The sequence below is a fragment of the Arvicola amphibius genome, chromosome 3 (genome assembly GCF_903992535.2).
Source record: "Arvicola amphibius chromosome 3, mArvAmp1.2, whole genome shotgun sequence".
In the NCBI taxonomy this organism is placed as follows: Eukaryota; Metazoa; Chordata; class Mammalia; order Rodentia; family Cricetidae; genus Arvicola; species Arvicola amphibius.
The window spans coordinates 146,225,152-146,369,330 of NC_052049.1; the positions used below are offsets into that span (position 1 = coordinate 146,225,152).

General features: G+C 46.3%; 1 protein-coding gene across 2 annotated transcripts; it reads left to right on the forward strand.

Annotated features, from left to right (window-relative positions):
* Positions 1-18,371: 18,371 nt before the first annotated feature.
* Elovl5 (ELOVL fatty acid elongase 5) lies at positions 18,372-80,607 on the forward strand. Of its 2 annotated transcripts, none has more exons than XM_038321776.1 (8): positions 18,372-18,524; positions 58,878-58,943; positions 61,696-61,883; positions 71,140-71,217; positions 72,067-72,238; positions 75,744-75,868; positions 77,463-77,597; positions 78,719-80,607. In XM_038321776.1, the coding sequence occupies exons 2-8, from the start codon at positions 58,886-58,888 to the stop codon at positions 78,860-78,862; spliced, it is 900 nt and encodes a 299-aa protein (XP_038177704.1). In that variant the 5' UTR covers positions 18,372-18,524; positions 58,878-58,885; the 3' UTR covers positions 78,863-80,607. The 2 variants fall into 2 exon arrangements, with proteins under 2 accessions (XP_038177704.1, XP_038177705.1); XM_038321777.1 differs by lacking the exon at positions 18,372-18,524 and adding an exon at positions 18,554-18,571.
* Positions 80,608-144,179: the final 63,572 nt, after the last annotated feature.

A 144,179-nucleotide genomic window follows, 5' to 3' on the forward strand; every position in this document is an offset into this window, starting at 1 on the left:
TTGATACAGGGTTTCTCAGAGGCCCTGGCTAACAGGAACTCACATTATTCCAGACTGGCCACCAACACAGAGATCCTCCTACCTGTCTCCTGAGCACTAGGTTAAAGGCATGTACTATCACTGCCCAGTACAACCTAAGTTCTTTAGTAAAAGTTCTTTGATGGTCAGACGACATTCGGATAAGAAGCATTACTTTCTTTTCAGTTCAACTAAGAGAATACAGACAGGAGCTGGAGAGATGGCTCAGAGGTTAAGGGAGCTTGTTCTTGAAGAGGACCCCATGATGATGGCTCATAACCATTGGTAACTCCAGTTCTTGGGGATCTCAATCCTTCTGACCTCTGATGACACCAGGACCATAGGTGGTGCATACAGATACATGAAGGCAGAACCCTCATTCTCATAAAAATATTTAAACCTTAATTTAAAAAAGCAAAGAGAGAGAACCAGACAGAACCTTTGCCCACCACTCTTTGCAGCTCATGAGCCATAAGGTATAAGAAGCCTCCTGGTGTTAAAGTAGCACAGAATGCTCTATAGTAAAGAAGAGTCGGGTCATGGGAAATATATTTCTAAGTTAGGGCAGCAGAGAAGTGAGTAAAAGGTTGCCCAGAAGACAGCAACCAACTTGACATTTGGAGAAGATAAAAAGCAGGAACAAGCAGACAAAAATAAATAAAATAGATAGTTAGATGACGGATAGATAGATGACAGATGAATAGATAGATAGATAGATAGATGATAGATAGATAGATAGATGATAGATAGATAGATAGATAGATAGATAGATAGATAGATAGATGATAGATAGGTAGGTAGGTAGATAGATAGATAGATAGATAGATAGATAGATAGATAGATAGATAGATAGATGGACAGACAGACAGACAGACAGACAGACAGATAGACAGACAGACAGATAAGATGGAGGGGAACAGGATGGCTGGGTGGAGACCCGCCTTCAGGAAGAATGGAAGCAGGTTGTGACACAACATTTAGGCCGGAGTGTTTTCCTTTTCGAGTCAATGGCTGATGTTTTCAACACAAAATTAAAATTACACTGTGTTGAACTGATCCAGGCACAAAGTACCAGAGATGCCTATGCCAGTTTGAGGCCACAACCTGTTACATGTCACATACTGGAAGAACTTACTAATGATGGTTTTTTAAAAAATCTTTATATGTTCTTATGAAGTAAACTCAGGAAAGTAGAAGAGAAAAACCAAATGAGGTTTGTTGGAATGTAAGCCTGCTCCAGCGTTCAGAGAAGCCCCTTTCATTGGCCATGTTTTCCAGCGCTAACCCACCCATTCATTCGGTTTAAGCTGTGGGAGTTCAAAGTGTCCAGGAATAGAATCAAGAGACTTCCAGTGTGTGATCAGCTCGCGTCTGTAATTAGAGTCTACAATCCTTTCTGACGGACCACATCTTTGCCGGTCTCTAACTTCACTGTTTATGGGTGTGACTTTTAACCTCCACACCTTGTGTCATCCATTCCCTTTGAAGAAATTCCCTGAGATTTTCACAGTACTGCTGCATGGTGGGGCGGGGGCACATCGGGTCAACTTCCAGCAGATGTACCTAAATTTGATTATTAAAACGGATAGAAGTCTGAAGAGAAAAAAAAAAAAACATCATCGTTTTCCAGCTTGGCAGTTTTGTTTTTTATCACACATGCGTCCAGTTTCTACAACTTCTACCCACAGCCTGCCTCGAAAGCACTAGAAAGCTCTCCTCCTCCAGATCCGGCTGGCTCCTGTTCTGCTCTCAAGCAAGGCTATAGTTTGCTTTCTGTTATTGCTTCTGCTTGCACCGACTTCCTTCATCATGCTGAGATGCAGGGCTGGTCTGACTCATCTTTGTACGATCTCGTGGCAATGTGGGAATAATAAAAGCCCGTATTTGGCTGAATACAATTGTTTAATTAGCAAGAATTATGATCTTGCTGATAGCTGGGACACTGGGACACAGCTTGCTGATGAGCGCTCCATGTCACTACGCTCATCAATCTAAAGTGTCTTTGTGGCTTGCGCTTTAAATGAGTCACGGCACGGGCAAGCTCCCACGCACTTCTTTATCCCCATCAGGAATCTGCTGGTCTGTCCTACCAAGGTCTGCGTGCTCACCTCCACACCAGTCCTTCCTTCTTCTCACTGCTGTCTCGCTCTACAGGCTCATTGTTTCGGCACAGGCCGTGTGTAAGATGACTCTAAATGACCTTGCCCCATCTACTGAACCCTTCTTCTCATATCTTCCAAAGCATAAATGATCTTTTTTCAAAAAAAAAAAACCCTGAAAATTCTCTCAGTTACCAAAGCCTTAAACGACTTCTCCCTGGCCCTCTACTCTGTACTCGAGTCCCCTCCAATACCGTTTCAGCTGAAGGGTCTACAAGCACCACACTCAGTCACAGGAACCCTCCAACGCCTGCCCTTTGCACACGTCGGTCACTCTAGGCCTGTGTTAACGTTAACAGAAGGAAGGGGAGATAGCTGACAGTTCATTGGTTACTGGAAGTCAGACCATCCCTGTGAAATATGCCACAAGGCCTCCAAGCTTCTGGAAAGCCAAATGGTTACTTTACGTTTTGACTCTGGAATTGTCAAGAGTTTTATCTCTTTTGTCCCCCTCATCTTCTTAGTGGCTGTCGCACACCCTGTTGTGTGATGAAAACTGCCAAGGCATTTTTCCCTTGAAAGAGGTTGAGGTCAAAATGCCTTTAACACGGTATCTTTTATGTGACGCCACTCCATCATTGTCCGCGCGTGAATGCCGAGGGCAGCTGTAGGCACAGGGAAGCCATGTTTGGCCCCTGAGGAGCTACAAGCTGGGAGAAGCACCACAATGTTCACAGTAACTTGCCTGAGGAATTCTCCACACCAGACTGAGCTTCCTCCCTGAAAGAAAGAAAGGCTAAAATTGTTCCACAGTCCTGGTCCTGATCCTGTTGTTGGAAACAACCTGTTTACTCTTCCCAAATAAACACTCCTGGAGGGTCTGCAGGCATGCCCTGGGCTCCTAGTGCAACAAGTTCCTGCAGTCGTGAGGTAAAGTACAAGTATAATTCCATCAAAGATGCCAGTCAAGGGCTAGAGAGGGAGCTCGGGTGGCAAAGTGTTTGCCTGGCAAATGTGAGGACCTGAGTTCCATCCCCAGAATGCACATTTTAAAAACCAGACGTTAGGAAGCACAACGGTCTCCCTAGCTAGCTAACCCAGATAACCTGGACTGTTCCAGGCCAGTGAGAGACGCTAAAGTTTCAAGGAAAAGGGCAGAGGGTTTCTGAAGAGCGATCCTCAAAAGCTTTCTTCTGGCTTCCACATGCTTGTGCATACACATGCAAATGAACCAGTCTGCACATACATGCACAGATCTAAAGATACCATCCAAGCGTCCAAGGATAAGACGTGGGAATTTAGATGCTATTTACTACGTATTCCCTCTTCCCAGGCCGGTGGTAGCGCTGTAGCTAGATTGATGCAGGAAATGTATTCTGATAACTATCAAAGTTGTCAGACTAAGACATAGTTTAAAGCCATATGGGGATCATTAAAAAGAATGATGCTATATGAAACGGATGGAAGCAAACATGATCTATAGATAGGCAGACAGATATATGAAAACTTTAAAAACCTCATTTGGTGCAAACTTTTCAAATGTTACTATTTTTCAAATTTTGTTCAGACTGGAAAAAAAAACAGTAGTGTGTGTGTGTGTGTGTGTGTGTGTGTGTGTGTGTGATATAAAGAGAGATATATTAAATTCATATACTGAGTCAGAGACTTTTCTCTATTAAAGTATGATTTTGGCTCCTGTATTCCCAGGGTCAGCGCAACTTTTCACCCAACTTAAGTGAAATTTTAATTCTGGAACATAAGTAATTTGAACTACGGTAGAAATGATATCAGAGCTCGGCCAGTGGCTATTCTTCCTGGGGTAGCCTGGGTTGCTTGCCAAGCCATACAGAGGCTAGTTAGTATGTTTTGTAACGGTTCTGCGTTCCCAGGGAGTCTGAAGCTGATGAGAAGCCTGCCACATCCCTGATCTCATACTCGAACACCAGACTCAGGTGAGCATCTGAGTCTGTCTTTACCTTTGACACTCTAGCTTTGTCTTTGTGCTTTTGGTCCTCTGACGCACGGGCACTCCTGAATCTGCACCAGTACTTTCCTGGCTCTGGCTGTTGGCAACTCAAACTATGCTGACCGCTGGAAGGTCATCATTCCCTGAGAACAACGCTCTGAAAGTGGTTGATGGTGCAATTTTGGAGGAATGGGTTTTCATACTGAGATATTGGCCCGCCAGAATAATCAATTCTTCAAGTATATTTACATAAAGGAAAAAAGTATGCGTCACTGGTAAAAATAACCCAGAAGCTACAGTTTCTCAGCCGAAAACAGCAGGCTCACACTGTGAATGTCCTGGAGAGATCTGATGTCATGATTAACCTCATTGACACCCTATCTGGGCTGCGTGGCTTAGATTAGAAGGCCCTTTCACACATAGTAATTCATCCAATCTCACAACAAATGACGGACACGGTATTGGATGTTCTGCCAAGTCCCATTGTGCAAACGATATACCTAGCAGGTTCCCAGTTAAGCCACAGGGGTTCCACCCCATGCTGCTCCCCACCTCCCGGGTTTTCCATATACTGTTTTATACCTGCCGTATTTTACCAAATCCTAAATCCATGGGTTCATGATTATCTCGTTATTATCTCTTTTCTCCCCCTTTCCTTTCCTAAACAACCTTCCTGGTACTCCCACACTTGACAAATCTCTTCACTGAAGGAATTTACGTAAAATCTCCCAGAGTAATCAGTTGTCTGACCTAGTTCTGCCGAAGAGAAATATGAGAAAGGGGTATTGTTTTAATTTACTTTACGTTTGTGGGTTTATAAATTATTAAAATCATGGTTAATTCTCATCCCTATTGACGGTAGTGTTTGTCCTTCGGTGGCAAGAAGTACCCAGGTAGCCAATGTAAGGGAAACAGAGATTTATTTGCCCCAGAGGGACAGAGGGCAGGGAATAAGAGAGTAAGACTGGAGATAGAGAATGAGGGGGGAATGAAAGGGAACAGGGGAGATGGGGAACCAGTATCTGTCTGGAGGGGGACAACGGACTGCCTCTGCATAGAGAGGGCAGATGTGGCCCCTAGGCAAAAGGTAGTTTATAAAGGTAAAGGGGCTTAATTTTGATCTGATTGACAGGTTAATTAGGGCAACCACAAGGGAGCTTTTGATTGCTGGATCTCCGTACTTTGGTAGATAGACCTTGGTGGTCAGCCTCAAGAGGAAGAAGTGGTCAAATAAAGGATTAAACCTTGATGGCTAGCTTTAGGAATGTCATCTGGTTTTAGCAAGGTAAAAGGAATGTTTAGCAAGGTGAAATGGCCTTGTTTGCCATGCTTGGGCCAACTGGAATCTCTTTAGCCAACCGATAGAGTCTGGCAAGTTATCTTCTTGGCTCCTTAACAACTGCATATGGCCTGAAATGCATCCCTTACTCCTATGGCCCAAAGGTTTGTTAGCCTCTTATTAATGCATGCTTCTGGAGCATTGATTACATTCCCAGCAGATTTCCAGTTCTCTGGGCGCCAGAGCGGCAGGTTTCCTGAAGCCTACCCCAAGTACACACCTTCCTGATGATGTGGTCTCTGACCACCACTTCACTGATGGCAAAATGGTATTTCTAGCAAGAGTTCTCCCAGCCCTGGTAGAAAGCCATGCCTATAATTTAATTTTTTATAGTAGAAAAGTAAGTTGAGATACATGAAGCAAGTTTTAAAATTTCTTATTGTAAAATGTATGCAATGTAAAACTTACTACTTAGGCCACATTTTATTTATCTGTTTGCTGACGGACATTGAGCGCTACATTTGGAGCTATGTTTAAGAACGCTGCTAGGAGGACTGGTGAAATGTGTTCACTGGGTAATAGAGCTCGCCATGCAAGCCTGATGATCCGGGTTCGATCCCCGGAGTCCACAGTGGAAGGAGGAAAAACGGCTCTTACCCCCAAACATGCACAATAGCACGCGTGCATTCTCTCTCTCTCTCTCTCTCTCTCTCTCTCTCTCTCTCTCTCTCACACACACACACACACACACACGTTAATAAGTTTAAAAGTCATTTTAAACCTCAAAAAGGAAAATAGTGTTATAAGTGTTGGCATCTGAGGATCTGCATCCTTGCTTTCAATTCTACTACTGTGAAATGAATTCTAATAATGTATTTTACTCAACAGACCTAAGCATTTCCATTTCAACATGTGATCAATTGAAAGGTTAACTCGGGGGGGGGGGGGCTTTGTATCAAGCCTCAAAATCTGGTACATTCACAGTACCCCTCAATTTAGGTGTGAAATATTACTCTATATTTAGATTTCATAAAATCTATAGTTAGAAAAGGAGATTCACGTTCACAAATTGTCCCAAACATACTTTACGGCATGAAAGCTGATTTAAATTAAAGATGTTGGGTAAGACGAAACTGGAAAACATTATACTGAGTGAGGTAACCCAGACTCATGAAGACAAATATGCGTTCTCACTCTTAAGTGTGTCTTAGTGTTGAATCTTTCGATTTGTGTGTTTAGGTCAGAGTATCTGTAGTACTTGTACCCGTTCTAGGAAAATAGGAAGGGACCACCGGTGGGGAGCGGGGACTGAGATCTTACAGGAGGAGGGATAGCAAAACATAGGTAAAATACGGGAGAAAGGGAGGTCTAAAGGGGGGGGTAGGTGGGGAGAGGGCTAGGAGGGCAGGCAGAGTAAAATACTAAGAATGTTTGGGAAAGCCGTCTAGAAACTTAAGCTGCTATTTTATAAGCTCCCTGTTTAGTTGTAGTTCCCCTACACAGGGGATAATGCTCCTCCAGAAAGCCATAGGTTACGAAGTAAAAATCCTAGTGCCGGGTATAGGTTATCCTCCTTCTTTGAGTTGTTGGTTAGGGATGTCTCAGAGATGCCTGAAATAATACAAGTTATTGCCATTGTTTTTGCTTGTCCCCTTGAACACGTCGGTAAGATTCTATTGCTGAAGAAACCACACACTTTGGTCATAGGACGTGGGGAAATCGAGTTGGTACTGGGAAGTTTCCTCCTACCAGAGAGCCTTTGGAGTACCAGTGAGTGCTATGTAGGCAGCTGGGGCGGGGGTGGGGTGGGGCTGCGGGCGTCTTCAACAGTCTTATCCGCTGTGAATGTTATGAGTGGCTATGACTGGTGTGGCAGGGTGTGCTCGTGAGTGCGAGAGTGGCACAAGTGTGGGAGTGTCCCGCCACACTCTGGTGGGATTCAAGGCCACTCCACAGAGGGATCACGTCTCCTGATGTAAGCCTGGCCAAGAACCTGTGGCTGGGGAGCTCACAGACTCGGGGGGATGAACCTACTTCTATTATTTTGCTAAATGGATGTAAAAACTGCTATCTAAATCCATATCTTTTTATGACTCGATTAGTACATCTCTCAGACCTCATCAGAGAAGTTTCTGTGTGTAGTAGACAGTGGCTGATGTAGAAACGCACACATGGTTAAAGTGTAGAGAAGACATGTTTATGAACTGCTTAACCACAAATGTGACATCTGTATCCCAACTCTCCTCCCAAGGCCCAGAGACCATCTTGGAAGAAGAAGCAGAAAGACCTTATGAGCCAGAGGTTAGGGGAGGTCTGGAACAGATGGTATCTCCTGAACATCACGGGATCACTGCTCTCATGAACTTAACAGCAGCTGTGGTTGTCTGTCTGCAGACAGTCAACAAAGCCAGCCAGCATTCTGGCCCCCACCTAGAACGGAGTAGCTATTGACTTTTGATGGATTACAGGGAAGAAAGAGTCAGATTTCTTTAAGGGTGTGTTCCCCCCTCCCCGTAGGTCAACCATGCGCCCACATTCAAATATATATGGGCAGCATAAACTGAACTCAGTGGATTATTTAAAAAGACAAAAACAAGGATTGATGTGGGAGGGTCTTCTGTTTGAGTTGATTTCATTGGTTAATACAGAAACTGCCTGGCTCATTTGATTGGCCAGCCCTTAGGTGGGCGGAGTAGACAGAACAGAATGCTGGGAAGGAAAGTTAATAAATCACCATGCCTCTCCTCAGGGAGACAGATTCGATGAAGCCAGCCGCTGGGTCAGACATGCTAAATCTGTCCTGCTAAGACACCACTCGTGGTGTTACATAGATTATTAGATATGGGTGAGTCAAGATGTGAGTAAGAGGCTGAAATTAATGGGCCAGGCAGTATTTAAAAGAATACAGTTTGTGTGTTGTTATTTCGGGGCATAAGCTAGCCGGTGGCTGGGAACCAGGCAGGATGAAAAGCAGGCCTGCTCGCTTATCACTACAAAGGATTGAAGTTGGGCGGGGTTGTAAGTGGGTATGGGGATGCTATGAGTTCCAGAGAAGTTAGGGGATGAGTTGGAGGTGAATATGGTCAAAATACATAAAGAATTAACATAAATATTATATTTTAAAGACTTGGGGTTAACACTTTATTTTTTACTTTCTTTCTATTTATTTATTAAAACAGGGTCTCACTTTTTCTCTGTGGATAGCCTGAAACTCATTGTGTAGCCCAGGTTAGCCTGGGGACTTGCTGCGATCTTCCTATCTCCTGAGAACCCCACCATGCCTATCTGGCATTTCCTTTAAAAGGCTGGTCTGTCTTTTAAAGCTTGAATCCGGCAAGGGCCTTTCTTCCCCTGAATTTTAACCTCTGCTGCTCTGTCAAGGTTTCCTGTGTCCCCATACTTCCTGCTTTGTACTTACAATGGTTACATCATGGCTGTCTTCCTTTACTAATTATACACATACTTGACCCACGGACAGACCTTACTCCAACGGCAAGCTTTTCCAGTATAGGAGAGGCTTCCTTTACTGTGGGACCATGCATAGAGCAGGCAGCACATGCATGCATCATCTGCTAAAACAGACTATTTAGAATCTGACTGCAGCCTTCCCCCCTACGAAGTGGGGAGAAGTAATCCTGCCACAGAGCTCTCAGTCCACAGACAAGACTTGCCCCCTATTCTCTCCCCAGCATCCAGCCTACCAAAACCGGACATCATTTTATGCCAGGATGGTGTTATGTGCTGGCTAGTTTGTGTCAGCTTGACACAAGCTAGATTCATGGGAGAGAAGAAAACCTCAGTTAAGGAAATGCTGTAGGGCATTTTCTTAATTAATGATTGATGTGGGAGGGCACGGCTCATTGTGAGTTAGGCCACCCCTGGGCTGTGAGAACGCAGACTGAGCAAGCCCTGTGAAGCAAGCCAGTAGGCAGCACTCCTCCTTGACCAAGGCATTGGTTCCTTCAGGTTCCTGCCCTGCTGGAGTTCCTGCCCTTGCTGCTTTGATGATGAATTGTTGTATGGAACAGTGAGTGAAACAAGCACTACCCTCTCAGAGTTGCTTCTGGTCATGGTGTTCCATAACATCAACAGAGACTCTCGCTAAGACAGGTTACAAACAGCATCATCAACCCCTGTGTGGCCCCGTGATTAAACGACTTGAACTTTCCTGGCCCCTTCAAAGTTCTGGCTTGGAAACGAACTATACTTGAAAGAATTCTTTTTTTTTTTTTTTTTTTTATTTTTTTTTATATTTAAAAATTTCCATCTCCTTCCCTCCTCCTCCCCCCTCCCTCCCCTCCTTCTCCCCTTTCTCTCCCCTCCTTCTCCCCCTCCCCTCCCTCCCTCTCAAGGCCAAGGAGCCATCAGGGTTCCCCACTCTATGCTAAGACCAAGGTCCTCCCAACTCCCCCCAGGTCCAGGAAGGTGATCCACCAAGCTGAGAAGGCTCCCACAGAGCCCGTCCATGAAGAACAATCAGAGCCCAGAGCCATTGTCCTTTGCTTCTCAGTCAGCCCCCTTCAAGGAAGAAGTGCTTGCTTGCATTTGGCCAGGTGCACCCTGTTGACTTATACACGGAAAGCTTTCATGAATGGCCTCCCCTGTGGATCTGCAAAACCTGGCATGAAAGGGGTCCCACACTCAATTACTCAATTCCAGCTGCAGCATTGGCAAGGATAAATTGCTCAGCCTGTTTCTACATCTAAAACTGGCGATGATTAACTGAAAAGTGAAAACATTTAGCAGTAGTTCATGACCAAACTGTTTTCTGTGTCTTTAAGGTTTCCCCGTGGAGAGAGGGGAGGAAGGGAGTGACCCTTAGTTGACAAAAGAAAATGTCACTGTTTCCTCTTCCTGTCCAGAACGGTTAGATCTCATAGCAGATAATCTCAGAAGGTCTTTAAAATATGCCGAGGGCGCTTTTCGCCGTACCGTTTTTTGAGTTCACAAAAGCCAAGTGAAATTCAGCTTCAGGAAGACCGGCTTTTTACTGGTTCCTATCCTAGCCCACAGCCTGTCCTGGCTTTTAAAAGGCCTGGATTCTCCGGAGGTCGCGGATTCACCCGGCAGGCGCGGAGCTACGGTCCGAGGTGCGTGATCCCGCAGCCTCGTCTCCCAGGCTCCCGTGTCCCGCGCTTCCCCAAGGCCCGCGCCTTCTGTCCCCTGCATGGTCGCCGGTCCCGCCAGATCCGGAGGGTCAGAGCGCGGCCGCGGAGGCCGGTGCCCGGGAGTAACCCTGCTGGCCCGCCCCTCGGCACAGGCTGCCCCGAACGGCGCCGTGATTGGTGGACGCCGTCGCGGGTAAATGGGGTGACCCCGCTCCTCCCGCCCGCCCGTCCGCGTTGCGCCTCCCCGATGCGGGCCGGAAGTGAGGCCGTGGGGTGCTCTGGGATGCTGGGGGTCGGGGGGCATGTGCAATGCGTCTCTTGGACAGAGACCCTTCGGCCCCGAGGGTCCCTCCTGCACCGACGCCGATCGCCCACCCACCCGCACGAGCACCTTGGAGCCTGGGACGGGCCTCGCTCCTGAGCCTGTGCTGGCCCAGCCTGCTGCTTGTTGTATGGATCCTGTTGAACACAGTAGATTGGGTTCAGCCGGTTGAGCATACCAGATGCGCACTATTTTCTCCATGCAGACCTCAGTAAAGGAAGCCACTGCCGCGGTAAAGTGTAGAGGGTGAAAATCAATAAGCAGCATCATTACAGAGTGTGAGAAGTACTGGAAAGAATGCGAGCTAGAGAAGAGATTGGTTTTGGGGAGGGTAAAGCCGGCCTGGTTGGGCATCCGGTAGGGAAGGAGAAGACAAGAGTACACACATGCTTTTTAAAAAGCCGGGCTTTTGCAGTGTTCTTTCCTCGTTCTCTCAACATCTGAATTCTCAAGGCACTTTTTTTATTTGCTGAAAGTGCATCACGTTACATAAGGTAATGTTTATTATCTTAGCTCCTAGAGTATAGCATTTTCCCCAAAGACAGTAAATATGTACGTGATGTTTACTGCTGTCTAGGTTTCTGGCTGGATGCAGAGGGTAGCTCTTAAAACAAGTTGCACATTTGTGAATGTTCGATGAAAATCAATTTTTTATGCTTATCCCACACACCCAGAGTGGCATGCCTCATCTTGCTCTTTGGAAGGCTTTCTTAAATATTTAGCCACAACACAGCTTTCTGGGTGTTCAGGCCCACAAGCCTGCTTACTGGCCAACTGGCTGACCGATAAACTACTGTCTTAGTGAGGTGAAAGCACAGCACAGCACCCCATAGGATGTTTGTGTTCGATTTTTGTGTTACCATAGTTACCTGCCATGCCTCCATCCACAGTAATAAATGAAGAAAGCAACAAGCAAATAAACAAACATTCATAGCATGAATTTGAGACTCCCAAAGCCTTACTGTATCTTGAAACAGTCGACTGAATCTAATTTGCTATTATGATTATGAAGAAAGTAAATGGTCTTCTTGGGATGTGTGTGTGTGTGTGTGTGTGTGTGTGTGTTTAAAATAGTCTTCCACCAGTCTACTTCAATAAACATCCATTTCTTTTTTGCTTTTTATGTATCTGGCACCATACCCTACTAGAAGTTTCTGCCCTTGCCTTGAGGAAAAGGGATACTAGAAACAATAAAGTGATATAGAGCAGTAGTACAGAATGTGCTAATCATGGGAAAAGGTGGAAAAGAAACATTTTGTTCTGGTTTACCTTCTGTGAAGCAAAGCCGAGGGAGAGAGGAAAATAAAAATGAAAAAATTAAATATATGCACATTAAAACTCTATGGAAGTCTGTCTTATATATCACTAAGAGGCATGGTAATAACATTGTATTCTGTATTTCGTAGTTTTAAACAGTTTAAGAATGCCCCAAACTTATGCTGAGACTGAATCTGTTTAACAGCTTCTGTATTTGTTGAAATAACCTGGCGAAGGGCAGCATGCTATGGAATCATTTAGATTAGAAGACAATACCGCACCTTGACATAAGGGAACATGTGGCTATGCCATGCAGTGGCAAGTAGTCGTTTTCAAAAAAACGATCAAGCTGGTGCCAAAGAGATGGCTCAGTGGTTAATAGCACTTATTGCCCTTGGAGAGTGTTGGTCCCCAGTATCTCCATGGTGGCTCAAAACCGTCTCACACTCCAGGGGGATCTCATGCCCTTTTCTGAACTCTAAGGGCAGCAGGTATGCACATGGTACACATATATATGTAAGTAAAACACCTATACATATAAAACTTAAAAAAAAACTCACTAAAATACTCAATCTGCTGCACAAACTTGCAAAGTTTCACTTGAGTCTTGAGTGGTAAAAAGTGAACTTGAGACTGTGGGAAGAAATGGCACTACCATATTCCGACATAAAGAGAATGCCTAATCATACAGATCACAAAAGCACGGCTTTTAATGAAACCCTTTGTCAGATAACTAAAATAGCCCATGACCTAGAATGACTACATCTTTTAAGACTAAATTTTACAGGATTTGTCTTTATAAAGGTTAGACCCAGGGCAAAGAATATTGAGTATATGTCACCAGCTCTGACTGACTAGAAACCACTTTGAGAACATGCCACTTAGCCAGGGTGTGTTCCCTGAGAGCAGAAGCCACAGCACTAGGCTCTGCCAGTTTACACAGCTAATGTTTGGCTAACAGTGAGCTTATCATTTGCTTTTATCTAATCTTTAGCTCTTTGATGTGTTATTGAATTAAATAAATTAGTTCTAAAATTTATCTTGATATCCAGCAAAGCAAAAGACAGAATAATATTTTTTCCTGATTGAAAGCTTTGTTTTCATTTCGGTCACAACTTTATTAATATTTGCTTTATAAACCACAAAATTCAGTCACGTATACAACTTAAGCCTGTGAAGAAGTTGAAAACTGAGTGTGGCCAACTCAAGGCTTAGTTTTTGCCAACTGGTTTTGCAGGTGTGTGGTATGCCACTTGAGTCTTGTATGGCTGCATTTTTCTCATCATTATGCTATTGACCTAATAGAATTGGGGCTGGAGAGATGTCTCGGTGGCTAAGATTAAATATTTGTTCTTGCCATGCGCTGGCGTTCAATTCCAAGCACCTACATGGTGGCTCTGAACTGTCCACAGGGTATTCAGTGCCCTCTTCTGACCTCTTGGGGCACCAGGCATACATGTGGTGCACAGACATATATGTGAACAAACACCCTCATAAAACAGAATAATTTCTAAAAATGAATGTACTCAAACTGTACTGGGAAAGGGTCTTAGAAATATCTCAGTAATAAAATAATGGTACCAATTTTTAATTTATTTTTATTTTAATGTAAAAAATATGTGTATGAGTGTTTTGTCTGCATGTATGTATATGTACCATGTGCATACCTGGTGTCTGCAGAGGCCAGAAGAAAGGTTCAGTCTCCTGGAACTGGACTTACAGAGAGATGTGAACTACCATGTGGGTCCTTTAAGTTCTGTCTTAGTTAGGGTTTCTATTGCCGTGAAGAGACACCATGACCACAGCAGTTCTTCAGAAGGAAAACCGTTTCACTCGGGTGGCTTACAGTTTCAGAGGGTTAGTCCGTATCATCATGGTGGGACATGGTGGTGTGCAGGCAGACATGGTGCTGGAGAAGTAACCGAGTGTTCCACATCTTGACTTGCAGACAACTGGAAGTGGTCTGTTTCACTGGGCATGGCTTGAGCATATATGAGACCTCAAGCCTGCCTCCACAGAGACACACTTCCCTCTAACAAGACCAACAAGGCTATGTCTCCTAATAGTGCCACTCTCTTTGGGGGCCATTCTTTTTCAGACCACCACAACTGCTGAACTAGTTCTCCAGCCCCCAAAATTTGACTAATTGTTGCAATAAATATAATAGTTTCTATCTCATGGAAAAGGGTTTGATATTCAAATTAATACAAAACATCTTTAAAAGATAGTTTTACTTATCTGTGTATATATGGTGATATTTTGTTTGTGCTATAACAAATAAAGCTGGCCTGAAGATCAGAGTGGGGAGCGAGCCACTTGTTAGCCACGGAGGCCAGACAGTGATGGCTCACACCTTTACTCCCAGCACTCGGGAGGCAGAGGCAGACGGGTCGCTCTGAGTTCAAGGCCACTCTGGGCTACACTAGTAGACTGATCCACTCTGAAAGAGAACAGAGCCAGGAGGTGGCTCACACCTTTTATCCCAGTACTTGGGAGTCACATGCCTTTAATCCAACACAGGAAGTGATATGGCTGGGTGGAGAGATGAATATAAGGTGGGAAGAGATAGGATCTCAAAGTGTTCAGTCTGAGAACTTATAGAGAAAGGATACCCGTTCAGCCTGAGGATTTCGTAGAGGTAAGACCTAGTGGCTGGCTGCTCTGCTTCTCTGATCTTTCAGCTTTGACCCCCTAATAATCTGACTCCGCGTTTTCATTATTAAGACCAATGAGAATCACACATATGTGTGTGTGTGCTCACGTGAGTTTACGTGTGCTTCATGTGTGCGTGTGTATGAGGAGAGTATCAGATCCCTTGAGACTGGAAATACAGGTGTTTGTGAGCTGCCTGATGTGATTGCTGGCATGTACACTCAGGTCCTCTGCGAGGGCAGCAAGTGTTAAGTGCTGAGCCATCTCTATTAATCTTGCCATCACCCTAATTGTATAGTTCTGAGTCCTGGGATACAGTTAGGAAAAGAGCAGCATCTGTGCTTTCAATAAGCTTATTAGAGGACAGCATAATAAATATTAAAAAGCAAATGTGGTGTGTCAAATAGTGATGAGTGCTAAGCAGAAAAACTGAGGAGAGACAAAAGGTTCCAGAAAACGGGAGGCAAAGAAGAAGGCAGTGTGGAGTGACAGATAAAAATGTCTCTTGCTTCCTGAGGAGGTGGTGTTGATGCAAAGATCAAAATGAAAGTTGAAAGCCTTGGAGATTTCTAGGTTAAATCCTTGCAGGCTTAGAGAAACAACAAGAGCAGGAGTCTTGTGTTGGTCTAGAGCTTGCTAAGTTCAAAGAATAAGAGAGGGGTTATCCTCTGGGAAAGGTCACGGTGTTCATCATGGCTTGGTCCGGGAAACCTGACTTGTATGATCAGGGAATGAAGAATGGACAGACACACGTACAGAAAAGCTGGCATCAGGTGGAACACGTCACTTTGATGGACCCGCACGAACTCCTAATAACCTGGAACCTTCCTTGCATTGTTTATTATGCACAGAAAGAGAGGCTAGCTGGTCTGAGGGAAGGTCTCGGAAGGCCCTGCAGTCATCTGGGAAGAGGAAGCTGCAGTTGCTAATTTTTGCGTACACCCAGTCGATCATACACACATACACACACACACTTGGACCAGAGAAAGGCTTTTGTTATGCCTCTGAGCCTCACCCAGATGAAGGTTTGCCAGTTCCCTTGAGTCTGAGGCGTCAGTCCCTGTCAAAAGTGCGTATTTACTGCCGGGCGGTGGTGGCGCACGCCTTTAATCCCTCGGGAGGCAGAGGCAAGCGGATCTCTGTGAGTTCGAGACCAGCCTGGTCTACAAGAGCTAGCTCCAGGACAGGCTCTAAAGCTGCAGAGAAACCCTGTCTCGAAAAACCAAAAAAAAAAAAAAAAAAAAAGTGCGCATTTACTCGGGACGTCATCTGGTCCTTACTTACACCTTCACTTCACGCCTTCTGGGCTCCCCACAGAAGGCAGATAATTTTAGAAGGACAGAGAAATAGCAACATGCTAAATAATTAAGGCCCAAAGGCTGTTGTTAGGATGTGGGTTTTAATTCTCTGTTGAGATAAAGTTGGTAGATAGTGCTAAACAGAACTGGAAAACAGAGAGAAGACAGGAGAAGACAGGAGAGGAGGAGCAGAGAAGGAAAGGGAAGGGGAGCAAGAGCCAGCTTGAGAGTTTAAACAAAACTCTGAAACATCCAGAGACTAACACTTTAAAGATAAGTTTCATTATGTCATGCAAATATCTCCCAGTGAAACAGCAGTTTCAGTAATCTCAAGTGGTGGTCTTTAACGTGGTCCCGAGAGACTGAGACTGTACAGCTGCAAAATACAATGGACATGGGCTAACTGTGTGTGCAAAGACAGCCTTTAAATGAGGGAAAGAAAACATAACTTCATTTTTATTTTGTTTTATTTTATTTTACTTTTTTAAAAGACAAAATCTTTTTTTTTAATTCATTCATTTATTATATATATATATATATATATATATATATATATACAGTGTTCTACCTGCATGTATTCCTGCAGGCCAGAAGAGAGCACCAGATGTCATTACAGATGGTTGTGAGCCACCACATGGTTGCTGGGAATTGAACTCAGGACCTCTGGAAGAGCAGCAGGGCTCTTAACCTCTGAGCCATCTCTCCAGCCCCTCTTCGTTTTTATTTTAAAGTAAGAAAGCATTATTCAGTGTTTGATGTGGTGGTGGTTTGAAAGAAAATGGCCCCCCCCAAAGGGAGTGACACTATGAGGAGGTGTGGCCTTGTTGAAGTAAGTGTGCCCTTGCTGGAGGAAGTGTGTCACTGTGGGGGCCCGCTTTGAGGTCTCTTGTTCAAACTTCACTCAGTGTCACAGACCATTTCCTGTTGCCTGCAAGAAGTAGGACTCTCAGCCACTGCTCCAGCACCACATCTGCCTGCAGGCCACCATGTCCCACCATGATGATAAAGGACTGCACCTCTGAAACTGTAAGCAAGTCACCCCAATTCAGTAAGAACCGCATGGCCATGGAGTCTCTTCACAGCAACAGAAACCCCAACTAAGACAGAAGCATGTCCTTATTGTTTGTTAGTAATTATTTGGCTATATGGGCTTACAACATTTTATTGGTGGAGACGATATAAACATTTGAGCATGGTATAAAATTTGAGATTGAATTTGAATTTGAAAATTTAAAACCCCAAAAGGACAGAATATGTAGCGACAGAGAAGTTAGCCCGCTCTTAGGCGATTGGAGGAAGAGTGGCTAGTCAAGGACATTTGCTCCTCTGCCATCAAAATATGTCTTCCCAGGCCACTTGCACAGCAAAGCTTCGTGTGTGTAGACACCCACTTTATGGATAGGTTAACACTCTGTACAGCTGCAGGGAAGGCAGTCCCTAGTCTCTATAGAAACGAATGGCAACTAACTGTTACCACGATTTGTGTATGTTTAAATTAACTAATGTATATACAGTTTGGTCATCTGTATGCCTATCACAAAGATTTGGGTCCTGGAACATTGTTGGTACATGATAAACATTTACCCTCTAAAAGAAATTGCCTACATTGAACGGTTGTATGTGTTATGTCAATGGGTGTGGGGCCCTGAACTAAAGCACGCACGCACGCGCACACACACACACACACACACACACACACACACACACGTTATATTTCTAGTGCTTGAAACGGGAGAAGCTGTATGATACTTGGATGAAGACCCTGCGTTATCAAACAGCAGCGAAAACCAGGCTTTTGCTTTTGGGCCTGAGTCCATTTTAAGTGTTTAAATTGCCCAGCTGAGAGACATTACCAACTTTTCCATTACAAGACCAACATAATTTCCCAATAATGTGTGATTAATCTATCCATGAAATACCGTTACAAAGCTCCGAGTGATTTTTTTTCTTCTTCTTCATCTTGCTCAACCGCAACCCCAAATCGTGAACTGAGTCCCTTTCAGAATCGTGGCCCGTTAGGTAATCCGTTAGGTAGGTGGGCACCTGCCAAAAAAACACCTCGCCAGCCTTGTCTTCGGATGCTGGAAAGAGCCCTGGGCATCTAGAACTTCACTATGACTATTGCGCAGACTCTGCGTCCCACGCAAGCTTATTAGGAAGAAGCCAGAAAACTGCCCTGAGACACGTGAACCACAGGGGACCAACCCTGGCCTCCGCTGCTCACCGCATCGGAGTCTGGAATTTACAATCACGAAAGTTCTACCGCTTCAGGATTGGCTCCAAGGACGCATGACATCATAGCGCTTGATCCAGCCTCCGGGCCCGGATTGGCTGGCCGCGCCATTGTGACGTCAGGGTCAGCCCACGGGGTTGAAGCTGCCGGGCGCCTTCCTCTTGCATCGCGGCTGCAGCTCGCTGCTCTTCCCGCGTCCGCTGGCACATCCTCCTGCTCGCGCGGTCCTGCCTATCGCCTGGTGCCGCCAGCCGCCGCTCAGACCGAGAAGTGAGCCACCTCCAGGAACTTGGTGGGTGCCGTGGCACCGGGGCGCGGCCGGGCTGCTGGCGCCGTGAGGTCCGAGCTGGGCAGGCAGGCGGGGTGGGGTGGTGACGGTAGGCACCGGGGCCGAGTGGGGCTCTGCCGGGATGCTCTCGCACCTGTTCGTGGGTGGCAGCCACTTTGGCGCGCTGACAGGCGTGGAGATCGCAGGGAGGGATGGCGGCGCGCTGGGATCTTCCGCAGAGCTTTCCCCAGGCAGCAGCACGGGAGCCCATGCGGGTCCGGGCGGCACCGGGCGTCGGGGCCGCGCGCTGGCCTTTCCCTGCTCCCCCCACCCCCTTTGCCTCTTCCAGGGACGCTGACTAGCCCGAGACCACTCTGCCTGGTATTAGCAGTCCTGCTTGCCCTGCGAGGGTGAGGATCCAGGCGCTGCGCTGCAAGCAGCGGCCTGGAGGCTGCGAATCCATAGAGTGCACTGCTCGGAGTTTTAGGAAAAGTGTCCTTAATTGTTCCTTGCTGCCAGCAAGGCTTCCCCTTCCCCTATCTTTGGGGTGAAGATAACGCCCAGATGGAGAGTTGTTCCTTTTTTAATGATCTTGAAGCCCTTCAGCGCCTTTGAACTTGGTAGCGTCTCCGCTCAAGATTATGAGTTATGCTCATCTCTAGGCTCCTTGATTGCAAATTTGAAGGATGCATTGGCCAAATTTTCATAAGGGGAGGGGGCGATTGAAAGAACGCAATGCGTGACTCATTAGCTGGATACCCGAGAGGTGTCTGATAAGAAATTTTGGGGAGCAAGCAGCCTCTCCCCAGCTCCGGCTCTTTCTGTTTTTTAATGTCAGGGCCGGTGGCAGGAAGTGCTTCATACTGTTGCACTGGAGGGCCAGTGCTGCCTGTTGGTTTTGTAATTGGTTTCTCTAACCGCTTGGCAGTTCCAACCTGTTGGTTTGTACTTTTGTTGCATGCAAGACTCAAGTCACAGCATTTGGGTCGGAATCTTTAGCTGCAGCTGAGTTTGCATCAGGCGAACGCAGACCTGAGATTTCCCTATACAGTTGGGCACTAGTAGATCGTTATCTAGTCAGTCCAGGTGCTTTCCTGCGACCTTGAAAGAAATGCTGCTTTTTTTCCCTTTGGAGGTTTTCTCCTGATGATAACTTTTTCTATACGCCATCTCATTTTGCATTTTCTCTTCATCTTTAACTTTCAAACTGAAGACATAAGGTGGAATGTTATATACTTCCACAGGATGTAGGATAAATTTGAAAGAAAAATGAAGGAAGCATGGTTGTCGGATTTTTTCAAAATAGGTATCTAGTAAGTTCAAACACTGTACTTGCTTGACTTTAGTTTTCTTGTCAGTAAACCAGATTCCATGTTGCTAATTTATTAGGTGCTTTCAAGAGACTATAAATGAAAGAACCAAACTGGGGGTCCGCTAAATAGTGGTTTGATAAATGTTTCCTTTTACTTTCCTGGGATTAACAGTGTTTCTCTTGGCGTGGACCTTAGCCCTTGGATGTCTGTTGTTTGCAGAAGCCTTTCCCCCCAGTACTTCCTCCTCTGCTTTAGCCATAATTACTGCTTGTGCTGCTTTTAGAGGTTGAGAATGCACCCTTGTGTTTTATTTCCAACGTGAAGTATATACACAAATCAAGGCAAAATTGCTTCCCTTGTCTTCCAGGAACTGTAGAGCACATGTATTGTCGTGTTCTCTTCCATGCACTAGCTTTCCACATACATGTGTGATTCTGCTTTGGCCTGCCCACACATGATAGCCATAGACCACTTCCCTATGGTTGTCTGTCTTTCTCCCCGCATGCATTCCCTTTCAGGGACAGTTCACTTGTCTGCCCTTCCCCCTTGCCTCTTTCCCTGCCTTTCTTGATGCTGGGAGTCGAACCCAGAATTTCACACATGCTCAACAAACCTTGCCTCTGAGCTACTCCATCAACCCTGTTTTATGGACTAATGGTAAGAGAATGGATTTGCCAAGTATTTCTTTTCACATACCTGGGCTGGGGAGTCTTACCATCCATCTTTTTGTTCGTTTGTTTAAAAATCTGGAGTGAAAGCCTAGCGATGCTGACTTTTCTAAATTCATACAGCTCTGTCTATCTCAAGCGGCATTCCCCCTCCTTGCTATGCCCTTGTGCTTTGGGGTTGTTTGTCTAGTCAGCTATAGGCCATTTATGTAATTGTGCTATTTGTTAACATTAAAAAACTCTTAAACCATCCAGGATTAACGATGTGCTGTTTCTCAAACCCACCTAAAATATTCCTTTATTTTTTTCCTATACTTAGTTCATTTGCTTTAAGACTGGGTCTCAAGTAGTCCAGGCTGGCCTCAGCTTACAGGTTTCTAAGGGTAGCCTTCAACTTCTGGTCTTCCTGCCTCTGTTTCCTGAGTACTGGGGTAATAGGCATGGGCTAACACATCTGCTTGGTTCTGTGCGCAGCATGGAACCCAGGGCTTCAGCATGCGAGGCAAGCATTCTACCAACTGAGCTATTTCCCCAGTCCATGTTTTATTATCACCTTGCTGACTTTCATTAGCTGGTTTGTATTAAATGTGTGCATGGATCCAAAGATGAGTCAAGCAGTTCCTGTTTCCAAAGCGTTCCTTGATTTGGCTTACATTTTGAGCTTTTTTGTACACACCTATTTTATACGCTGCACCAAGAGGGAGTCAGAGGTAGATTTCTGGGGCATGCGTCTGTGTGCTTCATGGCACAACTGTCTGTTAGTTACTGCAGTTTCTAGCGATGCTGAATTGGTCAGGATGCTTTTGGTGCAGGAAGCAAAACCCAGTTCCGCCTGTAAAGGCCTTGAAAGCAAGACCTTCGCTCCACTTCACAAGTCCTCTGAGATACAGGTTCTGTCCCTTAGGCTCATTTTGCAAGATGACTATCAGCAACTGTTGGGAGTCCCCCTTGAGGTGCTTATTTAAGCCTTGGCCAGTTTAAGCAATAACTGAGAAGAATCAGATAACCTGGTGTCCATCCCAACTCTTGCCTCTTCTAACTGGCTGTTGTACCTTTCTTGAGTGCTTGCATTCACACCAGTGTGTCGAAAATAAGTTCGAGGAAGTTTGGAGAGTGAACAAGTGTGAGGTCATTGGGTAAGAAGGAAGTGCAGGTGATCGAAGCTGCTAGAGATGCAGCAGTATCACGTTAGTCTTGCTTTGCTTTAATAACAAATAAATTAGTTATTGAGTTGTGTCAGATTGTTAGATCACTTCCTGAGAGCAGACCTCAGGCCTTATTAATTGATACCAGAGCATTCTCACTTAGTAATAAGATGCTTGGGACTAGTGAGATGGCTTAGTGATTAAGAGCACTGGCTGTTCTTTCAGAGGACCTGGGTTCAATTCCCAGCACCCCTTTGCAGCTCACAACTGTCTGTAACTCCAGTTTCAGGGTACTGGACACCCCCATGCAAATAAAACGTCAGTGCACATAAACTTAAAAAAAATGCTCATTTTAGATACTTGTTCAAGGTCACAACTCATGCAGCCTAGATATTTCTTACGCTGGATCCTGCTTTTTCTCCCGTGATAGTCAGTAACAGAATGCTACAAGGTTTTTTTTGTTTTGTTTTTTTAACTGAAGGAGTACATTGAGTGCTGTGCTTAAGAAATAGGAGTCTTGTCAACACGTTAGGATGGGTGGGCAGGGATGGAGGCTCGGGATGAATGTGGAGAGGTAACAGTCTGCCTTACCTCACATTATAGCACATGTGACAGACTATAAAGACACAGACTCGGCATGCAGGGTTGAGTAAAGCACACACGTGCGTGCTAACTAGTGTTAAAGTGTGAAAAGGCACGTGTGTTAGGGCTTTGGTGTGTTGAACTGACTGCATGGTCCCTCATCTTCACATGCCACCAAACATGAGCCATTAGCTCTGAGCATTGATCTCTCTCTTCCTTTAAACATGACAGGAAAAAGTGAACATTTCTTAGTTTCATTTTTTTTTTTTTTTTTTTTTTTTTTTGCCAAGAATAAACCCTTTCTTTGACCGCGGAGAATGAAAATTGAGCTCTTTTAGGGCTTAGAAAGGCATTGCAACTGGTGGTCAGTTTGCAGGAGTGGAAGCAGACTGCTGCTGGCTGGTTTTGACTTCTGGAGCTTGAAGCCTTACTCTCGCAAGAGAGTTCAGCCTAGGGAAGCAAACTGTTAAGGAAACACAACTGACCAAATGTTGAGTTTCTGTGATAGGACCCTCTTCCCCAGTCCCTGATTGCAGCCATAAATGTTACTGTCACCAAGCTTGTGGTTCCCATTGGCATGTTTTCCCCACGGGGACCTTATAGCCATCTATTTTAAGAATTGTGTGGGCCCTGGGTTTAAAACAGTCCTATTTGGCGAGTATTTAGAGATTTAAGTTCTTGGTTAGGGAGATGGCTTCCCCTTGCAAGCCTGAGGAACTGAGTTAAATACTCAGAACCCATGACTCGGTGCGTGTAGGGGAAGGGAGTGATTGCACCCATTTTTACTCAAAGCATTGGGGAGACATTGGTTGGCAGGTTGCTCCCTGACCATCTAACCTTGACACCTTGGAAAGTTACAGACCAATGAGAGACCCTGTTGTGCCCCCCACACCTAAAGGAGGACACCTGAGGAATAATGTTGTCTCTGGCATCCACAAGCCCACACGTGCATCATTAACACAAAAGACTAAATTCACATCCTTCCTGACTCTTCCTTCCCCACCTATTGTGTTTGGTGTTGAGTTGTGATTGTATTCAGGAAATAAGGGAAACCCTAGTACTCCTTGTTGGGAGTTAGACTTTAATGCTTTGGACCTTACCATCTCACATTGTTTGAGGTTCAGGACATAGCTTGTTATTTTTGTTGTAAGATTTTCAATGCTGGTTCTGTCTTGCCTTTTCTAACTAGAATAACTTTAAAAAAAAAAAACGTGATTTTAAAGTATATTCTTAGTTACTATATGAGACTAGATGTCCCCACACATGCTAGGTATGGTTTTTTATGGTTGATTGCCATCGTTGCCCTTTCTTTTCCCCTGGCTAACACTTACTTTTTGGTACTAACTTTAGGAAACCATTTGGAGCAAGCTTCATTGGAACCATGCTGGGGAACTGACTGGGGATGTGTTTCGAGTGTCTGGAGCCAAGAGTGCTGTTCCCCCCTTGTCTTGGCACAAGACAAGGCTGTGGCAAAGTGATTGTGATGAATTCTCCTTCCTTAAAGGATATTCTCAGGGTAGCAAATTCAGTAATTGCTCATTTGTTTCTCTGGGATTTCAGCAGTATGGTGTGTCCCCAGGGCTGGTGTTCAAGGCACACCTGCTCCTTTGGAGAAGAGACAAATTAATATTTACAGAGATTGCTGGCACCTCAGTCGGCTCCTGGTTAGGTGATTAGCCCACTCGAAAAATACCATTTGCTTCTGACTTCGATGCTAGGAATATCGGCGTTATGATCTGAGGTGCCTATCATCTGCATCTAAGTAAGGAAGGCTGCCGGAATTATTTTAGAGTCAGTGGTTTCTGAGTGAGCAGCCACACACCTATGTAGGGTTCCACACTTACCGAAGTGTGGGTTGTGGCAGGTAAGTTACGCCACCTTCCCAAGATCCCAGCTTGCGTAGAGAGCTTGGATAATAGCTGCACCCACTTTGAATGGCATTGGAACCGTCAGTATTATGTGTGAAAGTTAAGTAGGGTATTGACTGGTAAGGGCAGTAAGAATTTCCTCTGTACAGGATACTACCCAACACATTGTTTATAATAGCACCAGGTTAGAAGAGCCCAGTATGGCAGATGTCCTGCAGCAGAATCAGTTGTGCCATAGCTTGGCAAGGGAATACCCTGATTGGTATGTGCTAAATGGTACTGTTTTTATTTATCATTTATTTTACCATGAGCCACTGAACTCCTTTCCAGCTCACTGAACCTTATAAGGTAAGAACCTGAGCTTGACAGACAAGGAGTCAGGTTCAGGAATGTTCCTTCGCTCTTTACAGCTTTATAGCTCTGGAGCTCATTGAGCCAGGTCTCAAGTCCAGAAGGGTGCTGCAGAGTCTCCGAGGCCTTTGCAGGGCTCTGGCCTCTGAGACCCAGTCACTTGGATGGGCAGCTCTGCTTCAGAAGGCAAGTGGAGGTCATACTCACCACATTCCGGGAGGTTGGTGACAGCATAGAGCTTTTGTTGACAGTCGCTAAGCAGTGCTTTAGAAGACAGGGAATACCAACACTTGCGGTCAGGGCTTAAGAGGGTGGTGGCCTTTTCACATCTCCCCTTCCTCCTTTTTTAGATTTTCCAATCTGAGGGCTCCTCCTTGTGTAATCAGAGTGTGGCACTGGAGAAGTGCTTCAGTGGCCGAGCTCTTGCTTAAGTGTGCCCAAGGCCCTGGTCTTGTTACTAAGGGGAAAAGAGAAAAAGAAAACAAGGGAGTGCAGACCCTTGGCTCTACTGGTGTAAGGAACCTGTGTGGAGACGCCTAGTCTCCTGCCGTCTGGCCTAGGGAACCCAGCCTTAATGTCCTGATGTGGCCTTGGCCCCATTAGGTTTTCTTTACAAGGTGTAAGACCTGAGAGGTGTGTGCGCCGCGCTGGGTAGGAAAGGCACCCAGAGTCCCCAGGGAGCGTCCTTGGTGCCCTGTGAGCAGCCGTGGAAGTCATGAGCGTTTTGAGAACACTAGGTCATTCTACTCCCGGCACCATGAGGACCGCTGTGCTGAGCCCGTGTTGCAGCAGTAAGCACCTTTCTCCTTCAGGTCTCTTGGGATCCCTCCGGCTTCTCAGCACTGAGCCCTTTTTCTAGGTGAGTGTTGAGTCACTGAGTTTGTCTGACAGGACTGTGATGATGACTTGGAAGTGCCATCATTCCTAAAATAAAATCACAAGTCATATGATGGCTTATATATTAGCAAGGAATCTGATAATAAAACCATCGTGACCTTGGCCACATCTGTAGAAGAGACAAAGACATGAATACTTTTTTTTTTTTTTTTTTTAATATCACATCACAGCAGGCACTTTTCGTCTGTGGCCGTACTGCATTCACCTCCACATCAAATAATAGTTATGAGATAGAGGTTTAGTTGAATCTGAACAAAGAGATGTGTTTTCATATCACATGCCTTAAGATGCACAGGCCTGAATGGAACCTCTTTAGTCATTCTTGGGGGCGGAGGGCTGGAGAGCTCTTTTACAGCCCTCCTCTTAATTTTAATTTGGGCGCTAATGCAGCCTTTGTGCGCTCTGTACAAATTAGCCTGGAGAACATTAGAATTTATTTTGAATATTCAAGTAATCACATCAACCATGAGACAGCAATCAGATAGGAATTTGAAGTAGCTACCTAGAGAAGGAAATATTGCTTAAAAGCCTCTTGGAAATTGGTCTCCCAGCTCTTTGCTGCTGCAGCCTGTTCATGTAGCGGTTTCCAGTGTCATTGGCTCTGCTGAGGTGGAGCCCAGTCCGAGCCCAGCCTGTAAGGCAGCTATCGAGAGGAGGCGGGTGGCGTTATCTTGCTGTCAGTGGACTGTCTTGGCTGTTGTACAGTGCTCTTTATACAAGAAGGTAGTTGCTCTGGATGGGTGGGAGCACCTCCAAGGAGACTCTTTATGTACCAGGACCTCCATGTCTCTAGAAAAGTAGCCAGTACTGTAGTGGGTTCGTTTTCAAAACCAGAAATAGTGGGGTTTGGAATGAGCTTCGTGACCCCAAAGGAGAGACTGGCTGTGACTGGAGAACACCGATGCCTTCCCTTGCCTGCCCGCCCCCCTCTTCCCTTTTAGTGGAACTAGAATTGAATCCAGGACCTAAGCCATGTGTGTAAGCACTCTGCCACTGAGCTACACCCTCTGTCTAGGGTAGGGGCTGTTGTGTTTGTTTTTGAGACAGAGCCCAAGCTGGCCTGGAACTCATTATGTAACTCCAGTTGGTGGTAAGATCTTTCATTCTGCTTCTCCTTCCCAGGTGTTGATATTTCCAGTGTGGGTGTGCCCTAGCCTACCTACTTGCTTTTCATTGAGCCGTAGGACAGAAACGGAACTTCTCATGGTTTTGAGAAATGGGGCTGATGCAGTTTACAGGGGCTCCAGAATCTAAGCTTGAGATAATAGACATGTGTAGCCATTCCATAGCTCACAACTGATCCGTTGGGGTTTCAGTGCTCTGCTCACTGATGGTTCCTTTCAGCTATGTATTCCTCGGCCAGCTCTTCCTCCTGCCCTCCCGTCCCCTAACTTGGTTTATCTAAGTCTGTGTGTCTGTCCCTACAAATTTTGCTATCGTACAGTGCGGTGGGGGAGGGCATCAGCCTATACCCGTACAGTGCGGTGGGGGCCGTCAGCCTATACCCGGTTGCCTAAGCTATCAAAGCTGGAAGCCACCCTCCCATCAGCCACCCTCACCCTGCCTACCACTATCAGTCACCCGGTTGGTCTGCTCAAGCCTGTCCTGTTTCTGTCAGCTGCCTGGGCTTTCTCAGCACATTTAGTTCTGAGATAATTGCAGTTTCTCTCTGCCTCCTTTCTGTCCCCCTTGTGTTCTGATGCCAAAGCAGCTTTCTGACACATCTTTTCAGTCAGGAGGCCTCCTCAGCCCATTCTTTGACCACGGCCTGCATGTATCTCGCAATCTGGTCACTTACGGCTCTATGTTCACTTGCTCCTGTCTGTTTCACGTTTTGTGTGGATGACTTTCTCGTTTCTATCAGTATCTATTCCCGCTATTTATAAAGCAAAGCAAAATGATAACAGACAAGCCTTGTTTTCATAAGGCACCACCTCTCCTCTTTGATCTTTCTGGCTTAATTGTGTATTCTGACCTTTTCTTGGCTGTTTGGCCCAACATTTTCACTTCTGTGTGTCTCAGTTTTCTCTTAAAATGATAATGGCAGGTATTTTTTTTTTTCTTCTCACAGTTGCTCAGAATCTGCCTGGCGAGACTTCCTCTGGGTTTCAGAGCCCGTGTGCTTTCTGGGTGTCTCGCAGGTAGCTGGACAATCTTTGCATAAACACTTCTCCAAAGTGTCCTTCAGGTGTGTGCTTGACCCTGCCCAAGGCCATGTGAAGCTGATAGGATCCCTGAGAACACTGGGCTGCAGGATGCTTCACAGTTGAGAAGCCCTCCTAATCGGGGAGCAGGGGGCACGTCTCCAGGCTGAGAGGGTAAGGCTAGCAACAGCTCTCAGAGCGCACGCACCAAACCGCCAGACATTCATCCCACCTGCCTAGGACCAGGGGCGATGAGTGCTATTTTAAAGGTGTTGTTGATTTGCATACCCCATTGTAGAACAGACTGGTGGCACTATTCCCAAAGAAGGAATAAAGTCAACTCTGATATCTAAGTACTGAAGATACCCATTGTTAAAATAATAGTGGGCTTACCAATCTTTTTAACCTTATTTCGGTTGGCACTGTGCCCAGGGTAAGGGTGGACTGAGGTGGTTAAGTAGTGATAAAGGCTAACGAATTCATTGATAGTGCACAGCCACTCATTACAGCGTGGTTCTACCACCTGAGGAACGTGGGTCTGAGCAGGGCGTGACGGTGTACATTTCTAAACCCCCCTGCACTGGGAGGCAGAGGCTGGTGGATCGCTTGAGTTTGAGGCCAGCCTGATCTGTGTAGTGAATTCTAGGCCATCCCGAGTCTGATGGAGGACGATGACAGAAAGCACAGATAGCGGTGAGGCCCGAGGTAGGATGCTGTGGAGTGCCAGGGGACCGTCAGGGATGCTTCCATCAGATTGGAAAGCCAGGATGACACAGGAGTCAGAGGAAATAGGCGGCTGTTTGGAGATGGAGAGGCGTGTGAGGACTGAGAGTCAGGAAGGCCAGCCATGGAGCAGGAAACCGTCACTGTGGGCCCTAGGGCCACCCTGAGGAGTCTGAACATTTTTCTATGAGATTTCCACTGGTTTTGAGCAGAGAATGATAATGCCCGACTTGAGGGTAGAACAGCTGCATTTGAGGGGGGTTGCGTGAGTCCAGGGGAGATAGCTTCAGGTTAGCCAGTGGCTTTTGTGAAAGTAGATATAGTCTTAACAGTCCATAGAATTTAGGGACCGGGGAAGAATTTAGAAATAATCTGGTCTGTTATAGTTTGCCAGGGCTGGAAGCCTAAATGGCTTCCTGGAGTTTTCACAGAAATTAAAATAGAGCAGCACGGGAAACTGTTTCTCCAAAGCCTCTTCGTGTCTCCTGTCTGATGTGCTGATTTGGGAGAATACGGCATTGTGGATACTGGTATTTTCATCTTGTTTTTAATCTTCGGAAATTTCACCCATGTGTACAGTATGTTTCGATCGTACCTCCACCTCCTCCCAGGTCACCCTCACGACACCCCCGAGCCCACTTAGTGCCCACAGTATACACATATGAATAGGGTCATTCCCTGGAGCACGGGCCCCTGCCAGGGCCGCATCTCTGAGAAAGAACCGACTTTCCCTTCCCAGCCAGCAGCTGTAGGATCTCTCAGCTAGGGGTGGGGTTTCGTGGTCCCCCCACCACACACACACTCATGCTGGGATGTTGGATGACTCAATCCCCTTTAGGCCACCACAGCTCCTGCTTTACGGCCACCCAACCTCTGACCTGTGCCGTTCCCGGAGCCTCTGAGGGAGAGGTGATTTAGACGTCCTGTTCAGGGCCGAGCACAGCATAGTCAGCTATTCTTCGTACTTTGATCAGGGTGGCTCTCTGTATTTAACCTCCATCCATTACAAAGAGAGACTTTCCTGATGAGGGGTGAGGGCTGCGTTAATCAGAGTGGGCCAGAAGTGATCCCAGCTGCTAGAGCAGGGTCCTAGGCTAGGCTGGTTTTTTACATTTGGAGAGAGAGGGAGGGAGAGAAGGAGGGAATGAGAGAGGGGGCTTTCCAGAGGTTTTTCTCAGGTTGTCACTTTACCCACTGAGCTATTCTCTGACCCTCAGTATTTTTGAAATTGGGTCTCTGTGTAGCCCTGACTGGCCTGGAACTACATCTCCCTGCCTCTGCCTAGGATCTACAGGAGGAATCTACCACTTGCAGCTTCTGTGGGATTTTGAAGAAGCAGATTTCGTTTCTGGTATGGAGAGTTAGACTTAGGAGGTGGGTAGCTTTTCAACCGAATCTTAAGAGTGGTGAAGGCCTACTGTGGGGGGGGCTTTCTGTGTGGAGGGCCTACTGTGGGGGGGGGCTTTCTGTGTGGAGGGCCTACTGTGTGGAAGGCCTACTGTGGGGGGGCTTCCTGTGTGGAAGGCCTACTGTGTTGGGGGCTTCCTGTGGGAGGGGCTTTCTGTGTGGAAGGCCTACTGTGGGGGGGCGCTTCCTGTGTGGAGGGCCTACCTTATAGAGGGTCTACTCTGGAGGGGCTACTGTGGAGAGCAGCGTGGGAGACTGCGCCCTCAGTTCTAGGTTGTAGTGATACTGGGTACCACCAGGAACTGTGGGTGCCCCTGGAAACCAGGACACGCCTTAACAGCACCAGCTATAGAGTAACTTCCGTGTTCTTTGGAGTTGATTGATTTCATTGCGTCGTCATCAGTACTGAGAATTCTGCTTTGCATAAATGTCGTACAAAATGGCAGAAGTTAATTTAGGACCCCTTTGGAAATTGTTGGAAATCTGTCCTAATCACAAGCCAAAATTCATTCTGCAATTTTGGGTTTTAATGAAATCCGCGTCAGCGGCTTCAGCAGCCGTTTTTACAATCGAGCGTATGAAAGCCGTAGACTCCAAAGACACACCAGGATTTCCAGGCTGAGGAGTGAGCCTGGGGAAATAGTAAACGTCTTTGTTTTTCCCCGAGTAAACTGTTATGCTTCCCGAAGAGCAGAAGACTGTATCGCAGAATTACAGTTTGTCATGGGGCGTAGTCTTGCTCCGAGGGCTTTCAGGCGGCATCGGTTGCGGTTGTAAGGCACACAGTGGTGTGGGCCGTGCAGCCTTCACATGTGTGTTCGGAACCAAGGCTGCAGGCAAGGGTCCTGGAGCAAGGGGGCAGGGTCCCAGGCAGAAGCACCTTGGACTCATTACACATTTGATATGGAATTAGTTTTTGGTCCTTGTGTATTCGGAAGCCTTTTACTGTTACCGACTTTTTCATGACTCCAGTACTCAGTGTGTAGCCTCTAGTTTAAGCCAGTCACCCATCATGGCCCGAATACAGTAAAGAGATGTGGTTAGCTTGAGATATGTGCGGCCGTTACTGTTGTTTTGAGATGTACAGTTCCACCCTAAACGTTACTTATAGAAGGAGTGATTGCTTGTTGTGATGGGTGATTGAATATGCGCTAACCACCTCTCCCCCTTCTTCCTAGTGCTTAGTCTAAATTATTTTTGTTATAATTTACATTTTAGCCCCCTTTTTATAAATTTGAACATTTTATTTATTCTCTATTAAAATCAAAGACCAAAATTTGGGCCTGACTTAAACTAAACGTGAGAATAGCAATACTGACATCTTTATCAGATCTCGACGGTGATTGCTTCCAGACACATTTGAAGACTTCCTCAAGCTTGGCCTGGGACACAGCAGTGCCCTCCTGACTGAATAGAAAACTGTGTTGTCTGTCTCCTGAAGCAGCTCCAGCCACTGTCCACAGTAGGGAGTAGAAGCAGGAGGCTGGGGCTTGTGTTTCGCTGAGTGTCCAGTAGCTTGACTCCGTCCTGAGACAGCTTCACCCCTCTGTCAGACTGTCTGCTTCTTCACTGCCCATGAATCTTGAACCCGTGTATTTCCTGAAGGTCTGTGCCCTTGATGCGCTCCAATCTTTGTTAGGTTCTGCCACACTGGGTCCTCACCCGTTTTTCCAGACTTGATCCCAGTCTGTCATCTCTAGGAGAATGTGTACGCTGGTTCATCTATCTCAAGGACGCTGGGTGGGGGAAGTCTGCCTCCCTCTCCCCCCCTTCATTCCTGCCTCCCTCTCTCTCTCCCCCTCTCTCCATACTAGGTCTCTCTAGGTAGCGCTGGTGACTTTCCTAGAACTCTAGACCAGGCTGGCCTTGAACTCACAGAAATCCCCTTGCCTGTGCCTCCCAACTGCTGGGGTCAGAGGTATGCACAACCATTCCTGACCCGATTCTCACTAATTACAATTGCTCTTCTTAGATTTTGGGTCAGCCTGGACTCTCACTTCCTGTTTTCTCTGTTGGTTATGTCTTTAGCCTAACGCTTGAAACACCCTGATCCTCCTTTCTGTTGTCTAGCCTACCTAAGTTCTCAGCTTAGACTGCCACTTTCTCCAGGAAGCGTCCCCACCCCCCCACCCCCCAGTGCCCTTAGTGTCTCCAAAGTGTTGTTTTGCATGACTGGGCACCTTCAATCAATTCAGCATCCTGTAATCCTGAGTTAGTTAAACAGGTACAGAACTCAGGTCCTGCCAGAGCAGAGCTTCCCCACGCCATGACAGCAGACCTCTGGGAAATACTTCCTCTTCTGCCTCACGAGCCAGATGCATATTCACCACCATCTACATCAGTGGTTCTCAGCCTTCCTAGCGTTGCGACCCTTCAGTGCTACTTTGTAACTGTAATTCTGCTGCTGTTCTGAATCATAATATAAATATCTGATAGGCAGAATATCTGATACATGGTCCCCAAAGGTTGAGACGCTCCCATCTAGATCCAGCCCTGTCTCTGACCAGGGAGAAATTGCCTGTCCCTTCATTGTGACCAGAAATCACTTGAACAAATAAGATTATAGCTTACCGTTTGTGCTGAACATACTGTCTGCAGACAGGCCAAATAATGGATGTTCTGAGTCTTTTAGTCAGTGACTTTGCAGGCTGCATGAATTTGACTACAGCCTGTGAAATCTAATGCCTAGGTTTAATGCCTGGCCTGACAACCCCACCCCCACCCCCAGCCCGACTCAGGTCAGTGAAGCTTCTTGCTCATCCCTCTCAAATGATGTAAAAACCCCCGTTCTTGCTAGTGGAAGGAGCTGACTCCATTCTGTTTCAGGTGCTTTCCACATGTCTCTCCGCTTACATCCTCACCTCATCCAAAGACTCCCTGGGTCACCTCCAAGTTCTCACCCGCGATTCCTGGACATGAGCCTGCCCTTCTCAGTTCCCTAAAGGCCTAAGCCTGTGTTCTGCGACAGGTGACCTTAGTCTTAGTCTGGCCGCGGAAACTGGTCTGCCTGCCTTTATTCTCATCCCTGCTTAGGAAGAAGACCCTGGTCCTTCTACTGGAGCCATCTTGAGCCTGAAAATGCAGCTGCCTCGCTGCTGTGGGCCGGCCAAGGCCACCCGGGGTCAGAGACAAAAGGCTGTGTTGCTTAGATACCAGGCCACATCTGCTCCTCGGCCTCACTTCTGATGACAGTACCCTTACCCTCCCCCTTTTTTTAAAGTAAGAAAGTAAGTAAATGCAACGTAATTAGTAAGTTAAAATTAAAAAACGGCAGTTCTGTGGCTCTTTGCTGCTTCTGTTTAGTGCTCCTTATGCTAGCTCAGTTTTCCCAGAAGCCACCCCAGGCTTTGGTTGTTCCCTCTCTGCAGCTCAAGGTCACAGGCTCTGCCCTCTGGGCTCAACATTATTGAACCTTACCAGTGGAGTCCCGGAGGAAAGAAAGAAATCAGGGCTCGATGACTTGTGCTCCAAGGGAGGTGGATGCTACTTGTTACCACATTTTGTCTTCTGTTTTTAAAGTCTTGGTTTCTAAATCCCTTTCTTTTTCATAATTAAGTTGATGTAGCGATTAAAACTGCGGAGTTGCCCAAGAAATGGGGGAGGAAGCCGCTCCAGAGCGACCGTAGAGTGTTTTGGCATGGGAGCTTATTTTCTCTGGCACCGCATTCCCTTTCCACCTATCTGGAGGCGTTATTAATAAAGTAAGTGCATATGCCACACGTGAAAATCACTTTAATTGCAATCATCCTTACTTCTGTTTTATTCTCCAGGAAGGGAAACGGGATTGAAATGAGAGCCAGTTTATTTTTAGGTGACGAGCCAAACTTTCTGCTCTCTTTCTTCTGCCTTTTCGCTTGCTTAAATAGATTTATATGTTGTAGACAGTGAGCTGTCATTTACAGTAATCAGTATCCCCATGAGACAGTCTCCCTCCCCCACCCCCCAGCCATGCTGCAAGCACAGGGAGCACAGCCAGGCTGAGCTAGGATGCAGGGAGGCCCTGCTCTTCACTGCCAGTATGTCTGCTGTATTGTTCTCTGTGAACAGTCAAGCTTTCTCTACTGTCTTCGGATCATTGTTTTCCTTTAATAAGATAGTGTACCTGGCTAATAGGCATCACTCTGCACTATTTGCCAAACTAAGAAAGCCAAGAGAAAACACCTTGTGTTGAGAAGCTCGCAGATGTCGGTCTTGTGGCTGTGCCCTGGTGATAAACGTTCCGAGCTCTTGTTCACAACGCAAGGGATATATGCTGTGCCCAGCCCAGCAGGGAGTATTTGCTCTTGGATGCACAGAGTTTTACTCTCATGACACTGCAGTCTTGCAAAGGAATAAATTCCCAAGTCAGGAGAGCATGTCCGGGAGGTGGAATGGCACTTGCAAAGTCTAAGTTTAGAAGAGTGTCATGTCTTTCTTCTCCACTCCCAGTTTTTCCTTCCCCCTTTCTCTCTCTCCCCTCCTCTCCCTCCCTCTCCTTCCTTGTCCTCCTCTTTCTTACTTTCCCCCCTCCCCTACATTGTTGGGTAAGTGCGGGAAAATCTGAGAAGAAAGGAGCAAATAAGATTAAGGTCGTGGTGATGTGTATGTGTGTTGGGGTGCACTTTTTAATCCCAGCACTCGAGATGTACAGGTAGGTAGATCTCTGTGAGTGTGAGGTCAGCCAGGGATACATAGAAAAGCCCTGTGTAAAAGCCAAAGAGAGAATAATGTCATTGTAGCAGTAATAGGTTGTTTTTTTAAATTCATTTTATTTTTATGTTTTAATTTATCCCTTCCCATGGGATATCTTGGTTTTACAATCTTTGGACCTTGAAGATGGCTAGAAATCGCTTAAAAATACGTAATTTCTTTTGGATTCGGGCTTTTACTGTTGACATTGGAGAGTGCCTTTGTTTTACTACAAAGACTTGCGTAGCTTTTTAACCCTTGTTTTCTACGATGTGTAGTCTATAGATCCTATTCATTCTTGCAAGTCTGTCTGCTTCTGTGCTGAATCAGGCTCCAGCGCAGTGAGTTACAGTTTCTAGTTGCTGGCTTTTCTCTTTGTTACATTTGCATAGTCTCCTGCTCTGTGTTGTCACTGAGACTTGAAAGGTGACTGATGTGACTGAGGAACTGAGGACTTTTTACTTTTATTTTTAATGATTTTTGTTTTATTTTCAAGACAGATCTGCCTGCCTCTGTGTGGTGTGACAGACTTCCTGGGGAATGCTATGAAGTGCATGGTCATGAATAAGCATGTGCGCGCACATACACACACATGCACACGCATACACACACACGGGAGACCAGGGCAGACCAAAGTATAGTTACCACCAAAGTCCAACTTGCTTAGTTTATTTGGTTACTTACAGGGGCAGAAATGACTCAGAGACAGCTCTGTCACCAAAACCCACTTCAGCACGGGTGACAGCTCCTAAAAGCTGGAAACCGGAGCGTGCTCAGCCTGCTGTCTGCTCAGCATGTTGGAGATTGTCCTTCCCAGACGGCTTAGCTGGTCTGAGCCCTTCCAGGCAGCTCACTGATCTCTACTTCTTCCATGTGGTTGAGCTTGTCTTATCCTTTTGAGCTTGGCTCCTGAGAGTGGTTACTGTTTGTACTCTTGAGGAGGGAGGAATCTAGTGAATACTGTCAGTTTCAGGGATTTCCTGTCTTAAGCTTCCGGTAGGAGGGAATAATTCAGTATCAAGGAAACTACATAACCCTCCTCCTCAGGGACCCTATGCCAGCGAGGCCTGTTTTCTTGTTTTGTTTTTTATTTCACTTTATTTTATATGCATTGGTGTAAAGGTGTCAGATCCCCTGGAACTGGAGTTACAAACAGTTGTGAGCTGCCATGTGGGTGCTGGGAATTGAACTTGGGTCCTCTGGAAGAGCAGCCAGTGCTCTTAACCACTGAACTGTCTCTTCGGCCTGTTATTTTTTTTTTTTTTTATGAAGTAGCCAAAGAGTATCTGGTTAGTTCTTTTCTAAAGTTTTAATTAATAATTATTGTATAATTTAGAGAGTATACTGTAGGCATTTGATATATGCATACAAATGTAATCAAATGGAATCAGGGATGTTCAAACCCTTCTAGTTATTCTAAATATATATCTAAATTGTTGTAAGTTTCAGCTGTCCCGCCGTGCTACAGAGCACTAGAGGTCATTCCCCCACCAGACTGCACTTTGGTGCCTAGAATCCGATTTATTTCTATCCACCCTTCCCCTGCTGCACCTGAAGGATGGGAGCACCAGGGAATGAAAATAGGGAATAAAGAAATGACAGACACACGCGTCCATAAAGCTGGAATTAGTCAGGCGGGGCATGAATTTTGATGGAGACCCTCGGCAGCCCTGAAACTCAGCTGCTGTCTCCGGCGGTACTGGTTTTGTAGGAGAAAGTCGTGGCTGATGCTTTCTGCACCACTGTCAGCATCCGTACTAGGACCAGTGGGAGGCCTTGTCGCTCCCATGGTGCGAGGGATCGGCGTCCTAGACGTGGCTGTGCTCCGCCAACAGTGCTTCCATAGGAATTCGTCCACGCCCCACCCTCCTAACTTTCCTTTTCTACGGGATTAACATTTAAAATCCCACAAGTGAAAACACCAGGTGTTTGTCTGAGTTGTTTTATGTGTCCCGTTTTCACCCATGTTGCCCCAAATGCCTAGATTTCATTCCTTGTCTGTAGCATGGTCGTACCCCACTGTGTGTGCGAACCCTTGCGTTCTCGTCCACTTCTGTCTACTGGGATCTATGCGTTTCAGTTGATTCTCCATCTTAGTTCTTGTGGAATGTGTTCTTGTAAGCATGTGTGTTCCGGTATCTCTTGGATTTACTGGTTTCTTGTCTTGTAATTCTGTGTGTGTGTGCGCGCGCGCGCGCGCGCGTGCATGCCTACATGCCTGTGTGCATCTGCACACTTACCATGTACTCTAGGCCATCCTGAATGCAGCATCTGAATGCTCCGTGACAGGCAAATTCCTAGCCCTTTGGCCTTATTATCTCATTGCCTTCGGAGACATTGGAGATATGCCCAGGAATGGGTTGGCTGGCTCATATAGTAGTTCTGACTTTAGTTTTTTGAGGTACTTCTTCCTCGCTGTTTTCTATTAGTGGCAGCCTTATCTACATTCCTACCAAGAATATTAGTGTCCCCTTTCCGCTCTCCCCACTCGTGTTTCCTTCGTCTTTTTAATCATAGCCGTTCTAACTGGCAGGAGGGGGTTTCTCAGTGTCCCTGCCGATGCCAGGTGCTTTTTCGTATATTTCTTTGCCATTTTCTTTTGAGAAATGTCTAGTCAGATTGCTTGCCCACTTTTTGAAGAGAGGATTAATAAAAATAAGGAATGTTTCACAAATACGTGTTGTCCTTGCAGAAAGGGCCGAGCTGGGTAGCTCGTGTGCTGAAGTGCACATTTCTGCCTTTTTAAAGAGAGAAATCTGGCGTTCGTTGTTGAGGGCCCGAGTTCTCTGTACTTGGGACAGTCCCTCATGAAGTATTTTCTTCAGTTTGCCTGGTTGTCCCTAACAGCAACTCTTTATGGTGTTTCCTTGTCTCACCGCTGACCTGAGGCTTGTTCTGTCCACTCGCCTGCCCACCGCAGATGTACCGTAGCAGGTATGTTTTACTGTCTAGTCTGCCGTATTGAGGAGCATGGAACTGCAGGGACAGGAAATTAAAAGCAAGTCAGATTACAGACTCTGAAGAATGAGCGTTGGTGGGCAAACGGTTTAGGGGGTGACTGTTAAGGTAGGGCAGGGTCCACCTCGCTTTTGGAGAAGTGACGTGGGAAATGGGATATGAATAAATTCTTCTTGAAAGGGAAAGAATCCAGACGAAAGTAGAGGGGTGAAGAGACCAGGAAACAGGTTCGCTGTTGTGCACTGATGGTCCCAGAGCAAGGAGATCAGCACGCTGAAGAGGACCGGTACTTGCGGGTTTATGGCTACACTATCCATAAAAGCCAGGAAGTAGAAATAACAACCAAACTGTCCATCAGCCGAGTAACGAATAAAGAAAATAAGATGCATATGTGCAGTGCAATACTGCTTAGCCTTTTTGTAACATGGATAGAACTAGAGGACATTATGCTAAGAGGAGTTAAGTCAAGCCCAGAAAGGCAATTGCCGTATGTTCTCAGATACGGACAAGGAAGTTAAAACTGTTAATCCCGTAGGAGAGATTGTTAGCGGGGTTAAGGGCTAGGAAGGGGAGGGGGACGTGGGGAGAATGTTCACAGGTGTCAGTGGGTAGCACAGAATCACCGCGGTTGACAGCAGTGACATACATAAAAGTAACTACCGAGATTCAGGCTGTTCTAGAGGTGATTCTAGGCTGATTCACCTCTAGGGGAGGTGGCGCATCCTGGACGGTGCGTGCAGTTACCATGACTGCCATCACATGTTGCTTATGTGTGCAGAATGTCACACTGCACCCTGTTAAGTGTGTAGTGACTGTGTCTGTTAAAAATAAAAAGGTTGTCTTAATCACTGAGTGGGGGAAGAGTGAATTTTTTTAAAGATGTGAATTTCTACTGAGATTTACATAATAAACAATTATAGGCTCTGAAGTTTTAGTATCCTCAGTGTTCTGCAGACACGGCTGTCTTGTTGCAAAACATTCCCTCTTCTGAAAGGAGAGCCTGCACCACGGCTCTTCCCCCCGCTGCGCACCACCCTGACCTCACTTGCCTCCATTTGTGTATCTGCAGACTTGCCAACTGATGCATTCATACAATGCGCGGTGTTTCTGCGGCTCCTCTCCTCTGTTGTGTGGAGCGATATTTGAAGACAGAGGGCTATTCACATGAACCCTGAATTTGGCAGAAGTATGGTTCTGCTAGTTATTTCTCCTGGGAGTCAGGCCCCATGGGTGTGTTGCCAAGAGTCTTCCAGGAATGGCTAGCTAGGATCCAGCCTGACTAGAAAAACAAAGCTGGAATGGGTGGGACCGAAGGTGTGGGTTTTGGGGAGACATTCCCCAAAGCAGACTGAATCCCCGGGAGAGCCGGGAGGGGACAGGCTGGCTAGGAATTAGTGTTTAAAGAGAGAGTCCAGTTTCAGGGTGAAGACTGGGATCCCGAGTTAGAATGCCTGTGGAACCATAAGCTCACCTAAACTGGGGTGTTCTCTTCTGCTGTGCATCACCCCAGCTGTCTGCTGCAGTACACAGATGAGCACCCCGAGGTTTAAAGGCAGCACCATGGGAAGGTTGGGTGACAACACAGTGTCCCTGTCTGGAGGTCTTCCTAATCGGTTGGAAGCAGTTCAATGGCCAGCAGACCTGAGTTATTTTCTGCCTACTCCGATGAAGGCAAGGAAAATGAAGCCATAGCTGCTGGTGCCTTTGGCCAACTGATCAACCCTGTTGTGTTCCCAGTCTGCTTTCTGGTGTTACTCTGCAGTTTATCGTTCATCCCATAGGGATGTAGTGGGCATCCTTTGTGTGCTCCTGGTAGATCAGATGATAGATAGCCACAGCCTTTGCCTTCTTGCCCAGTAGTTGGTGTCGAATGTATGATTAGACAGTGGGACCTAACCTAAGCTGGGGCCTTTGGGAGGAGTCCCCAGGAGTGTATACTGTGTGGTGTACGATCTTTGCCCAGAAGTGTAGATGGGAGTAAAGCAGGGCGTCTGGAAGACTTGTCAGGGCTCCTAGGAAAGGGTGCACAGCCAGTGTAAAGGAGACGGTGCTGCTTCTGCTAGTTTGGGGGACAGAAACTGGACTGGGAAGCTGGTGTTAGCCAGATCTCAGAGGAGCCTCTGTGCCCAAAGAGGAGTACAGACTCACTCACTGTCCACAGATCAGGAGAACAAAAGGCTCTACGCAGGAGCAGTCCTATATGTGTGGGTGGATAATGTAGAAAGAACACACTGGAACAATGTGTTGATGGGTAGGAGAGCGCAAGAATAGACATCTAGAGTGGGTACAGTATGGTCCATCTTATAATCCCAGCACACAGGATGACGGGGCTCAATGATTGTGAATTCAGTGCCAATCTGGGCACGTAGCAAGCATTCTCAAAGAGAAATCATAACAGTAATAGTAATAATAACAATAAAAAGGATGTCTGGAGCCACCTTAGAGTTCATGTGACAGTGGTTGATGTGCCCGTCTCACAAGCCTTTAATCCCACCACTTGGGAGGCAAAGACCAGCCTGTTGTACATAGAAAATTCCAGGGCAGCAAGGGCAACATAGTAGAACAAACAAAGAAAAGAAAGTAGCCTTGTCTGGTGATGGTGACACAAATGGGAAGACTTGGGTTCTACAAAGTTCTGGGGAGGTAACATCATTGGGCCCCAACGCTGCTGTTTCCTCATGCCTCGTTGGCTTTTCCCATGCTGTGCCCTCTGCTTTAGATACCTACCAAGCACTCTGTCTTAAGGCTCTTCTGTCCTGTAAAGTTCTTACTGACTTGGCCAAGTGCCACGTAAGGTCTTCTTGGGTGCACCGCCTGGAATGAATTCACTGAACAAATATTTAAGCATGTCCTCATGTTTTAATGCCCTGCTTTAATCATTGCCGACTTGGCTTTCTGGTGAAGCAGATTCAACACGTGGCAGTTAACAAGGTTGAGGCAGAATCAGCAATGTTGCAGGCCCCACCACTGTGTACTTACAACACAGCAGCCTTCATTCCATGGGAACTACTTCTGCCTGTTCTCACCTGCCGGCTTCTCAAGTGGCAGGGGAAGCTCCGGTGAATGCCCACAATGCCCCAGGCCTGGCTGCATGTCTCCACACAGCAGCCTTTACCCTGTTGTTCTCTGTCTTGCTGGGTGCCTGTGTGCTTCTTACTGCTTACCTTCTGATGCGTGTTCCCTGCTGTGCTGGGCACTTGAAAGCTTGCCTAGGTCTCTATCAAGAACAGCATTGTTGAATAGTCGGTATTTGAAAAACAACCCAGATGGCACCCCAGCTTCATCATCCTCTGAAATAGATATGGGTACTCCTTCCCTGCCCCCCAAGACAGGGTCTCAGCTGTGTATCTCTTACTGGCCTGGAACTCATATGTGGCTGACAAGAACTTTTTGAGATCCACCTGCCTCTGTCTCCAAGTGCTGAGATGAAAGGTACAAGCCACTATGTTCAACTAAACAGACACGTGTAGACTTGGACACTTGAAGTTACTGAGTAGTGATTGGCAGGTGGCATTTTGGAGGACACGTTTATACGTTGACCCCCTTGGGAGAATTTAACGGTGGGATAGGACGTTCTCGTTAGTTGTAAAGTAGGCTTGAGCGTGGGGCCAGTACTGCCGAAACCGGTGACATTTAGTATTGTGTGTGTCTACCTTGCTTCAGTCTGCAGGGGCCAGGGTGTCGGTGTCCCTAGTCATCTTTGGCCTCAAGTTAACCTGTTTTACCAACTCAGGAGACACTGTCTCCGTCGGCCTGTCTGTTGGTTGCACGTTCCACTGCATTATTTGCAGCTGGCTTGGGAGAGGAAGACACATGAAAAACCACCTTAGTGTGCTGGAGATGATCAGTGGCTGGAGGTGCCAGCCTCACGCTGGGCGCCCAGAGTTCCATCCCCTGGACCCACGTAGTGGAAGTCAGTAACCAGTCAATGTGTGCACACACAACACCAATAAATGCAGAAATGTATTCTGAAAAAGTTGTTTAAAAACTTAACTGTCTCCTGTTCCTCTACTTTTTTGTCTTAACCTAGGGCAAGATAATTATCTCAGACTCCTTCTCCTAGGTCTTTTTATTGCCATTAAGAACTTAATACACATTTTAGATGTGTATTTTAATTACAAAGATTAGTATAATTAGTTCCCGTAGATAGTTTTATAATTGAATCTATGTTCTTCATACCACACTTTATTTTTATTTTGTGTTTATGGGTGTTCTGCCTGCATGTATATGTGTGCACCATGTGTATATAGTGCTCACAAAAGCCAGAAGAGGCTGTTGGTTCTTGTGAGCCACCATGTGGGTACAGGGAATGGGACCCAAGTCCTCTCCAAGAGCAGCCAGTGCTCTCCCTGCTGCCTCCAAGGTACCAAAGTCAATCTGATGCTTTAAGAATAGAAACTTGAAGTGAAGGGGGAGTGTGTGTGCCACCGAGCTTGTCTCCAAAGGCCAGTTCTCTGACATCTTACAGAATCATGGTCTTGGGATCAGGTTGCCCTGTATAGAAAGTGCTCTTCCCAAACTTTACCCTACGCCTTAGAGCCGGTAGTTGATCGCAGGTGTCTACAGGTTGCTAGTTTGATGTTCTCTCCTGCTTTTCTGGCAGATCAGATTAAAACCCGCTCTAATTTTAGTGGCAGTTAAAAGCTCAGCAGCCAGACTTGGATCTGTTTTCCACCTGGTACAGGCTCTGTGGTTTCTGTGTGTGCGTCTCCACATCTGTAAGTAAGAAAATAACCCTTTAGGGACTGTTGGGAAGATGACATTGAACAGTTTGCGTGGTATGGTTTTTAGTCCTAAGTACACAGTGGTGGCTACTTCTGGGATGGTCATTGGTGTTATTCTGTTACTAATGGTCCCATCCTGAAGCCGGAGTCATCCAAGGGAGAGCATTCAGGCTTCATACGGAAATTTTCTTAACTCATTAGTGAAGCATTACAGTCTATAATAGTGCAGGATTTGTTTGATGGTCAGGCAAATTAGGCCAGAGTTCATGCCCCTTCATCCTGTTAAACTCAGAACAACTTCTCCCGACTTGCCAGACAGTCTCCTCCAGTGACACAGATCTCAGACAGAAAGCCTCTTGTCCCCACGAGGCCATTGTGACCCAGGTAGGAGCTGGGTGTTTCTAAATGGAAGCTGTTGGGTCCCAAACCTTAGTCTGTGTGTGGCAGGCAGAGGACACTTCAGGGTGCGTCCGCTGACGGGGGTATACAATTTCTCAATGATCGAATCAAAATATTTCCCTAACTGTTCATCAGCACCTGCGCAAGGCCTGGAAAAATCAAGCTGTTTTATACTGCTTTAGTTCTGTGATAACTAAGAGCGTAAACAGAATTTGGCTGACTCGGCTGTTAATCACCAGGGCCTCTCTTCTGCAGAGAGCCGTGCACACAGTTAGGAAATCAACCAGGGGAGTGGTGTCCTCTCAGATACACAGAACATTTGACCTTTTTTCCCCCGCTTTAGGATTGAGTGTTCCAAAACATTTGACTTTTAAAAAATGGATTTATGACCCTCTCTCACAGACCAAACTTACTCTTGCTTTACAGGACCCCTCTCTTTGAAGACTTTTTCCCCCAACAGTCCACATTGTCTTTTTGTTTGTTTTTGTTTTTGTTTTTCAAGACAGGGTTTCCCTGTAGCTTTGGAGCCTCTACTGGAATTTGCTCTGTAGACCAGGCTGGCCTCAAACTCACAAATCAGCCTGCCTCTGCCTCCTGAGTGCTGGGATCAAAGGTGTGCACCACCACCCTGCTCAGTCCACATTTTCAAAAGCCAGAAGACAAATGAATATTTGTAATACACCTTTACATAAAGGGGAGATTGTGTGTATTTAAAAAAAACAATAATTTTGGGGGACAGCTCAGTTGTGAAGAGCCCTTGGTGCTCTTATAGGAGACCCAGGTTCAGTTCTTAGAGCCCACACCAGGTTTTACACGATTCTCTAACTCCAGCTTCCGGGGATCTGAAGCCTCTGACCTCAGTGGGCATTGTACTCATGTGTATTTACCTGCACATAAGCATATACATAATTAAAAATAAGTCTTTAATAATAGGAAAAGAGACCTGTGTGTGGTGGTGCATGCCTTTAATTGCAGTCCTCAGGAGGCAGAGGCAGAGGCAGGCAGATCTTTGTGAGTTCAAGGCCATCTTCGTCTACATAGTTCCAGGGCAGCCAGAGTTACAGAATGAGACCCTCTTTCAACAAATCAAAAAGGTCTGGACAGTGTAGCCTCCAGAAGTATGAGAAAGAAAAGGTTTAATGAGCCTTTTAGTCTTGAGTATTTATCGCAGCGGCCCGCGATGGCTATAGACTTTTGCAGCCTGCTGAACTACATCACAATGGCCCACGATGGCTGTAGACTTTTGCAGCCTGCTGAACCTCATTAGATTGCTCATATGTATGGCAGAAAGCACTGGAGGGAATGACAAGCTATTTTAGACGCATCTTAACAGTTTTGATTTTTCAGCTTTTGTGCACAAGGGAAAATGTGATAGCTTTTCCAGATCAGCTAGGGTATTTATGCGCACCATTTTATTTCTGTAACCTGCCAGGTAGTCAGTCTTACCTTTCAGTGTATGTCTGTCTGTCCATCTGTCTGTCTTGTACTTTGTGAATTTGTGCTGAATGAGGATGTTGTCGATGAAGACAACAAGGACAATGGTTAGCTCTCTGAGTTTCCGGGAGAGAGGCCGACTTCTGATCACCGCCTTGTGCTGTGCTCCTGAAGAAATCTGATGCCCAGGAAAGGCGTGTGTTAGAGCATTTGCAGTATCTTGTATTAAAATTTACCCAATTGATTTCTCTAGGAAAGGCTGTTGACATGTGTACACAGATGGGGTCCCCTCCCCTCAAGTCTCTTTAATTTTCCTGTGGGGACCCGTTGGTTAAGCCTTAATGGGCTTCAAGTCAATGCCATCACTGGCGTTCCTTTGTTTTGTTACAATAAGGTGGTTTTGCTGATAGTCCAGAGGTGAATATTGCTGCTTGGGGAGAGCCAGGCTGAAGGAACCCATCGCAGAACACTGGCTCTTGTTGGTGTGACCCCACAAAGCTTCAGAAGTTCCCCTCAGATGCAGTCACGTGGCGTGACGTCAGCTTTCCGCCTTCCTCAGGTTGGGCGCACCATGCTCACCTGTGGAGAAAGGAAAGCATTACCTGGAGAGAGACTGGATGTAGGTGGAGCTTCCAGCGGCTGCTTTCGAAGCCTTCTCAGCGGCTGCACCAATTGAGTAGCTCCTCCGTGCAGAGCCAGGTGGCGGCAGGCAGTTAGGTCACACAGAGACAGGAGTCCCTCCTCATGTAAAATTGCTTTTTTTTTTCTCCCCTTGAGACAGGGTCTCTATGTAGCCTATGGTTGGCCTGGAACTCATTACATAGATCAGGCTTGCCTGGAACTCAGCACCTGCCTCCACTTCCCCTGAGTGCTGGGATTACAGGTGTGTGGCACCATGCAAGATAAAATACTTTATTCTTGTCATTTTCAGTGGAGTTGATAAGAAATTAACCAGACAATAGAAAAAAGTTCTTAATTTTTTATAAGGCAGCGAACTTTTACATTTGATTATTAGAAAAACCTAGACTATGACAATATAAAACCACTGTGAGAGGGTTTTTGTTTAAATAAATAAAAAGGTGGGGCTTTCTGAGACTAACTCATCAGTAGAACACTTTTTACTGTGTGTGAGACCCTGTGTTCAATCTGCAGTAGAGGGAGGGGCTGAGGTGAGGGAAGGGTGTCCCACTTAGGGAAGAAGTGACAGACTTCTCGCTTGCACTCACTGTCCTCTAAAGCCCTGGAGCTGGTACAGGTTTCTCCCAGGTCACCCATCTGCATTCAGTCCTGTGGGGTGAGCTTCTGCATTTGACGTGATGACTGAAGTCGTTGGGTTCACGGTGTGTCTCTGACTCAGGGAGTCTTTGCTTGTTCCCTGACTTTCTTACTCTTTGGGAAGTAGCTGTGAAGCAGTTCAGGGCTCCCCGAAGTGAAGCAGAACTCTCCCTCCCTCCCTCCCTCTGTGTAACAGCCCTGGCTGTCCTGGAACTCGAACTCACTTTGCAGACCAGGCTGGCCTCAAACTCATAGAGACCCACCTGCCTCAGCCTCCCAAGTGCTGGGATTAAAGGCATGTGCTCCCACTGCCCAACCTGGTTAGTTTTTCTTATAACAGTTATGGATTTTTAAAAATTGAGCTTTTTGAGAGAGTTGTAGATTCATATGCAGCTGAAAGAGAGCACATGCACACACACAAATACACAAGCATACACGGAGGGAGCTAGGGGCAGAGGCACATGGGAGAGGGTAAAGAGAAGAGGTAAATAATCTAATTATACTTTAATTTAAAATAAAAGAGAGAGCACAGCTATCCTAGATACCCTTCACCTGGTTACTAGGGGAAAATGCCTTGCAGACATTGACCTTGGTACAGTCTGGCAGGGGATGGTACCATCAGTGCAAGTTTGCTCTGGTTGTCTCCCCTTTACCTCCGCCTCTAACCCTTGGCAACCCCCAGGCTCTTCTCCAGCTCTGTAACTTGGTCTTTACAGAATGTTATGTAAGTGGATCGCCTTCTTCGACTCGGTTTAAGTCTGGAGGTTCACCTCGGTTCACCTCGGTTGTTGGTACATCAGTCGGCGTTTTTAAAAAACTGTCTTTTATTCTTTGACAGTTTTATACAGGATTGTAATATATCTTGATTTTTTTTTTTACCCCCAGATCTCCTCTGCTCCTACCCCTGGGTGTCTCCCAACATGTCCCCTTTCACCTTCTTATCCTCTCATATTTTCTTTGTTCCCCCGCCCCTTTCTTTTTTGTAACCCAGCAAGTCCAGTTAATGCTGCCTCTGGGATGTTAACTGCTGGTGTTGACTTGACCCTGTGCAGGTCTCGAGCAGGTAACTATAGCTACAGTGAACCCCTGAGTCGCCATGTCCAGAAGACAGCATTGCGCAGTACCCTTCTCCATCCTCTCCTCTGGCTTTTCCATTCTTTTCTTTCCCTCTTCCATGCTGTCTCCTGAGCAGTAGAGGGTGATGAGCAGTCAAGGTCCTTTATTCTCAGCACTTAGCCAGCTGCTACATTGACTGCAGAAAGAAACTTCTCTGGCCAAGGTTGAAAGCACTTATCAGTGGATATAAGCCTAATTAACACTTATCAGTGGGGATAAGCATAATTCACACTTATCAGTGGCTATGAGTATAATTAATTTAGGGGGCTGTTTGAAAACATGTCCGTCTAGCAGAACAACAGTACCAGATTCTTGCCCCCATCACTCCCAAGTGAAGCCTTAAGTACCCACCCTGAACCATGGGCTTTTGACCAGATTTCCCACACATTCAATCAGAAAGTGGTTGGTTGCCTCCATAACCTTTCTGCGCTGTTTTTCCAATAGATGTACTGTGTTTGCCAGGCTGGTTAGTACTCTCAGTTCAAGGTTCACTGCTGGATAAAGCCATTGATGTTTCTCCTCAATGGCTCAAAACACCTTCTGTTGTGATGAAAGCTAGCCGGCAGGCAAGAAATTTTGGATCAATTCCATCTTGACTTCTCTATTGTCCTGCAACCAAAGTGTGTCGTGTCTTCAGCAATATCTTACAGTCTAGCTGTTGGGCAACCAAGAGCAACACTAATAATGGCTTGCTCGCATTGTTTGGGTGCCGCCACTAACAACTCGTGGGGAATATCCCAGGCCTTTTCTTTTTTTAAAAATAATTCCAGAGTAATGTTTCATAGTATGGACATATTGCTGTTTACCTGTCCACCCGTTGAAGAACATCATAGTTACTTGAGTTTGACTTACCGTGATAAAGCTCCTATACAGACATTTGTGTGAAGATGAGTTTTCATTTCTCCCAATGTTCAATTCATTCGATCAGGCAGCAGAGTAGTATGTATGTAACTGTGGGTCTCTACAACAGTTTCTGTACTTCCTCATTTCCAGGTAGGGTTTTAATAGTCGACTCTTCTCTCAATATTTCTGCAGTTCTAAATATTACCTCGATGGTGATCTGTAGGGAAACACAACTGCTTTTAGTTCTTTGGTATTGGTTTCTAGAGGTTTACATAAATGCCAAAATAGTTTTAAGTATTTAAGTACCTCCTTTAAAACCTTTTTAAAAAGTTATTTGTATATAATTTTGGAGCATGTAACGTCCTGAAAAAAAAACTACACACATACACACACACAGTCACACAGTAGGCATCCCCCCCCCCCACCATTGGCAGCCATTTTGTTACTTTGTGGCTGTCTAATCATGTGTCTGTTTGGGACATTGAATGTAATGGTACCAAGTGACGGGTAGCTTCTTGTGTGTTGTGCTGAGCAACATACTTCTTGCCCTTCTGCTCCATCTGTCACATCACATTTTGTTGATTTGTTGGTTAGTTGGTGGACTCTGGAGCTGCTTTAATTTTGGAGCTGTTAGAAATAATATATCTCATAAATTTTCATTCTCTTGCGTGACTATCTAGAATCGCTGGGCAGCATGAAATTCTTTCTTGTTTTGAGAACGTGCTGGACTGTTTTCCATGACACCTAAACCATCACACAGTGCCACTGTCATTTAACATGAGTATCTGAGCCTGGCAGAGGCAGGTGGGTCTCTGGAAGTTTGACCCTGTCTCAAGCAAAACAACCACAAACTGAACAACAAGACCCCACAAACACCCCAGTTTCCTCGTATCTTTGCCAGCACCTATTTTTGACTGCCTTTTGTATAGCTTATCATAGTGTCTGTTCTATGGATCTTTTAAAAGAGAGGGGCCTGTTACAGCAACCCTGCTCTGCAGGCCCCTTCATGTGACAACCACAGTGACTCTGCTTATGTCGAATGTCCCCCTGGGAACCCAGCTGGCTGCCTCTGGGCTTCTGTGAATGAAGGGGAAGAACAACTTGGATTTTTTTTTCTCTTAAAAAGGAAAGAATTGCTCTTGTTCGGACACAGAAGGGCATGGAAAACTTTTTCATTTAGGAGAGAAAGTTTTCTTTTTTCAAAATCATCCAGACCCTCTTTTGTGGCTTAAAGAGCTAACAGCTAGGGGCTTCTCGTGGACATCACATCAGTTTGGGGACTTTGCAGGATCGATAGTGGCGCTGTATAATGCATGCTGGGTATACATCAAGTGTGAGGCAGGTCAGTATTAGCACACATGAGTCATAATTTCTATATCGGTAGGGTTTTGTTTCACTTGGAGAGACGGTTTGAATAAAAAGAGGTCCTCCTTCCTCTTCACTGGTAAAATTACAGCAAATGAGGAATTGCGCCAGAATCCGTTAGAATGAAAAGCAGCTTGTCCTTGAGACAGCTCTGGGAGCTCGGCTTTGTCGGTGTAATACAATATACGGATGTAGCGTGGGTGACTGAGCATCAGCAGCTGTGACTGTAGGGTGTTTTGTTAGAGTGCAGAAGCCCCCATTCATTCATGAACGAGTGGCCCGAGCAGACCGCTCCTCAGAGGACTGCGGAGCTGCTCAGAGAGGTTTCCCAGCCTCCTGAAGGACGGCCCTGAACTTGTAGACGTCTGTGTGTTAAAGCTTGTGGGTGTCTGTGAGGTGCAGCCACATTTAGAAAGCGGTGACTAGGAAACTGGAATGTCACTGAGGGCGTATCCATTTCCGCACTAGTCCAGGCATACACGGGCTGTCATGTGCCCACTGGGTTCTCTATGAAGACACAGATGTGAATGTCTTACTGAGGGTTTTATTACTGTGAAGAGACCCATGTCCATGGCAACTCTTACAAAGAACATTTAGTTCAGGTTTAGTCCACCATTGTCATGGCGGGAAGCATGGTAGCATGCAGGCAGACATGTATTTTCATGGCGGGAAGCGTGGTAGCATGCAGGCAGACATGTATTGTCATGGCGGGAAGTGTGGTAGCATGCAGGCAGACATGTGCACGGCTTTGCACACAGCAACTCAAGAAATCTGTCAGCCTGAGTCGGCTCCATTTCAAAGGCCTAGTAGCATGAAAGGCAGCCATGAAGCGCAGAAACAAACCCAGTCACGGGGTGGCCAGGGTCCCACGTGGGTTTCACTGCTGCACCGTAGCATCGTGGGCATTGATTGGTTATTGTGGGAATAAGTTCTAAGTCAACCCGCAGCAGTCTGATGTTCACTGGCCAGCAGGGAGGATTCTGTGCGTCAGATATTGTCTGATTCCAAGCAACAGAGTGTGTCTTGATGAAGCCGGAAGTCGTCACCAGTTCTCAAGTTTAAAGTGGAAATGAAATTGGTACTGTTAAGAGGCAATTCTCTAGCAGTGAACCCATCTCTGAGTGTTTGCTAAATAGTTTGGTATGTGGAGTCCATGTTAGAGGACTTTAAGGCTAAAATCCCTGTTAGGTGAGAGGGGAAGAAGTTTGGGCTTAAAGGTACACGCTATTAAGAATTCACCTAGAATTGAATTCTAGGACCATTAATAATTCCCTTTCAGATGGCTGTTTTCTTACACCTGAGTTTCTTAGGTTATTTATTAATGCTTTTTGTGTGTGTGTTTTACATTTTTTAATTGATTTTTATTGAGCTCTACATTTTTCTCTGCTCCCCTCCCTACCTCTCCCCTTCCCCCTTCAACCCTCCCCCAAGGTCCCCATGCTCCCAATTTACTCAGGAGATCTTGTCTTTTTATACTTTCTATTTCCAATGTAGATGAGATCTGTGTAAGTCTCTCTTAGTGTCCATTGTTGAAAGTTCTCTGGAATTGTGGTTTGTAGGCTGGCTTTCTTTGCTTTATGTTTAAAAACCACCTATGAGTGAGTACATGTGAAAATTGTCTTTCTGTGTCTGGGTTTTATATAATGTTTTTAAGGACCAGAAAAGCACATCTCTTTGTCCTGAGTGGAAAGAAGTTCCTTTTGATTTTGAAAGAGGGATACGTGCATGAGTGGCTGTTTGTATTTTTAAAGTTGTTTCATACCTTCCAGAATGTCTTTGCTGAACACATTGCGGAGAGGAGAACAGGGCGTTGAGGAAGGACTCCTTGGGAAAATGCCTCTGTAACTAGGATTCTAGGAAGCCATTGTGGGTGGGTCTTCCTCTTTCCTTTGTAATACCAAGTGTATCTTTCCCTCTCTGGTGTCATGTCTGTGAACTATCTTACTCAGAAATTGGAAGAACTAATTACCCTAAGGTGATACAGTGCTGGGTTTCATAAGACCTAACGTGAAATAACCAGGTTCTGCCACATAGATGTTGCTGCACGCTAGATGTGTGGTCCAGATAGCAGAGCTGCAGGGAGCTATGCGGAGGGCGCCTGATGTCGGGCTTGGAGGAAAGAGAAAGGGTTGGAAGTGAGAAGAAAGCAGAGCAGGGAGGAGGGTTGCAGATGCTTCCTCTAAGAACAGAACAGCTGGGCCTGTGGGTAAAGCCTGCAGTTCCAGTGCCTTGGAGGCTGAGGCAGGAGGATTATGGGGCCAGTTTGGGCTACATAGTGAGACCTTGTCTGGGGGAGGGGGGGAACAAAAAACAAAAACACCAAAAAACCCAAACTACTACTACCACAGACCACAGCAAAAAGTAAAGCCAGTGGGGTAGCTATTAGCTAGAAAAGTGTCTTCCAGCAGTGTTTAGAGTAGAGTACCCCTACGCCTTCTTTTCTGTGTGCTGCTGCGCTCTTGAGTCCTGGGGATCAAGAAGTTCAGGGCTTCATGTGTGCAACCCAAGTGCTCTGTCAATGCCGCATGTCCTTAGTCCCCAAAATAATTCTTTTTTTTTTTTTTTAATACTAACTAGCAGCAACAGGAATTGGAGGCTTCCCATTTGGAACATCTAATCTTATTTTGGTGCAAAGGACTACTGATTGTGGCAACATTTTAAACACGTTTGTCCCAAAGTTGTCCATTATGTCCTAAGACAGTAGGGAGGCTTTACCTTCTGAACAATGGCCTGATTTGTGGCCCCAAGTTAAAGAACACATCTATGCCTTGTAGTTACTTATCTGAGCCCCGGAATGGGATGTGCTGGCTTTCTTCATGTTTGGCAGAAAGAGAGATGTCACCAGGGTGGTTAGAAGAGTTGCCGCCTTGGAGTGAGGGGAGAGAGCATAGGGGAAGTCTACAGTAGCAAAGACTGTGTAGCTTTGTGTGTGGGAACGGTGGTGTGCAGTTGGAGGAGGCACGGAGCTAACGTGGCGGGTTATCTTTCTGTAGCTGGGATTTAACCCAACTTTATTATTTAAATGCCAGATTTTTTGAGGGATTTTGTTGTTAGTTTATATTCGTGTCCTAAAGCTTGTTAGTACTCGAGTGTTCTCCCCCTTGTAGACTTGTGTAGTTAACATTTCTGGTTTTGTTTTTTTGAGACAGGGCCTTACAATGTAGAGAGAGTAAACTGGCTGGAGACTCACAGAGCCCACAGGCCCTGAGGCTGTGTTTTAACATTTCTTTTAAAAAAAAAAATGCTGCTTATTCTCTCTGGATGCTAATGTTCTCAATGTAGAACGCCTCTAAAGTTCAGGGGGCGTATGTGGTTGTGTGCTGTGGCTATGGCTCCGCACCCCTACCCCGAGTGTGTGTGTGTGTCTGTGTGTGTCTGTGTGTGTGTGTGTTGGCAGCCAACACAAAGAGCATTCCACGTCTGCTGACCATAAGTTGACCATTAAAAGGGATGGACGAGCCCGAGTGCAGGCCGTTAGATCTGCTGCCTCTCAGGTCATAGGTTTGTTAGCTCAGCTTAGCTGGCTGTTTGTAGGTGAGCTTTGACCATTCGGGGGAAAAAAAACCCCAAAAAACCAATGTGCTGGGGTTACGTAGCAGACAACTACACTTCCCTGATGTATTTTAAGCCAAAAGGAATTTGACTGACTGATATTGCTCAGACAAGGAGACCGCCACCTGGCAGTGTCACCTTTGCAGCCAGATTTCCAGAATGTCCCTGGCTTGGGTTTAGGACACCAGCTGTCCTTGCTGAGGTTTGTAGTCACTTGACGATGTAGTTTTATCAAGCCTTCCCTGTCCAGACAGATTGCCTTAGGTCCCAGCCCCGTCCTTGCCATGCTTGGTTCCTTGCTTGCTCTCTCCCTCTGTCATGCAGACTGCCCGGGAGAGCTCACACACTTCAGATCTGGCTATTCCTCAGCAGCCTTTGCCATTCTTACCATCCCAGCCCCCCAGCCCTACTTCTTCGCCCTCCTTAGGAACCCCATGGGAAGCGGACAGGGGACAGGGTCGCTGTAAGACCCGTTGGAGTGTAATTTTTCATTGTGAACATGCTCTTAGTAGCTCTGCTGTGTCATTTACCTGGTCTTACACTCCATTCGAAGGGAGCCAGTGAGGAGAGAGATGGAGGGTGGGTTTTTCGCACCAGCAGAGACAGGGTTCTCTTTGGGGATGTGGTTTGCCCTCTCGGGTTCTGAGGGTACAATATTTCATGCTGTGGTGCCTCTGCTCGCTCTTTGAATTCGGGCCTAAGAATTCTAAATTCTAAGCACCTGCTGGAAGTGATGTAGACGGTGTGTTGGCCTTTTTTCTCCCATCATGCCCTCTTTCAGCTGTCCCTTCAAGTGTAGGGAGTGCCAGCCTCAGTCAGTGTCCCATGGTGTGATATTTAAAATGTGACACAGTATAGTCGCATAAGTTACCGAAAGTGGTCTAGGATTTTATAGTGAGAAATGACTCAGCTGAGATTGTCTCCTGGGAAATGTGTGCATCAAAAAGGAATTCTTAGCCGTGCCTGGTGGGCGATGCCTGTTTTCCTAGCACTTGGGAGGCCGAGGCAGGAAGATCTCCAGTTTGAGGTCTACCTAGACTTTTTTGTCTCAGGAGATTTCCTGAGATCTCTTCTAACTTACCATTTCTCACTTGCTTCCTTTTTTCTTTGTCCCTGTGTTTTATGTGTGCTCTTGCACCCCTCAGTAGTTCGGGGGTACTGCTGTGGTTGGAATTTTCAAAATGGATTCTGGTATACCTAGCTACAGCCTGCAGTTTCCGCAAGGCCATCCGGGTTGAGTGGAGGTCCGAGACTCTGTTAAAGAGGCTGTGGATTTGTGTCAGCAGGGTCCAGTGTCTGGAGATAGCAATCCATTCTTGTCATGTCCCTCCTGTTAATGTGTGGGGAGCCAGGCAGATCAAAGAAAGGCCTACTGTTTGGTACACAGAGGATCAAAGCCTCTCCTGTTAGGAAGTCACCAGAGCCTGGATTGGTCCCTGCTAGCACAGTGGGACAGAGCAGCTGTGTTCCCACTTGGCCCAGCACCCTGGAGAAGTCACGTCACTGGGCCACACAGCTCGGAAGCTGGAAACCGCAGCAGATAGGCAGGCTGCAGACCTGGCAACATGATGGGATATCGTTGCAAACTGGGTCATGGCAGCCACTAGGTAGAGTGTCAGGGGTCCTTCACGGTTCCGTGCCTATGCAGTTTAGCCCACAGGCCACTCAGCAGTGGGCCAGTCCAGCCGGGCAGTGAAGATGTTTGTACTGGTCCTCTGGTGCAACAGATGAGGCGCAGTGAGCTAGATGAAGCTGGAAAAAGCACAGTGGCGGCAGGTCGTCTGCAGCAGGAGCAGGGGGACAGAGGTGGTGTGAGCATCGTACAGTTGGCACCTCTCTACTGCTCCAAGTCATTTGGCACATGCGTTCTGCACGACTGCCCACTGCTGAGCCGGGCCATTGTGCCCCTGCGTAGTGAGTACAGTGCCCTTTTTCCTGATGGACACAGGGCTAGCTCTAGCCCCCACCCGTTGCTGCCAGCTTCTCAGGCAGCCCTCTCTAACTCTGTTTTTGAAAATATATCCCACGCTGAGATCCATTCCGTCCCTTCTCCCTGCTTTAAGTCTTCCTGGGAGAGTATATCACATTTCCTGTGTATTTGCCAGTAATACAGTTGTCCCCTTATCCTTCTGGATCTACTTCAAGACCCCCACTGAATGCCAGAAGCCAAAGGCTCTATGAAACCCTATACATACTGGGTTCCCTCCCTCCCCTCCCGCTTCCTCTCCCCTCCCTTCTCCCCTCTCCTCTCCTCCCATACACTCACATTATAACAGACTTTGGCCTTTTCTTACAAAACACACTTTAAAGGGTGTATTTTGACATCTCCAAATTGCCAGCGTCAGTATTCTGTAGGTCCATAAATAAACAAAGGCTGTGTGAACAGCCGGTCAGATAAGTAGATGTGGAAGGGGTTGTCCCGGTAGAAGCATGTCATGGGTGGGGTTGCCCTGGTCAAGGTAATTTGTGCTCCCGATGGGATGGTGTGAGTCGATCCTCTCTCCTCAGTCAAAAACCAGGATTTGTTTCTGCTCTTTTCACTTTAATATTTTTGGACCGCAGTTGACTGCAAGTCATTAAAACCATGTAGGTTACTGTTTGTGTTTATAGTATTTCTTTCTTCCCAGCCTTGAGTTCTGTTTTCTGAACTACTGTATCTCGTAGGGTTTTAAGGCCTCAGTGCCTAGCAGCTGGTGTAGACAGTAAGTATAGGTGTAAATGAAAAAAAAAAAATCAATGCCGTGGATTGGTGAGTAGTGAGCAAAAGTGTGGCATTCGGGGCCTTTGGTGACACTTGCCTTTGTCCCCTCTAAGAGCAAACAGCCTTAGCCAGGAAGAGCATATGGGTACAGTTGGGTGTGTTGGGGGAGAGTTGGGGAAGATACCTGACAGGTCAATCAGGCTGGTGAATCATGGGTCGGCCCCCTCCCCCGCAATTGGGGCCTGTGTCACAGATATCTTCCCCACTTCCCTTTCATCATAGGCCCAGCAAACCGTCCTGTGAAGTATATCCGTCTTGACAGCTTCTCATGTCTGGTCTTTCAAAGACTGGCCGCTTTTTCACTGTGTCCTGAGTCTGACTGGGGAGAGTTCTACAGAGAAGAAAAGCATCCTCAGAAGAGATGTGGCGCACTGGCAAAGCCTCCCTCTCCGTGTGCTTTTGAAGGGAGCCCCTGTGCGCACTCGCTCCTGCAGGCCTCAGAGCAGAGCAGTTTAAACAAAGGATCCAGGACCGACGCTGCCTTCAGAGTCTCCAAATACTAAAAACGCCAGTCTTTTTGGTAGTCTGCTGCCAGATTCAGTACTCGTGGACTGAAATTTGACCTTCCATTTTAATCAAGCCGCTTTTCTCTGGCCACGTTAGCCTAGATTCTCAAACTGGACTCTGTCCTAAGCTGTTGTCCTTGAAATAATGGGTCGTTCAGAGCAGTTCCCGGAACTTATTTTTTCTCCCAGTCCAGTAATGGCTCTCCTGCCCTGCCCCCCCAAACCAGTTAGCGTTGTGTCATTTAAAGCCTTTCTTCACTCCTGTTTCCAGCTTCCCTTTGGCCTCTGCTTAGAAAACCAAACCTTCCAGCCTTCTGTAAAGTCCCTTGGCTAAAGCAAGCAGAGTGAATGCAATGATTCTTGTACTGCTCCCTTGTGTGTGTCTCTGGGAACTATTCCTGATGTTAGAATTGGTTACTTGAATTTTATTCCTACAGCATAGCATTAAGTGTGTGCATACAGCTACCACGGAGGTACATCCCAACAGTGGCTGTCTTTAAGACCTGGGTTTGGTTGGGGTTCCTTACACCTTCTGGGCACATCACTTGATCTAGATGATGTTTCTGAATGTTCATCCCTGTATACACTCAGTTGGCCACAGGATGCGATGTTTAGTGTTTTCATTCAAGTCCTGACTAATTTCTTGTTCTTACAAATTCCCCTCTTGAACTATTATCCATCCCATGCCTCACCTCTCCCCCAGAGGTTTGGCAATTCTTAGAAATGGTTTTGAAGGTTATCAGAACCGGAGGCTCAGTGATACTGTTTGGTGGACAGGGACCAGGGATGGGTCCGTTGATCCACAGCACACTGGACAAGGATGGTTTCCCTCAGGATGTCGGTGGCTCCCAGAGCAGTACAGACTGCTGTAGCTGACTGGTAGCAGACATCAGAGGGCTTACTGCCTGCCCCAACACTGCTTTAAAAGACTTATGTATAGTAACTAAATCCTGTAAGTAATCATCTAGTCTTCGAGACAGTTACTCCACTGCCCAACCTCACTTTACAGATAGGAAGTTAAACAACCTGCCTGCCACATTTTGAGTAGAGAAATGGGTTTCAAGGCTTAGTTGCCTTTAAAGCACTCAGCCCTGATCCACTCATTGCTCAGTTAAACTGTGCCTTTATCCCTTCAGAGTGAGTAAGAATGCCCATCAGGGTATTAAGATCTAGAGGTACAATGTCTCGGGGGGAAGGAGACTGACTGTTCAGTAGTCACAGTCTTTGTTTCAGAACGGGAAACCCTTCACTGGGATGGGGGTTGATGCTCTCAGTGTCTACCACAGGCTGAGGGAGTCGGTGTCTTCCCAGAGCAGGAGAAATGCTTGAACACAGCCCTGGAGCTGCTATATTCCAGCATTGGTGTTTCTCTTAGTTCCCCTTCATATTCCAGCCGTATTGACTTAATCATAATCGTTAGAGCTATCAGACACTTCCATGCATAAAGTTGTTTACCTGGAAATCAGCCAGAGAGCACAAATACTTGGGTGGCAAGTCAAGCGCGGGGAGGACCATTGAATGATTAGCAGTTACTGAAACAGGCTTCGCTTTTGCCCTTGGAAGTCGCAATGTTGGTGATGTTTTCTTTTTTACACCGTATTTGTTCTTTGAAAATATCATGCGTTGATAGAGTATATTTTGATCATATCTGTAAGCAGTTTTCCTGTCCCAACTGCCTGCTCCCAAATAACCGACCCAGAGGATTAATACTACTTACGAATGCCTGGCCAGTAGCTCAGACTTGTTACTAGCTAACTCTTACACTTACTAACCCATATTTATTAGCTATGCTTCACCATGTGGCTCGTGGCTTGTGACCTCATTTTCTACTTGTCCTGCTTCCTCGGCAGTTGGCTGGTGTCGTCTCTGACTCTGCCCTTCTTCGTCCAGTGTCCTCCATTTGATTCTTTCCTAACTTTATTCTGCCTTGCTATCGGCCAATTTTATGTTACCCATTGAGAGTAATACATATTCACAGTGTACAGAAGGATTATTCCACAGCACATATCCATCTACCATTAACTCCCAGCGCCTCGTTAGAGCTTACTACAGGGATAGAGAAAGTTGGAAATGCGTCTTCCTGACTTTAATAAAAAAAGGATTTAAACAGGACACAGAGGAAAAGACCCTTTTCAGTCAGCAGATGTACATCTTATGTTAAAGAGAGCATGCTAGCCATTGCAGACTCTTGGAAGATGTAGGTGAATGTGAACTGCTGCCTCGGGGGCTGACGCATCTTCTTTTGTCTGAAACAGTGCAACTGTATTTTCAGCACATCTAAGTACATCATGCTTATGGAGTTGATAACCCTAAAACTAAAGTTGTGTTAAATTTAACTGAATTCTTGTTTGCTTGTTTTTGTTTTATTGGGTTTTTTGTTTGTTTGTTTTGGTTTTGGTTTGGGGTTTTTTGTTTTGTTTTGTTTTGTTTTGCTTGTTTTTTTTTTTTTTTCCATCCTGAAACTTTCTCTGTAGACCAGGCTGGCCTCAAACTCACAGGACCCGCCACCCAACTGCCAAATAAATACATGGAGACTTATTTTTACTTATGCAAGCCTAACCTTACCTTGGCTTGTTTCTAGCTAACTTTCCTAACTTAAATTATTCCATTTCTCTTTAACTACATTTTGCCTCTGGACTTTTGCCTTCCTTTATTCTATGTCTTTCTTTACTTCTTATTCCCTGGCTGGCTCTGTGGCTGGGTGCCTCTGTCCCCTAGCGTCCTCCTCTCCTCTTCTCAATCCTCCTCCTATTTATCCTCTCTGCCTGGCAGCCCCGCCTATCTCTCTCCTGCCTAGCTATTGTCTGCTCAGCTCTTTATGAGACCAATCAGGTGTTTAAGACAGGCAAAGTATCACAGCTTCACAGAGTTAAACAAATGCAACATAAAAGAATGGAACACATCTTTGCATCATTAAACAAATACTCCACAGCATAAATGAATATAACACAATAAACTAATATTCTGCAATACAAGTTATTTTAAGGGGGGAGCAGGGCCAGAAATGGGTAATGGAGTATATATGATTGGGAGAGAGGAAGGGGACCAGCAAAAGGAGTGACATTGGTAAAGGGGTGTACGTACGTGTGAAAATGCTATAGTAACAACACTGGGGGAAGGATTGGGTTAGCAGGATGGCTCAGCAGGTAAAGGTACTTGTTGCCAAATGTGGCAACCTGAGTTCGAGCCCCATGGACCCACGTGATAGGAGAGGGCCAGTTCTGGAACTGGTCCTCTGACTTTCATGTTCCCCCACTCTCTCTTTAAATAAATTATACAGTATTGTGTACACGCAGTGACAAGCAAGGATGCTCCTCTCCTGTCTGTGAGTGTCATTCCCTGTGGGGATGGACGTCTGCCTCCTTTCAGTTCCGCTCATCCTTTCACACCAAGCTTCAGCATCGCAGGGACGGTTTTTATGGAACTGAGAAAAGAAGTTTGCGGAAACTGGGACTTGGTCTTGGAGGTGAATTCGCAGGATGCGTCATCGTTCTGATTTCCAAATTAGGCTTAGCACATCGGTTGCCTGGAGGAGTTAACAGTTTTGTTTTGGGCGGAGGGAATTCAACCTTTCCCTCTGCACCTTGGAAATTGGCTTGTTCTTGTTCTTTTAGGAAAATGCATATAAGAAGTATTTTGAGTAGACACTAATCAATGTCTCCTTTTCTCTCTTAATAGGTTTTAAAATGGAACATTTCGATGCATCACACAGTACCTATTTCAGGGCATTACTGGGCCCCCGAGGTAAGGTGGTTTTAGGTTTTGCTCACCATCTTTGGCTTCCCTCCCATCCCTTTATGGCCTCTTGTAAATATTGCATGAGGAGATCTTAGAAAATGTTTTTTGTGATGAGATCCAAACTTTATGCCCAGTAATAAGGGGGCCTGCAAAGTTGAATGCTGTCCACTAACTCTGGGACAGAGAGTCAGCTGCTGAGGCCATCACTCCGCTGGCATCGGCTGCCATGCCTACAGCCTGGGACTAACGGAGGTACACTTTTCTTAAATCTTGACTCCCTAGAAGAAACCAGGCCAGTACATTCCAAACTTGCACTCGGTCTGACAATAAGATGCTGCCTCCCTTGCAGAGTCCTGAGGGCTGCTTTCCTCTAAAATCTAGGTCTTGCTGTATCACCCAGACTGGCCTTGAACCCCTGGGGATCCTCTTGCCTTAGCTACCCAAGTGCTGGGCTGCGTGTGTGTGGCACCACATCCCAATAGAAGTATATGCTTCCGGTGCTGGGAATGAAACCCACGGTTTCATGTGTAGCTGGGCAAGTGCTCTATTGTTGAGCTATATACGATGTAAATATGCCCATAAGGATTTTTCCTCTCATTTTTAAAATTTAATTATCATGTGTATTTTAGCATATGTTAATTTTGCAAAGTAATGGGCTTCATTTTGAGATTCCCATGTCTACAGACTGTCCTTGGTTTGGGTACGTTCCCTCTCTTATCCTCTTGTCCCTCCCGTCACCTGTCCTCTTCCATGTCTCCGACAGTGCTTTAAGGATTGGTTTCTTTGTTTCTAACTCATTTTACTTCAGGTCCTGTGCTTGAAACCCCGTGTTATTCTGCTGTTGGTCTTCATTCTCCATTGTGTTTATGTAAACGAGCTCTGCGCGGCCTTTTAGCGTTGTTTATTATGTCTTTAGAAAAGGACCTTTTGAGGGGCTCACAGAGACGCACTAGATGTTGTCACTGTGACAAAATAACTGAGAACATCAGCTTAGAGGAGCAAAGGTCATTTTGGTCTCCGGTTCTAGAGGTTCCAGTCTGTCTTGGACCTATCATTCTAGGCCTGTGACCAAGCTGACTGTCACTGTTGGAAGAGTGTGGCAGACAGTGTAAGTACAGCCTAAGGATTGGATTCCCTTCAAAGGGAAGCCTTGTTGACGTATACTGTCTGTCAGGTCTCAACATCTACAGTATTCAGCACCTCTCAGTAATCTAGTCAACAGTGAACCCACCACTGCCCGGCAAAAAACAAATAAATAGATAAAATCTAACTTTTAATTGTCTGAAATAATAAAAAAAAATGATGATCTTATTTGCAAGGAAGAGTAACTGCACGATTTAAAGGGTTCTAGGGTAGTAACCAAGAACCCTGTTCTCTGTGTCTGTCCATTTTGCCACCCACATCTGAGCTGCTCAGTCCTCAGGGTGGCTGCCTCTATGGCTGCAGCAGCTCCAGGCTGTACGTCCAACACAAGAAGAAGGCAGTTGTCCATTGTATGAGCTGAAGAAGAAAGGGGGTTTCACCTCAAAGCTTAGGGGTCACAACTGTCCCACATCACATTTCCAAACTGGCTACCACACAGAGCAGTGAGCTACCATGATCAGCTGGGTCGTGGGGAACTCTTCGCCTAGGGCTGGGGGTTGGACCAGCTGCTATGGGTACCCTGGGAGATGGGGATGGATACTTGCTAAAAATATACTATACAAAAGACCAAGGTGCTGGACTGAACTTTGAAGTAAGTGGACTTGGAAAATTTGTAGGCAGATATGTATATTCGTTGTGTTTATAATATCAGTGTAAACATAGAAGATGTTAGCTGGTAAGCGGTGACTTACTCTTTCTGAACAGACTGCTAAGGGGCAGAGCTGAGAACAGAAGGTGTTGGGATTGCCTTTGTTGCAGCTGCTTCCCTGCAGGACTTCTGAGAACTTGCCAGTACCATCCACCGCCACTCAAGCCTAACTGGTGGGAAGATGTGGAGGCAGCATCTCTAGCTGGAGCCAAAGAAAGACACGCTGGGAAGGCTCAGAATGTCTGCCAGAAGGAAGACTGGCACTTAGTTCCCCCAAAGGGAGCATGTGTTTTATTGAGCATTTTCCTCCTCCCTGTGAGATCATGGCAAAATATAATGCAGGAGGCGAGCCTGGCAGTCCAATCAGAGGACAAGGGCCATAGGCAGTACTAGCAGGTCCTTGGGCCTCGGTGAGGGTAAGAGTGAGTGTCCTCTTCTACACAGGTAGCCCCCATGAGTCAGTGTGGTATCAAGTTCCTAGGGTGCTCTAAGTATCTTACATAGTCCCTGTCTGATCATGGCTGAGCCAATAGCGTTTCATGATTTTTACCCATTGACCCTCTACTGCTGGCTTTGTCATCCGGCAGAGTGTCCCTAACCTGGCTATGGGGCACAGCTCGGGTCTGCACATGCTGGGCACTCACTGGGCTGAAGGGCTTTTTAGTGCAGGCTGCCCACCTGACTCCATGTTAATTCAATAAGCATAATAAACTGGGTGGGTGATTTAGCTTTAAGTTTCTTTCGGTTTTTTTGAAAGCATGTTATTTTACTATTTTACCTAGCAAAAATGCAAGTAATAAATCATTCTAAGCCTGTATCGAAAAGCTTTTGCCTTGCTTGATGTGTATCTATATGATTCTGCATTGTGCAGGCTAAATGTGACATCAGTGTCAGAAGGCTTTGAGGGTGGGTTTTCTTACGCGTACCTTACTAATCACTAAATGGTTTTCTTGTGGTGTTTTTCAGATACAAGGGTGAAAGGATGGTTTCTTCTGGACAATTACATTCCCACGTTTGTCTGCTCTCTCATTTATTTACTCATTGTGTGGCTGGGACCAAAATACATGAAGAATAAGAAGCCGTTCTCTTGCCAGAGAATTCTTGTGGTGTATAACATTGGACTCACCTTGCTGTCTCTCTATATGTTCTATGAGGTAGGTCAGTTTCTGGCGAGGGCTTCCTTCCTCTCCTGGTGCTGCTCTTCTGAGTTGTGTCCTAAGTGAGGAGAGGTACCTGCTTCGCTCAGCGAGAGAACTGGGCAGCTAGTCTATTAATGCATTTGGAGGAGGTTATAAAATTGATCTTTAACACACACACACAAAGCTGTTGGTACAGATGTTTCCTAGAATACCTGACGTAGAAGCCTTTGTTACTGATTCTTTGGTTACTCATGTTTCATGTGGCGTTCAGAACTAAACTAAATATCCTCCAAAATCATTCATATGCATGCAGAATGCAGTCTGGAAAATGAACAAAATGTGAAAAGCAGAGCTGTGTGCATCATCTTATTATTAAGTGCTTAGTTAGTAAATGCTTGTTTCTCTTGTGGAGGTGGAGGAGGAAGGAAGTGGGTGGTACTCTGGTAAATTTTGTGGCAGTTCAGCCTTTGTTCTGACCTGGTAACTTGTCAGACCTCACAAGTTCTGCTGTGCATATTCATTGTCCGTGGCACTGCGTTAACACGAGGATACTTTTACACGAGGATACACAGTCTGTGTAAGCTGATTTTAAAAGCCTTTAAAAGACACATGAATGGTAAGATCCTCATTTAGAATTCTAATGGTCCGTGTGAGTTCAGGCGCAATAATTTCTTTTACATGACTAGAGTGTTTAAATGAGGTGTTTTGCCTTCAAGGGCAAATAATCAGATGCAACATTTCATTTCTTCGTATTTTGCAAGGGATAATAATACAGCCTGAAGGAAAGGAGAACTTGTTCTCTATTGGTAAGCCCAGGCTGTGCAGCCAGGAAGGAAGGGGGAAGTTGTCCCCTATTGGTAAGCCCAGGCTGTGTAGCCAGGAAGGAAGAGGGAAGTTGTCCTCTATTGGAAAGCACAGTTTACGTCTTTGGGCAGGACTCTGTTTTCCAGGCTCACATTAACCTAGTTCCTAAATCCCCTTGGACAGAGAATTCCTGTCTGTACACAAAATGGACACTTTCGGATACTCTTTATTATGGCTTTTATTCTTAAGGGGTTTGTAGAGAAGAGGATGGGGCAGATGGTGAACTGCGGTGGTGACCTCCTGGCTCACACTGAGCAGGGGCGTGAGTTAGTAGACACTCGCAGCTGGAAGACCTGACCCCTCGTGTGTGCACCGCTCTCCCACGGTGTAGATGGTGTGACGGGATGAGAACAGCGCTAGCACTGCTTTCACGTTGGCTTAACACTCAGAGAAACGCTTTTTCTTTTCTCTGAGCCATTCCAGAAGGAAGGCAACTTAGCCTCCGGGATGGAGATTAGAGACCTGGAGGCAGGGGCCATGCATGGGCGTGACTCCTGGCCCCAGTCCTAGGCAGATTGCAGCAGCCCTCAGGTTCCAGAGCAAACATTTCTCACATAATTAAAGACAATAGAGTCATTTCTGCAAGGAACCTTCTAGAGACTTTAATGTTGGATGTAATATATTCTAGAAAGATAATTTAATAATATAAGGTGATTGAATTTTAGAGAACCTGAGCGTTTGCCTTAGGGCCTGTTTCATGTTACACAAGCCCCAGCGACTTAGCCATTATGTACCTTAGCCTCGTGTAAGATATCTCTGGAGTAAAGAAGAGAATTGCTGGATAAGCTGATGGTCTGTGCATCTGATGAGGGGCTCCTGGACAGCCTGTGATCAAAAGCCCAGCTCTTCCTCTAGCAGTGTGGTGAGGATGAGGGAATTCCTTGAGTGCTGTCTCAGCCTGGGTAGAGAAGAGATATAAGGAACACACAGAGGAAAAGCCCGCCCTTAGTTCCTAAGCTGGCAGGACTTGAGGGGCAGCACACAACAGACAGCTGTTACTTGTATTAAATCAGGTTGTGAATGTATATTCTGATCACTTATGCGTGACGGATGAGCCTGTGCTTGTATCGCTCCAGCGTGATCATTGTGTGTGATTGCTGTTGTTCAGTTCTTCATCAGTGATAGGACTGTAGTGTGCCCCTTGTCTTGTCAAGCTTGGGATTTCAGTTCAGTTCCAGGCTTTTGTTTTTTTTTTTTTTTGTTTTCTGGAACTAGCGTTTGTATTCCATTGACTAGCAGGACACAGCAGGGCAGCCGTGAAACCTTAGCCACTAAGCTGAGGGCGTCATGAAGCCCGTGGGGTGCAGTGCCGCGCATATCCATCTCGAGTTACCTTCCTGCTTATTGACATGTTTGCGGCTGTAAAGAATTTTGAAAGCAAATAGGTTTCTGCCTTGTCAAGTTCCACATCAACACAAGGTGAAGGAATGGCTGCGTTAAGGAAACCGAAGTCTGAAAAGAAGGGGTAATGGGGGCACAAAGGAGGAGCTGCAGAAACGGTGAAAGGGGTGAAGTAAAGACTGAGTCAATCTTGAAAGCGAAACTGGCTCAAAATGTAGAAAGCATATAGGTATATTTATAGTCTGTGCATTTGGTGGGGGGGTTAAAAGGAGAAAAAAGGTTGTACTTTCGGTTATCTCATTGATCTAATGCTGGTAGCCTGGAAAAAATGTCAGATTTTCCTGGTTTTTGAGTGTATTTGAGGTGTAGAATGTATTAGTTTGAAAGTATTGGGTGTTTTAGGTTTGACGAAGGCACTGCATTACCCGGCATCCCAGACAGTGGTGAAGATCTGAATGACGCTCCAAACTGTAGAAGAGAAACCATTTGCCTTGTTCCTCAGTGTTGTGAACCGGCTCTTACAAACTATCCATGTCAGGGTTCGTGGTGAGAACCCTGTGGTGGTAAATTCTAAATGTCAGCTTGATTGGATTAGGGACCACCTAGGGCATTAATGAAGCCTACTTTCCCACGTGCTTATGGAGAGGTTTACGTAGGGGTGGGGGAGGGAGACCCATCCTGACAATGGATAGCAACATCCCTGACCTGAATTGGGGCGGTGGGGAGGGAGGGACGCAGATGAGTGATGGCCTTCCCTTCCCTGCATCCAGAGGGGAGCAAGCTGCTCCGACCAACGAGGGAATGCCAGCATAAATACTTCCTCCCTCAAGTTGCTTTTTGTGAGGTAAAAGGAACCGATAAAAAAAAAATAAAACAAAACAAACCCTGCCTTCCTGATATCAAGTGGCTTTCCCTTAGTCTCTGTTTCTGCACCAACTGGACCTGCATTTCCCTGTCAGCACAGCAGCAGCAGCACAGCAGCAGCAGCAGCAAGCTATCATAGCGACTTCTGCTCCTTTGCTACAGTGTTGAACGAGGTGTCTCTCTCAGGCAGCCACTCTGTTCTAACGTGAAGCTGTTTTGATGTGTCTGCTCTTTTCCCATTATGCCTCTGACCTCCGCCGCCCTGCACTGAGAGAATCTAATTGTGTGGTTTGATGGAGTCTAAAAGGGCACATTCGTCTTGCTCAGCCTCTGCTTCACACACTGATGCTGGACTCCGCAGCCGCTGTCAGGGAGGCAGGGTCACAGCTGTACAGTGCCTTTGCCTTTGGTCACCCCAGGGTTGCTTCTCTTCGGGAAGATACACTCTGGGCTCAGGCTGTCCTGTTCAGCTCTGCCTAAACCCCCACCCCCAGCACCAGCACCGGCACCAGCACCTTGATTCTTCCTCCCTGTCCCCCACCCTCTGTCCCCAATTGAAGGGCTCATACTGCCTTTTCTTTGAACCATGCTTTGAAAATCATCGTCTTTGTTGGAAAGATGGAGAATGCGGTGTGTCAGGGCGCTGCAACCTTCTGTCCACTGTAATTGGGAGCCATTAAGCACCTCCCTCTGCACCTCTGAGTGCTGCCTTGATTGGGGCTCTGATGTGGCTGGAGAGCAGTTGCTTTAGAAGTATATTCCAAACTGTCTTCTTGTTCTTTTGGTTCAGGCTTTCCTAAAATAGATAATGGTATTGTGGGAAACAGGATTGGAGAAAGTATTTGTTTCCCAGAATACTTTGAAAAGGGTTTTTGCTCTCTGCCTTCTTAAGGAGGGTGTAGAGAAGTTGACTCAACTGGAGAGACCAGTATTTGTAAGAAAGCTCTGCTCGGTGTGCCCAGCCTTTTGACATTGTGACAAGACTTTGCCACCTACAAAGTTCACACCATGAAATCATTTACACCCCCTCCCCCAGTGCAAAACAACCTAATGTTATCACTACATTTATGGTTGGGGTCTGTTCATAGCTATCCCTGGGGTGCACAATTGTAGGTTGGACATTGCTGGATCGTTGCCCAAAATTGGTGACTTTTTGTTCCCTTACAACTGAAGTTCCTTGTTCTGAAACACTCTCCTGAGGGATTATAAGGAACTAGTACGTGCCCTTCAGTGTATCTAAAGCTCTCCTGGGAGGATTGCACATAGTAGAGAGAGGAGGGGGATCGCAGTCCAAACTCCTCTTTCCTCACCCAGGAGGGAGGGAGGGAATGCCTTTGCCAGAGAGATAGCCTGGGAACTGATTCTGCAGACTCCTCAGACCTATCCCTCCCTCCCTCCCTCCCTCCCTCCCTCCCTCCCTCCTTCCTTCCTTCCTTCCTTCCTTCCTTTCTCGATAGGGTCTCTTTTTGTAGACTTGGCTGGCCTATAACAGAGATCCTCCTGCCTCTGCCTCCCAAGTGCTGGGATTAAAGGTGTGCCATCACGCCCCGCCTTACAAGTCCTTGATTAAAGCTGGGCTTTGCAAAGCAAGACTGAAGTAGGTTGGCTGGAGAGTTTTAACCTATGCAGACGACACTGGCAGGGGCTCCTGTTTCTACCTTAGTTGTAGAGTCTCAAGTTCTGAAAACAAATATAGCACACGTTTGGCTAGAGTTGTATCAGACTTAGGTGGTACCTACCCAAAGGCTCTGCACTCGACTTCCTCATTTAATGTTTTGTCTCCATATTCCTGTCCCTTTTTACTGTATGAAAAAAAAGACCTTCAGCATAAGAGGGCGGAGGCTGGCACTTAGGAGATGCCAGGCATACCCGCTGTGGGTTAGCCTGTGTGCTCTGTGCTAAAGATCTGTCAAGTGTGCCCGAATGATCCTTATGCGTAAACAGGGGAGGTGCCTTTAGCCGTGTCCATGGTCATAAGAAGGAAAAACACTTCTGAAGGGCGGGGTGTGCAAGTTTCTTTACAGGCTTCCTCATGCTCTGGACCTGAGATTTCTGATTGAAAGCCACCTACCAATGTGCCTCCATTCATACATAATACCACCCTAAGTGACCTGCTGTGCTGTAGAGGAAATGGGTACCTTTGAATTCAGAATGGCTTCTGGTTGGTTATAAATCAGATTTCTGCTAAGGTGGGGTGGATACAGGTAAAGGTCTAATTTCCCCCTAGCATCCTCCATGGAGAGACTAGTCAGGAACCCAGAAACAGGCCAGAAGACAGAGGGGCCTAGAACTGCCGTGTGAGCTCCCCATGTCATTTTTGTGCCTGTTTCCTCATTTAAAATGCTCACTTTTGCCAGATACAGAAGCACACACATCCCAGCAAACAAATGTGTGAAACATCTTAATGGCTCCTAGGAACGGTCCTCGGGCTGTGACATTGTTGTGTTCAGGTTCAAAGAGTCGGTTTGCATCGCCCTTTCCCCTGCTCAGGAATGATCTCCACATAACTCAGCCACCTTTAACTTCCCAAACTAGACCGCCCTTCTGAACATCTTGAGGCGCTGGGGTAACGGGCTGGTAGAGCCATGAGGGAAGAGCTTTTCCAACTAGACACAAGTACGTCAAATGACCTTGTTTCCTCAGAGGCTCTCATAGCCTTCCAGGAAGTAACTGTGCTGAGGTTATGCTTCATCTGTGGTTAGAAGGCAGACCTCGCCATTAAAGATCTGCTCCCTGGTTGCATCACCGGGACCTCGCTGTGACTGAGGCTCACCCACATTTTTCTTCAGGTGAAAAGGAGGTGCACAAAACCTCCATTGTCTATTGAATTTGTCTCCTAGGAGAGAAGGAAGCTGCTCACTGTGTTTTAATTACAGCTGTTCACAAGCGCCTGGCCTAATTAATAGAAAGCACACATGGCTTTATCTTGGCTACTTAGGGAAAGCCACGCCAGTAATCCTCTCTTTGTTGTCCTTGGACCAGCAGTGGCACGGGGAGTGTGGAGATAGAGGCCATTGTGGCCTGCTTTGTCACTCAGGAGCAGTCCCCTTAGCTGAGTCTCAGAAGCTCGAGGTTGATGGCAGTCCTTGCAGCGTCTCTCCGTGTCCTTCCTCTTGGGCCCTCCTGCTCCACCGCTGACATACAGCATCATGGCGGTCTCAGCGGAGGGAATGCCAGCGCCACGGCAGCCTCCACAAGGACCTGGAGTGGGGGAGGAGTGGTAGCCTCAGGCCAAGAGCATGGCCACCTCATGAGCCCCTTATGCTGGATGTAGCTGACTGATGGCTCGCAGAGCTTCCCACCCAGTAGCCACACTGGAGTTCTTTATCCTCCAATGGCACTTTATGTAGAGATTTTCCTCTTTTATCCCAGGCCCTAGGAAAGGGCAAGTAGGATTTTCGGTTCTGTTGCTTATTGAAGGAAGCCCCACCTGGATTCTTTTAGAAAGAAACATGAGAACGAGGTGCGTGCCAGGAGGAGCCTTCCTTGCTAAGAGGCACCTGCAGAATTTAAGGGGTAGGCATTTTACCCTTCTTTTTTTTTTTACAGAGCAACCTCACCCTGCACAGGGAGTTAGCATCGTAGTCCTCAGTACCTGAATAAGTGTCGTATTCATGGTCAGCCAGCCCAGGGTACACGGTGATGGGAGGGTCTAGAATCTGACTTTTTAGTTGTTCTGGTTTTTGTGAGATAGCCCTACTATTTACCTTGTCTGATGTGGAACTTCTTATATAGACCAGGCTGGCCACAAACTCAGCGAGAGCTGCCTGCCTCTGTCTCCCAGGGAAGATTAAAAGTGTGTGCCACCACAAGCTGCTAAATGTGATGCTTCTAATGTGGTAAAATTTCAAAAGATAACAGCAAATGAAGATAATCACTTTAGCCAATTTTTTTATTGTACACATTTATCCTCATGGGGACCTGACTTTATTACCTGTGAGATTTTGACAAGGAGCGCTCCCTTTTCGTGTCTCAGATACCCAGCGTTTCTGTCGTGGGATGGAAGGAGGAACAGCAAACAGTGCACTCTGATGACATGGCCCTCTCTCCAGTTAGGTCTCTACAGACACCACACCCACCTCCTTACCCTGCTTCCTGGTCCCCCGTTCACCCCCGTTTTGTATCTTGAGTCTTCGAAGCTCTAAGAGGTCTGTGAATGACCGACTTAACTGGCCATGAAAGAGGACTTCAGAACAAAAACATATCCACGCCTAGGAGGATGCTCCCTCATGGTGCCAGACTAGAGAAAATAGTATTGGGTGTGGTCTGTTATGAAGTCAAGCACAGAAATTATTGAAAACTTGGGACAGAAAACCTCTAGAGAGTGAAAACCACAGTCGTCCCCCCCCCCCCACCTCCCCATCCGACCTTCCCAGCCCACAGCTCTCGCTTGCCATGTGATGCTTTTCAGAGTCCTGTGCTGTTCTTTGGCCATGAAGGCTGCGTAAACTCAGACTGTTTTCATGTGGAGAAGGTAACAAAACAGAAAACAGAAGAAAAGTTAAAAGAAACGTAAGACGTTAAACTTGGCCCCCGTGCAAGCGTACCACGCTTGGCATTTATTTCTCACACTCAATTGGATGGAAATATGGCCGTGTGTCTTCCTAGCCTTACCCAAGCGTGCTGCTCGCGGTAGGCATCTGTATGTTCACCAGGCTGAGCAGTTGTCTCAAGGGCAGTGGGCCTTGAACCCCCTAGATCCTGGCTCTCAATAACCCCTTCCCTCTAACATTCTTTCACTGAGATCAGTAGCCCAAGACCACCAGCTTACAGTCTCAACTGCACACTGAATTCTCTTGAGAACTTTACAAGAGGCCCCTTGAGGTTCTGTTTCATGGTCAGGGTGAGGCCAGGGATTAATAATTCTTTAAAAGCTCCCAGGGTGATCATGCTATGCAGCCTCAATAGCACCCACAGTTGTTCAAGATTTCATGTGGTCGGAATCACCTATCCAAACACTGGCCAGCTGGTAAAATCACAGGACTCAGAAGGTGGAGGCAGGAGGATCATTACTTCATCCTGTGACCCTTCCTCTCTTCCTACACACATACCCCACATCAGGTTTTCTGCTCATACGTTTCAGAGTCAGGAGATCTAGGGTAGACCCCAGGGCTGTTAAAGGTTCCTGGGTGGTGTCAGCTCTGCTGCTGGGGGACAATACTTTGAAGCAACATCGTTATAGTTTCAAGAATTTGTGACCCAGTGATCTAGGTTTTAAATTCTGAAGGTGTGGGGTAGTTCAGGAGTGCATTCCTCAAGGGTCCTGGGTGCTGCTGGTGGCGCTGGACGGGGGTACACACTTAGCAGGTGACTGGGTCCTTGTGTGTCTCAAGCTTGCTTGAGATGAGGCCTAAAGTGTGCCGTCTCAGCACCTGGCATTCTGTGATCATCAGGAACACTCAAGATTGTTCTAGACTGTAGAAGAAAGTAAACAAACATGGAGCTGTGGTTTTCATAGACAAATGGCATCCCTTGGGTGTTAGGAACATAGCAGGTGGGCACTGTGGAAATAGAGTAATTAAAATACACTTTTTATCCCAACCACTCGAGTGGATCTTAAGGTTTCATCATAGGCCACTCACTCATTGTGCTGATGAGGAAACAGGCTCTATAAGGGAGCCAGTGAAAACTGCAGGACCAGCAGAAGCTTGCACCCCAGTTCTGGGGTCCTTCTGTGCTGCCACAGCTGTCTGCAGATGGCTAATCTGTGAGTATAGAGGGTGACCCAGTAACAGAACAGAAAGTGGCAAGGAATAAGGAGAATGTACTACATTGCTCCTAGTGTTTAAAGTGTAGTTCCAGTCCAGTGGTCTTGGTACTGGCAATTTATGGACTTGTTAGAACTACATATTGCTGTGCCCCATCTCCCCGAATAGCTGGTGACTGGCACAATCCCATCTGAGTGCCCTCAGGTTTGGAGAGTCCAGGTTTAGGGAACGTGCATAAGAAGACAGGATGACATCTTGTACTGGTCTGTGCTGGCTAAGGCACCAGGTGGAGGGAGTTTGTGAAGGCAGCAGCCTGAGAGTGACCTCACGCTCCCCCTTCAACCTTCCTGTGTGAAGGAAGACACAGCGTTAGAATGACTATTTTACTTTGAGCGAACTCACCACAGCGTAGCCACAAGTAACTTTTCACAAATGGATAAAGTTCAGTTGAACAAAGCCCTGATATAGTAACGACTTGTTCTTCTCTGTTTTAGCTGGTGACAGGTGTGTTGGAAGGCAAATACAACTTCTTCTGTCAGGGAACACACTCAGCAGGAGAGGCAGACATGAAGGTACTGTTTCAGGAGTGGGGGTGGGTGGGTGTGTCTGGGTGTTTTTGGTTTTTCAATAAAGAACTTATATAAAAGATGAAGAAGACCATACCCTCTCGATCGTGATCATTTCTGTTGACGTTTTGAAAAGGGAAAGAAAGAAGTGCTGGGTGTGTGGTATGAAGATTTGAACAGAAAAGGCATAAACAGAATGAAGAACTTAGGCCTCCCTCTCTGAAGAAGCTCTTGTGAGCCGTTGACAAGGGAAGATTGTGTTTATCAGGTTTCATACTTACATGAAAGAGATCGTTCAGATTTAAAGTCACTCATATAAGTGACTTTAAAATATAATAATGTATAATAAGCCCTCTGGGTTGTGACAGTAAAAATAAAATCCAACTTCCACTCTGAGAACTGGAGTTTTAGGCTGACAGTCAAAGTTCAGCGTGGCCAGCGTTACCTCTGGACATACCGGTAGGTGCTTTTGTTTGGGTTTAGTTTCACTTTGAGATAGGGTGTTTTATAGCTTCAAATTCTGCGTGGCTAAAGATGATCCTCACCTCTCAATTCTCTGGCTTCTGCCTTCAAGTCCAGGGATTGCAGGTGTGCACCTTCCTGTTCTTGTTAAGCGTGTGCGAGAGTTCCGGAGCCCTTTGAAGGCATTTCCTGCTGCTGTTTCAGGGTTCCCAGTATGGCATGTTCACCCACTAAAGGCTCCCAACAGTGGCTGGAGCCCAGGCTCTGGAAGGCACCAGGAGCCAGTGGACTCACTAGCTTTATTTTTGTGTTGGGTATACGTGTGTACGGCATGTCACAGGTGACATTCCAGAGAAGCACTGGAGATAAAAACCATGGACCCTCCCCTTCTAGGTCATCCGTGTCCTGTGGTGGTACTACTTCTCCAAACTCATAGAATTCATGGACACCTTCTTCTTCATCCTCCGCAAGAACAACCACCAGATAACAGTCCTCCATGTCTACCACCACGCCACCATGTTCAACATCTGGTGGTTTGTGATGAACTGGGTTCCCTGCGGCCATTGTAAGTACTAGGGTGTTTGGGGACATGTGACAGAGACAGACTGGAAGCTTAGGCACTCAGGGAAGATGTTGTCTCTGTAAATTTCCAGGTTAAGCTTTTGAATTTGTGTTCAGGCTTTTTTCTATTTCTATTTATTATTATTATTATTATTATTTATTATTATTTTAGTTAGCATACACTGTAAAGGGTTTCATTGTGACATTTTCAAGTCATTATACTTTTTCTCATTTGTCCCTCCTCCCACTACCCTCTCATGTTCCCTTTAACCCTTTTTGGCCTCCTCCTTTCTACTTTCTTGTAACATATAGTAGACATAGTAATCCTAAGCAGAAAGAGCAGCGTTAAAGATATCACAAGGTCCAGTCCCAAATTATACCACAGAGCCATAGTAACACGAGCAGTTTAGTACTGGCACAAAAGGAGACATTTAGACAAGAGTAGACTAGAAGACCAGAAAACACAGCTGCCACATAAGCTTTGACAAAGGTGTCAGCAGAAACCGTCATTGTTTTTTGAAAAGACAAACCCAAAACCCCACAAATCATTCATTAGCAAATGGACTATTGAATTCAACACACAGTTGATTAAAGGAAACACAAATGCCTGATAAATACTTTTTAAAAAGCGCTCAGTGCCTTTAGCTATCAGGAAAATGCACATTGAAACTGCTTTGAGAGCCTGTCTTGCTCAACAGAATAATTATCAAGAAAAGGAGCTCTTGACCAGTATCACCAAGGTCCTAGGCTCAGTACCAGTAGAGGCAAAATGCTGGTAAGGATGTGGGCAAAGAGGAACTGTTATATATTCCGGTGGTACTGATATTCATGGAACTGATGTGGAAATCATTATAGAGCATTCTCAAACACTGAATCTAAAACTGCCGTACGATCCTGCTGTACTACTCTTGGGTAAATAGCCAAGGACTCCGAGTCAGTGTAGCACAGAGATACAAGCACATCCAGGGTTATTGCTGCTCTCTTCACCATAGCCAACAAATGGAACCAGCCTGCTTGGCCAACACAGATGAAAATACACGGTGTACAATGGAATTTTATGCAGGTATAAATCGTGGCATTTGTAGGAAAATGGAGGCGACCGGATGTAGCCGGGCTTTCTTTAGACTGCTAGCTCCCAAATAGTGACACAGAGACTTGCTGTTAAATATGAATGACTTGCCTTAGCTTAGACTTGTTCCCGACTAGCTCTTAAAACTTAACCTGTTTCTATTAATCTATGTTCTGCCACATGGATCGTTACCCCTGCTCAGTATGGTGCATGGAGCGTCTTGCTTACTCAGTGTCTGCCTGGCAAATCTCTGCCTTGCTGATTCCTTCCCCAGAGTTCCTGTCTCTGCCTGGGGGGGTCTCGCCTATCCTCTCTGACCTAACTGCTGGCCATTCAATGCTGTATTAGACCCCTCAGAAGGCGCCTTGGCAGAGAGACATCTTCAGAGTGTAGGAAAAGACTATCTCAGAACAAAATGAAATGAACCATACTCAAATACCACATGTTGTATATCATGTGTGAACCTAAATATAAAATTGCATCTGTATGTATTTATGTGTAAGTCACAAACGTAGAGAAAGGATCTTGAGAGGAAGAAGAGAGCTTAAGGGAGGGGGAAAGACACCACCGAGGAAGGGAACAAACGAGAACAAAGCACTTTGACAGAAATGTATGAAGATTCCACCATGAAACCCATTACTCTGTATGCTAATTTAAAATTGAAATAATTCGGGAGGCAGAGGCAGGCGGTTCTCTGAGTTCGAGGCCAGCCTGGTCTACAAGAGCTAGTTCCAGGACAGGCTCTAGAAACTACAGGGAAACCCTGTCTCAAAAAAAAAAAAAAATTTGAAATAATTAAAAGGCAAGCCTCTTCAATAGATGGTTCTGGAAAACCCAGAAATCCCAGTGTAAATCAGTGAAACAGGATACACAAATCTCTTGCTCCGCACAAAAGTCAATCCTAAATGGGTCAAAGGCTTTAGAGTAAAACCGGAAGTTCTGAACCTGCCTGAGGAAACCAGTGGCTTCAAGCTACAGAGATAGGCAAGGACTTTGCAAAGAGGGCCTGGGTTGCTTTCAATGAGTGTATGTGGCTTAAGGGCACAGAACCTTTTTCTAACAGCCAGTGTCTTGACCTGTTCGAGTAAGAAGTGGGGGGGGAGGGGAGGGATGGTGGGCAGATAAGTTGATTCAGCAGGTAGAGGTGTTTGCTACCAGGCCTGATGGCCTGAGACCACCCATATGGTGGAAGGAGAGAACCAACTCCCACAAGCCTCCCTGTCTAGTGTGGAAGGCGTGTGCCTGCTAAGTGATGGAATCTGTCTCACACAGTAGGTGTGTGTCAGTGAGCGAGACATTCGTGGCTCCACCACACGTTATGAAGCCCCCATATGCTCTTACTGAGTGGGGCTAGCAGGGCGGTCTCTATAGCATCCACTGAAGTATACTAGTTCTTTAAGGTTGGGTTTGGTGCTGTCATGTGCATCTTCAGGTTTCTCTTAGGATTCCAGCAGATATCTCAGTCACATGATTTTTTTTTTAGCCTGCCATTGAGGAATTTGAGAATCTTTGGAACTGCTCATGGGTCGCTCCCTACCCCCCAACATGGTTGCTGATGAACTCTGCCCACCGAGACTGACGGCTCCATTTGGTTTATAACTAGAAAAGATTTCCTAAATGCAGTGCCTTTGGACTTGGGAGAAAAGTGAGACCTAGAAGGGAGGGTTGAGCTCAAACACTCTTGAGCTAGTGTTTCTCCCTCATCACCTGCAGATAAGCAATCCCGAAGTCTGCTAGGGACAGCCCTCCATTGATTACATTTGAAGACTATTTTACATTTCAGGGTATCTCAACAGCTGGCCCCACCTGGCCGGTTGAAAAGTAGAGAGCATACACGACCTGTGCAAGGCTATAGGACCAGTTTCTATCACAGCCGGAAGAAGCTCCTACTAATATAACCCCGCGTGTCTGAAAGGAGCAGGGAGCTTTGGTTCATTATTTCCTGTTGATGATGAAAGTATTTTAAAAAAAAATGATATTGTACTGGAAATTGGAAGTCATGTGATAAAATGGATCTTTCAAATTGAAGGAACTGGCTGTAGATTCTCTGTTAATAAAACCCTAACTGTAGTCCTGGGGCATAATCATAACTTCAAAGTCTCCTCCAGACCTCAGCAAAGGAGTGGAAACAGCCTTCTCAGAGCATTCTGTCCATTGCTTATCCTCGCCCGGTCTTCAGAATGGCACATCGTAGGCATCTGGGAGGAGAATTCTGCCTCCCGGTCTGCCAGCCACACATGCAGGTGCCAGGCCTGGGGCACAAGTAGTCATGGGCCCACCCAAGTGGAAAGTGACTTTTCATACACGTCCGGCTAGTCTGTATAGCTGTGGTGTTTGTTGTCCTCTGTCGAGAGGAAGGTCTCTACCTCCAAAGGTGTCTTGGATTTCCCCCACCTCTTACTTAGAGACCTCTGATGCACCCTCCCCCTTGCCCTTGCAGCTTATTTCGGTGCGACACTCAACACCTTCATCCATGTGCTCATGTACTCGTACTACGGCTTGTCCTCTGTCCCTTCCATACGTCCCTACCTCTGGTGGAAAAAGTACATCACTCAGGGGCAGCTGGTGAGTAACTTCGTCCCTGTGCCCGGAACTGGCTCCCTACTGGACACAGTCCTCTTCCAGGCCGTACTTTTGTTTAATTGAATCCAGTTGATGTGGTTCAGCTTGTCATGGGCAGGTTAGGGGATACTCTTGTTTCTAGAGGATGGAGAGACTGCTCTGGACTGGGGATACCTCGAGTCTTGAGCTTCCCACCTTCAGGTCAGTCTTAGTTCTTACTCGTGTGTGTAAGCACATATAGTGTGCACACGTGTACCTGTGAATGCTCTCTCATTTCCAGAATGAAGATGAGAACTTTGTTGCTAAGAATTTCAGGGAGCCCTTCCAAGGTGCTGAGTTCAGAGCTCTTGCAGCTTCCTAGACAGCCTATTGGCTGAGGTACAAGGTGATGCCTCTGGCCCCCTGGAGCAGAGCACCCTGTGTGATCGGCCCTGGCAGAAGCTGGCCAGTAAAGGTCTGGTCTTTATGATCCTTTTCACCATTCATTCTTCACCCATGGCCAGTTGTCAGTATATCATAGATACACCCTCCTTCCCCCTAGTGAGAGCATCCTGAGCTAATTAGTAATGCTACTATGTCTCCACACGGGCGTGTTTTGTTCTGGATGTCAAGCACTCATGCTAAATAAATGGTTTCTCCCTTTCGTAGGTGAACACATTGAGGCAGGAGGCTGCAGGGACAGGAACTGAGCCCCCCAGCCCGGGCTTGCCACGTCCCTTTGTTCCAAATGAATCTAATTTAGATTCCCCCCGAATCAATCTTGATTTTTCGAATTTAAAAATAACAATCTGAGAAGCTTGAGCTCCTTCTGTGGTTGGTGTTTCATTATCACCTCTGCCAGCTGCTCGGAGGTCCTTGTTAATCTTTTTCTCACTTGTGAGGAAGGGTAATTGTTCTCTGGCCTCCTCTGGTAGCAGGGAAGGAAGGATGCAGAGATGGAGCTATGCCTAGTCATAGCTCTGGCAGACAGAGTGTGCAAGAACACCTTGGGCGTTGACGTCCTGCTGGGTTCTGTGTTCTCTGCCTAGCTCCATTTTTCCTCAGAGGACTAGCCTGAAGAAATAGCGGAAAACAGAGAGCTGGTGGGATTTCTGAGATATCCCTGGGCTGGCCTTGTTCCTGTTGTTCCTCCTGGGGGTGCTTTAGTAGTCACGTGTCTTTGACACCTTTGCAGCGTGTCTCTGTGCAGGTCCACCTGTTTTTCAAGGTTGCCCATCAGAAGTCGTCTATAGAACTAGCATTGTGGCCGAGAAGAGTTTTCATGTTCATGACAGCTTTCACCACGTCAGAGTGAACACATACGGAGTAGGAAGTGTCAGTCAGATCATGTGTGACACATAAAATCACTGACCCTTAAAACACACTGCTCACTCCTCTCTCTGGTATCTCTTTGTGCTGAGTCCCATAATTTTGGAGAAAGGTGGTTTAATAGCTTTGAGGAGAGGTGGGGACAGACGTACAGGGGTTAGGATCAAAGATGTTATCAAAGGCTGGCAAATGCTGGTTCCAAAACTTGGCTGGGCGCTCTGATCCCAGTCCCCCGGCTGGGACCCCGTGTGTTCTCTGCTACTGCTCAGTGCTGGCCTTGCTCCTCCAGGTCCAGTTTGTGCTGACAATCATTCAGACGAGCTGTGGACTCCTCTGGCGGTGTAGCTTCCCCCTTGGGTGGTTGTTTTTCCAGATCGGATACATGATCTCCCTGATTGCGCTCTTCACAAACTTCTATATTCAGGTAAATCTCACCCTGAGCTGACCCCTGACCTTCAGCCTTTCAGTAGGGCTGTGTGGAGCCACCGCTGGGTGCTGGCCATGTGCTCTGGGGGAGCCTTTGTAGGAATGGAGGAACCGCCCGCTTTGCTCTCAATACTGAGACTTGGGCATCTGGGGACTCAGGTGGGAAATGCCACGTTTAGCGGGGTGCTATTTTTCCTGCCCTCTGGCCTAGTGCAGAGACATAAAGAGGTGATTTTTCAGTCAGAAGTCTCAGCCCCACTGCCCTGCTTATTAATTAGAGCTACGCGACATTTCCATCAAAGCCCTCTGATGGAATTGAAACCTACCATTTTGTCCCACTCTTCCTACATGCCCACTGCTCAAGTTCGGGCCTTGAGTTTGGTCACGGGATGTGGTAGAGGTTTGTGTTCACAGACTCTCTCTGGGGCACCTGACCACCTGGCACACACTGATGATTCTCTTGCTTTTGTGGCCAGCGCCAAGTGGCGTCAGCCCCCACTGACCTGGGCAGGAGGTCAGGAAGAAGGGCAAAGGAAACGGGTCCTGAGGAGAGGCCAGTAGTGTGGAACAGCCCCGTGAAGGCTCAGCCACTGTTTCTCTTCTGTGACTTGGTGACTCCTGGTTTGCTGGGCCCTGACTATGGGACCTTTTTCCAGTTGCTCCCAGCAGCATAGTACTCAGTACAAGAGAGCTGAGGTAGGAGCTGGGGCAATACGAAAAAAAATTAATGGCAAGCAATGGCTTGTGTGTTAGAAGAGCTACTATCCAGTGGGGGAAGCCAATTTAGTCACAGCCATCGCTCCACCATCTAGATCCTGTGAGGCAAAGCAGAATGGACATAAATTCTGTATTATATATATAAATGTTTTTATAAATTTATTTATAAATGTATTTTATATATAAATGTTTCTGTTGTGGCCTAGGAGTCAGAGAATCTATAAGCTAAGCCTAAAAAAAAAAAAAAAACAAAACACGGAAGTGTGATTGCAGTAGAAAATGGTTATTTGAGCATAGGAATTACTTGATAAGATTTATCAAAGAAGGAAAGCAGGCCTCATTAGGTGCAGCCTGGTACAGTTCTCCTGGTTAGCAGGCACTCTTCTGCCCTGTCCATTTCAGACTTACAGCAAGAAAGGGGCCTCTCGGACGAAAGAGCACCTGAAGGGCCACCAGAACGGGTCCATGGCTGCCGTCAACGGACACAGCAGCAGCTTCGCTTCCCTGGAAGGCAACGCGAAGCAGAGGAAGCAGAGGAAGGATTGACATGGCAGAGCCGAGCCCTCCAGACCATGGCGTGTGATTGTAAGCACAGTATGAGTTGTGCCCTGACGCTCGTAACAGCTGCTGTCACTAGTCTGGCCTACTGTAGGGTGATTTATGTAGGACCTTTCTCATCAGTTCAAAGCCCCTAGAATATGTACACAGATTATACAAGTAGGCAAACAACTTCTCACATTTCTGGGCTCTCCTCGACCCCTGCGCTAGATGGTGGAAAGGGAGTGTTATTGTAGTATACGACACTGCTGTTGCCTTATTAGTCCTAACATGATAGGTGCTGAATTGTGGTTCACAATTTAAAACACTGTAATCCAAACTTTTTTTTTTTTAAGTGTAGACCATGCATGTGATTGTGAATGTAAATTTGTAGGATGCTGTTAACAGTAGAAAAACACACAATGCCTTAAGACTTTAAAAAAAAAAAAAAAGCAGGGCCCAAAGCTTAGCAGTTTAATTAGGGTATGTTTCAACTTTGTATTCATTTGTAATAGCTCTGTTTAGGGAAAAAAAATCAGATATGTGATTTCTGAAACAAGAGTACGGTGTGTGACTCCAGTGTCCTGGTGGCGCAGACTCTGACGACCTTCGGTTTTATACTGCTGGCTTTCATCAACAGGCGAAGTCTAGTGGGACAGTCGGTTTAACTTTTTAACAGATCTTATTTTTTTATTTTGAGTGCCACTATTAGTGTGTTTAAAGAGGTGGGGAAAGGGTCCAAAGATGTCTTGAGACACTTACATATCTCTTCTTGGTCCCCCCACCCCCCGAGTCTAGGGTGACTATAGGAGGGTGAGCAGGCCACTTCTGAAGTGCTGAGTGTTTATATGCAGGAGACAGAAAGTCCACTCTACTTCCCGCCATTTGAAAAGAGGAGAAATACCTTTCAGGAAGGGTGACTAGATATTTACTACATGACAGTCACATGGACCGACCATGGGGAACTGGTTACCTGGGTCCAAAGTTTGTATTGTTTTTCTGTAGTGCTATTTTGACATATACTTCCTTTTTAAATGTGCCTAATTTACCACGAGACCAGGAAGCACCTTAAGTATTTTGAGGTAAAATTAAAGACATAGCTAGAGCATGAAGGAACGGGCATCTGGGGAGTGATTGCTTATTCAGTGTAAAGCTTGGCAGCGTCTGTAATTTTTTTTTTTTTTTTTTTTTTTTTTTTGCTTAGCATCTAAAGATTGGTTTAAAGCGCTTGTTTAAAAGTAACAGACTGCTTATCTTAAACTCGTGTCTCGTCCACCTGAGGCAGTGGTCATACAGATGGGGACTCTTATGTGTGTCGTTTTTTTAAAGTGTTGAAAGTTTAGCCTTTGAATACCTTCTGCATTGAAAAAGAAATTCATTGAACCACTCTCGACACATCTTAGCAGATGATTGACAATGTATAAACTAATTGTGGTTTGATATTTATGTAAATATCAGTTTACCATGCTTTAATTTTGCACATTCATATTATAAGGAGCCAATTGGTCCTAATTAGTCTTGTGGGTTTTCTGTTTGGAAGGAGTTGCAGCATCTGTTTACATTTATCAAATTTAGAATGTGTATATTTGTGTGTGTCTTCATCCTAGGTACCAGTTTGCAGGTGTCTTTACGTATTTCAGTACAAAGACTATAACATTCAATAGTGTGCTGTCAAAATGTGCTTAGCTCATCTGGATATACCCACACTGTTGATAATGTCTAAACATTAATCATTAAAACATTTTTGATTACCAGTTTCGTGTTTTCATTGTTCGATGGGCATCCTGTTCCGAAAGACTGGAGGTTGGTCGACTCTATCACTGTAGAACTTAGTAACACCGGGTGGACAGTGGCTGTGTTAGTCAGGGCTCTCTAGAGGAACAGAATGTACAGAAGGCTGCATACATTCATCTGTATTTGAGATTGATTAGAGTGGCTTACAAGCTGAGGTCCATCTAGCCCAACAATGGCTGTCTACAAATGGAAGACCCAAGAAGCCAGTAGTTGTTCAACCCGTGAGGCTGGATATCCCAGCTGCTCTTTAGTATGTACTGGAATCCCAAAGCAGTAGGATCTAATGTCAGTGAAGGAATGGATTTGCTAACCAGAGTGAGAGCAAGCAAGCAAAGAGAAGAGAGCTTCCTTTTTCTGTGTCATTTTTATAGGCTGCCAGTAAAAAGTGTGGCCTAGATTAAAAATGATCTTTCCACCTCAAAGATTCATATTAGAAGTAAGTCTTCCCACTTCAAATTATTTAATTCAACTTTTTTAAAAAAATTTTTTTAGATTTATTTTATGTGCATGCGTGTTTTGCCTGCCTATATATTTATACGTGTGTGTGTGTGTGTGTGTGTGTGTGTGTGTGTATCTCAAGTCGGAAAGTGTTGGAGCTCCTGGAACTGGAGTTGCAGATGGTTGTGAGCCACCATGGGGTGCTGGGATTTAAACTCAGGTCTTCTGCAAGAACAGCCAGTGCTCTTAACCACTGAGCCATCTCTCCAGTCCCCAAATGATTTAAGAAAGAAATCCCTCACTGGTGTGACCAGCCATTTGGGTTTTAGTTAAGTCCAGATGTAGTCAAGTGGACAACCAAGAATTGCCATCCCGCTTCCCACGAGGAAGGACCCCATGAGATAAAGCAGTGTCCCCCAACCCCAGCTCCTCCTGCCTCCCCCCCACCTAGAGATTCCAGCTCTGAACACACTCCTTGATCCTTTCTTCCTGGCCTCCCGTCCTCTCCCTTCATCTGGCTGAGCTACTTTTCTCGTTGTAGACCATACGTGAGCATTTTTCTGTGAGGAGCAGGCTAGACACCATTTCAGTCCACATGGAAGCCACTCGACTGAGTCATTGTGGGGTACAGAACAGCCACAGCCGTGTAAGCGAGTGGGTGTGGCTGTCATAACACTGGATGTACAAAACAGAAGGTGTGTGCCATGCATTGCTGAGTCTGCTGGAGAGTAATGCGCTTGCTTCATCATCCCTGCCCCTCCCAACCTACCCCAGGCTTTTACCTTTCATTCTTGTCTACAGTGAGGTGGATGATCTAAATGTCTCATCTTTTTTCACAATGAGACTGGTGGCCTAGACGCCCGGTTATCCTGTTCCCTTCACACAATGGCCTGAAATGTAGGCTGGAGCTTTTATATAAATAATATTTTGAAATGTCACCTGAAAACTACATTGGCATGTTAAAGGATTACCAAGGGGAGATTGGCTAGTGGTGATACGAATCAGATCAGATTTCCCTTTATGTCTAGAACAAAGATAAATATAAGACACAGATATTAGAGTTATAGCAAGATAGCCTAGTATATTAGCACAAAGGAGGCAGAGTGAGGAAGAAGATGGCAAATGAGTCCAGCCTAGCGTTCTAGGCCAGCCAGGATCACATAGAAAACCCTTTCATCCAAAAAGCCAAGTTAGGAGAGAGAAGACAGTGGACAGAAAGGAGAGAGGGAAGTAGCACATCTCCCTGGAAAGACCAGATTGGTAAGCCACAGCCTAACACTCCCTCGTCAACAGTGTCCTGGACTGAGCTGAGGGCTGCCATCCTCACACCAGAGCTGACTGGTTTCTTGGTCCTCTGCTTACCTGGTTATCTAAACATTGGGAAGGTCAGTCCCATTGTTTGCATAGGTTCCCTTTCTTAGGATTCTAGGTGCTGACCTTTGCCTCTCCAAGACCGTGTTCAGTTGCGTCTCCTGGCGCTTGCTCTCAGGCTCTCTCCTCTACTGACAGGGGAAGAGAGCCAGGCCAAGCACAGCCCTTTTCTGTTACTGAGTTCTTTTCCCTGTGTAGACAGAAGCCTCCTTTCCCCTCCTCCTGCAGCCTTCCTACTCACATGGAAGGTGGCATAGCTTAATTGGAGAAGCCCAACTTGGGGCTCACAGGGGCTCTTAGCCTGTAAGACTGATCTTCTCCAAGCGCCCCAATCATGGCTTTCAAGTACAAGCTGCTATTTTACTCCTGGGGCCTTAATTGGCTGCTCCAGCTCCCTATCACAGAGGGATGGCGTTTCTTGCATTGAATCAGAGTTGAAAGCCTTGCGAGTCAAAATGTTCAATCTGCATTCCCAATTTTACCAGATTTCCCTTTTTATTATTTAATTTTTCCATATAAGTATATATTATACATTGACCATATTCCTCATTCCCTTTATCCCCCGTCCCTTTTAGTCTTCTTTGTTTCCCTAGACAGTGTGATTCTACTTTCATGTCATATATGTGTGTGTGTGTATGAATGAGTATGATTTATGTATTTGCAAAAATCTAAGAAACAAAATACACAATTTTAGACTCTTTGAAATTGGCTTACTTAATATGTTTATTTCCAGTTACATCCATTTCCTAAAAGTGACATGACTTCATTCTTTATGGCTAAAAAAATTAAAAATTAAAAGGTTCCATTTTGTATATGCATACACACACACACACACACACACACACATGCTACATTTTCAGCACCCAGCTTGGCTTCATAACACATTTGTGGAAATGGTTCTGCATGGGATACACATAATCTCTCGAATATTGACTAGGATTCCTTTGATTAAACACCTGGAACAGTTCAGCTGGGTCTCGTTGAAAATCTACTGGGAAGTTGATGGTGGACTTCAAGGATGGGAATTTCTTTTTGTTTTTTTTTGGATTTTGTTTTGTTTTGAGTTTTTGTTTATCTGGTTTTTGAATTTTTTGATGCGGGGGCTCTGTTGTGGGTGTCATAGAACTCACTCACTCTATAGATCGGGCTGGCCTCAAATTCACAGAGATCCCCCTGCCTCTGCCTTCTGAGTGCTGGGATTACAGGCATGCTCCACCACCGCCTGGCAGATGTGAATCTCTTAAGACTGATTTTTTTTTCAGTGTTGATGAAGAAGGTCATTGTAATTTCGTTGGTGTTGCATTGAATGTGTACAGGGCTTTTGGTAGTCTAGCCAATATTAATTCCTCTAATTCATAAGCACAGTGTTCCCTCAGTTTCTTTCTTTAGTGTTTTCAGCTTCCTTGGTTATTTATATTCCAAGGTGGATGTTTTGTTTTATGAATGAGACCATTACCCTGAATTCTTTATCTCTGTGCTTCCCTTATTTTCTGGAAATCCAGAGATGGACCTGGCCAGAGCCCATTCACCTGTCCAGTATTTAATTAAAGTTTGCTTCAAATTTGACTTTAAATTGTGGTAGTGGTATTATTGTCAACCCGTGGGGTTAACAACAACAAAAAAATTATAGACTAATCTCCCTGATGAAAATAAAGGCAAAAATTCTCAATACTTTCAAACTAAATTCTAGAACAAATTAAAAAGATCATTCATCACGATCATGTTGGCTTCATTCTGAAGATGTGGAAATAATACAACATATTCAAATCAGCAAGTGTAATAAACAGATCGATAAATGCACTCGAGGATCACCTCAATAAATACAGAAAAGCCTTTTGATAAAATCCAATATCCCATCAAGATAAATGCCCTGAAGAAACGAGGGTAACTTTTTCAACACAGTAAAAGTTTTATAAACAAACCTATAGCCACCATCCTACTAGGTGGGGACTCAATGCACTTTCACTGTCTTTGGGCAAGGGACTTATAGGTCAGAGGCATTTTTGCTTCGTGGTTGTCTTAGGATAATAATTAAAACTTAAACTATAACTCTGGCTCTCACAATGTGTGTGTCATGTCCTGGTTTGGGCGTTAGGACAGTACTAGCTTTGCAGAAAGCTTTGTAGCGTTTCTTCCTTTCTGTTTTCTGGAGCACTTTGAGAAGTGTTGGTGTTATTTCTTTTTAGAAAGAATGAAGAAGTCTGGCAGAATGGGGCGGCAGATCTACCTAGTTCTGAACTTTTTTGGTTGGGAGATTGTTTTTTACTAGTTGAACCTCATTGCTTGTTTCAGATCTCTTGAAATTATTCCCCACTCTTGACTTAGCTCTGGTAGGTCAGTTCCCGTCTAGAAATTCATCTATTCCTTTCAGGTTTGTGGAATATTATTTCTAACTTACATGTTTATGGTTTCTGAATTGCATTAGTATCTGTTGTAATGTCTCCCTTTTTGTCTCTAATTTTATTAAGTTGACTCCTCTCTATTTGGGTTGGCTTGGATAAGGGATCTTTGATCTTGTTTATCCTTACAGCTTTTTTTTGGTAGTGATTTTTTTGTCTTATTCCTATTTTATTTCATTTCTGCCCTGATCTTACTTCTTTCCCATCTACTGCTTTTGAGTTTTGCTGAGAAAAGTTATGTATTCTGCAGTATTTGATGAGATTTTTCCGTAGGAGTCTGTTAAGACCATTTGATCTATAATGTTGTTTAATACATGTTTGTCTATTGGTAATATTGAGGTACTGAAATCACCTACTTTTATTATGTTGGGGTTAATCTGTATATATAATAATATTTTTAATAAAATTGGTGATACACAAAAAATTCAACACCTTATATACGAAAATTCCAATGCAAGAACCCAGACAGTAAAATCTAAGATGGCATGACTTCTCCAAAGATTGTATCGATCCCAGAGCAGTGGAGCTCCAATAAAAGTAAATTAGATGAAACCACCAAGAATTAAAATAGAGTTGATTATTTATGGTTTTAAAATATGGGCTTGCTTGTTCCTTTTGCTGTGTGTGTGTTCTCTTAGAATTCATTCTGGAGTTTTATGAATATTTTAGTGTAAGTATTTGCAATGCTCAAGAGGGACTTGATGGTAGTAGGTGTGGTGTCATTTTCTCTGCTAGGTTGGTGTTCAAGACACCAGGCTCAATTCCCAGTACTCTATGAGAATAGATTACTGTCTGGAAAAAACAAACAAACAAAAAACCCCACAAAACTTGCTTATTGGAAGGGTAGGCCCACTATAAAATTACAGTCAAATTGAAAACATTCACCCATTAGCCTCAGTCATTTCATGAAGTAAGAAACGCTGGTACTGCCCTGTGCGCTGCTATGTTAGTCACTGCAGGCTGCGGGGGGAGGGGAAAGCAGAGTGAGACTAGTGATTAGTAGAGGCTTTAAAGAGAAAAGCAGAGAAAGAAAATAGAAATAAAAAGGGGGAGCAATAGGAATAGAAGGGGGAGCGGTAGGGACTGGGCAGGGGAGATAAGACCCGTTTGAGCCAAAAGTAGGGTGAAGTTAAGCAGGCAAACTGAGGCTGAGCTACAAGGTGTTCACAAGGGCTTTGTTCTTTGGGGAAACTGTTTAAAGGAGGAGGGGAGGAAGAGAACACCAGCAGAGCAATTGGACGGCCACGTTGGCGGTGGATATTAAATAAGGTTACACAGAGGAGAAATAAATGTGAGAAGTGGAGAGCTGCCGAGGGCTGAGGACGATTGTGCTTCCATGGTGTCATCTGCTAAGGTGGAGGGAGCCAGAGTGGGGAGCAGGGTTTGGACAGCTATGGGTACAACAGAGACAGCCCTCTGGGAGATGCCTTCAGTGAGACAGCTTACCTTTATTCCAGAGTATAGGAAATATATAGGATTGGAAAACCTGGAACAGACCCTAATTTTCATTAACACACTCCTATCATAAGACTTTGTATGGAAGCAAGGTCCTATAGCAGGGCACCTAGTGTAAGTCTTAGTGAGCATCTGGGCAACAAGCGGAAAGCTTCTAGCAGGGACCCATGCCGAGGGTCACACTAGAGATGGATCAGGTATCAAGCCTAGAGACGTCCTCCAAATAAGGGCAGGCAGAGAGCAGGCAGCTCACTGGAGAAGGAGTCCTTCATGCTGCTGAGATCAGAGAAAGCTGCCAGGCCATGATGGACTGCAACCTCTGACCAGCAAGGCCTCCCAACAGACTATGAGCACAGTCTAGCCTGTTTGCTGGTTCCAGTATGAATCTCTGCATTCCTTCCTTGGCTTCTAGGTCTGTCACAACCCCTGGGTGCTCCTTTGTAAGGTTGAGTCTCAGAGGAGTCAGGAAGTCCTCACAAATAATCTTCTCACCTCTGGGCTGGCTTTGTGTGGTCCTGCCACTGATGCTGGGCACACCTTTCAGTAGCCCCTTAGGAGTCTAGTTAGGGATGCTAGCACAGCCCCAGGCAGGTCATTACAAGGTTGGGTTCACAGATGGTATTCTAATCTTCACCAATCGGGTCACCACTCCGTGTCTGCCCTGCCCCCAGGCAGTCCTTCTGGCTTTGAGACGTACCACATGGAACCCAAGCTGATATTCCCCTGCAGTCTGGCTCCAACCAGGCTTCTGCCTCACTGAACACTGTATTTTTTTTTTCTTCTTCAACCCTTCTTTCCTGCAGACTTGACCCTTTCTGCGGGTTGGGTTTTGGTGCATCATCCTTGACACTTGCTCTGAGTTTCCTGAGAGTCCATATGGACTACAGGCTTCCGGACACCTAGCTGCCAACTCAGCAAGGGTCTTTTACTATGGCGTGCCATGGCTGCCCGGTCAAGAGCTGAGAAAGAGGTTTTTCCTGGCATCTCTCTTCCCTCGGCCAGTTATGACGATTGCCTTCTTCCCCGTTCTCCTCTTTCTAATCTGTAAATTGTCCCTTACTGAAAGAGCAGTGCAGACTCTCTGGGATTCTCTCTCGGAAGCCATAGTTCCCACAGTGTGTGCTTGCTATTCCTTCCTTCTGGGAATAGGCCATTTCCCTGCTGATACAATCAATCCCTTGGTGTGCATTCTGAACTTTGTTGCTTTGTAAAGTTTGGATATCACTTCTCTCAAAGCTGTTATCTAATTTTGCCCAGTTTATTTCCTGAAGACTCAGACAGTCATCTCCATCGTCTAGATTTGCTATTCTTTTTGTTTTTTTTTTTTTAATGTGCATGTGTGTGTTGCCTTGGTGCGTTTTTGTGCACAACATGCACGCAGGAGCCCACAGAGGCCAGCAGATGCCATTTGAACCTCTGGACTGGAGTTAGAAGTGGTTGTGAGCTGTCATATGGATGCTGGAAATTGAACCCAGGTCATTTAGTAAAGCCCTCCCATAAGCCACTGAGCCCTCTCTCCAACCTCAGTACATTCAGCCCCCAAACATTCTTAACATTTCTAAGATCTCCCTTGCTCTTTGACAGACAATGTCATAGCAGCTTGGCCTGTTGGTCATTGTCTCTCCAGAGTTGTGACAGCAGCACTACAGTCAGGTTTAATCCATGCCTGACGTGTCTGACAGGAACTCAAATGTATCCCACTATCCTCTTGGACCGACCTAACCAGTTCGTAATCTCTAACCAGTTCGTTATCTACTCTTCTAGACTTGAGTGGTGATCCCGGGGGAGAAACAGTGGTTGCTCTCTGCTCTTTATCCTGTCTCTTTGGCTACCACCTCTTCCAGGAAGATTTAAAACTCCTGTCTGTCATCCTTGATGGGGTTTTGTTGTTGTTTTTGCATCTTGTCTGTCTTTCTCCTCTCAGCTATGTTTATGGCTCTCATCTGTCGGGAGTAATTCTTAGGCCCATCTTTGCCGCAGTCCACATGGGACATCTGCACTTGGCTTTGGTCTGAGGTCATGGAAGATGTCCAGGATAGGAGTTGTAGGGATGAGAAGCAGAGGCAGAGAGCCAGTGATGTGATGCCAGTTGTTCCTTTCCCAGATAATCTGGACCCTGTCTTGTTGCCCAGTTTCATCCCTGTGTTGACCAAACAAACTTGTGCGGTTGTTTATTGGGAGCGAGTAGCGCAAGGGTCTCCATTGAGTGGATGAAGCAAACTGAAGGCCCCCGTGGAGCTTCCTCTCCATTAGGATCAAAAGCATATACACAGATGCCCTAAGTGTGAGATGCTTTGTGGCTCGCGCAAGCTCCTAGGAGTTCAGGGAGGGAGGGCTCTCCCAATCAAGATGATGAAGGACTTTTCAGCTGAGCTTTCCAACAGTCTGGGTTGATGGAGATGCAAGCTGGAGGTTGTCTGGGAGCCGGCATTTCTAGTCCAGGAGCCCACATTAGCAAATGTGTAGAAGGCAGAGAGCACATGGCATGGAGTTAGTGGGCGTGTAGGCAAAACTGCTAGTTTTTAAAATTCATAGGTAAAGTGAGAGGAGTGTAGAATTGGTGTGTTCTCATTGATGAAAGGTGTGTCTTACTCAGCCTTCCGGAGGGGAAGGGATAATCATGCTGAGAAAGAATCATTCGGTCTGTGCCTCCTGTCCTCACCGTCGGTGCTGAGGGGGAGCATAGAGCTGGTGCTGGTGAGAATTGCCATGGCTTGGACATGAGCTGCAAACCTATGGAAGGCTTGTGAGTCAGAAAATCCCTCCTAACCCAAGAGATGACGTCTGAAGTCTGAACCTGTTAGGCACCTGAAGGGGGATATAGGTGGTGTGTGGTTGTAAATAAGCCAGCTCTATGTTGACTGTAAGCAAAAAAAAAAAAAAATTGTTCAATGATTATGTCAACACGCTGCTAGTGTTATTGTTTGAAATAACAGACACAGATGTGACTCTCCTTCGAGAGTCTGACAAAGGTTTAACCAAGCTAACCCTTCTCGGCAAGCTCCATGCCTTCCTCCGCGAGTGTTCCCAATGAAGTGGGTGCTCATTTGTAACGGTGTGTCAACACCGAGTTCCAGCATGTGTGGGCCCTACCCTGCGCCCTCAGGCATCGTTGAGTCCTGACGAAGTTGGGTTGGCCGAGTGTGAAGCTTTGGCTCTCTGCCCTATGCTATTTGGGTTAAAGGTATTTTAAGAACAAGGCCAAAAGTCACTGCTTGCCCTTACAAGGAAATGGTCAGCTAGCGGCCAAATCCTGCAAACAGAGCTGCACCCCTGAGGAGAGAGGAGAAATGATGGCCCCAAGGTAGACACGGAATTGCACGCTTATTTTAGAACCGGGGCTGAAAGGACACATGGTAGATGGGGTCCATCCATTCAGGTTTGCTGGCAGCATAACATCCTGTAGGGTCGAGACCTCTGTTGGGGACCTCAAGAAAGTTAGCCTTGCTTTTCTCTTTAGCTATAAAAGAGCTCTGAATGCCTAGCTGTGGTTTGAAAGAAAATGGTCCCCCAAAGGGAGTGGCACTATTAGACGGTGTGACCGTGTTGGAGGGAGTGTGTCACTGTGGAGGTGGACTTTGAGGTCTCATATATGCTCAAGTCACGGCCAGTGAGGCAATCTACTTTTGTTGCCTGAAAGATGTAGGAGTCTTAGTTCCTTCTCCAGCACCGTGTCTGCCTGCACGCCACCATGTCGCGCCATGATGAGAATAGACTGAACCCCTGAAAATGTAAGCCACCCAAATTAAATGTTTTCCTCTATAAGAGTTGCTGTGGTAGTGAGATCAAAGATTAATCCCTACTGCTTGTACTGGCTTTTGGGAACCCATTCTCTTTGGAGGGATACCTTGCTCAGTCTAGATATAGTGGGCGGGAGGGCCTTGGTCCTGCCTCAAAGAAATGTGTTAGACTTTGTTGACTTCCCATGGGAAGCCTTACCCTCTCTGAGGAGTGGATGGGGGGAAAGGTGGAGGAAACAGGAGGAGGGAAGGGAGTGGGAACTGGGATTGGTATATAAAATGAGAAAGGATAGTTCTTTCTTTTTTTAAAAAAAAAAGTAAATTTAAAAAATTGCCATGGTTGTGGTGTCTTGTCCCAATAATCGAAACCCTACCTAAGACACTAGCCCAGATGGCTGAGGTTAAGTCAGGACATAGGGAACTTCTAACACAGACTCACGATAGCTATCAGGGTCATTTCTTACCAGATGATATTTTAGCCAAGAAGATAGACATTAGTCACTTTTGCCCAAAGCAAATTATTAGTCAATTGTCTTAGAAATTTAGTTACTACTAGCTTTTTTCATAAAGGATTTTAAAGAAATATTTTAGAGATGTCTTAAAACGTAGTTGACTCACAATATGTGAATGTGAGAATTGCCTAATCACAGATGATTCCCAGAAAATAAGCTGTTCTCACAATAACTGGCATGCTATGTAATTGTAAAGGTGAATCAGAACTCTGGGATCTACTGTGTGAATGAGGCGGTTGCAGGCATGTTCCAGTTCTTTCCATATACTTCCTTCTAGCTCCTTCCTCTGGAAGGCATGAGAGATCTTGCTCCCCACACGCTTCTGACATCATATGCCAAGCCCCGAGAGATAAGGAATTCCATCACAGAGTTCCTGGCCTCTGTCTGGTCAGCGGTCCCTTCTGGAGTTGTCTGAGCGCTTCTCAGAAAAGCAGCCTGAACAGCCAACTAAAAAATATAAATAATTTTTAAATTTTTTAAAATGTCTTTCTCCGGGACTGGAGAGATGGCTCGGAGGTTAAGAGCAATAGTTTCTCTTCCAGAGGTACCAGCCTCAATTCCCAGCACCCACATGGCAGCTCAAAACTGTCTATAACTCCGGTTCCAAAGGATCTGACACCCTCACACAGACGTATATGCAAGCAAAACACCAATGCACACAAAATAAAAGTAATTAGTTAAAAATGACTTTCTCATATGTATGAGTGTACATGTGTATGCATGTTCCTATGGGGATACTTGTGTGTACAAATATGTATACATGTATGCGCATGTATTAAGGCCCGAAGGTGACATTGGACATCTCCCTCAGTGGTTAGGTATGGTCTCTCTTTGAATCCAGATTGTGCCTATCTGGCTAGCCTGGTGTGTTAGCTTGCTCTGAAGATCCCCGATCTTTACCTGCCCAGCTTTGGAATGACAGGTGAGCCACCATATCCGCCTGGCATGGGTGCTGGAGATCCAAACTCTGTTCCATGACAAACACTTGAACTACTGACCCATCTCCCCGGACTAAATATCTTTCTGCTAATTGTTCTCTATTCAATTCATTTTTAATGTTTCATAGAATACATTTTACAGAGAAGTTTTTATAACTTCATCATGGCATTTTTATTATGACTATTTTTTATTGATTTTATTGAGCTATACATTTTTCTCTGCTCCCTCCCTCCCCTCCCCTCCCCTTCAACCCTCTACTGTAGTCCCCATGCTCCCAATTTTCTCAGGAGATCTTGTCTTTTTCTACTTCCCATGTAGATTAGATCCATGTATGTCTCTCTTAGGGTCCTCTTTGTCCTCTTTGTCTAAGTTCTCTGGATTGTGGATTGTATGCTGGTTTTCTTTGCTTTATGTCTGAAAGCCACTTATGAGTGAGTACATGTGCTATTTGTCTTTCTGGGCCTGAGTTACCTCACTCAAAATGATGTTTTCTAGATCCATCATTACGACATGTTTTAACTTCTGACTTTGGTTCTGGATTTTTTTATTTGTTTCATTTTGGTTTTTTGTTTTGTTTTTAAGAGAGTCTCATGTAATGTAGCCCAGGCAGCTTTGAATTTGTATGACTCAAAGACAGTCTGGCAGCCTTGGAGTCTCTGAGGGTCTAGGCTACTTAGACATATAGCATGGCCAACTTCCTACTGCTGCGGCCTCTCCAGGATGGGTTTGGTGAGCCCTCCCTTTCTCTTCCAAAGGGAGGTGTTCAAGGGGATCTTCAAATCAAATTGGGGTGTCATTGGGGATGGGGGGCTCCTGTGGTAGGAACTAATCAACTACTCTTGTCTGGATTCTCCAGTCCAAAGAGCCCAAACCAGCCTCTTCAGGGGAAGAGAGAATTCATTCCCAAACCCATGAAACTCCTGGCCGACTAGGATTCCAGCCCTCTGACTGTGAAAATTGTCTGTGTGTGCTTTACTGTGTGCTCCTGCTTTCAATCAAATTCTGGCAGAGCGCTCAAACCTCACTTTCCTGCCTTTTCAGTTGTTAAATTGTAGGGGAAGAATGAGTCACCGTGGAAACCTTGGCCCTCACCCTGACATCACCCACCTGACCCCTTTGCCTCTCCTGTGTTACCAGGATGGGGAGAGGGGGTAACGACATGGCATGTAGTCCTATCTGGTTTCGAACTTGTGATCTTTCTGCCCCAGCCTCTCAACTGCTGGTATTGCTGGTGTGCTGCCTGTGGATTACAAATGTGGTCCTTTTGGAAATGAGATCCAGAGGGCTACAGAGTAAGCGAGCCTAGATGGGGTCCTAGCCCCTAGCGATGCGGTTTTGGAAGCAGAGGTGGGGATAGAATAGTGAAGAGGGAAGCTTTGGAATTTTGAGTTCAGTGCTGAAGGAGTATGGGCCCAAGAGTGTCATAAGACAGGAACTTCCCTCAGATCTGCATTTGTTAGTGGTGCTCCCAGTGGGGCTCCTAGAGGCCAGCTAAGCTGCTGGCAGGACTCCCTGACTCAGACAGGAAGTTTTTTGAAGAGAATCATCAAGTTCCTGCTGAAGGTGGTGCAGAGGCCCTTTGCTTCGTGCGCCTACGGGCCTGTCTAGGTCAGCAGTTCTCAACCTGTGGGTCGCAACCCCCTTGGGGTTGAATAGCCCTTTCACAGGGCTCACGTATCAGATATCCTGCATATCAGATATTTACATGACAGTTCATAACAGTAGCAGCATTACAGTTATAAAGTAGCAATGAAAATAATTTTATGGCTGGGGTCACCACAACATGAAGAACTGTGTTAAAGGTCGCAACGTTAGGAAGGTTGAGAACCACTGTCTAGGTACTAGTGCATTCTCACTGTAGATAAGGAAATGGCTGTCAAGGAAATCACGGACTGGTTCCTGCTCCGATGGTAGTGAGTGAAAGAAAGCAGCCAGCTGGTGCCTCTAGGCACAATAGACCTGTGTCCATTCCAGCCAGGGAAAGCCCACAATTACCAAGTGAGGATGCCTGTTCCGTGGGTGAAAGAAATGATAGGAGAATCCCTCAAGTACCCAAATATCATAACACCTGATTTTAAAGCTTTGCAATCTAATAAACTATGATATATCTTGATGCGCGCGCGCACATATAAAGCAAACTGATCAAATCATAGTAATCACGTCAGTCTCATTAGACATTAGTCATTCTTTGGCTTTCAGGATTTTGTACTCTTTGAGTACAGCAGAACTGTGTGTGCTCTTAGCCACTCATGCAGGTGATGTTAAAGCTCATGGAAAGATGCTGGAGCGTTTGCTGTATCGGTGCTAGGGACTGAGCGGAGAGCCTTGAACACTCGAAGGATACACTGTACACTGAGCCACACCCTGAGCCCCATGACCTGTCCCTGGAAGTTTAATGGCTCCAGAAGGTTACCTGTAAACCATAGAGCTGTCTGCTGTCACCTCAGCCACAGTTCTACAACCCCACCCCACTTAACTGCCCTTGGTCTGGCACTCTTTACTTCAAAATGGAAGTCAAAAGATATGTTACTTTGGAAAAGAGGTTAGACTTTTATTTCCACAGGAAATGAGAGACTGTAGATTCATTCATAAAGATGATAGGTTTGGTCAAGGAAGACCCCTTGAAATCCTGACTACAGACATAAATAAACCTAAAAGAAGTACAAGATGCATGTATATTTTACCTTCTGAAGCATAAAATAAAAAAATCAACTTTGGCTGACTTGTGTATACTTGTATAATGTAGATATGTATGTTACCTTTAAAAGTTTATGTATTTTCAGAGCAAGGGGACAAGACCAAATAAAAACAGATGGCCCAGGTAGGTGATCCAGCATCCAGAACATCTTCAAGGCTGCTGACTGAGTTGATCCAGCCTCACAGAATACTACAACCAAGACGTAACAATTACCTTGATTTTTTTTCAAGGTTTCCCCAGAGATGCCAGCACCCCCAGACAATGGGAAGCAGTCTTAAAAAAAAAAAAACAAATAAAAAACAATACCCAAAAGATGGGTTATTGATGTTTGTTGTCATTCAAGAGGGGGTTGGTTACAAGTTGTTATTGGTCACAGTCAGAAAAAAAATCTAAAACAAAAGAGTTAAATCCAAAGACCTCTTTCTATAGGAATAAAGGGGAACGATACAGAACTTATATGGTAAAAGGTAGATTATTGAATCTACTTTTAAACAAAAAAAAACCTACTAGTCTTAAATATTTTTGTTAGGTATGAATTTTTATATTGATACAAATTTGAGGTTATTTTTGTTATACGGTATATATGTTTTTACTCTTGTTTAAGATATTTTTATATTGATATAAATTTAAGGTTATTTTGTTAGAACATACTGTAGATATATTTCTACTCTTGTTTAAGGTGTTGTACTTGTGCAACTCATTTAACAATGTAATGTAAATTTCTAGTCCTTGAAAGTTATTATTACAGACTATTAAGGATAATAAAGAAATGGAGGTTAGTAGTCACCTATCACAATCAAACTGATAGTCATGTTAGGTCTATCTTCAAGGTCAAGCAGATATATTTTAGATAGATAGGTGGTCTTTAAACACTTCAGAGATCACTTTTTTGTGGCAATACTTAGCTATTTGGGTCAAGAACCTGTCCTTGTCACAATTGCTGACAGTACACTGTCCAAACTGGACAAGCAGAACACATAAAAAAAGGTAACTGCAAAATTTGCCAGAACAAGGTTCAAAATTCCCTGTTTCTCATAAATGTCTATCAGATATACTAGGCCTGTGGGCAAAAGCTGGATGCCCCAATGTTATAAAAGAACATTGAGTGACTCTTCAGGCAGCCTGATGTGTCTGTGTTAGGGGTCTTTGAGGGAGCTAAAGACTAAATAACTAAACTTACAATTTTCTTTGGTTATGATAAAAGTAAATTCAGTATAAAACTCACAAAGATAAGATAGAAAATAGTTTCTCTTAATTTTGCCAAATAATATAAATGTACTAGATATTGTAACTGTAATTCTTTTTTAAAAATATTTATTTATTTATTATGTACACAATATTCTGTCTACGTGTATGCCTGCAGGCCAGAAGAGGGCACCAGACCCCATTACAGATGGTTGTGAGCCACCATGTGGTTGCTGGGAATTGAACTCAGGACCTTTGGAAGAGCAGGCAGTGCTCTTAACCTCTGAGCCATCTCTGCAGCCCCATAACTGTAATTCTTATTTGATAACTGTTTTGTTATATATGGCTTTACTATCCTAAAGTTAAAACCTTTTTTAATTAGACAAAAAGGGGGAAATGTTATAGAATAATCTTTTTGTACACCATGAAGATGTCTTTGTCAAGGTACTTTCTGATTGGTTTAATAAAAGAGCTGCCTGGCTGGTAGGTAGTAGGAGATATAGGTAGGACAGTAAGACACAAAGAATGCTGGGAAGAAGGGCAGAATCAGAGGAGCCACATGCCAGATAGAAAGGAAGTAGGACATGCAAGAGAGGTAAAAGCCAGGAGCCTCGGGGCAGCACATAGGTTAAAAGAAATGGGTTAATTTAAGTTGTAAGAGCTAGTTAGCTATAATCCTGAGCTATTGGCTAAGCATTTATAATTAATAAGGCATTTCCATGTAGTTATTTGGGAATTAGCTGGCAGGACAGAAAATTCTACCTGTACTTGGTCCCCAGTTGGTGGAACCATTTAAGGAGGATTTGGAGATGTGACCTTATTAAAGGAGCTGTGTCACTGGGAATGGGCTTTGAGGCATCAAAAGCCCACACCATTCCCAGTTAGCTTCTTCTCTCTGCCTGCTGCTTGTGAATGGGATGTAAGCACTCAACTACTGCTCCAGTGCCATGCCTGCCTTCTACCACACTCCCCACCATGATGATCATGAACTCTAACCCTCTGGAACTGTGTTGCCCAAATTAAATGCTTTTTTTTTTATGAGTGCTTTGGTCATGATGCATTATCACAGCAACAGAAAGGTAGCTAAGACATCTACCTAATAATGCTTTCAATATCAATTCAAGACAAACGGAACAAGCTTGGTCAGTGAGGCAAGATAACCAGGAGTTGAAGAGCAGGCTGAGCTACATGAGAGTGTCACAAAATGACAAATGTATTGACAGATGATTTAACACAGGCACAGATGACACCCACATCATATTCTGCCTAGTAGCTGGCAAAGGTCATTATTGGGAAAGATGATATGATAAATCTGTTTCTGAACATCTAAAATGGTGTACTGATGGAGGACTCTCATTGATTAATAAAGAAACTGCCTTGGCTTTTTGATAGGACAGGATTTAGATAGGTGGAGTAGACAGAACAGAATGCTGGGAAGAAGGGAAGTTAGGCAGTCACCATGACTCTCCTCTCTGGATCAGACGCCATGGAGCCAGCCGCCAGGTCATACATGCTGAATCTTTCCTGGTAAGTCACCACCTCGTGGTGCTACACACATTACTAAATATGGGTTAAAGCAAGATGTGAGAATTAGCTAATAAGAGGCCGAAACTAATGGGCCAGGCAGTGTTTAAATGAATACAGTTTGTGTGCTGTTATTTTGGTGCATAAGCTAGCCAGGCAGCCAGGATCTGGGCGGCAGAAACGCAGCCCGTTGCTCATCACTACAGTGTACTGTATGTGTGAGTATGGAGGGGGGTTCTTAGACCATCCTAGAGGAGATCACACAGATTCTAGACAACACACTCAATTCCAAGACACAAGGAACTGTGTCACTCACCCTTCCATCAATGTTGTATACTTAGCATAGCACCCAATACATAACAGATGTTCAGTAAAATCTGTCTGAAGCAGGATCACCCAACTGGCCTCAATTAAAATCCCACTGCCTCCACTTCTTAAGTGCTGGAATTAATAAACTTCAGATCACTCTGGCTTTGAGAAATGTTCTGATGAATGGAGGCAATTGAGAAGTACTAAACACCATTTGCACATCGAGAAGAGGACTTCTACCCAGTTAGAGTTAGTTTAAATGCTTCCATCCATCAGCAAACACATAGCCTTCATTGTCCACCGACTTAACCTCCTTGACAAAGATCTCTGGCACTTGAGAAACAATATACCAATTCACATGATTCACATGGGCAGACTCAAGATGTTTGATCCCTGTGCAGCGGTCAGTGGTAAGTAAATACAGTCTGCTTCGAGTTGACTGGGTACTGGAACAGTTCACCTGAATGGTGAAGCCTCCGATAGGCTGGGCATGGAAGACAGCATCATTGCACAAGGCCTGGAACTTTTTCTTGCGATACCTAACGGATGCTTCCTTCTGCCTTCCAGCCACCTTTGGATCATTGCTTCATGGGGAATAAAGTCCAGTCCATCCCTCCATGTATGCTATTCCTGAGCTGGCCCACCCGTTCTCAGATCTGCCTTCCTCTCTCTCACACATTCAGCCACACTCAGCTACGGGCTCTCTAGAGGAGTTGCTTGCAATGCTAGAACCTTTGCTCTGCTCCTCTGCACATACTTGGGTGGCCTGTCTCTGTACTATAGTGCCACCGACCCTTAGAGGCTTTCCCTAGCTTCCTCTTGCCCACCTCCTTCCTCTCCTTAGATTCCTGTTCTTTGTGGCATTTTTCCTTGTGCCCTGTTTTTGTTTGTTTTCCTCCTAGAAGACCCTTACTTGCTGCATATGAGTCTTTATCCTTGAGTAAGTTAACTTATGATGGATGAGCTGAGCTGCTCTGTAGGTGTCACCTGCACCCTTCCTTGAGGACGTCCACCTTGTCTCAGATATGAAGGGTGTTGTGCTTTTAATAGCCCTGAGGTTGTCAGTAAAACTACTTAATCATCCCAGAAAAGTGCTCCCAGGTTTATTTCGGAATGAGCACATGATGGTGACCAGTCAGAACTGGCCAGTGTTCAGATTAATGGACTCTCTGCTTTTCTTCTAAACAATGCACAGATTCTGCCGCTCCGGGCCATTTAGAACTGAAGACAAAAATAATTGTCAAGGTGAAGGACAGCATTGGAAACTATTTTTAGAACCTGCAGCAAATGAGATGGTTTGTGTGTATGTGTGTTGGGGGGAGTTGTGTTACTGATGCTCAGACTCAGTTGAGGTTTACAACTTTTATTACCTCTGTCATCTGTTTCTCGTATTGTAGTTTGACAATGATTTTCACCCCAGGTTTTTTCAATTGTTAGAATCACAAAACAACCTCTGATAGAAGAGAATAGAGATTTGGAGGATGGTAACTCAATCCAGCAAGAAATGCCAAGGGCTGGGCATGTAGCTGTGGGTGGAATGCTTGCCCAGCATGCACAAACCCCTAGGTCCCATCCCCCACAGCATATAAAATGGAATGGTGATGCATTCCTGTAATCCCAACCCTCGGAGGATCCGGAGTTCAGAATAATCCTCAGCTACATATTAAGTTCAAGGTCATCTGGGCTCTATGAGACCCTATAATAGAGAGACAGCTGAAAGGAATCCAACGGTCCTCTTGTTAATCATTTTGAAGATTATTCCTGGGGTCATTTGTTGTGGAAATGTACCATAAGCAAAATGGTGCAGGGATTTGTCAGAGGTCGTGGGCACAGCCTCAGACACTGACAAGAAGCCTTTATTGGCTGCCCATGGGAATACTGTCTCAGAAACACAAAGCATTTGCTGATGGTGTCAAGAAGCAGGAAGGTGTGCTCAGTGGGGAAAGCCACAAGGTGGAGGCTGAGAGGTGACAACAGAAATGGGGACGATAAGCAGAGCAAGAGATGAGCTAGAAAAGACAAAAATGACAGCAAACAGGAAACAACCCTCTTGGAGACTTGAAACCTGCAGCCTCGACTCTTCCTTCTCCGACAGACCAGCAGATGCTGAGTGTGTATCTGTTAGCTTGTTTTTCATCTAATTTTGTGTCCTCAAGGACCCAAGCACTGACTGGGTAAAAACATCTTTACGTCTTTTTTTTTTTTTTTTTTTTTTTTTAAAAAAGACAATGGAAGTGTGTGAACTCTTGTTTATAATTAAAGAGCCAGAAAAAAACTTTAGAATCACATAAAGTCAGTGCATTGTTATGTTGTATGATCAGACACACTTTGAAAGAAGTTTGTGGTGTTTTGTCACAGCAATAGAAAAGACACATGGATAGACTGATGGAAGCATAGGTAGATTGATGGGTGGGCGGATGGATAGATAGATAGATAGATAGATAGATAGATAGATAGATAGATAGATGATAGATAGATAGATAGATAGATAGATAGATAGATAGATAGATAGCTGCATGGAGGGAGGGAGGGAGGCATGGATGGATGGATGTGTGGTGTGTGGATGAATGGATGCATGGATGGGTGGGTGGATGGATGGTTAGATGGAGGGAGGGATGGATGGATAGGTGGATGGGTGGGTGGATGGTAGGTAGATGATTGGATGGATAAGTAGATGGATGGAGAGAGGCATGCCCAGACGGATAAATGTAATTGTAAGTAAATGCAACTTGCCTACATGCTTTCTCTAGTCTTTCTCTTGAAGGAAGAAGCGGATAGCTTCTAGCATGAGCTCTTATGGTTGTCTGCTCTTTCTTCCATGTCCACTCTCTTCCTAGCCCCTTGCCCTCCCTTTCTTTCCCTGATGAATCACCAGCTTTCTTGCTGGCTAGGACTTCTGCCCCCAGAGCAAGTCCTACCTCTTGCCCATCTTCCCTGGCCCCTGAAGTGACAATGACTATGGTTTCCGGCTTCAGGTGCAGATTGTCCTCAAAGGCAAGTTTGCCAGAAAGCAGCTGCTCACCACAGTGCAGCTGAACTCTGATCTCCCCAGAGCAACTCTTTTTTTGTTTATTTGTTTTGTTTTGTTTTTCAAGACAAGGTTTCTCTGTGTAACAGCTCTAGCTGTCCTGGAACTAGCTCTTGTAGACCATACTGGCCTCGAACTCACAGAGATCCCCCTGCTTCTGCCTCCCAGGTGCTGGGATTAAAGACATGCATCACCACCAGAGCAGGTTTTAATTTAGAGAAAAGAGAGGGGAAGGACACCTTTCATTTGTATAAAGCAGTGATTCGCAACCTTCCTAATGCTGTGACCTTTTAATACAGTTTCCCATATCATGGAGACCCCCGACCATAAAATTATTTCATCGCTACTTCATAACTAATTCTGCTACTGTTATGAATTGTAACATAAGTATCTGTGTTTTCTAATGGTCTTAGGTGATCCCAGTGATAGAGTCATTTGATCCCCAAGGGGGTTAAGACCCACAGGTTGCAAACCTAGGACAAAAAAAAAAAGTTCATCAGAGTAGAACTGGGGGGTGAACCAACATTTTGTTTAGGCTGTTGCCTTCTGCCAGGGCGCATGCCCCTCAACCCTAGGCTGCCATTTGGATGATTGGCAGCCCTGGTGCTGTCCGCTCCCATCCCCATCAGTCCTCCAAACACTCAACCATGGCTTCAGCCTCCTTCACAGCCTCTGGTTAGTGCAGTTCAGAGACATCTCAGTGAGAGGTTAGAGGTTAGCATCTCACTGCCTTGGAAGCCTGGGCTCTAGGAACCAGGTGATGTAGGATCAGTCCGGGCTGAGGACTGTGTTTCTTCCCCATGGGTCACACTTGGGGGTTCACATTGGGGTAAGCACTGCAGTGACTGGAAAATGAGGCCTGTGTTCCTGTAATGAACCCAGTCGCTCATGCAGAGCCTACTCACTAACTGGACTCTTGCATACGAAGTGCAATCCCTGCTTTGCATTTGGGTCCGATCAATGGGAAGGACGTATGGCTTGCATTAAAATTGACCTCAACACTCATTGTGTAATGGTTCTGGTTTTCTCTAAATAGAATGGTTGGGTTTTCATAAGGATATGCGCAGCCTTTATATTAGTGTATGTGATTGAATCATCTTAGAGAAAATCCTCTAGATTCACCAAGCCTCCACGTTTCCACCTGTAAAATGATATGGATTTTGTATTAAAGAAAAGATTAACAAAACTAACAATCTTATCTAGGATTGGCACACACACAGAGACAGACATACACACACACACACACAGAGAGAGAGAGAGAGAGAGAGAGAGGAGAGAGAGAGAGAGAGAGAGAGAGAGAGAGAGAGAGGGGAGAGAGAGAGAGAGAGAGAGAGAGAGAGAGAGAGAGAGAGAGAGGAGAGAGAGAGAGAGAGAGAGAGAGAGAGAGAGAGAGGAGAGAGAACAGTATCTTCTGCTCCTGAAGGATGGGGTGAAAGAAATGCTTACTTCCTAAATCATGCTGTCAGCCAGAGCCCAGGGATAATACTCTGGGAGGTTCCTAAGCTCAGAGAACATCTTAAAACTTAAGAAAATAAGCCATTTTTTACCTTTTAATAGTTCCCCTGTGACAGTGAGATAGTCTTCACACAAATTCAAAATCAGCAAAAACAGTTACCAGTGAAAGGCACCTCCTGTTGACCTTCACAAGGGCGGCTTGTTTTTCCAGATTTCTGATTCACTTTGGCCACATCTGCCGATAAGGCCAAATGACCTAGAGATGCAGAGAACTTTGTGTGACTGCAGAAAACACTTCTCTACAGTTAGGAGAGGGAGGCAGGAGAATCATAACCAGCCTGGGCTATGTAAAGCTCCATCTCAAATCAAAAACTGGACCACTTTATAGCAAGAAACCCATCTTCCTGTGATCTGCCCATCTAAAGAGATGCTTGATTACCATTTACGTCTCCCATCTCATGGGATGGTGAAGAGCTGAGGGCCAGAGAAGAGGTGCTTGACAAACTTGGGTGGCCAGATGACTCAGTGGATCAAGATGATTGTCACCCAGCCTGATACCCTGAGTTTGATCCCTTGGGCTCACATGGTAGAGGGAGAGAACTGACTTCTGTGGGTTGTACTCTGAGTTCCCCATGAGTGCCATGTCATGCACACACCGGCGCATGTGTGTACACATACACACATGCACACACACACAAATGTAATATAGGCTTAAGAAAAGCTGGACCTAAGTAGAGGGACAAGAACAAGAAACCACAAGCAAGCATGGGCTTTGTTTCTCACAAGAACATGTGGCCAGGCAGGGATGCTTTCGTGGGTGATGAGAGGAACTCTTTGGAGTCAGACACACTGGTATGGAATCACTCCTATCATTTACTGGCCATGTGGTCATGTTCTTCGGCCTGTTTGGAACTTATTTCATCATGGGTCACCTAAGCATAATGATGACACCCACCATTAGGCAGCTCCAAGGTTTGAATGAGAGAATGCTTGCACCATGCTCACAGCAGAGTGGCTGCACTGTCAGCCTGGGAGGTACTCATCATTGGTGACGGGCATAACTGATCCCACCTGCCTCAGATGGCCACACTACAAACCTGTGGCTTACGACAACAGAAAACTATTCCACAGCACCTGATGCCTAAACTTGAGATACTGACGGCCCTGCTGTCTCAGGGTCCCAAGTCCTTTCTCTGATGGCTTAGCTGTCACTCCACTGTCTTGTGTCCACAGTTCTTTCCCCTATCCTTCTGTGTCCTCTTGTCCCTTATAAAGCCTGGACCTCTTGCTTCATAAGACCTCTGTCTCTTGTCACCCAGCTCTGACCCTGAACACTGTTCTGGCATAGTAACCAACCCAGGAGACGTCAGTGTCCTTGGCCCTGTCTTCTCCAAACAAAAAGCAAACATCACCAATGTTGCAAAGGTTTGTAGGTTGTAGTTCCGGCTGACTCCACACGGATAGTTGAACATGAGGAAGACTGGGGCAACAGGGACTCCAAGCCTTCCAAAACCTTCCTCTCTGAGGGACTGGATGCCACAGGTCCTTTCTCTTCATGTTCCACCTTACAATTCTGGAGTTACACTAAAGAATGGTGACAATAGTTTATGGGTCCTTTTGTCATTTACCCGGGCTTTACTGTTGCTTGATACCCTCACTATGTTGCCTAGGTTGGCCTTGAACTCTTGGCTGAAATGACCCTTTGCCTTTAGCCTTCCAAGCAGCTGGGACTCTAGGCCTTGTCACTCTTGAGTGTCCGCACATGTGTGACGGTCAATCTCGTTACCATCTCGACCTGGTTGAAAGAGAGTTAGGTTAATAAAACACACTGTCTGGTATGTCCGTGTGGGCATTTTCAAAGAAGATTACCTAAAGTGGAAGACTCACCCTGGATGTGGCCACATCATCCTACAGAGTACCGTGCAAGAAAATGAGGAGAAAGAAGCTTCCCAACGTAGTCATGCTATTGTTTGTTGCTCCCCGGCCACCATGAGGCAAGCAGCTTGCATGCCATGTTCTGTCTTGTCATAGGCCCATCACGGCCGACCATGGATTCAAATAACTGAAACTGCCCGAAGACGTTTCCCATCTCCGTTCTTTGGGGTATTTGTCACAGTGACCGGAAGTTCATACACCAGGTTCATACATTGTACACATGAAACATAGAAACTCTTTACAAAAGTCTTTTAAGAGATTTTGGAAATCATGATACAAATGACATAGGATAAAAACAACAAAACGACAATGACAAAAACACAAATGACATAGGTTAAAGTGTCTGGTCGGGAGAGATGATGGTTCGGTGGTTAAGAGCAGGGGCAGCTCTTCTAGAGGATCCAGTTATGCAACTCACAGCCGTCCATACGCTAGTTCTAGAGGATCTGATGCCCTCTTCTGGCCGCCTCGGGTACTGCACATATGTAGTGCACAGACACACAACAGGGGCAGAACGCACAACCATATTTTTTTTTTTTCCGAGACAGGGTTTCTCTGTGGCTTTGGAGCCAGTCCTGGAACTAGCTCTGGTAGACCAGGCTGGTCTCGAACTCACAGAGATCCGCCTGCCTCTGCCTCCCGAGTGCTGGGATTAAAGGCGTGCGCCACCATCGCCCGGCAACCATGTTTTTAAAAAAGATTAAATTATCTTGTCCATTATGACAGTGTATCACATGCAACATAACTACAGTACTTGATATGAAAAACTCACGATTCATTTCCAAATTTGAGTTAGTCTAATAAACATCGCAGAACAACTATTTAACATGCTAGTTTTTATTATTTTGACTATAAGTCCAGTAGAGAGATGACCGAATCGAATGGTGGCCCTCTTTGTAGCTTTTAATGCATCTCTACATGTATGTGAATCCACCTGATCTTTAGCTCGCATGAGCCTCATCCTCTCTCCCTTTCTCTTTTCCTTCCTCCTCTTCGTTTCCCTTCCCACCTCTTTTTAAAAAACGTTACTCTTATTCTATGTGTGCAAGTGTTTTGCCTGTATGTATATGTGTACTGTGTGCTTGTACTGCTTCTCATGGAGATCAGAAGCAGAGGTTAAACATGTTTGTGAGCCGTTATGTGAATGCTGAGAATCAAACCCAGATTCTCTGAAAGGACAACCGGTGTTCCTAACCACTGAACCATCTCTCCATCCCCTCCTCTCTCTTCCAACAGGTTCCCATGTACTCCAGGCTGACTTAAATGCACTATATAGGTGAGGCTAGTCTTGAACTTGTGATCCTCTGGCTTCTGTCTCCCCCAAGACCTATCCCATGCCTGTGATGAGACTGTAGGCATGTGCCACCATGTCCAGTCTTTGATAATTATACATTTCAAAATAGAGAAGGCTTTTAATGTTCCAGTCATTAAGTAACAATAAACATCAAAATGATAAATATGTCAAGTATCCCGTTCTGATCATTATATGTTGTGTGCATGGATTGGAATATCACACCACACCCTATGTCTGTCAACTAAAAACTAGTTATACAGGTACTTGGGATGTTGCTCAATAGGAGAGCATTTGCTTGGCATGTGAGGCTCTGGGTTTGACCACCAGTGGCACACGCGTGCGCGCCCGCGCACACACACACACACACACACACGCACATACACACACACACACACACACACACTTTAAAGTATCGTGATGGGTAATGCCAACCTGACAGGATCTGAAGTCACCTAGGAGATAAACTTTTGGGCATGCCCGTGAGGGGGTTACCTAGGCTAGGTTAACCTAGGAGGGAAGAACTGCCTTGACTGTGGCTGTATCACTCTGTGGGGCAGGGCCCTAGAGTGAGTAAAAGGAGAAAGCAAGCTAAGCTCCTGTATCAGTTGTCTTCTGTTTCCCTGCTACAGATCAGAGTGGCCAGCAGCTCCACTCCTGCTGCCGCACCTCCCCACTGTGATGGGCTTTCCTCCCAAACTGTGAGCAAAATAAACCCCCAAGTTGCTTTGGTCAGGCATTTTTGTCCCAGCGGTGAAGAAAGCAGGGGATGCCAGCATGTTTAAAGGAGGGCTGCTGTAAGCCAGGCATGGCAGTGAGCACTTGTAATCCCAGCACTAGGGAGGTAGAGGCAGGCGTCCAAGGCCAGCCCTGGCCACAAAGGGAGTTTTGAGGTCATCCTTAGTCTACATAAGACCCCACCTCAGTAAAAAAAAAAAAAAAAAGAAAATGGAAAAAGAACTAAATTGACAATTTCAGTTACTGCCCTCTCTTTGTTTTGGTGCTGTTTTTCGAAATAGAAAAAAAGATTTTTAAAATTAGCAAACCGAGACTCAAAAATATTGATTATAACTGTGTAATTAGCAACTTTATGAAAGCCATGACTAATTTTTGGTAAATATGTGATGTATGAATGCTGTGTCTGTTATTACTCAAGCAGAACATCCAGGAGTGGGCAACAGTAATGACGTTTCCTTTCGGTTTTAACATCCTAGAGTCATATAAAAACAGTACATTGCCAAGTGCCCCAATGCACACACAATCCCAGCACCTGAGAAGAGGAGGCTCGAGGATCAGGAGTTCAAGGCTAGCTTCACCTCTATGAAACTCTGTCCCACAAACAAAAATCTCATCTATTCCTCCTTTTTCTTTTTGCTGTGAAGGCGCATTTCCCAAGTGTGAACCAGCATTTGCTTCGGCAAATACGTGATGTGTCTCCCCAGCATCTAATTCTGTGACAGGCCTCAGATGCTCCCTGGCTGAGGAACATCTGCATGCACTGCCTGAGCCTCTCCCCTTGTGTCCCATGGCGGCAGTGCTCACCTAGCCTGCCTGGGAAGAAGATCAGCATGGCTAGCCTTCCAGGACCATGAAGGAAGTTCTTAGCATAGCACCCAATGCCAGGCATTCACCCAGCAGCTCATGGCTTACATCTCCTGAGCTGGATGCGGTTACCAACCTTGGGGCATCTGTGTTTAAAACCTGGGACAGCTTTTAGACATCGTCCTCCGTGTGCAAAAACATAGCTCTTCAAATTCCCTCCACACCTCACACTAAATTTATCAGTAAATAAAATTATCCCGCTAGACCCAGTGAGGTCATTGGGTTTCGCTTCTAGCTGCCGGTTCTTTGTGCCTTTCCACCCTCGGAATGCTATCTCCATCCCTTTGGAACCCAAGGCCTTTGTATTCTAGCCATTCTTTGCATCAGAGTTCCAACTCTGCCTGTCAGGAAGTTCAGTTGCCTCTCAGCGCTTGTACACCGTGCCCAAGCTGCCACGTTCATGCTTGCGTGTGAACCTGCATCACAGATTTATAATAAGCCGTGTGTGTGTCTGACCGGGGGCTTGCCCCCACAAACCCTGAAGGTGCCCACTGCACAAGGTGCCAGGCTGTGTGGGGCTGACATTCCCTCTGTACTCCCAGGACTGCTGGAGAGCCGGTGCCATCTACTGAATCCGGTTACCGACGCCCCAACGGGACATTCAGGTTTGCAGCTTTTCTAAATCACATAGAAGCATCAATACAGGCTGGATATGGCCTGCTTGCCCCCGTCCCTCTCCTCTGACGTCTTCTTTCCATTCTCTGCAACTCCAGAGTCAGGAGAACAGGCAGTTAACCTAGATGAAGTACGGCAACCATGTAAGTAAATAGGTCCCAAACTGTTTAAACTGCAAACAAACGTATCACCTGCCCAGGTGAACTTGCCTTTGAAAATCTGGGCTGGCCTAACAGAGAGCAGCCACCCACATCGCGAGCCTGAATAGACTGTCCTAGAGTTCTCCTGACCTTGTGCTGCTCTGGACAGGAGAGAGCAAGCCAACACGACAGTCCTAGTGGCGCCTTGCCAGCCCACCAACTCCTGCAAAGCGCCACCGCTCCAGACTCTCGGGCTCCCCCTTCTGGCGCGTGCTCGCCTGGCCTGGCCTGTTCCTTGACTATACAGGTGGATCTCAACTGCAGCAATTTTGCCAGATTCTGACAGCTTGGCATGGCACAGCCTAGGTACAGCCTAGGCACAGAGTCGGAGAGATGGAGTCCAGCAACGCTGCGAACCCTGCTGTGGCAAACAGAGCAGATCCACCCAGGATGGACTCCCTGTCCCAGCTTACTGGTACAACCAACGCTGTAAAGTCCTGGCCCGTGCTCATTTTTCCTTGGATCTGGTTCTTGTTCTTTTATTGACCCTCAAACGATCAATAAAATCACAGTCCCAAATCTACTCTTCCTTGGATGTAGACGTTGTGTTTCTTTTTTAACCTCATCTTGAACTCCAAATTCTTTGTGTGGCCTCAGCTCTGTGAGGATTTTGCCTGCTCTGACCTCATCCTGAAAAATTAAGGAGAGGCTGGAATGTCTCCCTGGTCAAGGTCACATACTGCTCTTGAAGAGGGCCTGGGTTCACACACACACACACACACACACACACACACACACACACACATTATAAATAAGAACACATCTGTAAGGAAAAGTTTTTAAGCAAAACACTGTGGAACCAGTTTAGTGATTGCTAATACACTGCTTTTTACACCATGATTTTAGCTTTCTTATTCTGAGATAAAAAGACTATTCTATAATAACCTTTTACTGCCTGTTCTGCCTCCATCACCAGGCTAGCTGGTGCTGCATCTGCTAACTAGCGTGTGCTCATGTTGGCTTGGGGCTTTCCTTTGTCGTTATGTGTATGGGTATTTTACCTGCATGGAAGTCTGCATACTGTATGTTGCCTGTGGAGGCAAGAAGAACGTGTTTCATCTCTTGTCACTGGGGTTACAGACTGCTGGGCTGCCACGTGGGTGCTGGGAATTGAACCTGGTTCCTCCGCAAGAACAGTGGTGGTCTTAGCCAACTCTCCAGCTCTCTCTCTTGTTTGGGTCTTTTCATTTTTTTATTTTTCTATCAACTCTCCTGTTACTGCGTATGTCACATAATAGCCAAATATTTGTGACATCCAATACCATCTATAGTTCTTTAAAAAATTGATCTCTTCACACAGTAAGTTAAATGACACTCTGCTGTCCCTCTGTCCCGTGCCTGGAACAGGTAAATATGTCACCCTCCATGACAAAGGAGACTTGGCAGCTGTAGGTGAGGTGGCGATGGGAACCTAGCATGGCTGTGTCATGGATTTGGTAGGGTTTTAAATATTCATTTAATTTTATGTGTGAGTTTTTGACTACATGTATGTCTGTGCACCATATGAGTGCTTGGTGGAGATCAGAAGAAGACAGTAGGTCCCTTGGAACCATCACGTGGGTGCAAGGAATTGAACTCAGGTACTTCTCAAGAACGACGAGTGATCTCATTTGCTGAGCCCTTTACGTGGCTTAGAAGGGAGAGTGTGTCCTAGCTGCCTCAGTGAACGAGTGAAGGAGGAAGAGTGGTCAGACCTAATGCTCCTGGCTTTAGGACAGAAGAAGGAGTCACAACGGGAGCTCTTTTTTCTTAAGACACGATTTCATGTAGCCCCAGGCTGGCCTCCAACTCACTAGCTAGTTGAGGATAGCCCTGGAAGTTCTGCTTCTCCTGGCCTAGCTTCCTGCTAGGGCTAGGATTAGAGAGACATCTTCTACCATGCCTGACCAGTCAGCTTTTCAGACTATAATGAAATAGTCTAGCTTACAAGGTAAGAAATCTAAGCTGTGCCTTTGGAGAATGAAAGCCTAGGTGACCTGACTCAGGTTGGTGAGGGCATGCGGCAGATGGCAAAGCACACGCGGGAAGGGATGAGAAGCTGAGAGACACTGGGCCAGGCGAGCTTACATAAACTCCCTGTGAGGGCTGACGAGGGGCCACGTGAACATACCTTAGTGTCTTTTTGAGGATGTCCCTCCAAAGACCAGAGCACTCAGAAGAGCCAGAGCTGCGGATGGGCTCTGTTCAGAGAGCTAGGAGCCTGGAGGAGTCTTTCCAAGGACCATTGCTCACAGCCCATCCTCCCTCCTGAGAATGTGCCAGGTGAGGGCTGGTGATCTGAGCACTCAGTCTTCCCCATGATCAGTCACAGTGGCATGGCTTTGTTGCTTCCAAGGGCCTGCAAGGTGTGGGGCCATTCAGTCTGCACATCAGTCAGCCAGCTGGTGGCTTCTTATTGGGTGGGATATTGGAGGTACTTCCGTGTGTTTTGAGAGTCAGGAAGGCTATTTAAGAACTTTTTTAAACATTTAAATATATTTTTATATAGCTCTGTGTGTGCGCGTGCACGCACATGCATGCATGTGACACATGCACAGATCAGAGGACAACTTCCATTATTTGGCTCTCTCCTACCACCATCTGGGTTCTGGGGAGCAAAGTCAGATCTTTAGACTTGCAGCCAGCACCTTTACCTGCTGCGTCATCCCACTAAGTCCAATGGGAAGGCTATTTAAGTGGCATTTGGGGACAGCAGAAAACATGTCTCATTTATCTGGATATGGATTAATCCGGAGCAATGAGTGGTCTTTCAGGTGTGGGAAACCAAGTTCACGGCGAAGTGAGGTGGCCAGGGTGACAAAGTCAGCCTGAACCACTGCTGGGGTCTGGTGCTGTCCCATCGTGCGGTTCAGAAGGTCTGTACCAAATACCATGCAAGACTCAGCCTTGGTTGTCTGAAATCCAGAGCTGATGGCTTTCGGTAAAACGTTCTAAGTATTTGTGCTCATTTGAATGTATTAATTATGTTTGATACAGGGACTTTTTTTTTTAATAGCATCGCACTAAACATTCTGGGTTGACTCGACAATTTCTATCTACAAAGTTAACAATAACTTATTATATATTCCAAAGTAGGTAGGAAAAAAGGGATTTGTTCTGTTTTAAGACAGGGTCTGACTATGCTGGCCTCAATGCATGATCCTCCTGCCTCTGTTTCCTAAATTCTGGGATTACAGGTCTGTGCCACCGTATTCACTGAAGAAAGAATTTTGAAAATACCCAATGCAAAGAAAAGATTTTTAATAACCAAGGTGGTGGGGAAGCCAATTATTCTGTCTGACCACTACTGCACCCTGTATTTGTCGGCTGAAATATCATGCTATACCCAATGAATGGTTACCGTTATTACATGAGGATTAAAGCAAAAATGTATCTCCTTTTTTTTCTTAACCCAAACAGGCTGAGATTGCAGCTAATGATATCTTGCGCAATTTCTGTCCCTCCGCTAAGCACTTCTTTTCCTCTGCCTACTAAGCTACACAGAGACTGTCAAGACTGCGCTCCAAATGACCAGCGAAATCAGGACATCCACTCTCCAGTTCAAGAGTTCATTAGACTCATTACTTCAAAGAAAGCCTGCTAAGTCTCCTGAGAGGATCTTTCTAAAATCGTTCCCTTTCTCTCTCCCTGCTGACTTGCAGATTGCACTGTCCCAGACTTGGGTCCACATGACAAGCCATGCAGGGCTGGGGTGAAGGGTGGGTGAAGGTGGGTATGTGAGCAATGTCAGCAGGTTTCATCTTTATGTTTTCCTTTTCTTTTTCATGATGTAGCTCTGGCTGACCAGGTTGGCCTTGAACTCACTGAAGTCCACCTGACTCTGCCTCTTGAGTGCTGAGATTAAAGGCATTCTCCATAACTTTCTAATTTTTTATTGGTCTTTTTGGTTCATTAGAAGGTATCAAGTCAGCCTCAGATGTCAACTCGGGCTGGGTATGGTAGGTCACACCTATAAATCTCAGCACTAGGGACACTGAAACAGGAGGATTGCTGTAAGTTCAAGACAACTCTGTACTGCAGAATAAGACTTAAAAATAAACAAAACAACACTAAAAAGATGCTGACTTGGTGGTTTCTTAGGGTTTCTGTTGTTGAGATGAAACACCATGACCAAAAAGTCAAGTTGGGAAGGGAAGTGTTTATTTGGCTTATACTCCCATATCACTGTGCATCACTGAAGGAAGTCAGGACAGGAACTCAAGCAGGGCAGGAACCTGGAGGCAGGAGCTGATTTAGATCCATGGAGGGGTGTTGCTTACAGACTTTCTCCTCACCGCTTCCTCAGGCTGATTTCTTACAGAACCAGCCTAGGGATAGCACCACCCACCATGGGCTAGGCTCTTCCCCATGGATCACTGATTGAGAAAATGCCTTACAGCTGGATCTCATTGAGGCATTTCCTCAACTGGGGCTCCTTCTTCTCTAATGACTCTAGCCTGTGTTAGGTTGACACCCCAAACCCGCCAGTACAGTGGGCCTCTGCCCTACAATTTTCCCTTCAAATATCCACTAGAACTTTGGAAATGTGACACTTGTCCTAAAGGAGATGAACACAGGCAAAATCTGGTAAGGTGGATTGTAAAGGAGTAAAGAATGGGTTTAGGGGTTTGTGATTGAATTGCAGGACTTGGAACAGTGCTGCTGATGCTCATTTAGGCATAGCACAGTGTGATCCCAGTCATCAAGAGGCAGGGGCAGGAGGATTGATGTTCAAGTCAGCCTTGGCTACAGACCCAGGTGCCATCTCAAGAAAGACCTGGGGAAGCTCAAGCCAGACACTCTCAGCGTGCATGTGGAGAGTAGGAATGAGCTCCCACCCCAGCCGAGGAACTACTGGATCTTGATAGCTGCCGAGAGAGAAGAGTCCATTTTCCTTAAGGATGTGGGCCCTGGTACATTGAACACTCTCCACGGCAAACTCCCTATCGAAGCACATTTGGAAACACGAATTGAACCCCAAACGTTTCAGGAAAAGGGAATAGAGAGTATGAAGTTGCAAGGGAAGAGAGATGTGGTATATTTGGAAGGTAGATTAGCAAGTGAATATTATATAAATATATTCTATGAAATTCTCAAAGAAATGATACTTGTTTCTTTGAGACAAGGTTTCCCTAGGTAACTCTGGCTGTCCTTGCACTCACTCTGTAGAGCAGGCTGACCTTAAACTCAGAGATCCCCCTGTCTCTGACTCCTGATTAAAGGTGAATGCTGCTACATTCATCTAAAATACAATAAATTTTTTTTTTTGTTTTTCGAGATAAGGTTTCTTTGTAGTTTTGGAGCCTGTCCTGGAACTACTCTTGTAGACCAGGCTGGCCTTGAACTCACAGAGATCCACCTGCCTCTGCCCCCGAGTGCTGAGATTAAAGGCATGTGCCACCACCACCGGGCCACAATAAAATATTTTTAAAGATAGGATACATACATATTAAGTGTAATCACTATTTAGCCATTTTGGTTATTGTTATATGCAGTAAAAATAATTTAAGGCATTCCTGGGCTAAATAGGCGATTCATAGCAGAAAAATCAGGATCTAAATTGGTCCTCTGCTCAGTAACCACCTTTTTCCTTACTCATATTCAAATTGCCAAATCCCTGCCAGGAGCAGTGTCAGTAAGGAAACCTGTTCCCCTCTTTGGCACACAATGACATGTGATGGCTTGCATGAGAATGGCCCCCATAGGCTCCTAGATTCGAATACTTGGCCACCATGAAGCAACACTATTTGAAAGGATTAGGTGTGACCTTGTTAGAGGAAGTGTATCACAGGGGGTGAGCTTGGAGGTTTCAAAATGCCCATTTCAAGCCCAGAGTCTCTCTTCCTACTTCCTGCAGATCAGATGTAGAACTCTCAGCTACTTCTCCAGAGCCATGTCTGCCTGCCAGCAGCCATGCTTCCCGCCAAGATGACCACTGACTGAAGTTGTAAGCAAGCCCCCATGTGACGTCTCTTCAGAGAAACAGAACAATGGCTCAGCCAAGGGCCAGGCCAGTGTGTCTGTGCGCCAGACTTTGCACTATGATAAAAGAAGGGCTAAGTAAAGGAAGATTGTTTTGATGCTGAGCATCCATGAGGTACAAGGGCTTGCAGCCTGTGTGGGAACAAGGTGGCAGGAACTTGAGCGACAGGATGGTCCAGAGAGGAAAGATCAGGGTTTGTCAAACCTGGAGATGAAGGGAGCGGGAAAAACCCAGGAGGGCAGGACGATGGCCATGGCCTGCAAGTCAAGGCAAGAGGCTAAAGCCATGAAAGGAAGGGAACTAAGAAGGGAGGGCAGTTTGCCCAAGGCTGCTCTGATCTACCTAGAGGTCATGAGAATTGTTGCAGAAATCGTTTCAAACAGGTCTATTTTGAGATTCCTAGAGTACTGAAGAAATTGTGTGTGTGTGCGCGCGCGTGCGCGCGCGCGTGTGTGTGTGTGTGTGTGTGTGTGTGTGCTAGTACCATGCCCTCACCCTACGCATCAGGATGAAGGTGTTCTTGACAAACATTTCTTTCTTCCTGAACACAGACACAGGCATTGTTTGGTGAGACACAAAGCAAATAAGAGCGATGCACAGCTTTGAGAACCTTTTGTTTAGTTTAGTTTTGTTTTTTTTTTTTGTTTTTTGAGACAGGATTTCTTTGTAGCTTTGGAGCCTGTCCTGGAACTTGCTCTGTAGACCATGTTGGCCTTGAACTCACAGATGCCTCTACTTCCCGAGTGCTGGGATTAAAGGCAGCTTTGATAACCATTACGTAAGTGTCATCTCTTATTTTACCATACTGGTTTTTGGAGACAAGGTCTGTGGTAGTTTGAATGTAATTGGCCCCATAATCCCAAAGGGAGTGGCACTATTAGAAGGTGTGGCCTGTTGGAGGAAGTGTGCCATGGGGCGGCGGGGAGGGGCAGGCTTTGTGGTTTCTTTGGCTCAAGCTTTGCTAAGTGTGACAGTTGACTTCCCATTGCCTGCAAGATACAGTACTGTCAGCTACTCCAGCATGGCATCTGCTTGCCTGCCACCATGCTCCCTGTCATGGTGATAATGGACCAAATCTCTGAAATTCTAAGTGAATCACCTCTATTAAATGTTTTTCTTTTATAAGAGTTGCTGAGGTCATAGTGTTTCTTTACAGCAATAAACACCTAAGACAGGATTTTGGAGACAAGGTCTTATCATGTAGCCTATGTTTACCTCAAACTCAGTATAATAGCTAAGACTTTACTCCTCCTACCTCAACTCCCCACACTTGTGATCCTCCTAACTCAGCACCCTGAGTGCTGAGATTATAGATGTGTACCCCCACATCAGATTATCACTGTTTCATAATGAGATCCTCAAACATGCCCCCCACATTTTTAACAACTATCACGTCAGCATGTGACCCTGAAAACTGCACACAGGCACCTCCCTCTCAGCTGTCCTCTACCTAAAGTCATTTGTATCACAGAGCTTCACATGGTGTTCTTTAGATCTGGAGGCTAAATTCTGTTCGCATGAGCCATATCAAAGCAATGGAGACAGCCTTTCTGTGACTGACTAAAGACTGGACTGTCCAATTCCCTCTCAGGATGAGACTTTATTTAGAACCTGCTTTGGAGAGCTAACGGAATGGACACGTTTGTTTAAATCTGTAACCATGGTGATGCCCACCTGCATCCCTGGCACCTGGGAGACTAAAGCCCAAGCCAGGATGGGTATGACCATGCCTGTTGCAAGTTTTTAACAAGATTTGTAAAGCTTGTATGGATGCTTTGCCTGCATGCACATCTGTGCATCGTGTGTGTCCAGTGCCCAAGGTGGTCAGAAGAGGGAGTCAGATCCGCTGGAACTGGGGTTACAGATGACTGTGAGCCACCACGTAGGTGTTAAATCTGGGTCTTCTGAAAGAGCAGCCTTAAGTGATGAGCATCCGTTTGAAAATTCACTTTCAGATCTACTGAAGTCGTTTCATTTTTGATATCAAGTTTTGCCGTGGAGCCCAGCTGGCCTTGGATCTAAAACTTCCTGTCTCATCTATTTCATCTGGCCCACTGAGATTTTGTATTTATTCTCAAAACTGTGGTGGTTTGAAGGAAAATGACTCCCAAGGGGGAGTGGCACTATTAGGAGGTGTGGCCTTGTTGAAGTACATATGGGCTTGTTGGAGGAAGTGTGCCACTGGGAAGGCAGGATTTGAGGTCTCTTATATGCTCAACCACGCCCAGTATCTCAGTTCACTTCCTGTTGACTGCATATCAAGATGTAAAACTCTCAGCTCCTTCTCCAGCACCATGTCTGCCTGCACACTGCCATGTCCCCCTATGATAATAATGGACTGAACCTCTGAACTGTAAGCCACCCAATTAAATGTTTTTCTTTATAATCATGGTATCTCTTCACAGCAATAGAAGCCCTAACTCCTTTATGGTTCGTTTTCTAGTCACCATAGTTACATCTTTTTGAAAAACAAGTTTATTCAAATAAACCAATGTTAAGAACTATTAACTACAACCATGCAATCTAGTCCTGGCTTTAGATATAAATATCCACCATTACAACTATTTGTATGTATTTATTCTCAAGAAATGTTACCTAAAGTCAGAGTGCTTCCTCAAATATGCTCTCAGCCCTTGGGAAGCTGAAGCAGAGGAATTGCTGTGAGTTCAAGGCTAGTGTGAGGCAAACAGTGAGTTTCAGGCCAACACAGGCTACAGAGTGAGTGGTGTCTCAAAACACCAAAAAATAAGATCAATAAAATGGCTTGATTGGTAAAGGTACTTAGCACACAAACCAGGTGTGGTAAGTATTTATTCTAAATAAATAGAAAAAAAAACCATGAAAGACACTCACAGGTTTTGAACTCAGTGAGGAAACATTACAATTTCTGTTTTTGGGTTTTTTTTTTTTTAAAGATTAGTTAAGAGTAGGGAACCATGGAGATGGTTCTGTTGCTAACGTGTTTGATGTACAAACATGAATCCTGAGTTCAAATCCCCAGTCCTGACCAAAAAAATAAAAGGTTGGCCTGGAGGCATATACTTGTGATCACAGAGCTGGGTGGACAGAGTTGGGAAGATCCACTGAGCTTACTGGACAGGCAAGCCAGCCAATCAGTGAGCTCCAAGCTTAGTAGGCCATCTTGTTTCAGAGACTAAGAGGAGATTCAGTAGAAGGCATCTGGCCCCCACATGCCACAGCACACACACATGCACACCCAAACACAAAGGGAAAGCCATGTGTACATAGTTTTAAAGACGGGGCTGAGAATGGGTTGTGTGCTGCTGCGCAAGCGTGAGGACCTGAGTTCGCATCCCCAGGACCTGTGTGAAGTTGGGCATGACAGTACTTCTGCAATCCCAGTGTTCCTGTGGCGAGATGGAAGGTGGAGATGGGAAAATCTGGAAACTAACTCAGACAACTAAGCCAGTGTATGAAGCAGCAAAACAAGAGTCCCCTCTCAGGGTCACTCAGAGATCCTGTCTCAAGGAAATAAAACAGAGAGTGACAGAGCTGGACACCTAACAGCCTCTCCAGCTTCTACGCATGTATTCTTGCACATGCGTGTGCATACATCACATACACACACACACTCACTCACTCACTCACATACTCACACACACAGACATACACCCCCCAAATAAAATGATTAGTCAAGGGTAATTGTGGTGGTTTGAATGTTTGACCCCTCTAATCTCATAGGGAGTGGCACTATTAGGAAATAGTTTGGCTGGAGTGGGTGTGGACTTTGGGGTTTCCTATGCTCGGGTTACTGCCCAGTGAGTCAGTTGACTTCCTGTTGCCTGCAAGATGTAGGACTCTTAGCTACTCCAGCACCATGCCTGTCTGCTTGCCACCATGCTCCCCATTATGATGATAATGGGCTGAACCTCTAAAACAGGAAGTGAGTCATCCCCGTTAAAGGTTTTTATTATAAGAATTTCCGTGATCATGGTGTCTCTTCACAGCAATGGAAAGCCTGACCAGGACAGTAACTTAGCATAAACTTTGAACCCTGAACATTGAGCCAGGAAGCTGGCCTGGAAGTCATGATTCTAACACTCCACCACCTGAGTTCTAGATTACAGACCTACCCACCATCACACCCTTGGATCCTCTGTATTTGATGACACAGGCAAGTACCTCCATCATCTATTTATAACTGAACCAAGTCATCTGTTTTAAAGACCAAGAGAGTAGGGGCTGAGAGATGGCTCAGTGGTTAAGAGCACTGGCTGCTCTTCCAGAGGTCCTGAGTTCAATTCCCAGCAACCACATGGTGGCTCACAACCATCTGTAATAAAATCTGGCGCCCTCCTCTGGCATGCAAGCATACATGGAGGCAGAATGTTGTATACAGAATAAATAAATAAATCTTTTAAAAAAAAAAGACCAAGAGAGTTAAAGTGGACTTTAAACATTATTGAAGGTTTGGATCTGATGGTGATTAGATTGTATGCTTAGCTGGTGTGATACTCTGAGTTCAATTTATAACAAAAAAAGCAAGCATTACTTACTACAGAGCTGCTGCCTCTAGTAAGCCAGAGGCTGAAGGAAATGATCTTAAAGAGGGGTTGGTGAGAGAGAGGGGCTTGAAATCCATTTGTTTTTAATCTCAGTCTCTGGGTGGAGATAGGGCTCGCTTTCCCAGGAGCAACTGGAGGGAGCAATGGGTTAAACATCAAGGAGATGCTAGGAGTTAATCGTCAGGCCATGGGGTGAAAGCCAGTAGGAATTCTAAAAATAATGCTTTCTCCAAAACTGAAGCAGTCTGCAAGAAGCGAGATTGGAGTGCTTAATAGCTCGACTCCTTTGCCCTCTACAGCTGACATTCCCATTCAAAGCTGAGAACAAGCCTAGGCGGGGAGGGGGGGCATGGGGTAGGGGAATCTGCAGAGGTTGGGAGAATTGAGGATGCTAAAGGACATGTATCAGACAAGTCTGGTGGCACAAACCGAGTGGCGGCTCCACAGGGCTTCAGGGGCAGCTCTGACCCTGCTGTTGGTAAAGACGCAGCCTGGTCAGCCATGTTGGTAACCTTCCTCTCCTGCACCGTTGTCATTTGTAATGTCCCTGGTTTTGAGAGAAGCAAGAAGAATGGGAAAGCCCAAGTGTCCAGTAGCTTGTGCACATCCTTCCTGTTTTCTGTGCTCTTTATGCAGAAGAGCCTCTGCTCAGATCCCATCACCTTCGTAAGCTTGCTGCCTTCATTGCCTCCCACAATGACCCTCCTTTCTTCTCCTCCTTGCCTGTCTTTTGATCCTCAGCAATTTTAGCATCTGGAATGAGATAATAGACTCGCGATATAGTGGAAGAGACAGAAGTTGGGCTCAGAAGTTTTGTTAGTTGTAGCTCACATTGCAAGCAGAACTCAGGCCCTCTGATTCTAAGGTCACCGTGTGTAACACCACACAGAAAGGTACTGAGGGAAGGTAGTCAGTCCCACCTACCTGGGCTCAGCACTCCAGCATCTGTTCTTTGTGCAACTATTAACTCTTCCCACCCCACACCTTATTCTTCAAAGACAGGCTTGAACTGGAAGAATGTGTGTTCCCTCCACCAACAAGGCCCCCTAAGAACCTAGGCTTTCTTTTCTGAGTGATATGGGCCAGAGGGAGAATCCATCCCTCTTCAGAAGGCTCATCATTCTTGCTACTATTACCCAATGGCAGTGCAAATTTGTATTTATATCAAAAGGCAAACTTTCTGAACCTTCAGTTCCACAACAATGGCACAGGTTAATTTTCCTTCCTCATGTGATGTTCCTGGTTCATTAAAAGTATAAACCTTTTCATGGAGCTCAGTGAGCATAAACAGACGTGGATACTACTAGCATGGAGCTGCAGGCACTATCCTACAGCTCTGATCTCTCTCTGAGGAAACTATAGGGAGAAGCCTGGCTGGTTACTGTAGCTTGCAGGAGGGGGCGAGGCCTTGAAGGAAAGAGGTGTGACCTTGCAGGTAGTATGGCTAGGAGAGCAGCAGAAGTGGAGGTCTGGGTCCTCTAGAAACTTCTATCTTGATGTAATATTCTACTATAGCTGAGGGGGAAACATTCTGCAAACCAGGAAACTAAAGTCAAATGACAGACTGGTGGCAGAAGGATGAAAGTTCATAGGCTTGCAGAATGCTTTGGGCTGGCTATGTATTTGTTCCCTTATCCCAGCCCTCAAATCTCTTTGCTTTCAGAGATACTACAAATTCATCATACGACCACTGAAACCTCAAGTCTCCAATATGGTCTCCATGCTCAGGTAAACAGCCTCTGTCTGTTGCTTTGGCACCTGTGGTACTGTGTCAGAGTCCTTACCTCTGCTCTTCCATATAAGTTCAACCATGGCTCTGCAAAGCACAGCTTGAAGACCACTGCGTGAAGCCATGCTGAGAATCTTGCTTATTGCTAAAGCTCAAACATCACTACGACCTCACCTTCAGCAGTGTGGTTAGTTGCCAGTGAGGGATAAAATGCTCAAAACATAATGACTTAAATATCAGTTCTGCTGTGGAATAATGTTTTTGTATACTGTAAAGATTTGTCACTAGTACTGGTTTAATAAAACACTGATTGGCCAGTAGCCAGGAAGGAAGTTTAGGCAGGATGATCAGACAAGGAGAATTCTGGGAAGAAGAAAGGCAGACTCAGTCACCAGCCAAATGCAGAAAAAGCAAGATGAAAATGACTTGCTGAGAAAAGGCACATGGCTAAACCTAGATAAGAATTATGGGTTAATTTAAGTTGTAAGAGCTAGTTAGTAATAAGCCTGATCAATAGACCAAACAGTTTATAACCAAGATAAGCCTCTGTGTAGTTATTTGGGATTTAATGGCTAAAGGATTGGGCAGGACAGAAAGTCTGTCTGCATAATTCTATAATTTTTTCATGTCCCATGAACTAGGAATTTAGGTACCATTCCACAGGTCACTTCTGCTTGTGTAGGTCTCCTGAAGCCCCTGACTCGCTTCCCTGATGGCTGGAACAGGCAAGAAGAGCATAGAGGGCCTCACTCTGTGTTTCTGACTCATGTTCTTTCCTGTGTCCTCACTGCATTACCATACAGCCCTTTCACACAGGACAGTGGCCTTAGACTATGACAGCTACCTTCTAATGTGGCCATTCTAACAGTAAAGTCAGGGCCTGTGGCTATTTTAACATTCAGTCTCAGGAGTCACACAAACCTTACCAAGCCTCTGTCAAAATGGTAAGCTACAATCATGAATTTGTACCCCAAACATTAGGCACCAAAAGATGCACGATTAATAAAAACACAGAGACAGAAATTGGGTTTCAACCTGAAGATCAGAAAAGTCAATCAGCCAGCCACTGACTCTTACCTCGACCTCAGTCTGAAAATGGCAATCCTGCCTCCAGGAATCTCAAAATGAGACTGTGTGTGAGCTGTCTTTTCCCGTTTTATAATCCTATCTAGTTCTGGAATTAAGGGCATGCACCACTACTGCCTGGTTTCTATGTCAAACTAGTGTGGCTGCTGGGATTAAAGGTGTGTGTCATTGCTGCCTGGTCTGTAAGGCTGGCCAGTGTGGCTGTTTTACTTTTCTGATCTTCAGGCAAGCTTTATTTATTAAAATACAAATGAAATGCCACTATGATTTTTTTATTGTTTATCCATTATTTATTTGGTTTTTGATACAAGGTCTCACTATGTACCTTTTGAGGGCCTGGACTCACTATGTAGACCAGGATGGCCCTGAACTCACGGAGATGTGCCTGAAGCTGTCTCTTGAGTGCTGGGATTAAAGATGAATGTCACCAGGCCAGCCGTTATCTCTAGTTTTTTTTCCATCTTGTAATTCTTAACAATCTGCCTCCTGGCCTCCATTCTCTTTCATTCTTGTCTTCTACAACCACAGGGTGACACGTCATAGCCCTACTCGGGGGACCTGGGCTGTAACTATTTTCTTTGTGTTAAAACTTCGCAATCCTGCTTGGTGTGGTGACACAAGCTTTTAATTTCATCACTGGGAGGCAGAGGTAAGCAAATATCTTTGAGTTTGAGACCAGAGCCTAGTTTCCATGGTGAGTTCTAGACTAGCCAAGGCTACATAGTACGACCCTATATCAAACACATCTCAGTCTTGTCTGGAGCCAGGAGGGAGATCTTCAACCAGTTCCTGCCTGAGGAATGAATGACTAACCTGGACAGGCTAGAGTCCAAGGCAGAGAGAACCAGAGCTACATCACACCTGGTATGTCAGGGTGGTGGCCTTGTTCTTGGTGTTGGGTTAGGAAGCCTGTCTTCTGCACCTTGACATTGTTTAGACATTGTTTAGAGAATGTGTGGACTCACTCCAATGGTGATTAGGGATGATTGGGAACAATGTGTTAGATGCTTCTTACAAATAAAAGGAGGGGAGTTAAGAAATGTGGGAAGTCAAAATGAAAAATTTCACTAGATAAAACTTTACAGTCATGGTTTGGATCCGTGATTCAACTGAATGGCACACCAAAATCATGATGGGAGTTAGCTAATTCAACTTGAATAAGGGACCAAAACGAGCTGCTAGAGCAAGGCATTTTCCTGCTGAATCAGAGACACAGTAAGACCTTACCTATCATTGAGTCCCTTAGCTACGTCTATGTCAACTTCCCAAACAAAAAAAGATAGAATGATCCGTCCTGATGCCCAAACTCACAGTCTGTCTTTCCTAGCTTACTCAACTTCCTAACCACTCATTTAGCCAACACTCCAACTATTAAACTGTAGCTAGTTGTAAAGATTTCTCTGTTGCACAGTAAACTGTGATCTAACAATGCACATACTGAAACCTATTGTTTATATCGCATTCAAGAGAGACATGAGCTGTAGCCAATCAGACGACTGTTCCAGCCTATTTCTGTGTTCTATGTTCCACTTCCACTCTTCTGACTAGAAATATAACCTACCCATGTAGAGGTTAAGACACTCTTAGCCCTTTTTGGTTCAGATTGTTGCCTGGTCCAGGAATCAGAAAGAAATCCAATTAAGATCCGTTGTAATTTTAACATACCCAATTTACCAAGACTTCCTGTTTATCCACCTGCCCCTCCCCATCACCCAATGGTTGACTCTACTGTCCAGACACCTGCTGTCCCTTAAATGTTGTTCTGAACCCTCCTCTCTCTCCTCCATCTTGTGATTATAGTCATGCCAGCACACTGGTTGGACTGAGAGTTTTTAAAGATATCTACTCGGGTGCATGGCTGGACGTAGCACATTTGGTAGAGCTGTTGCCTAACACACATGAAGTCTGAGATTTCAGGCACGGCACTGCCTAAAACTAGGTGTGGTGTTTCCCACCAAAAGTTCCAGTGCTAGGAGGATCAGAAGGCCACGGTCACACTTGGCTGCACAGCAGCCTGAGAGAACCCTGACCTGTGTGATACACACCTTAAAATCCGTAGACGCCTCTTTTGGTTTTAGTCCAATGTGTGTGGAGTTGAGAGCTTCTATGCAAGACTGTATTTCTACGGATAGGAAATAAAATAAATTCTAAAGAGTTAATCAAAAAGTTAAAGACTCAAATTCTTCCTCAACTATGTAGTGTTTAGGAAACAGTGGACAGGTAGGTCGGTCTGTTTGTCTTTAATACATGCGGGGTCCCATCTGGTGAATACACACACACACACACACACACACACACACAGGCTTAAGGCTCTGGAATAAGGCAGAGTGAGGATGAACTATGCCCGATCTCTCTCACCATCCTCTTAGCTGCAAACTAGTTCGTTTTCTGACCACCTTTGTGGACACCCCAAGTCAATATTCCATATTCATTAACTAATGAACAGCTGGACAAAGAAAAGCCTTTCACAGAAGGCCTCTCATAGCTTGCTAAGTCAATACCCCCCCTTTACTGGCTCTGCTCAGCATCTTCCTTGGCTTCCTCCCGAATATCTCCTTCTACTCTGTAGCCTGTGATTTGTGTTTGGACCCCAGCTGCATGAAGGAACATATAGGAAAGCCTGGTCACTCAGACTAATGAAAGTCCTTTTAAAATCCCAAAGGAAGTCTGTCTCTCTTCATCCCTCCACCCCTCCCTCCCTTGCTTTCTTCCTTCCTTCTTTTCTTCCTTTCTTTCTCTTTCTCTCTCTCTTTCCTTCCTGCCTTCCTTCCTCTCAGTCTCTTTGTTCCTTCCTGTCTTCCTTCCCCCATCTCTCTCTTCATTCCTTCCCATTTTCCTTCCTCTCTTTCTGTTTCTATCTCTTTTCTTCATTCCTTCCTGCCTTCCTTCCTCTCTCTCCCTGTCTTTCTCTGTCTCTGTCTCTCTCTCTTTCCTTCCCCCTTCTCTTTCCATTCCTTCCAGGTCCCTTTCCCCCTGCTGCTTGCTGTCTCATCTTTTCTCTCCACTCCTCCCTCCCTCCTTTGCTCTCCCTTCCCTCCTCATCTACTTTTCCTTTTCTTACCTTTGTCTTTCCAGCCTGTTTCTTTTCCATGTGCTTTGTCTGCTGACTATTTCTTGGATGATGTAGCTGTGCATTTCAGAGTTTCCACTGAAATAGAGAAGACAGTCTGTTTCACTCTCCAAAGCTCTTAGTAAAATGCCAGACACAGGGCTAGCTTTGTTATTGAAGACCTGGGAGAAGTCTGAAGCCCCTGTCACAGGCATGGGCACGCTAATAAATAATGTTCAGAAGCCATGTTTGGCATGGAAAAAATTACTCCTTGAGTAATTTTATCATCCCCCTCTAATCTCCAAGCCATTAAATAAAGACAACTTGTAAGTCACCCTTGTTATGGTTTTGGTCCGTGGTCCCTTTAAGAGACAAGCCACGCCCACTCCCTCCACATCCACTGAGGTAGGCTGAGCTTCAGCTTCTGGCCTGAGCTCGCTATCTTTTCCATCTTCTTCTCGGAGAGGCAGCTTCGCTTCTGCCTCTCTCCCTACTTCTCTGCCTCTCCCTGTCTCTCCTCTCTCTCTCTCTCTCTCTCTCTCTCTCTCTCTCTCTCTCTCTCTCTCTCTCTCTCTCTCTCTCTCTCTCTCTCTGTCTGTCTCTCTCTCTCTCCTCTGCCTTCACCCTTCCCCCTTCATAACCCCGTGAATAAATCTTCAGCCTCACTCTGCAAATTGTGTCTATCCATGTCTTTGTCTTCTGCCTGCCTGCCATGTGTCTCCCTGCCTGGGACCAGCCACTGCTCGGGAATGGCAGCCGTCTCTGCCAGGGACTGGCTGCTTGCAGGGCCAGCTGCCTGCCACCACATGGCCTGCCATCACCATTTGGGACCTATAGCATTTCTGCTACCTACAGCTGCTGCCTGGGACTTCATAGCATTTTTAAAAGAACAACAACCCTGACAATCAGATTAAAAGCATGCCACATATTTGGAAGCCATTTTCATTTTGTCTTTGTCTTGTTCTCAGAGGTTGACTTAGGTAATTCTAAACTTTATCCCTGAGTCAGGGGCTTCCCCAAATCAAATTTAGCTCTAAAATGAATCATACTTTCTTTCCTGTACTTCAGAGAAAGCTTTCCTGGCAGCATATAAAAGGTGTGGTAGCATGGCTGTTGATGGCTATTTCCACATTCTTAGGGTGCCCCCTTCTGTTTCCTGGTAGTAGTGATGTAGACCATTTTAGGCTGCAAATGTAAATCCAGTTTGTTTGTTTTTGTTTTTGTTTTTCTGAGCTGAATGAAGGGGGAGGTGTACTCATGTCATTTTTAGCTGGCCACTGATCCTTAATGAGTCAGTGGTGTCTGGGTGACCCTGATGACCCTAGAGGCTCAGCAACAGTCACACCGTAATAATTTTCTAACAAATATCCTAACCTCTGTCTTGTCTCTAAATCCGTAATCAGGAATGGGATCGTTATAATCCCCTAGTTACAGCTGAGAAATGAGTTAATTTTGTCACTGACGGGCAGACCTTCGCAGATGGCGTTATGCATCCCACACACCCTTTAGGTATGATTCGGTAGGTAGCTGGCCTCCCTCCACAAAGCTCTTTGAAGGTAAGCAGCTGAAACCAACTAGACGTAACAGGAATCAAATCATTATGAGGAACGGGAGCATCGGGGAAGACCGGTTTAGGCCAGTTCAGACCGAATCAAACCGGTTTAGACTGGTTTAGACCGGTTCAGACTGGATTAAAGCGGTTTAGACCACACCAAGCCGGATCAGAACGGTTCAGACCGGATCAAACCGGTTAAGGCCGGATCAAACCAGTTCACACCGTTACAAACCGGATCGAGCTGGTTTAGACCGGTTTAGACAGGTTCAGACCGGTCTAAAGCGGTTCAGACCGCATAAAACTGGTTCAGACGAGTTCAAACCGGTTCAGACTGGATAAAACCGGTTTAGACTGCTTCAAACCGGATCAAACCGGTTCAGACCAGATCAAACCTGTTCAGACCGGTTCAAACCGGTTCAGACCGGATCAAACCGGTTTAGACCGGATTAAACCGGTTCAAACCGGTTCAGACTGGTTCAGACCGGATAAGACCGGTTCAGACCGGTTCAGACCGGATCAAACCGGTTTAGACCGGTTCTGGTTCAAACCGGATCAAACCAGTTTAGACCGGTTCGAACCGCTTCAGACCGGATCAAACCGGTTGAGACCGGATCAAACCGGTTCAGACCGGTTCAAACCGGTTTAGACCGGTTCAAACCGGTTGAGACCGGATCAAACCTGTTTAGACCGGTTTAAACCGGTTCAAACCGGTTCAGACCGGATCAGACCGGTTCAGACTGGTTCAAACCGGTTCAGACCGGGTCAAACCGGTTTAGACCGGGTCAAACCGGTTCAGACCGGTTCAAACCAGATCAAACCGGTTTAAACCGGTTCAAACCGGTTAAGACCGGTTAAAACCAGATCAAACCGGTTTAGACCGGTTCAAACCGGTTTAGACCGGTTCAAACCGGCTCAGACCGGATCAAACCGGTTCAGACCGGTTCAAACCGGTTCAGACCGGGTCAAACCGGTTTAGACCGGGTCAAACCGGTTCAGACCGGTTCAAACCGGTTTAGACCGGTTCAAACCGGTTGAGACCGGATCAAACCGGTTTAGACCGGTTTAAACCGGTTCAAACCGGTTCAGACCAGTTTAGACCGGTTCAAACCGGATCAAACCGGTTTAAGCCGGTTCAAACCGGTTCAGACCGGTTCAAACCGGTTCAGACCGGATCAAACCGGTTTAAACCGGTTCAGACCGGTTAAAACCGGTTCAAACAGGATCAAACCGGTGTAGACCGGTTCAAACCAGATCAAACCGGTTTAGACGGGTTCAAACCGGTTCAAGACCGGATCAAACCGGTTTAGACCGGTTCAAACCGGTTGAGACCGGATCAAACCGGTTTAAACCGGTTCCAACCGGTTCAAACCGGTTCAGACCGGATCAAACCGGTTCAAACCGGATCAAACCGGTTCAAACCGGTTCAAACCGGTTCAGACCGGTTCAAACCGGATCAAACCGGTTTAAACCGGTTCAGACCGGTTCAGACCGGATCAAACCGGTTTAAACCGGTTCAAACCGGTTTAGACCGGTTCAAACCGGTTCAGACCAGATCAAACCGGTTTAAACCGGTTCAAACCGGTTCAGACCGGTTCAAACCGGTTCAGACCGGATCAAACCAGTTTAGACCGGTTCAAACCGGTTGAGACCGGATCAAACCGGTTCAGACCGGTTCAAACCGGTTTAGACCGGTTCAAACCGGTTGAGACCGGCTCAAACCGGTTTAGACCGCTTTAAACCGGTTCAAACCGGTTCAGACCGAATCAGACCGGTTCAAACCGGTTTAGACCGGTTTAAACCGGTTCAGACCGGATCAGACCGGTTCAGACTGGTTCAGACCGTTTCAGACCTGATCAAACCGGTTTAGACCGGTTCAAACCGGATCAAACCGGTTTAAACCGGTTCAAATCGGTTCAGACCGGTTAAAACCGGTTCAAACCGGTTTAGACCGGTTCAAACCGGTTGAGACCGGATCAAACCGGTTTACACCGGTTTAAACCGGTTCCAACTGGTTCAGACCGGATCAGACCGGTTCAGACCGGATCAAACCGGTTCAGACCGGTTCAAACCGGATCAGACCGGTTTAAACCGGTTCAGACCGGTTCAAAACGGTTCAGACCGGATCAAACCGGTTCAGACCGGTTCACACCGGTTCAGACCGGATCAAACCGGTTTAAACCGGTTCAAACCGGTTCAGACCGGCTAAAACCGGATCAAACCTGTTTAGACCGGTTCAAACCGGTTCAGACCGGATCAAACCGGTTTAAACCGGTTCAGACCGGTTCAAACCGGTTCAAACCGGATCAAACCGGTTTAAGACCGGTTCATACCGGTTTAGACCGTTTCAAACCGGTTTAGACCGGTTCAAACCGGTTGAGACCGGATCAAACCGGTTCAGACCGGTTCAAACCGGTTCAAACCGGTTCAGACCGGTTCAGACCGGTTCAAACCGGTTCAAACAGGTTCAGACCGGTTCAAACCGGATCAAACCGGTTTAAACCGGTTCAAACCGGTTCAGACCGGTTAAAACCGGTTCAAACCGGATCAAACCGGTGTAGACCGGTTCAAACCGGTTGAGACCGGATCAAACCGGTTCAGACCGGTTCAAGCCGGTATAGACCGGTTCAGATCGGATCAAACCGGTTTAGACCGGTTCAGACCGGTTAAAACCGGTTCAAACCGGATCAAACCGGTTCAATCCGGTTCAGACCGGTTTAGACCGGTTCAAACCGGTTTAGACCGGTTCAAACCGGTTGAGACCGGATCAAACCGGTGTAGACCGGTTCAAACCGGATCAAACCGGTGTAGACCGGTTCAAACCGGATCAAACCGGTTTAGACCGGTTCAAACCGGATCAAACCGGTTTAGACCGGTTCAAACCGGTTCAGACCGGTTCAAACCGGTTCAAACCGGATCAAACCGGATCAAACCAGTTTAGACAGGTTCAAACCGGTTTAGACCGGTTCAAACCGGATCGAACCGGTGTAGACCGGTTCAAACCGGATCAAACCGGTTTAAACCGGTTCAAACCGGTTCAGACCGGTTCAAGCCGGTTTAGACCGGTTCAGATCGGATCAAACCGGTTTAGACCGGTTCAGACCGGTTAAAACCGGTTCAAACCGGATCAAACCGGTTCAATCCGGTTCAGACCGGTTTAGACCGGTTCAAACCGGTTTAGACCGGTTCAAACCGGTTGAGACCGGATCAAACCGGTGTAGACCGGTTCAAACCGGATCAAACCGGTTTAGACCGGTTCAAACCGGATCAAACCGGTTTAGACCGGTTCAAACCGGTTCAGACCGGTTCAAACCGGTTCAGACCGGATCAGACCGGTTTAAACCGGTTCAAACCGGTTCAAACCGGTTTAAACCGGTTTGAACCGGTTCAGACCGGTTAAAACCGGTTCAAACCGGATCAAACTGGTGTAGACCGGTTCAAACCGGATCAGACCGGTTCAGACCGGTTCAAACCGGTTCAGACCGGATCAAACCGGTTTAGACCGGTTCAAACCGGTTCAAACCAGTTTAGACCGGTTCAAACCGGTTGAGACCGGATCAAACCGGTTTAGACCGGTTTAAACCGATTCAAACCGGTTCAGACCGGATCAGACCGGTTCAGACCGGTTTAAACCGGTTCAGACCGGATCAAACCGGTTCAAACCGGTTCAGACCGGATCAAACCGGTTCAGACCGGATCAGACCGGTTCAGACTGGTTCAAACCGGTTCAGACCGGATCAAACCGGTTTAGACCGGTTCAAACCGGATCAAACCGGTTTAAACCGGTTCAAATCGGTTCAGACCGGTTAAAACCGGTTCAAACCGGTTTAGACCGGTTCAAACCGGTTGAGACCGGATCAAACCGGTTTAGACCGGTTTAAACCGGTTCAAACCGGTTCAGACCGGATCAGACCGGTTCAGACCGGTTCAGACCGGATCAAACCGGTTCAGACCGGTTCAAACCGGATCACACCGGTTCAAACCGGTTCAGACCGGTTCAGACCGGATCAAACCGGTTCAGACCGGATCAAACCGGTTTAAACCGGTTCAAACCGGTTCAGACCGGTTAAAACCGGATCAAACCGGTTCAGACCGGTTCAAACAGGTTCAGACCGGTTCAAACCGGATCAAACCGGTTTAGACCGGTTCAAACCGGATCAAACCGGTTTAAACCGGTTCAAACCGGTTCAGACCGGATCAAACCGGTTCAGACCGGATCAAACCGGTTTAAACCGGTTCAAACCGGTTCAGACCGGATCAAACCGGTTTAAACCGGTTCAGACCGGTTAAAACCGGTTCACACCGGATCAAACCGGTTCAAACCGGTTCAGACCGGTTTAGACCGGTTCAAACCGGTTTAGACCGGTTCAAACCGGTTGAGACCGGATCAAACCGGTGTAGACCGGTTCAAACCGGTTCAAACCGGTTGAGACCGGATCAAACCGGTTCAGACCGGTTCAGTCCGGTTTAGACCGGTTCAGACCGGATCAAACCGGTTTAGACCGGTTCAAACCGGTTCAAGACCGGATCAAACCGGTTTAGACAGTTTCAAACCGGTTCAGACCGGTTCAAACCGGTTCAAACCGGATCAAACCGGTTTAGGCCGGTTCAAACCGGATCAAACCAGTTTAGACAGGTTCAAACCGGTTCAGACCGGATCAAACCGGTTTAGACCGGTCTAAACCGGTTCAAACCGGTTTGGACTGGTTCAGACCGGGTCAAACCGGTTTAGACCGGATCAAACCGGTTCATACCGGTTCAGACCGGATCAAACCGGTTCAGACCGGTTCAGACCGGATCAAACCGGTTTAGACCGGTTCAAACCGGATCAAACCGGTTTAAACCGGTTCAAACCGGTTCAGACCGGTTAAAACCGGTTCAAACCGGTTTAGACCGTTTCAAACCGGTTGAGACCGGATCAAACCGGTTTAGACCGGTTTAAACCGGATCAAACCGGTTTAGACCGGTTCAAACCGGTTCAGACCGGTTCAAACCGGATCAAACCGGTTTAGACCGGTTCAAACCGGATCGAACCGGTTCAAACGGGATCAAACCGGTTTAAACCGGTTCAGACTGGTTCAGACCGGTTCAAACCGGTTCAGACCGGATCAAACCGGTTCAGACCGGATCAAACCGGTTCAGACCGGATCAAACCGGTTCAGACCGGTTCAAACCGGTTCAGACCGGTTCAGACCGGTTCAAACCGGTTCAAACAGGTTCAGACCGGTTCAAACCGGATCAAACCGGTTTAGACCGGTTCAAACCGGATCAAACCGGTTTAAACCGGTTCAAACCGGTTCAGACCGGATCAAACCGGTTCAGACCGGATCAAACCGGTTTAAACCGGTTCAGACCGGTTAAAACCGGTTCAAACCGGATCAAACCGGTGTAGACCGGTTCAAACCGGTTGAGACCGGATCAAACCGGTTCAGACCGGTTCAAGCCGGTTTAGACCGGTTCAGATCGGATCAAACCGGTTTAGACCGGTTCAGACCGGTTAAAACCGGTTCAAACCGGATCAAACCGGTTCAATCCGGTTCAGACCGGTTTAGACCGGTTCAAACCGGTTCAGACCGGTTCAAACCGGTTCAGACCGGTTCAAACCGGTTCAGACCGGCTTAGACCGGTTTAAACCGGTTCAAACCGGTTTAGACCGGTTCAAACCGGTTGAGACCGGATCAAACCGGTGTAGACCGGTTCAAACCGGATCAAACCGGTTTAGACCGGTTCAAACCGGATCAAACCGGTTTAGACCGGTTCAAACCGGTTCAGACCGGTTCAAACCGGTTCAGACCGGATCAGACCGGTTTAAACCGGTTCAAACCGGTTCAAACCGGTTTAAACCGGTTTGAACCGGTTCAGACCGGTTAAAACCGGTTCAAACCGGATCAAACTGGTGTAGACCGGTTCAAACCGGATCAGACCGGTTCAGACCGGTTCAAACCGGTTCAGACCGGATCAAACCGGTTTAGACCGGTTCAAACCGGTTCAAACCGGTTTAGACCGGTTCAAACCGGTTGAGACCGGATCAAACCGGTTTAGACCGGTTTAAACCGGTTCAAACCGGTTCAGACCGGATCAGACCGGTTCAGACCGGTTTAAACCGGTTCAGACCGGATCAAACCGGTTCAAACCGGTTCAGACCGGATCAAACCGGTTCAGACCGGATCAGACCGGTTCAGACTGGTTCAAACCGGTTCAGACCGGATCAAACCGGTTTAGACCGGTTCAAACCGGATCAAACCGGTTTAAACCGGTTCAAATCGGTTCAGACCGGTTAAAACCGGTTCAAACCGGTTTAGACCGGTTCAAACCGGTTGAGACCGGATCAAACCGGTTTAGACCGGTTTAAACCGGTTTAGACCGGTTTAAACCGGTTCAGACCGGTTCAGACCGGATCAGACCGGTTCAGACCGGTTCAGACCGGTTCAGACCGGTTCAGACCGGATCAGACCGGTTCAGACCGGTTCAGACCGGATCAGACCGGTTCAGACCGGTTCAGACCGGTTCAGACCGGATCAAACCGGTTCAGACCGGATCAAACCGGTTTAAACCGGTTCAAACCGGTTCAGACCGGTTAAAACCGGATCAAACCGGTTCAGACCGGTTCAAACAGGTTCAGACCGGTTCAAACCGGATCAAACCGGTTTAGACCGGTTCAAACCGGATCAAACCGGTTTAAACCGGTTCAAACCGGTTCAGACCGGATCAAACCGGTTCAGACCGGATCAAACCGGTTTAAGCCGGTTCAAACCGGTTCAGACCGGATCAAACCGGTTTAAACCGGTTCAGACCGGTTAAAACCGGTTCACACCGGATCAAACCGGTTCAAACCGGTTCAGACCGGTTTAGACCGGTTCAAACCGGTTTAGACCGGTTCAAACCGGTTGAGACCGGATCAAACCGGTGTAGACCGGTTCAAACCGGTTCAAACCCGTTGAGACCGGATCAAACCGGTTCAGACCGGTTCAAGCTGGTTTAGACCGGTTCAGACCGGATCAAACCGGTTTAGACCGGTTCAAACCGGTTCAAGACCGGATCAAACCGGTTTAGACAGTTTCAAACCGGTTCAGACCGGTTCAAACCGGTTCAAACCGGATCAAACCGGTTTAGGCCGGTTCAAACCGGATCAAACCAGTTTAGACAGGTTCAAACCGGTTCAGACCGGATCAAACCGGTTTAGACCGGTCTAAACCGGTTCAAACCGGTTTGGACTGGTTCAGACCGGGTCAAACCGGTTTAGACCGGATCAAACCGGTTCATACCGGTTCAGACCGGATCAAACCGGTTCAGACCGGTTCAGACCGGATCAAACCGGTTTAGACCGGTTCAAACCGGATCAAACCGGTTTAGACCGGTTCAAACCGGTTCAGACCGGTTCAAACCGGATCAAACCGGTTTAGACCGGTTCAAACCGGATCGAACCGGTTCAAACGGGATCAAACCGGTTTAAACCGGTTCAAACCGGTTCAGACCGGTTCAAACCGGTTCAGACCAGATCAAACCGGTTCAAACCGGTTCAGACCGGTTCAAACCGGTTCAGACCGGATCAAACCGGTTCAGACCGGTTCAAACCGGTTCAAACCGGTTCAAGACCGGATCAAACCAGTTTAGACCGGTTCAAACCGGTTGAGACCGGATCAAACCGGTTCAGACCGGTTCAAACCGGTTTAGACCGGTTCAAACCGGTTGAGACCGGTTCAAACCGGTTTAGACCGCTTTAAACCGGTTCAAACCGGTTCAGACCGGATCAGACCGGTTCAAACAGGTTTAGACCGGTTTAAACCGGTTCAGACCGGATCAGACCGGTTCAGACTGGTTCAGACCGGTTCAGACCGGATCAAACCGGTTTAGACCGGTTCAAACCGGATCAAACCGGTTTAAACCGGTTCAAATCGGTTCAGACCGGTTAAAACCGGTTCAAACCGGTTTAGACCGGTTCAAACCGGTTGAGACCGGATCAAACCGGTTTACACCGGTTTAAACCTGTTCAAACCGGTTCAGACCGGATCAGACCGGTTCAGACCGGATCAAACCGGTTCAGACCGGTTCAAACCGGTTCAGACCGGTTCAAAACGGTTCAGACCGGTTCAAACCGGTTTAAACCGGTTCCAACCGGTTCAGAACAGATCAAACCGGTTCAGACCGGTTCAAACCGGTTCAGACCGGTTCAGACCGGTTCAAACCGGTTTAAACCGGTTCAGACCGGTTTAAACTGGTTCCAACCGGATCAAACCGGTTTAAACCGGTTCAGACCGGTTCATACCGGTTTAGACCGGTTCAAACCGGTTTAGACCGGTTCAAACCGGTTGAGACCGGATCAAACCGGTTCAGACCGGTTCAAACCGGTTGAGACCGGTTCAAACCGGTTGAGACCGGTTCAAACCGGTTGAGACCGGTTTAAACCGGTTCAAACCGGTTCAGACCGGATCAGACCGGTTCAGACTGGTTCAAACCGGTTCAGACCGGATCAAACCGGTTTAGACCGGTTTAAACCGGTTCAAAGCGGTTCAGACCGGATCAGACCGGTTCAGGTCGGTTCAAACCGTTTCAGGTCGGTTAAAACCGGTTCAAACCGGATCAAACCGGTTTAAACCGGTTCAGACCGGTTCAAACCGGTTTAGACCGGTTCAAACCGGTTGAGACCGGTTCGAACCGGTTTAGACCGGTTTAAACCGGTTCAGACTGGATCAAACCGGTTTAAACCGGTTCAAACCGTTTCAGACCGGTTAAAACCGGTTCAAACCGGATCAAACCGGTGTAGACCAGTTCAAACCGGATCAGACCGGTTCAGACCGGTTCAAACCGGTTCAAACAGGTTCAGACCGGTTCAAACCGGATCAAACCGGTTTAGACCGGTTCAAACCGGATCAAACCGGTTTAAACCGGTTCAAACCGGTTCAGACCGGATCAAACCGGTTCAGACCGGATCAAACCGGTTTAAACCGGTTCAAACCGGTTCAGACCGGATCAAACCGGTTTAAACCGGTTCAGACCGGTTAAAACCGGTTCAAACCGGATCAAACCGGTGTAGACCGGTTCAAACCGGTTGAGACCGGATCAAACCGGTTCAGACCGGTTCAAGCTGGTTTAGACCGGTTCAGATCGGATCAAACCGGTTTAGACCGGTTCAGACCGGTTCAAACCGGATCAAACCGGTTCAATCCGGTTCAGACCGGTTTAAACCGGTTCAAACCGGTTTAGACCGGTTCAAACCGGTTGAGACCGGATCAAACCGGTGTAGACCGGTTCAAACCGGATCAAACCGGTTTAGACCGGTTCAAACCGGTTCAAGACCGGATCAAACCGGAGTAGACCTGTTCAAACCGGTTGAGACCGGATCAAACCGGTTCAGACCGGTTCAAGCCGGTTTAGACCGGTTCAGACCGGATCAAACCGGTTTAGACAGTTTCAAACCGGTTCAGACCGGTTCAAACCGGTTCAGACCGGATCAAACCGGTTTAGACCGGTTCAGACCGGTTCAAACCAGATCAAACCAGTTTAGACCGGTTCAAACCGGTTCAGACCGGGTCAAACCGGTTTAGACCGGTTTAAACCGGTTCAAACCGGTTCAAGGCCGGTTTAGACAGGTTTAAACCGGTTCAAACCGGTTCAAGACCGGATCAGACCAGTTTAGACCGGTTCAAACCGGTTCAAGACCGGATCAAACCAGTTTAGACCGGTTCAAACCGGTTCAGACCGGTTCAAACCGGTTCAGACCGGTTCAAACCGGATCAAACCGGTTTAGGCCGGTTCAAACCGGATCAAACCAGTTTAGACAGGTTCAAACCGGTTCAGACCGGATCAAACCGGTTTAGACCGGTCTAAACCGGTTCAAACCGGTTCAGACTGGTTCAGACCGGGTCAAACCGGTTTACACCGGATCAAACCGGTTCAGACCGGTTCATACCGGATCAAACCGGTTTAGACCGGTTCAAACCGGATCAAACCGGTTTAAACCGGTTCAAACCGGTTCAGACCGGTTAAAACCGGTTCAAACCGGTTTAGACCGTTTCAAACCGGTTGAGACCGGATCAAACCGGTTTAGACCGGTTCAAACCGGTTCAGACCGGTTCAAACCGGATCAAACCGGTTTAGACCGGTTCAAACCGGATCGAACCGGTGTAGGCCGGTTCAAACCGGATCAAACCGGTTTAAACCGGTTCAAACCGGTTCAGACCGGTTCAAACCGGTTCAGACCGGATCAAACCGGTTTACACCGGTTCAAACCGGTTCAGACCGGTTCAAACCGGTTCAAACCGGTTCAAACCGGTTCAGACCGGATCAAACCGGTTCAGACCGGTTCAAACCGGTTCAAACCGGTTCAAGACCGGATCAAACCGGTTTAGACCGGTTCAAACCGGTTGAGACCGGATCAAACCGGTTCAGACCGGTTCAAACCGGTTTAGACCGGTTCAAACCGGTTGAGACTGGTTCAAACCGGTTTAGACCGCTTTAAACCGGTTCAAACCGGTTCAGACCAGATCAGACAGGTTCAAACCGGTTTTGACCGGTTTAAACCGGTTCAGACCGGATCATACCGGTTCAGACTGGTTCAAACCGGTTCAGACCGGATCAAACCGGTTTAGACCGGTTCAAACCGGTTTAGACCGGTTTAAACCGGTTCAAATCGGTTCAGACCGGTTAAAACCGATTCAGACCGGTTTAGACCGGTTCAAACCGGTTGAGACCGGATCAGACCGGTTTAGACCGGTTTAAACCGGTTCAAACCGGTTCAGACCGGATCAGACCGGTTTAAACCGGTTCAAACCGGTTCAGACCGGATCAAAGCGGTTTAAACCGGTTCAAACCGGTTCAGACCGGTTAAAACCGGTTCAAACCGGATCAAACCGGTGTAGACCAGTTCAAACCGGATCAGACCGGTTCAGACCGGTTCAAACCGGTTCAGACCGGTTCAGACCGGTTCAGACCGGATCAAACCGGAGTAGACCGGTTCAAACCGGATCAAACCGGTTTAGACCGGTTCAAACCGGTTCAAGACCGGATCAAACCGGTGTTGACCGGTTCAAACCGGTTGAGACCGGATCAAACCGGTTCAGACCGGTTCAAACCGGTTCAGACCGGATCAAACCGGTTAAGACCGGTTCAAACCGGTTCAGACCGGTTCAAACCGGATCAAACCGGTTTAGGCCGGTTCAAACCGGTTCAGACCGGATCAAACCGGTTTAGACCGGTCTAAACCGGTTCAAACCGGTTCAGACTGGTTCAGACCGGGTCAAACCGGTTTAGACCGGATCAAACCGGTTCAGACCGGTTCAGACCGGATCAAACCGGTTTAGACCGGTTCAAACCGGTTCAGACCGGTTAAAACCGGTTCAAACCGGTTTAGACCGTTTCAAACTGGTTGAGACCGGATCAAACCGGTTTAGATCGGTTTAAACCGGATCAAACCGGTTTAGACCGGTTCAAATCGGTTCAGACCGGTTAAAACCGGTTCATTCCGGTCTCAACCAGTTTGAAACGGTCTAAACCGGTTTGAACCGGTTCAGACCGGATCAGACCTGTTCAGACTGGTTTAAACCGGTTCAGACCGGATCAAACCGGTTTAGACCGGTTCAAACCGGTTTAGACCGGTTTAAACCGGTTCAAATCGGTTCAGACCGGTTAAAACCGGTTCAGACCGGTTTAGACCGGTTCAGACCGGTTGAGACCGGATCAAACCGGTTCAGACCGGTTCAAACCGGTTTAGACCGGTTCAAACCGGTTTAGACCGGTTCAAACCGGTTTAGACCGGTTCAAACCGGTTGAGACCGGTTCAAACCGGTTCAGACCGATTCAGACCGGATCAAACCGGTTCAGACCGGTTCAAACCGGTTCAGACCGGATCAGACCGGTTCAGACTGGTTCAGACCGGTTCAGACCGGATCAAACCGGTTTAGACCGGTTCAAACCGGTTCAGACCGGATCAGACCGGTTTAAACCGGTTCAAACCGGTTCAGACCGGATCAGACCGGTTCAAACCGGTTCAGACCGGTTAAAACCGGTTCAAACCGGTGTAGACCAGTTCAAACCGGATCAGACCGGATCAGACCGGTTTAAACCAGTTCAAACCGGTTCAGACCGGATCAAACCGGTTTAAACCGGTTCAAACCGGTTCAGACCGGTTAAAACCGGTTCAAACCGGATCAAACCGGTGTAGACCAGTTCAAACCGGATCAGACCGGTTCAGACCGGTTCAAACCGGTTCAGACCGGATCAAACCGGTTGAGACCGGATCAAACCGGAGTAGACCGGATGAAACCAGTTTAGACTGGTTCAGACCGGATCAAACCGGTTTAGACCGGTTCAAAGCGGTTGAGACCGGATCAAACCGGTTCAGACCGGATCAAACCGGTTCAGACCGGATCAAACCGGTTTAGACCGGTTTAAACCGGTCCAAACCGGTTGAGACCGGATCGAACCGGTTCAAACCGGTTCAAACCGGTTTATTCCGGATCAAACCGGTTTAAACCGGTTCAGACCGGATCATACCGGTTCAGACCGGTTCAAACCAGTTCAACCTGGATCAAGCCGGTTCAGACCGGTTCAAACCGGTTCAAACTGGTTCAGACCGGTTCAAACCGGTTCAGACTGGTTCGGACCGGTTCAAACCAGATCAGCCCGGTTCACACCAGTTCAGACCGGGTCAAACTGGTTTAGACTGGTTCAAACCGGTTCAGACTGGTTCGGACCGGTTCAATCCAGATCAGACCGGTTCACACCAGTTCAGACCGGGTCAAACTGGTTTAGGCCGGTTCAAGCCGGTTTAGACCTGTTTAAACTGGTTCACAACGGTTTAAACCGGTGTAGACCGTTTTACACCGGTTCAGACTGGATCAAACCGGTTTGGACTGGACCAAACCGGATCAGACCGGTTGAGACCAGTTCAGACCGGTTCAAACCGGATCTAACCGGTTCCGACCGGATCAAACTGGTTTAGACCAGTTCAAACTGGTTTAAACCTGTTTAAAGACCGGTTCAAACCGGATCAGACCGGCTCACACCAGTTCAGACCGGATCAAGCTGATTTACACCGGATCAAGCCGGATCAACCCGGTTTAGACCGGATCATACCGGTTTGGGTTGGGCCAAACCGGATCAGACCAGTTCAGACCATTTTAAGCCGGATCAAACCGGATCAAACCGGTTTAGACCAGATCAAGCCAGTTCAGACCGGTTTAGACCCGCTTCAGAGAGAATGAGAATGTGTGTTCCAGGTAGAGAGAAGAGTTGAAAGACAGAGCCAAAGAGACTACAGAGGTCATCTCTGAAGAAGCCAAGAAAGCTACACTGAACGACTGAATGAGAGCTTCTAAGAGCATCCAAGGCATTTGGCAACGCATGGCAGGAAGATGGGGTCCCTAGTAGGTTCACTGCCTTCTTCCAGGCCTTCTCCACTTAAGATGTAGTAAGGTCTCACCCCAGCCTGCACTACCTCACAGATACACAAGCCGGAAAAGCCAGCTTTGTCCTGAAGAAATGCAGGGTGGGGGTGGAGGGGGTGCAATGAAACTGGAAATGAAGCAGCTGCCCCTGAAGCATGCTTCCTGCTAAACTGCCTTCGCAGCTTTCACCCTTTCCACGGAGCCTTAGCAGGTAGCCACACCCCGCCCTGACTGGGTAACAGATGCCTGCTGTGACATCACACTGTGGCAGACTCATAGGAGAGCCCTGGCTGCAGGCCGGGAAGCCTGGACTCGGATCCACTCACAGCACTACTTAGCTTTGTGATTACCAAGGGTGAATCGGGGTGTCTGCTGCCATTTCTTACTTTCTGTTTTCTCCCCTCACCTGAAAGGTCAACCTCTGAGAGACAGGTAGCTCTTCTGAAGAACGAGAACCTTGTGGGAGGCAGGCATCTGGAGCAGTTCATCTCATGAAATCCTGCGAACAGGGGAGATCTTGATTCCAGAGCACAACCAAGTTTGAGACACACCTGTCCTTGCTCAAGTGGCAGCCAGAACAGCAAGCTGCCCAGCACGATGACAAGTGTTTATTGGGCTTGTGTCCTTCCATGGCAAAGCTGTGTGCATCTCTAGCAATAGCATACTTTTACTGAAGTTTTTGATGCTGCTGATTGGACCCAGGGCCTTGCACATGCCACTCGGGCACCTTGTCACTGAGTCATACCCTCAGGCCTCTAAACCCACTTTTAAAAAGCACAAAAATGGTGGGGGAGGGCGGATCTGGGAGGAGTCAGAGGGGGGTGAATGTGATCAAAACACATGGCAGGAAAAGTTCAAAGAACTAATAAAAATGTATTTAAGGGAGTGGAGAGATGGCGCAGCAGTTACGAGCAGAGTTTGAGTCCTAGCACCCACGTGGAGACACACAACCTCAAGTCTAGTTTCTGGGCATCTGAAGCCCTCTTCTGGCTTCTGTGGTGTACAGGCATACATGCAGACAACACACACACGAGAGAGAGAGAGAGAGAGAGAAAGAGAGAGAGAGAGAGAGAGGGAGGGAGGGAGGGAGGGAGGGAGGGAGGGAGGGAGGGAGGGAGGGGGAGAGGGAGAGGGAGAGGAGGGAGAGGGAGAGGGAGGAGAGGAGGGAGACAGGGATAGACAGAGACGCATGTACATGCGAGAGGGGACAGTAAGGATGGCGAAGGAAGGTCAGAGATAGCGGGAGTGGGCGTGGCTTGCCTCTTAAAGTGACAGCCAAAAGAATAACAGATACATCTCTGACAATTCACAGGCTTGGACTACATGTCAACGCTGCAGGTCAATAACATTCCTTGTCTCAAACAAAAATTCTAAGGCACTTGAGGACTGCCATGTGAGGCTGACCTCTGCCTAACACATGTACCTAGTGTCTGTGCGGCGGTAAAGAATGGGAATGGATCTCTCTTTAGGTGGAAACATGCAGTTGCCTCCTCCCTTAGGAGTTAATCCAGCCAACAGCCATGCTAAAGAGATGGGAGGAATAATTATCCCTTTAACGAGGTACTGTACTTTTCCTTCCCAGAATCTCCACTTGGGTGCAGTTGCTATCGGACCTCCATGAGCATCTGTTGGGTCTCTCTCCGTCAGAAGCATGCTTTCCCTGATACTCTGGGCTTCACTCCCATAAGGCTGTTTGTCCTCCCTGGGTCTGACCTCCATAATGGGGGTCTAGGAGTTAGACAGATCCCTGGTAGGCAGATAGATAGGAAGAGGGGCCGGCTAGATAATAAACATGGAAAAAATTGCAAGATGACACACTTCCAGCTATCCTGCTGACCGGACACAAAGGCCTGATAACTTAAGACCAAGTCCAGTCTCTTATTCTGCCATTACCTTCCTTCCCCATGCCTGCACCAGGACCAGCATGACATGTTCAAGGCCAGACCAAGAAATGCTTTGTCCAAAGTAACAAACACTAAGTTAGGGGAAGAAGATGTCCCCAAAGACTCTTACGATTCCACAGTTATTAAGGAGAAACTGGATTTGCTCTTCCTGAGTTCCGCCCTCTGCACACACGCACACATTTTTTATAGTAGAATATTGCCAGGCCTAGTGACACAGACTGTAATCTTAGTACTTGGGAAGCTGTAGCAGGAGTGTACCGGCAAGTACCGGCAGTACCGACGGTTGTACCGGCTCACCGGCGGTACCGGCGGTACCGGCGGTCGGAGGAATTAGGAAGTGACCAAGATAGTCCTTTTATAATAAATCAGTTTTAATAAAAGGGGGGTTAAGGGAACTTACAGAACCAAGGGTCCAGCGGAGCAGCGGGTGACGCGGGGAATAGCAAACGGGCTCCTCCCGGCGCCCCGATGCTATTTAAGGGGTATCCTACCTCGCTGGGGCAGCCACGCCCCTGAACGCAGGGATTGGGCCAGCTACCCCAACACAGGAGGAAGGCCGTGAGTTTGCGACTGGCCTGGGCTACACAGAGTGAGACCCTGACTTAAAAAGCACAAAAGAGGGTTAGAGAGATGGCTTGGCTTACTCTATGAAAATGCTATCTTTGTATATGTGGTGTATGAACGTGTGTGTGCGCACGCGCACACACATATGCTCACAGAAGTCAAGGAGGTTATGGGGTGTCCTGCTCTATCATTCTCTACTTTATTCTTTGGAGACTCACTGGACCTAGATCTAGGCTGAGGACCAGCAAACCCCAGCCACCCTCTTGTCTCTGACCCTTGCAGCACCTGGGTGGGCACAAGGCCCTTCTTTCCTCATGGGTATTGGGTCCTCAGATTCTTGGGCTTGCACAGCAAGCCCTATTATTCACTAAGCCATCAAATAGCCCCGTAAATTATATGTTCTTAAGTCTGATGTTTAAACTGGTGACGGTGGCTCCACCTATCACATCAGTGCTGGGGCAGCTAAGGCAGGAGAGTTGCTGTGAGTCCAAAGGCCAGTCTGAATAACAGGTATGACCCTGCCTCAAAAACAAACAAATAACAACAAAGACCTGAAACAAATTTTCTACAGCTAGAATGAAGCCCAGAACTAACGTGGGGGTGGGGTGTGGAGAGCAGTTTGGGAGGGGAGAGGAAAAGACGCTTGGGACCCTGTGAGAGCTACGCAGTCTGCTTTCCGAGGTGTGGCTCTGCTGTGAGTCTCTGCTGAAGTCGCATTCCTGAGCTGGGTCCTCCCTGCCCTTTCCTCTGCCCTTGGGAAGACAGCCTCCTGCTCAGGAATGTCGGTGCTGATTTAACCAGCACAGCCTGTTCTAGGACGGAGCAGGCTGGAGTTTTTTGCTATAGAGTCCGACCGCGCTAATGAAAGGAGTTCTACTGCTTGAGGGCCAGTGGGAAACTAAGCCCTTCCCCGCTAGCACCTTGGGCTAGGGGAATTTCCTTCAGATTTCAGCAAACCATGTCATCTGTCTCAGGCTGGAATTTCATCGGGCTGGAATCCTGAACTCTTCAGGACACCCATCAAATTAGGGCAGTTACCTAACCATGGCCTGTTTATTTCACCCTAAACCACAGTCCCAAGTCCTTTGCAGATCAAAGCGCGTCTGCTAAAGTTGATCGATAAGCAAACAATAAATCATCTTACCGTTCCATGTACACCTAGAGCCCCAGTTTTAGCTTTCAACTTAATGTGATTTGCGCAACTTGGGCTTTATGTAGGTTGATGACTGGTAGGTAACATGGGTTACTGGGATGGTCAGCACCTGGGAAGGTAATGGAAACTCAAAGGCGAAGTTCTCCGGGCAACACACACCTTGCTCATTCAACAAATATCAGGGGAAGGCTATTTAAGTGCTACGTACTTGGAACGAAATAAAATGAATACACAGGCCAAAATACACTGGTTTGCAAAGGGTCACATTCTATTACACTGACTGATCAGCAAAACGTGTTCAGTTTGTCAGGCACTGACAGAGCAATGCCAAGCAGCTGAGGCAGAGGAATCCGGAGGCTAAGGAAGGCCAATAAAGAGAGGACAGACAGGACAGCAGCCTGAAGGTGACAGGCCAACCATTCATCTGTCAGCTATCCAGGGAAAAGCATTGTGGGTAGAGTGACAACTAGCACGATGGCCCAGGATAGGGAGGGCCTTTTTGATTCTAGAGGCAGGGTGGAGGCCAGTGTTCTGTCCTGAGATAAAGGACAGACAGAGACACAGTCAAGGGCAAGAAGGGTTGAGGGCAAGAACAAGTAAAGCTTTGGAAGCCACAGGGGTCGCACATCAGTGATTTACATTATGACCTATAAGAGCACAACTGCAGTGCTGGAGTAGCAATAAAAATAATTGTATGGGGGGCTGGAGAGATGGCTCAGAGGTTAAGAGCATTGCCTGCTCATCCAAAGGTCCTGAGTTCAATTCCCAGCAACCACATGGTGGCTCACAACCATCTGTAATGGGGTCTGGTGCCCTCTTCTGGCCTGCAGGCATATACACAGACAGAAATTGTATACATAATTAATAAATAAATAAATAAATATTTAAAAAAATAATTGTATGGTTGGGTGTCACCACAACATGAGGAACTGTTTTAAAGGGTCTCAGAGTTAGGAAGGCTGAGAACCACCACATTAGAGGGACTTCGCTCAGAGTGAAAGCCAGGAGATGGACGGTTTTAACCCGGTTTCCCTTTAGAAGGATTTTATAGCTGCTGTTTGAGAGTTTGCTATCCGGCCAGGCTGGAGGCAGGGGGACGATGGAAGAGGGCACACATGCAGTAATGTCTGCAGCTTGATGAGGTAAGGAGAGAGCAGGAGCGAAATGGCTGCTGCTGGGGAGATGTTCAGAGACCTGGCAGGTGGAGTGGGAAGAATGGAGTCTGCCTAGAGTTGAGGCCAGAAAGCGTCTCTGGTTTCTGGTAGCTGAGGGAAGTCAGGTGAGAGAGGAGACTAGGATCCCATTATGGAATGAGTGTATTCCACTGCAGCACTGATGGGGCCAGGTGCACTTGGATCTTTTACTATTTTTTTAAAACTATATTTTGGGCATTTCTTTATTGATTATTTGAGACAGATTTTTACTCTGTAGCCCTGGCTGCCCTGGAACTCATTGCATAGACTAATCTGACCTGGAACTTGCAACAACCACCTCTCTTCTTCCTCCTGAGTGCCATATTAAAGGCATGCTACCACACTCCACGAGACAGTTTTTAGTACAGAAATAACATTAGGAAACTGTTTAAAAGTTTGGTAGAGCCAGGTAGTAGTGGCACAGAAAAGTTTGGTTGATGAGAATTTCACATCAACAGGATGTAAGACGAGACATGAGACCCCTACCCCTGTGTCACAGCCTCCATTTCAGGTGTGTGGCCCTCTCAGGAGAGCCACGGTCCCACTGCAATCCCTCCACCAACCAAGGTCTGGATATCCAATCGCCAGAGGTCCTGGGAGCTGTTGGCTGAGGCTGGGTACTCACGGGTCCCCCACTTGAGCTTGGAAGAACTTCCAAATTGACCTCTCCTAAGTTAAGTGTTCCACCCACCGCCCCCACAGATGTACTGCACTCTATCTCTCCTGTGTGACC

What these genes read in the sequence shown, in the direction of transcription:
- Elovl5 (XM_038321776.1), top strand. Translation starts at nt 58,886, where the DNA reads ATGGAACATTTCGATGCATCACACAGTACCTATTTCAGGGCATTACTG. An exon ending in GGCATTACTGGGCCCCCGAG is followed by an intron (nt 58,944 to 61,695) that starts GTAAGGTGGTTT and finishes GGTGTTTTTCAG; the next exon opens with ATACAAGGGTGAAAGGATGG. An exon ending in ACATCACTCAGGGGCAGCTG is followed by an intron (nt 75,869 to 77,462) that starts GTGAGTAACTTC and finishes TTGCTCCTCCAG; the next exon opens with GTCCAGTTTGTGCTGACAAT.